At 48.2% G+C, this 104,474-nt stretch overlaps 1 protein-coding gene and 2 pseudogenes across 2 annotated transcripts; 1 reads left to right on the top strand and 2 right to left on the bottom strand.

Annotated features, from left to right (window-relative positions):
* Window positions 1-3,042: 3,042 nt before the first annotated feature.
* Window positions 3,043-3,644, bottom strand: LOC108530318 (ATP synthase F(0) complex subunit C1, mitochondrial pseudogene; annotated as a pseudogene).
* Window positions 3,645-21,487: 17,843 nt separating this feature from the next.
* On the top strand, window positions 21,488-100,446 carry TSPAN15 (tetraspanin 15). 2 transcript variants are annotated; one of them, XM_017873185.1, is made up of 8 exons: window positions 21,490-21,733; window positions 53,835-54,020; window positions 55,285-55,359; window positions 64,433-64,528; window positions 67,082-67,198; window positions 73,127-73,174; window positions 74,827-74,943; window positions 75,544-76,389. In XM_017873185.1, exons 1-8 carry the CDS (start codon window positions 21,638-21,640, stop codon window positions 75,691-75,693), a joined length of 885 nt encoding a protein of 294 aa, XP_017728674.1. In that variant the 5' UTR covers window positions 21,490-21,637; the 3' UTR covers window positions 75,694-76,389. The 2 variants fall into 2 exon arrangements, with proteins under 2 accessions (XP_017728675.1, XP_017728674.1); XM_017873186.1 differs by lacking the exons at window positions 73,127-73,174; window positions 74,827-74,943; window positions 75,544-76,389 and adding exons at window positions 72,925-73,058; window positions 100,036-100,446 and having other exon boundaries at window positions 21,488-21,733.
* On the bottom strand, window positions 93,158-94,084 carry LOC108530362 (transmembrane protein 256 pseudogene; annotated as a pseudogene).
* Window positions 100,447-104,474: the final 4,028 nt, after the last annotated feature.

Raw genomic sequence — 104,474 nt, 5'->3', positions numbered from 1 at the left:
GTTCCAGAGCGCTTTCACTTCACTTTTTAATTTTGCTTAATTTAATCTTTATCAAAGTGATATATAGTTGAAGAAGTCAAATAATACCATAAGATTAATAGCAACAGAACGTGGTCTCCTCTAATACTTCCCTAATCTTGATTCCTGTCCCCAGAGGTAATTGATTTCAATTCTTTTAGTCATTTTTTCTGGAATTTATATCCATATGTCTTAACATAATAACATTATTATTTATTTTTTCTTTAATAGTTAAAACTTTTTTTTTTTTTTTTTGAAACAGCCTCCTTCCGTCACCCAGGCTGGAATACAGTGACATGATTATGGCTCACTGCAGCCTTGAACTCCTAGGCTCAAGCAATCCTTCTGCCTCAGCCACCTGAGTACCTGAGACTACAGGCATCCGCCACTGCACCCGGCTAATTTTAAAAAATGTTTAGAAGAGATGAGGTCTCAGTATGTTGCCCAGCTGGTCTCCAATTCATGGGCTCAAGTGGTCCTCCCACCTCAGCCTCCCAAAGTACTAGGATTATAGGTGTCAGCCACCATGCCTAGCCTTACCTTTTTCTAGTTTTAATGGCTTTCATCACCATATCTTTCATTTGAAGTCTCTACTTTTCAGAATTTATTAAAATTTCCACTCTAGACAAGTACGTGATTAATTTTGGTAAACTTTCCATGGGCATATGAAAAGGATGTATATTTTGTATTTGTGGCATTAAAAATTATTATTATTATTATTTTATGAGATGGAGTCTTGCTCTGTTGCCAAGGCTGGAGTGTGGTGGTACAATCTCGGCTCACTGCAACCTCTGCCTTCCAGGTTCAAGTGATTCTCCTGCCTCAGCCTCCTGAATAGCTGGGATACAGGCATGCGCCACCACACCTGGCTAATTTTTGTATTTTTTTAGTAGTGATGGGGTTTCACCATATTGTCCAGGCTAGTCTCAAACTCCTGACTTCTCAAACTCGTCACCTCAAGTGATCCACTCACCTTGGCCTCCCAAAGTGCTGGGATTACAGGTGTGAGCCACTGCACCCGGCCAAAAATTCTAAATGTACCTATTAAACTGAGTTTATTGATTTTATTGCCCAATCCTCTATATATGATTATTGTTTGCTTACTTGATTTATCAAGTTTTGAACATATATATTAAAATGCCCAACTATATTGTTTTATTAATTTTGTCTGTAGTTCTAGGGATGTTTACCTTATATATTTTGCTGCTGTTGTTTTGTACATAAAGATTTCTGGCTCTTCCAAAAGTTTTTCTTTTTTTCTTTTCCTTTTCTTTTCTTTTATCTTTTCTTTTCTTTCTCTTTTTTTTTTTCTTTTTTTCTAGACAGGGCCTGGCTCTGTCACCCAGGCTGGAGTGCAGTGGCACCATCTTGGCTCACTGCAACTTCTGCCTCCTGGACTACAGACGCACACTGCCACTCCCGGCTGATTTTTGTAATTTTTTTGTAGAGAGAGGGTTTTGCTATGTTGCCCAGGCTGGTCTCAAACTCCTGAGCTCAATCAATCCACCCATCTCGGCCTCCCAAAGTGCTGGGATTACAGGCTTCAGTCATGGCTGCTTTTCCAGAGGTTTTTAAGTTACATAATATACTTCATCCAGTTTCATGCTTTTGTTTTTCTCCCTCTTCTTCTTCTTCCTCCTCCTCCTCCTCCTTCTTCTTCTTCTTCTTCTTCTTCTCCTTCTCCTTCTCCTTCTCCTCCTCCTCCTCCTCCTCCTCCTTCTTCTTCTTTTTTGTCTTTTTTTTGAGACAGGGTCTTACTCTTCACCTAGGCTGGAGTGCAGTGGTGCAGTCACAACTGACTGCAACCTCCACCTCCTGGGCTCAAGCGATTCTCCTGCTTCAGCTTCCTGAGTAGCTAGGACTACAGGCTCCAACATGCCTGGCTACCTTTCGTATTTTTGGTAGAGACAGGGTTTCACCATGTTGCCCAGATGGTCTCAAACTCCTGGGCTCAAGCAATCCTTCTGCTTTGACCTCGAAATGTGCTAGGATTATGGACCTGAGCCACCATGCATGGCCGTTTCATGCATTTTATCTTGTCACATTGATATTAATGTTGTGATGCTGATTTTTTTTTCGTAGGCTGCCTTTGCTTGCTATCTCTTTGCCTATTCCTTTATTTTCAACTTTCCTTTTCACTTTGTTTTGGTACATCTTACATTAACCACATATAGCTAGATTCTTTTTCAATGCAACTGATAATCTCTTGAATAGGTGCATAAACCCATTCATATTTGTTGTAGTAACTGAAATACTTTTATTCCTTTCATCATGTTTTACATTTATGCTTTATTTTGGGCAACATGGTTCTTTTCTCTGTATCTCGTTCTTTCCTTTTTTCATCTTGGTCAAATTCTAGAATACCTGCTTTGGAGTTTCTAATCACCTTAATTAAAGTTTTAGTTCTCTAATAATACATAAAATTAAATAGCTACATTTTCCCCAATAAGATATCTTACCTACTTTTTAGTTTTCAAGGTAAGTAAAATTTTTAGAAAGTTTTCTGCCCCCCATTCTCTCCTCTTCTCCACTCAAGGTCCTGGGTTTCACCGATATCATTTAACTTCTTTGGTCCTTGGTGTATTTTTTCGTTTTGTTTGTTTTTCTTTTTGTTTTTTGAGATGGTGTCTCATTCTGTTGCCCAGGCTGGAGTGCAGTGGCATGATCTCGTCTCACTGCAGCGTCTGCCTCCTGGGTTCAAGTGATTCTCCTGCCTCAGCCTCCTTAGTAGCTGAGATTACAGGTATGCGCCACCATGCTTGGCTAATTTTGTTTTTTGTTTTTTTTTTAAGTAGAGTTAGGGTTTCACCTTGTTGGTCAGATTGATCTCAAACTCTTGCCTCGAATGATCCACCTGCCTCAGCCTCCCAAAGTGGTGGGATTACAGGTGTGAGCCACCTTGCCCAGCCTGTTAGTTTGTTTTTAGAGAAACATTGTGTTGAATGGTAAAGCTTAGCACACCCCAGCACCAGGAATGGCATGGAGTTGCAGCAGCAGGGACAGGCAGGTGATCCCCACAGAGCCTCACATGGCGAAGAGGATGAGGAAGGCGACCGTCAAACAGAAGAGCCCCATGGCCTCAGACAAGGGAAGCCCAGAATGGCATAGGAGAAGAGCTGCTGCTTGAGAGATGGGTTCTTGGCATAGCCAATGATCAAGCTGCCAAACACAGTTCCAATGCCAGCCCCTGAACCTGCCACACCAACTGTGGCTGCCCCAGCACCAATCAACTTGGCTGCTGTGTCAATGTCTCCAGAGACAACACTGGTCTGGAACTCCTGTTTGGCCCTTGGAGTTGGGGGCTGCTGTAGGAAGGCTGTTTAGATGAATTCTCTGAGCTGTTCAAGAAGGAGGCAGACACAGGCCCTATCAGACGCCTGGTACAACAGCAGATCAGAGCTGGAGAAATGAGTACTGCCCCGGTGGTCCATATTTTTTTAGTCTCCCAGCTTTAGCCCTTGGTCTCAGCTGTCTTGGAGTATTTTTAAATCTGGATTATTTATTCCAAGAGTTCTTACTTAAAAATGTATCTATATCTACACACATACACACACACATTTCATACACACACACCCACACACACAGACACACACACACACACCCACATACATTTCATACCCAGTCATGTTATCATAATCCATTTAGGTTTTTTCTTTTTTTGTAGAGATGAGGTCTGTGTTGCTCAGGCTGGTCTTGAACTCCTGGGCTCAAGAGATCCTCCCGTTTTGGTCTCCCAAAGTGCTGGGATTATAGGCATGAGCCACCATGCCCAGCCCTAGATTTTTTTAAAATAAATTTTATTGTGTTTATTTAAGATATACATCGTGATATTATGGGATACATATAGATAATAAAAAGGTTACTATTGTGGAGCAAGTTAATATCCATCATCTCACAGTTACCTTCTTTTTGTTTTTATGGCAAGAACAGCTACATCTACTCATTTAGCATGAATCTCATTGACAGTATAATTTTATTACCTAGAGCCCTAAGTAATAAAATTAGATCTACATCTTATTAGATCTACCTACATTAGATCTCTAGACTTCTTCATCCCTCATGTCTGGTACTTTGTATTCTCTACTTATGTCTTTCCATTTCTTTCTCCCTCACTCCCAGCTCCTGGTAACCACTGTCTGGTTCTCTATCTTTGTATATTTCAATTTTTAAAAAAGATTCCATATATAAGTGAAATCATGTAATATTTTTCTTTCCGTTTGGCTTATTTCACTTAGTGTAATGTTCTCCAGGTTCATCCATGTTGTGGCTAATGGCAAGATCTCGTTCCTTTTTAGGGCTGAATATATGTGTATATATATATGTTGTATACATGTACCAGTTTCTTTATTCGTTCATCTGTGGACAGACACTTGGATTGTTTCCATATCTTCACTATGGTGAATAATGACACAATGAACATGGGAGTGCAGATATCTTTATGAGGTGGTGATTTCACTTCCTTTGTGTATATGCCCAGAAGAGGGATTGCTGAGTCCTATGGTAGCTGTATTAGTCTATTTTCACATTGCTATAAAGAACTACCTGAGACTTGGTAATTTATAAAGAAAAGAGGTTTAGCTTACCCACAGTTCCACAGGCTGTACAGGAAGCATGGCTGGGGAGGCCTCAGGAAACTTACAATCATGGCAGAAGGCAGAGGAAAAGCAAGCACATCCTACATATCTGGAGAAGGAGGAAGAGAATTAAGGGGAGGTATTACACACTTTTAAACAACCAGATCTCATGAGAGCTCACTCACTATCACGTGAACAGCAAGGGGAAAACCTGCCCCCATCATCCAATCACCTCCCACCAGGCCCCTCTTCCAATGCTGGGGATTATAATTTGACATGAGATTTGGGAAGGGACAGAAATCCAAACCATATCAGTAGCATTCATTTGGATTTAACTATATCTGTTGCTCACTACTGTTTTCTCTTTGTCTTCCCCCATCAGTGGCTCATGTTACGGGATCCTTGAAGGTGCCCCTTTGCCAACCGGAAACTTCTGTGGCCGGTGGTGCCTTTGCCTGAGTTTTACTTGGGCCCACTGGGCTCCTTCTATCTACTTGACCTGGCAGGCTGCACTTGAGTCACGCTACTGGCCTGGATCCCATGCCTACCAAGGGCGAGCCAGGCACAGAGCGGTAAAGGGTGCATGAGTGAGTGAGCATGGGGTCTGGCCACTGCACACACCCAGGCATGCCAGCTACGGTGGGGTGGGCAGCTCCAGGCACCAGCATGGGTGCTGGCTCCCTGCAAGGCTGCAACTGGACCAGGCATACCACAAGTGGCCTCCAACGTGGGCACCTGGGAATGCAGTGGTGCCCAGAAGATTGGGGAATGCCAAGAACCACAGAGCCCCAAACAGGGTGTCACAGCCCTGTGTTGGGAAGCTCCTAGGTCTGGAATCCCCAAAGGGCTGCAGCTCTTCTCACCTCGTGGTCCACAATGTGGCAATCCAGTGGGTGGGTGTGTTTCAGCCCGGTTTGTGTTACAGCTCTTTCAGTCCTGCCATTTAGCTGGGTCCTGAGTTCTTGTCCTGTGTCCAGGAAGAATGAGGCACATGGACAATTGGAGGGTGAGCAAGGTGAAGAGGTGCTTTATTGAGCAATAGTGCAGCTCTCAGGAGACCTAAAGCAGGTAACTCCTTTCTGCAGGCAGGTTGTCCTGACAAGTGCAGCTCTCAGCAGAGAGGAGACCTGGAGTGGGTAGTTCCTATCCACAGGCAGGCTGTCCTGATGTCTCTGTGAGTCTGATTGAGTCCAGGGTTTTTACAGGCTTCAGAAGGGAGGAAGTGTGTGCTGATTGGTTCATGGGCGGCCATGGGTGGGCCTGGAAAAAACACCCTTAAGTTCTCACTCTGGGCTGTGGACTCTACACAGAACTGACAGCCTGGCTCTATGCTTTAGGACGTCTCTGGCTTGAATGTGTGGCTTCACCAAGGACCTGCCCTTTCCACCCAAGAGTCTATATGCCTCCTGCCACCATCTACATGCCATCCATGGCACCCAAGCAGTTCCTGCCGAGGCCTGGAAGGCTGGCAGGCCCATGCTGAGCCACCCTCAGCCCCACCTCAGCCTCCCTCCCACGCTTGTTTGTGCCCAGAGTCAGGAGGGGGCTGAGGCGGCAGGGGGCTGGCATATCAGCACCGTCCCAAGCATGCACACACCCGGTTGGGTCACAAGAGTACCTGGTCTTGGTCACAACTTTGCTACGTAATTGGAGCAGGCGCTGCGAGCAGGGAGAGGCCAGGCAGTGGGAGCAGGCACTTCGAAGCCTGCAGGGCAGGGAGCTTTCTGGGCCCCTGAGAGTACAGGGATGCTTGGGTCTGTAGCTGCGGGTGGGCAGCTGCAGCTGTGCCCATGATGGCAGGGCTCCCACCCCGCCAACTTGGAAGGAGGTGGGGCTCCCATCTGTTCCTGGCTCCCACCAGCTCCGTGGAGCACGTAGCCCTGGCTGAGCTACAGAGACAGTCTCTCTCTCTCTCTGTAGGCCAGGCTGGAGTGCAGTGGTATAATCTCGGTTCACTGCAACTTCCGCCTCTCAGGTTCAAGCGATTCTCCTGCCTCAGCCTCGTGAGTAGCTGGGATTACAGGCACCCACCACACCTGGCTAATTTTTGTATTTTGAGTAGACAGGGTTTCACCATGTTGGTCATGCTGGTCTTGAACTCCTGACCTCATGATCAACCTGCCTTGGCCTCCCAAAGTGCTGGGGGTTACAGGCATAAGCCATTGTGCCTGGCTGCATTTTATAGTTTTTAAAAACCCAGAAAATCTTATTGGAAGCTTATGTCCTATTGGCCAGAACTGTGTCATCCAGCAAGGGGAACTGATAATGAGTACATTTTACTCTTCCAGTCTCCATAGTGGAGTCAGAGAAGGGAACGGATGGAAATGGGGTTGACTAGCCAGCCAACAGCAGCTGCTACATTTCTTCATCTTGGATTTCGCCTCCACATCTCTTCTCTTTCCTTTCAGATTCCCACTTCTTTATGTTTTTGCTTTATACTGCAAGATGCCTCTCTCACAATGTCTTCCGGGCCACTGATTCAATTCTCAGCATTTACTGTCTTTTAATGAATTGCTATATTTGAAAGTCATGCATTTTAGTTTGCAAGAATCTTTTTGAGTGTGCTCTGATCACATCTTGAGAGTTCCCATACCCGTTCCCTCCTTTTTCTTTGGGGTTCTTTTCTGCCTTTCCTACTAGTTCACCTAGGGCTTCCTCCTTCGTGTTACTGAGTCCTCTTAAACAGGTGCAATTTTTCTTTACTTGCTCATGTTTTTTTCCTCTTGGTTCCCCACAGGGACAAGGCTGTTGATATTTCTAGAGTAGGGCAAAACCAGTTAAATGCTGGAAGATCACGTACTTTGTGTTCTCCTGGGCCCATGGTGAGGGAAGGGTCTGGCAAACTGTCACTTCTTCACTCTCTCCTTCCCAGGTGTCCTCAGAGTCTCGTGGCCATCTGGGATCCATCAGTCAGCTCATGCAGTTTCCCCTGCTCCACAGAGGTCAGGTGGGTAGGGCAGGCCCCCAAGGACCACACACAGCCTGCAGCAGAAGCAGCCCCTCCCTGAGAAGAGTTCTGCTGGTGGGGTCATCTCCAGACACCAAAAATTCCCTGCCATCTGATGCTGAAAGGAGGACATGCCTTCTCTCTGGCCACTGGCCTCTCAGCTCTTGCTCAGGAGACAGAAGCCCCAAACCCGTTCTTGTCCTTGGAGATGTAGGGGCTCTCTGGGCTTCAGGTGCACCTCAGGGCTTCCTGATTATGTTACCCAAAGAGTGAGTGAACTGACAGGGTAAGGGAGGTGAGGAACACTGGCATTTAACGCTTCATCATGGAACTTTCAGGATAACTGGAGCCGTATTTATATAGGTTTGACTGTTGCTTAATACCTCGATATTTGCTGTAGAAACACATGTTGTAAATCCAAGTGCATCTTTCCTGTTTGCCAAAATGGGCCTAGCAAGGCTTCTCTGGAAGCATTCTGTCAGCAGTTTGATTCAATTAGATGAGTGGTTTCAAACAGTGGGTTGTGAATAGAGTTCAAACAAAAGGATGGTATAGGAAATGAAAGAATGCATCACATGGTAAGGGTGAGTTTGTTTCAGGCTCAGTTGCGTGATTTGTATGCACATTGTGCTACAGTATATCATACATTTCCGGATAATGTTAAAAACATATGAGCAATGCTAAGCTAGAGGACGTTCTGGGGGCAGTTGACGTGGCTTCCTGAGAGAATGAAATTGGAGGGAGTTTAGATCCGTTACCAAAAGAAGTCTATGATCCCCTCTAGCTCCAGCTGACTTTAATTACAAGCTAGCCTCATAGCAGTTACACTGCACTATAACTAAGCACTAAATAGTAGGTGAAACTGTGCACCCACAGTGAATGTTTCAGCAGCCCCCAGCAATGGTCTTTCCCCAGACCCCCTACTTCTATCCCCCAGGAATTCCGGGCTGACTCGGTTTCTCAGCAGTTGTGAAATGCTCAGGGCTGTATGCTCTGGCAGAGTGAGAAACTTGGGGCAAAAAATCTGAGACTATCTCCTTCTGGGTAAACCTGGGAGAATCCTTCCTGTCTTTTTCTCCACACAGAGTGATTATGATGACCCATGAGAAAGAAAAACAACAGTTTAGTCGACACCTGTTGTAATGAAGATTATATTTTGTTAATGAAGCGCCTTCTGTTTTTTCTGAACAAGGCTGAGAGGGATTTGGGTGTGTAAGATAGAAAGTAGGTGCTGCCGCTGAGCTGAGCTCAGTAAACAGGAATGAGGAAGTTAAAATGCCCTGAGGGAAAATAGGAAGTAGGAGAAAGCCAGAAAGTCTGGGAGCAGATAACTGACGCCTCCCGGAGACCCAACAAGATTGTCATCAAATGGTGACTGAATTTCAGGGGAAGCCTGGGGAAGGACAGAATTCTGCTGAATTCAGCAGAAGTCTTCAGCTGCCAGAAGTCTAAGGTGGGGCTGCCGGAGAGTCAGTCCTCATGGCTGAGGGGACAGCTGGCTTCCATGTTTAATGAGCAGCTACCTGTGTCCGGCACCCCCCCAGGCACCCAGACACCGGGGTGGCATCTGGAAATAAGATGGTTCTTCCCACCCACAGTACTGACAATCCAGCAAGGAAGGGGGCACTCTCCAAGTAAATCTGCATGTGGAAAGTGCGCTAACATATGAGGTGGAGGTGCTTTGTCAACTGCAAACTGTAAAATCCACCTTTAAGGGCTGCTGGTGTTCCATAGCAACCAGCACATGGCCAGACACTGTGGTTCGTTGATTGCTGCTCATGAACCAGCAGATCCATGTGTGTTTTTGAATGTAAAAGCCTTCCAGCCTTTCTTCTGCCCACCTTCCTCTATAACCACAGATTCAAGTCCAGACCCCATTTCAGTGTCCCCCCACTATTCTATCCTTGGTACCCTCAGGCTGCCCTGGGAGCACAGCTGACTCCCCTGAGGTTCCCCTTCCCCAGCAGCACCCAACCTTTCCCAGAGCAGCTGCCCTGCCCTCCTGAGTGACAGGTGGAGCGCTCGGGGCATGATGCCCAGGCACTGGGACATCTAACCTCTTGAAGTATGAGTCAGGCAGGCCTGGTCCAACATCCCATCAGCCAATGCTCCCCAGCTGCTTCCCCGGAATGCCTGGCTGAACACCAACAAGGCCAGGCCCTGCGGGCAGATGGCTCTGAGACTCTTCCTCTGTCAAAGCTCTGCAAGATGTCTGGGCGCGGTGGCTCACGCCTGCAATCTCAGCACTTTGGGAGTCCAAGGCAGGTGGATCACCTGAGGTCAGGAGTTTGAGACCAGCCTGGCCAACATGGCAAAACCCCGTCTCTACTAAAAATACAAAAGTTAGCCTGGTGTAGTAGTGGGCACCTGTAATCCCAGCTACTCAGAAGGCTGAAGCAGGAGAATCACTTTAGCCCGGGAGGCGGAGGTTATGGTGAGCTGAGATCATGCCACTACTACACTCCAGACTGGGCGACAGACAGAGACTCTGTCTACATCCCCCCCCAACAACAACAACAACAAATCCAAAATAAAACAAAACAAAAAGCTCTGCAAGACCAGCCTGGAGTCTCCTCATCTAGAAGGGCCCCTCTCCTGTGGAGATAAGAGGTGTGAACGGCATTTTCTCAGCCTGTCAGCCACCTGGCATTGGCCACTTACAAGAATCTCTTAATTGGAAAATGTGCAAAGGATAAAAACAGGAAATTTTCAGAAATGTATGTCCTCAACCTCACTAATCATCATAGACATGAAAATTAAACAGGATATTTCTCATTTAGAAAACATTTTATTGTGCAATACAGCACATAAATAGAAGAGGACACAAACTTAAATATATAGCCGTGAGCAACACGCCACCCTTTTAGCTTGAGTTTCTCTATCCACTCATGTGGATGTTGGACACAATTATGTCTAAGATCCTCCCAGCTCTGGAACCTCTTGAATCACCACTACTGTCAGTCTTGGTTTACTGCTAATTCTCTCAATGACCTGGGGAAATAGTCTAACCTGTTTTCTCATTTGTAATTGGGCATACAAACAGCTACCCACCCTGCCTCACAGCACTGATTTAGGTGACTCCAAAAAGATTTAAAATTTTTTTGGGAGGTATAATAAGCTATCAAGCAATCCAAAAAATTTTGGCGGAGAAAGCCAGCCAGAAGACAGATACCTTACAAGGGTGGATGCCAAGTGCAGGGCCAGCTCTGGGCTGTGAGGAAGGGAAGTGGCCCTGGGGTTCTCTGAGGCTTTGCCTCTGAAGGTGAGGGAAGATTTTCCCTCTACTTTCTGAGGGTTTCATATATGTATATGTACACACACACACACACACACTGCCGAAAAATGAACAAGTCCCAAAAGATGCGCAGTTGCACCTGGGGGCCAGGCTGGGAAACTAGTCATACAGGAGAAGAATGGACATCTGCATATTTTTTTTTTTAGACGGAGTCTTTCACTGTTGCCCAGGCTGGAGTGCAGTGGTGCGATCTTGGCCCACTGCAACCTCTGCCTCCCAGGTACAAGCGATTCTTGTGCCTCAGCCTCCAGAGTGAGATTACAGGCACCCACCACCATGCCTGGCTAATTTTTATATTTTTAGCAGAAGCAGGGTTTCCTCAGGTTGGCTAGGCTGATCTGGAGCTCCTGACCTTAAATGATCCGCCTGTCTTGGCCTCCCAAAGTGCTGGGATTACAGGCGTGAGCCACCGTACCTGGCCTGACATCTGCATGTTTGTATTTGAGGAGAACTCCCTTCCACTTTTTTCTTTTATAAAGGTGTGACCTCATCCTTACGAATGGAGGTACAGTATGTTTTGGGAAATAGTTATTATTATATTGAACTTACTGTTGTGTGTCCTGCCCCACATACGCTCCCCACTACATCATGAAATGGTCCAGCACCCCTATGCTTAGTGACCCACCAGCCTTCCCCAACTCATGCACTGCCATCACCTAGGGGCAGTGCACAATCAGAGCCTGTTGCCTCAGAAAGGCTCACCAGACACAGTAGAACTCTAGTAGGCTCTGCCAGCTCCTGACTGCATTCCCAGCCCTGGGACTCCAACCTGGAGTGACCATCTCCCATAGCATATACCCACTTGCCAGATTCAGGACCCTCTAGTTTGGTTCTGTCATCTGGCCTAGGCCACTGTCTGCAGAACTCCCCAGATGTCCCCTTCTAAAGGCTGAATATAGTTCCTCTATGGGTTCCAAAGTCTTCATACACCTGCTGGTATCACCTCTCTGCTCCCCCTACCATTGCTGGGGATAAAGGCCCAGAAAGCCTGCTGAAGTCTCAGAACTTAAAGAACCTGACTTATGTTCCATTTCCACTCCCAAACACACAGACAGAACCTCAGGGTATGAAGAGCAGTTCCCAACACCCTCAATACCTTTCTACATCACCTCCAATGGCTGCACAGGGCTCACAGCATGGCTGTGTCAATCATCCACTAATAGACACAGTGGTTGGTCAGTTAGGTCATCGTGAGGCCATCCACTCTCCCCAGCTGGTGGTCAGGAGCAGTCTTTCATCAGGGGATAGCAGGGGACAGGAGGAAGGATGGGAGTCCTGGGGTGGGGGTTGCAAGGACGGCTGTTCAGTAGCCAAGGGTAGGAATGGCCTAGGGATGCATGGAGGAGGATCTGGGCAGTTGGCCTTCTGTGGGGGCAGTGGTGGGGGCTGTGGAGAGGAAGGCAGAAGGAGCAGGGCTTTTGGAGGCAGCTCTCCAGGGGAGTTCCAAAACAGGAAGTCGCTGGGGTGACCCAGGCCCTTCTGAGTAATGAGCATTTTGCACATTCTTGGAGGCTGTTGTCCTGAATCCCCTTGGGCCCAAAGTCACTAAAATGTGCCCATCACCCATGCAGGACCCTAACAGGTGTGATCGTAGCCTAGTCTGGTTGTTTGACAATCATTGCAGAATAAGTTGTGTAATTTGCAAAGCCAAGCATAAAACATAAATAATCACTGCTGTCTTTAACTTTTCTCTTAAGTATAGAGCATAAAACTTTGAGGAGGTTGCTTTCAACTTCAAAAGAATTAGGAACTAGTGCCATGGGACAGCATTTCCCGAAGTATATTTCAAGATATGCTAGTTCCTTGAGATGTTAACAGCCGGTGTCTAGGGAAAATGTTGTGTTCTCAAATACAGTTGAGAGAGGTTACATATCCTTCTTTCCTCTTAGAGATACACAATACTGTATCCATTCTCACTAAAGGCTATGAAGAAGTCCTGCAGTATTTCCTAGACTCATTTAATGGATCCTTAAAAAAAACACACACACACTTAAAATCTCTTGGAACTACTATTTTGCAGTAACCTGCTTCTCCATGTAAAGCTTCAACTCCAACCAGTATTGAACTGCCAATATTTGAGCTGAGTGTATTGTTCCAATTTGCTTTTTAGCCACTTAGTTAAATCATTTTATTCTAATGTAGCTGGGGCTACAACTGCACTGGAGTAAAAAGCACATTGCTTGCTGGATCAGGGGGCACTCTAACTTTTCTTTTTTTGAGACGGAGTCTCACTCTGTCATCCAGGCTGGAGTGCAGTGGTGCGATCTTAGCTCACTGCAACCTCTGCCTCCCGGGTTCAAGCGATTCTCCTGCCTCAGTCTCCCAAGTAGTTGGGACTACAGGCACCCGCCACCATGCCCAGCTAATTTTTTGTATTTTTAGTAGCGACAGGGTTTCACTGTGTTAGCCAAGATAGTCTTGATCTCCTGACCTCGTGATCTGCCCGCTTTGGCCTCCCAAAGTGCTGGGATTACAGATGTAAGCCACCGTGCGCGGCTCACTTTAATGGAGAAAGATCAGTTTACTTATTTGAACTTCAGTTTCCTTATTTGCCAAATTCCATGGGTTGTGAGATTTAAGAGGTAATTATGTGAGAGCCCCCAGCTCAGTGCCTGATGCTAAAGAAATAACTAGTAGAGAATGAATATAGAGCCTTGGGAGTTGAAAGACAGGAGTCATGGAAAACCTGGACAACGGTAGTCCTTTTTCTTTTCTCCTTTCCCTTTTCCTTTCCTTTTCTTTTTCCTTTCTCTCCTCTCTCCTTTCCTTTCTTTTCCTTTCCTCCTTTCTTTCTCTTTCTTTTTTGAGATGAGGTCTCACTATGATACCCAGGCTGGTGTCAAACTTCTGGCCTCAAGCAATCCTCCCGCCTCAGCCTCTCAAAGTGTTGGGTTTACAGGCTTGAGCCACTGTGCCCAGTGAAGTCCTTTTTCTTTCTTTCTTTCTTTTTTTTGTTGTGTGTGTTTTGTTTGTTTTTTGTTTTTTTACTCATCACTCTACTAATAAGGATGAAGTCCCATTTCAAGAATAAATATATAGATTCAAAACTGCAGTATTTCGGGGGAACAACTAGAGGAATAGGAAAGAAAGGGATGGGTATTTGAGTTCCTTTTTTTTTTTAAAAGTATCTATGAGGCTGGGCGTGACTCATGCCTATAATCCCAGCACTTTGGGAGGCCGAGGTGGGTGGATCACGAGGTCAGGAGCTCAAGACCAGCCTGGCCAAGGTGGTAAAGTGCCATCTGTACTAAAAAATACAAAAATTAGCCAGGCACAGTGGCAGGTGCCTATAATCCCAGCTACTCAGGAGACTGAGGCAGGAGAATCACTTGAACCCAGATAGCAGAGGTTGCAGTGAGCTGAGATCGTGCCACTGCACTCCAGCCTCAGCGACAGAGCAATACTCCATCTCAAAAAAGAAAAAAAAAAAAAAGGATCTATGAATGTAACAGTTAGCTTTTGCTGTAAAACAAATTACCCCAGAATTTAGTGCCTTAATATAACAATCATGCATTAGTTCATAATTCTGTGTGTTGACAAACTTGGGCTGGACTCAGCTGGGTGGTTCTGCTGGTCTTGCCTGGATCCACTCACATGGATATAGTTAGCGGTTGGGTTGATGGGCTGGATGGGCTAAGATGGTTTCACTCACATGTCAGGCAGTTGGTGGCTGTCAGCAAGGAGCCATGACTCTACTTCGTGTGGTCTCTCCAGCAGGCTAGCTCAGGATTGTTCTCATGACAAGTCAAGGCATTTGATTCCTAGGCTTAGAACTCAAACCTCACTTCCATCACATCCTATTGATGAAAACAAGTCAGAAGTGCAACATAGACTTACAAGGTGGAAAAACAGATTCTACCTCTTGATAGAAGCTGTAAGGAGTTCATGGTCATTTAAAATCTCCCAAATAGAGGTTACTCTTGTGTATTTGGTGGAATGGGAAGAAGTCCATGTGCAAACTCCCTTGTGAACGGTTTCACAACTGCTTGAAGGAATGTCTTCTTCCCTGTGTTTCCTGTACTTGCTTCCTCTACTTCTCGCCCTTCCTCTCTTTCATCCATTCTAAGAAGGCTTTCACCCCGATGCTCTGTGGAAAGAGCTCTCATCAGGTCATTATGACTCACATCTTGCAAAGCAAATGCATGATTTTCTGTGCTGCCCCTACTCGACCTCTCAGGACATAGTGGAAGCCTTGGCGCAGGTTGGAAGGGGAGTTTCCAGGACACTTAATCCTTTCCCACATCTTTTTCTCCTTCTCCAAGCATCCCTGTCCCCTCACTGGCCTTATTTTCCTTCTTCCTTACTGACTGTACCTTCTCTGTTTTCTTTGCTGCCTCTCTCATTCTCAAAGTAGGAGGGCCCAGGGTCGGCCTTTGTCTCTCTTTTTTCTTCTTGCTATACTTTCTCCCTAGATGACCTCATATAGGCCATAAATGGATCAAATGACTCTCAAATCTATATCATCCAACCCAAACCTCACCTCTGAGCCCCCCAGACAGCTGCACCTGGATTTTGAAAAGACATCTCAAAAAATAAAATAGCCAAATAAAGAAATTGCATTTTTTTAAAAAGCATATGTGCTGCTGAAACAAGCACAAAAGTAATTCCAGTTTTGGCCTAACCTCCCTTGCCACTCTTCTTTATCTCTCTTGCCTTTGTAAATGACAGCAGCATCTACCTAGTTGCCTGAGGCAAAAGAATTTGGGATCATCCTTGGTTTCTCTTTTTCTCACACTCCACACCCAATGCATCAGTAGGCCCTGCTGGCTCTACCCGTAATGTATATCCCCAATGAAACTGCTTGTCACTATTTCCAGTGCTGTCCTCTTAGTCCAAGTCAAAACCTTCTTGCACTGGGACTGCTGCAACGGCCTCCTAACCAGTCTTCCTCCTCCCTCCCCTTCTGTAGGTTCCCCCAACTCCTGTCCATCCTCCATACAGGAGCCTGCCAAAGCACAAATCAGATTCTGTATCACCTTCCTGCTTAAAACCTACCAATGGCCCTCGGTGAAACTAGAAATAAATCTAAACCATTTTCTAAAGCCACAGGCTCTTTTGTATGTCTCTGACCTTGCCTCCTTCCACTCTCCCAGGAGCCCATTGCATGAGCCACACAGATCTCTCCAAGGCCTTTCCTGTCTCCTGCCTTTGCACTTGCTGTTTCTTCCACTTAAAAGCTCTACTCTCAGATCTTTAGCAGGGATCCATATCTGAAATTATACTTTTCTGTTTTCCTTTATTGATTTATTTATTTATTTTTATTATTTTTTTTTTCAGGCAGGGCCTTGCTGTTGCCCAGGCTGGAATGTAGTGTTGCAATCATAGCTCAATGAAGCCTCAAATTCCTGGGCTCAAGCAATCTTCCTGCCAGTGACTCCTGAGCAGATGGAACTGCAGGCAGGCACCACTGTGCCTGGACGGTTTAAAACATTTGTTTTTGTAGAGACAGGGTCTCACTCTGTTGCCCAGGCTGGTCTCCAACTCCTGGCCTTAAGCCATCCTCCCACCTCAGCCTCTCAAAGTGTTGGGATTACCAGTGAGCCACTTTGCGGGCTGAAATGATACTTTTCATGTGTCTGTTTTCATGTGTTGCATGTTCCTTCAATCCGCCACTCTCCAAGAGAATAGAACAGAAGCTCTTGTGTATCTTGTTTGCAGTTGTATCCTCAGAGCCGGGGCAGGACTTGACTCATAGGAGAAGCTCGTTGTGCATTTGCTGACTCATCTATTGACTGTGAGAACTATAGCTAAGATTGTTAGAGCTGGAAGAGAAACGGGCCAACCTCATTGTTTCACAGGTGGGGAAACAGAGGCACAGACAGAGTCCTTTGCCCAGTGGCATGAATACAGACATACTCAAGTCAAGTTGGTCATGCATAATTGTTAGCTTCTTTTTCACAAACTGTAGTAGCCACTAAAGGCAAGGGTTAGTCATTTCCCCCTAAATCTCACTGCCAAGTTAACACGAAAACAGATCTCAGGACAGATTCTGCTGCCCATACAAATGTCTATAAAACAAACATTTATTAGCAAGTAGCCATAAAATTGGTTCATACAACCTCTTCTGCGAAACTCAAGAAGGCCCAGCTTTCTGTCCTTTTAGGAACTTTTTCACCTTGCAGGAAGGGTCTGCTGGAGGAAAATACAATGTTCTAAAGGCAAGATTCAGTTTGACCGATGGCTGCATTGGAATACTTCGGGACAGAAGCACTCTCAAGCCTTTAGCTCAGTGTATTATCCATAAGTGAGAATTAGCAGCTTCCCAACATTCTTTGACACTGTTTGAACAAGGAATGGGTGGTGCCAAAACCATTTTAACCACTCTAAGTATCTTGATACCACTATGCTAATTAGAAATTAGAAATGAATGCTAATTAGAAATTTCTCCAAAGGAGACTCATTTCTAATACCTGTTATGCTAATTAATAAGCCCGGAATTTTACCAATGCATTCATTATGCTAACTAGAAAGGCCTTGGGGTAGATTGAGATATGGATGATTGCATGGGATACTGAGCGATTGTACCAGACTCTGCATGCTTCTGAACTCCCAAGTTCATTGACTTGAAGTTGGTAACTTAAAATCAGACATGGTGGAAGTATTTACTTTATGGAAATTGGAATCCCCCACATCAGTCAGTTTTTAAATATTTACCAGTATATCAGTGGATAGCTGAGTAAGTGGCCTCTGGAATGTGGCTTTCTGGTAAGATGTTGGCTGACAACCTTACCCTCATGACTACCTCTGTACCAGTGATGCTTAATTCTGGCTGCACTTTAGAAATTACTTGGGGGAGGCCAGACACAATGGCTCATGTCTGTAATCCTAGCACTTCGGGAGGCTGAGGTGGGCTGATGATTTGAGGTCAGGAGTTCAAGATCAGCCTGACCAACATGGTGAAACCCCGTCTCTACTAAAATACAAAAATTAGCTGGGCGCGGTGGTGGGGGGCTGCAATGTCAGCTACTTGGGAGGCTGAGGCAGAAGAATCACTTGAACTTGGATAGCAGAGGTTGCAGTGAGTCAAGATCATGCCACTGCACTCCAGCCTGGGTGACAGAGAGACACTGCCTCTCAAAAAAATAAAAATAAAAATAAGAAATTACCTGGGGAGTTTAAAAATAATACTGATTACCAGGTTCCTGCTGGTGGGAATTTTGACTTGACTGCAGTGGGGCTTGAATATCAGGATACATTTAAAGCTCACCAGGTGCTTTTAATCTGCAGCTAGGGTTACATTCACACCTGTATGTCACACTATGCCACACATTCTAACAGTTCTACAAAAAAGTAATGGCAAAACCAGGATTTGCACCAGGCGGACTGGCCTCTAGGCCAGAGTTCCTGGCTAAAGAAGGAAAAGTGGGAAACAGATGGCCATTTCTTCTGAGGTCTCAGTGTTTGCAAATGTGGTTCAGGAGGAGCGCTAGTGCTTGGGGCCAGGGTCAGGGTTGCAGGTGGGGAGGCACAATGGAGGAGCCCAGCAGCCGGGGAAAGGTTGTGCCAGCCCCAAAGAGCTCCAAGGCTCTTTGTAGGGATGGCTCACCTCAAGGGCTTAGGAAGAGCTGAGAGGGCTTGCTAAGAAGCTTGTGTGTCACCAGGGAATATTTGAAAGATGAGAGAAAATGCAGCTGGTTGGAGAGGCCAGAAGGGAAGAATAGAAGTCCAGGGGCAACTAGGAAGGAAACCCGATGGAGGGGGTGTGTGGCAGTTGGAACTGTAGTTTAAATATGGAGAGTGAAAGGGAACTAGGAGGCTAAACTAGCCTTCCAGGGTATGAAAAGGATTCCAAGCTTCTATGGGTGGGGAAGAGACTAGCACTTCAAATAATGGGTGTGAACTTAGCTTTGCAGGGCTAGCTGGAGGCTCTAGCCCTCAAAGAGGAATAAAAAGTTAGTCTTCCTCCTCAAAGGACAGAAAGGACAACTTTTTTTGTTTTCTTTTTTTGGGACAGAGTCTCGCTCTCTCACCCAGGCTGGAGTGCAGTGGCGCAATCTTGACTCATTGCAACCTCTGCTATCCAGGTTCAAGTGATTCTCCTGCCTCAGCCTCCCGAGTAGTTGGGATTACAGGCACCCATCACCATGCCCGGCTAATTTTTGTATTTTTAGTAGAGCTGGGGTTTCACCACATTGGCCAGGCTGGTCTTGAGTTCCTGACCTCAAGTGACCCCCCTGCCTTGGCCTCTCAAAGTGTTGGGATGACAGGCATGAGCCACTGTGCCCGGCCAAAATGGACAACTTTTAACCCTATGGTAAGATGCCTTCTTGGCCCTCAGGTAATCATTTGAGGGCAGCTTGCATTCGTCTCTGGTTCTCTTTCCACCTTTTTTTTTCTGTTGTTGTTTTGAAACCAGGGTCTGTCTTTGTTGTCCGGGTTGGAGTGCTATAGCACAGTCACAGCTCACTGCAGCCCTGATCTTTCAGGCTCCAGAAGCGCCACCCCCACCTCACCCTCCCAAGTAGCTGGGACTACAGGTACGAGTCACCAGGCTTGGCTAATTTTTTTGATCTTCAGTGGAGACGAGGTTTGCTACGTTGCTCAGACTGGTCTGAAACTCCTGCACTCAAGCAAACCTCCCACCTTGGCCTACCAAAGTGCTGGGATTACAGGCATGAGCCACTGTGCCTGGCCCTGGTTCTATTTCTCTACTCCATACAAACATCCTCCCAAGGTTTGCTCGTTTTGTACCAGGAAACTGGTTTCCTTTTACCCTTCCAGGCATGGCACTGCCTCTCTCCCACCCTCCAACCTTGCTTTCTTCCTCCTAGGGCAGAGCCCTGGGGGCTAGAGCCAGCCTGGACTCAAGTCTCTGAGACTGTCCTTCTCTGTTGAGTTTGTGTATGCAGGAGCCCTGGGAACCCAGGACTGGGGACTTGTATAAGAGCGTCATTCCTGAAATCACCACCAGGGACCCCACCCAGCACTGCTTGAGTTTATGACCTCTGTGCCATGAATTTAATTACTGAAGGCCACAGCAGGGATTATCTGGCTACCAAGTCCCAGGCTGAGCTAGGCTTGGGGAGACAGGAAAGCAACAGTGAGAAAAATGGGACCATCTAGCATGAGAGACAGGCTCACAGCCACCTCTGGTCCTAGGCTGAGAAAAGGCCAAGTGGGAGCAGGCTGGGTTAGTGGTTGGCTATGTGCAAGAGAGGGAGCTGCCTCCCTCATCTGTAGTTACTGTTTGTTTGTTTTTTGTTCTTTTGAGACATAGTCTCCCTTTGTCGCCCAGGCCGGAGTGCAGTGGCGGGATGTCGGTTCACTGTAACCTCCGCCTCCTGGGTTCAAGCTATTCTCCTGCTTCAGCCTCCCGAGTAACTGGGACTACAGGCACGTGCCACTCTGCCCGGAGTGCAGTGGCGCCACCTCGGCTCACTGCAAGCTCCGCCCCCAGGGTTCACGCCATTCTCCCGCCTCAGCCTCCAGAGGAGCTGGGATTACAGGCGCCCGCCACTACGCCCGGCAAATTTTTTGTATTTTTGGTAGAGACGGGGTTTCAGCGTGTTAGCCAGGATGGTCTCGATCTCCTGACCTCATAATCCACCCGCCTCGGCCTTTCAAAGTGCTGGGATTACAGGCGTGAGCCACCGCGCCCGGCCTCTGCCCGGCTAATTTTTTTGTATTTCTTAGTAGTGACGGGGTTTCACCATTTAGCCAAGCTAGTCTCGAACTCCTGACCTCAAGTGATCCGCACGCCTTGGCCTCCCAAAGTGTTGGTATTACAGGCCTGAGCCACCGTACCCGGCCTTGTTTTGTTTTGTTTTGTTTTGGAGAGAGGGTCTCACTCTGTCTCCCAGGCTGGAGTGCAGTGGCACAATCACGGCTCACTGCAGCCTTGACTTCCCCGACTCAAGCCATCCTTCTGCCTCAGTCTCCCAAGTAGCTGGGACAACAGGCGCGCCACCGTGCCTGGCTTTTTAAAAATTTTTTTAGTTATAGAGTCGGAGTTTTGCCATGTTGCCCAGGCTGGTCTTGAACTCCTGGGGCTCAAGCCATTCGCCCGCCTCAGCCTCCCCAAATGCTGGGATTACAGGCGTGAGCCACTGCGCCAGGCCTTCAACCTAATTTGAAGATGGGGTTTCCCGGGAGGAATCCTTCCCAAGGCTGGGTTATCACCTGGCAAAAGAAGGGGACTTCCGAGGTCGTTTGGTGAAGGCCTTCACCAGATCTGTTTCACGAGCAAACCCCAGACTCCAACTCCATGGGGGCCTATTGGCCTCACCCTGGTCTACCACACATTCCAAGATGCCGTACTCCGCCTCCCTGAGGCCAAGCAACTCCACTTCCTTATTCCATTCACGTTTGGCACACTCATTTGCACTTTTAACACCTGGGCGATTAATTCCTGCCCTTTTCCCATAGTTTTCCCTCTTGACAACAAAGGAAAGTTTGCATTTCTACGTACCCCGATTGGGCACGCTCGCTCTCTCCCTAGAGTCTGGGTCACACTCTCCCACGCCCCCCTGCATTAGCACAGGCGTTGCCAGAGTTGCACTCGAGCTATTTGCAAGACCGTCTCCCCGTCCCATCCCTTCTTGGTCCCCTCTAGGGCCCAGGGCAGCAGCCCCGCCCTGGCCCGCCCCTTCCCAGAGGCTGGGCCGCCGCGGCCTCCCATTGGCCGCCAGGGCTGGCAGGCTTCCCGGCTGGGGCTGTGATTGCCGCGCGCCAGTGTCAGTCCGGGAGGGAACGCCGGTGGCGGGGCTCGTAGCCCGGCAGCCGCAGGTGGGGCCTCGAGCGCTGGCTGAGAGACCGAGCCGGAGAGCCCCGGAGCCCCCGTAACCCGCACGGGGAGCGCCCAGAATGCCGCGCGGGGACTCGGAGCAGGTGCGCTACTGCGCGCGCTTCTCTTACCTCTGGCTCAAGTTTTCACTTACCATCTACTCCACCGTGTTCTGGGTGAGTGACCCCAGTAGGGCCCCGGGATGGGGGGTGGGGACCGCACTCCGACCGCCGCCTCACTAGCCCTGGGTTGGGTCCAGGCTTAACCGCTCCAGGGAGTGCGCAGGGGAGCGCGCGCGGACTCCTTGTCTTTCTACTCAGGAACCGGAAAATTCTGGCGGCCAGAACTCAGCCTGAATTTTCAGCCGCCCTTTCGGGAGTGTTATAGCTGGTTGCCGACCGATCGAGTGCCACCTGGCTCACCTGTGTGCACCCGATGGGCGGTATGCCCGCTGTGCGTCCGCTGGCCGACTGGCTAGGCCGAGGTGACCACGCTGGCCGCACCCACCACGCCTACCCGGTAGGACTGACTTTGCCTCTGCATCGGCCTGTGGAGCTTAAGTAGTTAGGCTTTGCAGTCGGGGTTGGGAGACCTGGATTCCGGGGCTGGTCCCTGCTAGTTACTTGCAGATGCCCCTGAGCAAGACGCTTCCCCGCTGCGTCTTGGTTTCCTCTTTGGTGGATGCGCGTGCCTCCTGCGTGGCGAGGAGGATTCCATCAGACGACGTCTCCTGCACTCCTAGGTGCTCAGTTTCCGCTGTCGCTGGGCTTCACCTCCTCCTCTGCCTTGTTAGGGGACAGGATGGTAGGGGTTAGACATGAACCAAGCTTTGAATTCCGTCGCTCCCAGTGGTCTTTTTTTTTATATTTTAATTTTTATTTAAAACATTGCTAATCTCTGTATTGTTCCAATTTTAGTTTGTGCGTTTCTGAAATGAGCACTTGCTGAGTGATCTTAGGGAGGTTACTTAATCCTTCTCGGCCATGGTTTCCTCATCTGTAAATGGACACAGTAATTATTTTCAACTTGTAGGATGCTCGCGGAGATTAAATGAAATAGGCCGGGTACGGTGCCTAGCGAAGAGCTCAAGAAGTGTGAGACATGATTACTATCATGCGCAGGGAATCTGGACACCTGTGGTGTAAGCTGCCCCAAAATACTGGGTTTCTGTAAGGGCGTCTGAGATTAGGCTGGGCCCTGGTCTAGAGATGAGGATATCTTCCTATAGGACAGCTCTGCCCCTGTCACTCCAGGATCACTCCCTGCCTCCAGTATGCCCCGAGAGCAGACTTGCCCAGGGACCCCAGGGTAGTTACTGACACCCCATTCCCACCAAACACACACCCTCTCCCCTGTTGTCCTCCTTAGCCCCTTGCTGGGTCTCTTCTGCTAGCAGGAGCTGCTGAATTTGCCATCAGGACTGGCTTTGCCTGTGACCCCTTTGTGGGTGGGGCCTTGCCTAGTAATCAGAAATCCAGATTCAGCTCTGTTACTGACTTATGGATATCTTAGACAAGTCACTTCCCTGTTTTGGGGCTCAGAACTGTTCGTTGACTTTTCCATCTAGAAAACTAGTCTGAGGCCAGTTTCCAATCCAATTCTCTGACTCTAGGTAATGTGGAAGAGAGATGAGCAGTATGTTTGGGGCCGGAGGGTGGAGCAAGGACCTGTTGGTGGAAGGAAGCTCCAGGGAGACAGAAGGTCATATGTGGGATGGGAGTGCGGGTGATTTGAGCTAGAAATCAGTGGTTGCATCAAAATCTACAGACTCTTGTGCCCTGGCATAGGTATTTATTTAAATTTACTTAAGCTTAATTCTAGTAAATTACTTACCAGAATTAAGGTAATTCTAGTGTGCAGTCAGTATTGAAAACTGCTGCCCTAGATGGTCTCATAAGTCCTTTACATCCCTAGGATTTCTGTGCCTGCCCCTTGTCTGGCCTGTGAGCCCTTCTCTCTGTAGATCAGAATTGAAAGAGGAGAGCCCAAGGTTGATGGGTAGGGAGGTAGGAAGATGGGAGTTGTATTTCGGGCTTCACCCCTTCCCCAGATGTATAATTACTAACCAGTCTCTCTACCTCCTCACACTTCCATTTTCTCATCTGTAAAATGAATAAGTGAATCTCTGCCCTGCACCTCACTGAATTATTTTAGGATTAGCAATATGGGGAAAGAGTGACATATGAGCAAAACAAGTGCAGTACAAACATACATCATGCAGTTAAATAAAACCGAACTCTAATTGTTTTTTATTTTTTTGAGACGGAGTCTCGCTGTCTCGCCCAGGCTGGAGTGCAGTGGTGCAGTCTTGCCTCACTGCAAGCTCCGCCGCCTCCCGGGTTGACGCCCTTCTCCTGCCTCAGCTTCCCGGGTAACTGGGACCACAGGCGCTCGCCACCATGCCCAGCTGATTTTTTTTGTTTTTTTTTAGTTGAGATGGGCTTTCACTGTGTTAGCCAGGATGGTCTCGATCTCCTGACCTCGTGATCCGCCCGTCTCGGCCTCCCAAAGTGCTGGGATTACAGGCTTGAGCCACCGCGCCGGGCCAGAACTCTAATTTTTAAGGCTTTACTCTGTCGCTGTCCTTTGCAGCTCCCAGAGAAGCCCACTCAATGACCCTTGCCTTGCTTCTCTTGGGCAGGGCGGTTCTCAGAACTTGGACTCCCTCCTCTGTGGACTGAGGTTGCCTTACTAATCCTTAACTCCCATCCGGAGAAGTATTTCTGTTTAAAATCTCCACACCCATGCCAAGAACTCAGCCACCTGTCAGCTCTGCCAGGGCAGCTCCAGGTGCCAGAGTTTGACTGTAGGGCAGGGCCCAGTGTGAGTTAAGTAATTTGTCCTGGACCAGGTTTACTGTTATTTGGAAACCATTTACAGGAAAGCCCATTATCTCTGGGTCCATCTCTGGGGTTGAGGGAAGGGTTACTTGCTTTATAAGTACAAAGTGCTAACAATTTGCATCTGTTTTTAGGTCTAGAGGGTTCATAAGTTTTATGACAGGCTTGTACCTTCTGTAAGACTTTTTGCTTACTTTAAAAATTACTACTGGGGCTGGGCCCAGTGGCTCACACTTGTAATCTCAGCATTTTGGGAGACTGAGGCGGGAGGATCACCTGAGGTCTGGAGTTTGAGACCAGCCTGGCCAACATGGTGAAACCCCATCTGTACTAAAAATACAAAAATTAGCCAGACGTGGTGGCGTGTGCCTGTAATCCCAGTTACTCGGGAGGCTGAAGCATGAGAATTGCTTGAACCCAGGAGGTGGAGGTTGCAGTGAGCTGACATCATGCCACGGCACTGCAGTTGGGAGACAGCGCAAGACTCGGTCTAAAAAAAAAAAAAAAAATTACTATTGGCCAAGCGTTGTGGCTGATGCCTGTAATCCTAGCACTTTGGAAGGCCAAGATGGGCAGATTGCTTGAGCCTGGGAGTTCGAGACCAGCCTGGGTAACATGGTGAAACCCTGTCTCTACTAAAAATAAAAAAATTAGCTGGGCGTGGTGGCATGCACCTGTAGTCACAGCTACTTGGGAGGCTGAGGTGGGAGGATCACCTGAGCTCAGGAGATGGAGGTTGAAATGACTTGAGATTGTGCCACTGCACTTCAGCCTGCATGAGACTCTTGCAAAAAAATAAAAAATAAAAAATAAATTACTATTGATGGAAATGCATGCATGGGCTTGGTACAAAATTCAGGAGTAGAAAAGGGTAAGACTGGGCGAGGTGTAATCCCAGCACTTTGGGAGGCCGAGGCAGGTGAATCATGAGGTTGAGAGATCGAGACCATCCTGGCCAACATGGCGGAACCCCATCTTTACTAAAAATACAAAAATTAGCTGGTGTGATGACGTGTGCCTGTAGTTTCAGTTACAGCTTGAGGCTGAGGCGGAGAATCGCTTGAACCCGGGAGGTGGCAGTTACAGTGAGCCTAGATAGCGCCACTGCACTCCAGCCTGGCAACAGAGCGAGACTCCGTCTCAAAAAAAAAAAAAAAAAGAAAAGAAAAGGGTAGTGGTTAGTGAAAAGCCTCCCCTCCTACTCCTCTCTCCTGGCCTGCCCAGTCCAGAGGGGGCCTTTGTTACCAGCTTCCTGTCACTCTTTTCTGAGCTATCCTAGTCAAAGGATGTCCTAGGTCAAACATATGTATATTTAAAATAAGGTAGCACACTATACACAAAACTATGTACCACTAGAGTGGAATCTATGCCACATTTATTTAATAGTCCCCAGCTGGGGGACTCTTAGGTTGTTTCCAATGTTCGTTCATTCTTTCTCCTTCCTTCCTTCCTTCCTTTCCTCCCTCCCTCCCTCCCTCCTTCCTTCCTTCCTTCCTTCCTCCCTTCCTTTCTTCTTTCTTTCTTTCTCTCTCTCTCTCTCTTTTTTTTTTTTTACTGAGAACAGTGACACAGTGAGTATCTCTGAATGTGTCATTTTGCATGGGTGTATATGTCTGCGGAGTAATTTCTAGGCGTGGGGTTGTTGAGTTAAGGGATATGTGAATATATGTTATACATGCAGACACACGCCTGTCATCAGTGTATATAGCTTGATAAGTTTTCACAAAGTGAACACACCTGTACAGTGAGCCCCCAGGTCAACCAGCAGAATGGACAGCAGAAGCCAGATACCCCTCAAGCCCTCTTCTAGGCACTATCTCTTACCTTTAAGGGTGATCACCACTGGATTATCTAGCAGTATAGAATAGCTTTGCCTATTTTTGTATGTGCATTTAACATTTTGATGTTATTAAATTGTCCTATATAGAGGTGATACCAATTGTAATATTATTTACTTAATATGTTTATTTAAATTTACTTTTTTTTTTTTTTTGAGACAGAGCCTCACTCTTTCACCTAGACTGGAGTATAGTGGTGTGATCTTGGCTCACTGCAGCCTCTGCCTTCCAGGCTCAAGCGATTCTGCTGCTTCAGCCTCCCGAGTAGCTGGGACTACAGGCACCTACTAACACGCTGGGCTAATTTTTGTATTTTTGATAGAGATGAGGTCCCACCATGTTGACCAGACTGTCTCAAACTCCTGACCTCAAATGATCCACCGGCCTGGGCCTCCCAAAGTGCTGGGATTATAGGCGTGAGCCACTGCGTCCAGCCTAAACTTACTTTTTAAACTTAAATTTCTTTTTCTTTTTTTCCCTTTTTTTAATTATATATTTTTTATTTTCCAGGCACATAGATTCAAGTTGCCCTGAATATACACGCCTTTAAATTTATATTTAAAAAGAGGTTTTATATTAGTATTATGAATGAGAAACCAAGACACCCTCATCATAAACAGCAGGTAAAGTTTTAAAGTAAATATAGTACAGGGAAACCAAAACAATGATACTAAATCCTAGCTAGATGTCGTGGGTGCTGAAGGCTGTGACCCTGATGCCCACCCTCTCTGTTCAAAAGGTAGGTTGGCAAGTGCTTGAGGGGCTTAAAGACAGACTAGCACCCAAACTGAGACCCACTCCTTGATGCAATCGGAGGGGTTGAAAGGGCATCGAACGAGGAAAGCTCAGTCTGTAAGTCCCTATGAATATGCCCCTAAACCACTTATGGTTATCTGTCCCACACTCAGGGCCTTCTTGTTTTCAGCAGGGAACTGTGGGGCTGCAAAAAGGTGTGTTTGAGGCTCACTTGGCAGAGCTGGCATATACCCCAGGTCTCTGCATCCTCAGGCCAGTGCTCCTTCGCCCTTCCAGTAAGTCATGGAGATGTCTGCAGGAAAAATGAGCTCACACAGAGGCACTTAGAGCCTTCTCTTCCCACCATACAGGGTGAATCATTCTGACACATGCACCCTCAGCCTGTTGGGGACACACCTCTAATTTTAGCACTGCCCACGGGGTATCTTAGAGATCCGCTTACAGGACTGCTTTTCCTTGCTGGACTGTGGGCTCCCGGAGGTCAGGATTGTAGCTCATCCATATCCTCCTCTGAATGCTGGCCCTGGGGCCTGCACACACAGTAGGTGCTCAGGGGAGGCTTGTTGCATGATGGTGACTGAGTCCCACTTACACCTACAAGGCGAGGATCCAGCGTGGGGCAGAGGCCTGGCTGGGGGTGTAACCCGCAGTGGTCAGGTCTGCTGAGGCCTTGACTTTGCAAAGTGGGCAGGGCTAATCATGGTGCTATGGGCTCCCCATAGAGCACCACGCCTATTTCCTTGATAACAGGGTAGGACTTTCAAGTGGGTATAGGTGTCATGGCTGGGGAGTGTTGACTAATCAGGAAGAAAAGGACTTGGTGGGAGTTGGGGGCAAGTAGGGAGGAGCTGAGGGTGGATAGGTCATGGAGGCAGTGAACGCCAGAGGCAATAGAAACTCTTTCTGGGCCTTCTCCAAGGATGAACCTGCTTATCAGAGCTTGGCCTGTGATTTCTTACATTTCTTATAGTTTAATGGTTAAGAGTGTGGATTCTGTACCATGTTGCCTGGGTTCAAATCCCAGCTCTGAGACTTAAAGTTTAAGTGGCCTAAGCATAACTTCCATGCACCTCTCTAAATGGATATTATGTACCTACCTGAGAGTTGCTGAGAAGATTAAGTGGGTTAATACATCTGAAGAGCTTAGAGCGGTGCCTGGCACATGACGAACACTCCATCAACTACTCACGGATTAGCTGTTCTTTTCCTGCCTTCGTCTCTGGCTTTGCTGCTCAAGAGCCATAGGCTAAGAATGAGAAGGGCTGTTAAAGACACCTCTAGTGCAGCCTTTTAAATTTACCGAGGAGAAATCAGAGGCCTGAGGAGAAGTGAGTTGCTTGAAAGCCCATGGCAAGTTAGTGACAGGCCAAGACCAGACCCAGGTTGCCTGACTCCAGTTTCTTCCTTGGGCCCTCATGACCTTTCCAGGCGCCGTGTATGTTCCTCCCTGTTGTCAGGGTGAGGGTGGAAGATAACCTTTCTGAAAGAGGCCACGTCCCTGGCCTCCCAGTGAAGCGCTAGGTGAAGCCAGGCCGAAAAGAAAGCACTTCTCTGGAGACAGTTTCCAGGAGGAGATTTTTTTTTTTTTTTTAAGATGGAGTCTCGCTCTGTCGCCCAGGCTGGAGTGCAGCAGGACAAGATTTTTACTTTCGAGAAGAGCTTTATTGTTTTTGTGGAAATAATACATGTTCATAGCTTAAAAAATTAAGCCATTCAGGAAAGTACAATGAAAACAACAAAAGTCCCCTCTGATTCTACCACTGGGATTCAACCACTGTTACGTGTCGGTAAACCTCCATCTGGACATCTTGTACATATATGTAGACATTTTATTTCTTTAATAATTTTTCTTGTTGTGTTTGATTTGTCGAGCAAAGTTCATTTTCTGGCTCTAGATAAGCAATCCAAATAGTGAAACTCAAATAGTGAAGCTGAAAGTAGAGCAGCCTTCATATTGGAGAAGTGGCCAGCCGTGCCTAATGGGCCATCAGAGATGATCTCACAGCATCAGACTGGGCTCAGGCCTCGGGCACAGAGAGGTCCTCCCCTCCCCCAGTCTGGCCACAGAGCCTTTAATATCCAGAGAATCAGGCCTGCAACCCTGCCAGGGGTTTGGAGAACCTTCCAACACCTTCATTTTATAGATGAGCAAACTAAGGCCCTGAGAAATGTCCTTCGCTCTTAGCCTCGACTTTGTACATGGTCTCCTTCCCCACTTTAATAGGGGAATTGCTTTGTGTCATAGGACTGAACCTTGCTGCCTTTGGGTTGGTTCCTGGAGAAGCAGGAATAACCACCTGCCCTCCTGCCCGGAGCCCTTTCTTCCCAGGTGATTCACAATGCCACCCTGGGGTGGGGCTCACGGTCAACCTGATAAGGGGCTGATAATGAAACTTCTGTACCAACTGGCTCCCCACAGGGGAAAGATGTTTTCTGGGTAAGTCTGGTCAGAAAACTTTGTGGGGGTAAAAAACAAAACAGACAAACAAACAAACAAAACAAACAAAAAAACAAGCTTTCCCAGAGAGAACTTTTAGATGCGAATGGGTTTGACTCGACTTCTTGTTGGAAGGCAGGAGCATTCAGTCTTAACTAGCCGTGCTCTCTGGTTGGTTTGTTTGTTCATTAAGTCAACAAATAGTTATTTGATGCCTACTGCGTGCCAGGCGCTGTGATACTGTGATAGGTGTGGGAAACAACTATGAACAAGGCAGGCTTAGTCCAGGCCTTGGAAGACAGACAGAGCAGTAAATAAATATCACTTGGGATAGGTGCTAAGGAGAAAATTAGGAAGCAAGTGGGGAGGGATGGGCGTTTCTACTTTCGATGATGTGGTCAGGGAAAGCCTTTATGAGGAGCTGACATTTCAGCTGAAGCTCAAATAGAGAATAAAGACTTGTCCAGAGAATAAAGACTCTGGACAGCCATAAAGACTTGTCCAGAGCATCCCAGGCAGAGGGAGCCATGAGTGCAGAGTCCCTGAGGCAGGTCGCAAGCATAGCTGCAGCAGATGAGGAAGCCCAGGAAGGGCCGCGCTGTGGGTGGAGAGGGTGGCAGGGGCCTGGTTGTGTGAAGAGTTTGGGGTTCAAGTGACTGAGAAGCAGGGTTTCATTGTCAGGCCCTGTGGTCTTGCCATCCAGAGACCTAGATCAGGTGTTGGCTATTCTGTGTGACACTGGGTAAAGGACCAGCTCTCTGAGCCTCTGAGATGCCCCCTTTGTGAGTACCCCAGAGGGCGATGGGGAGGATCCTGTGAGATGAGAGGTCCAAAAGCACAGGGTCTATTCTAGGGCCTGGCGCCCACGGAGGGAGGGAGACTCTAGGGCGCCCCGCCCATGGAGGGAGGGAGACTCTAGGGCCCCCCGCCCACGGAGGGAAGGAAACTCTAAGGCCCCCTGCCCACGGAGGGAGGGAGAGTCACCTGGGAACCTTGCATTGCCCAGGGGTAGCTGGGGAGATGGGATGAGATGAGATGAGATGAGATGAGATGAGAACCTCTGGAATCCGTCTTGTCAGAGGAGGCTCCTTTGCCCCTAGGGGTACTCAGCCTGCCTAGAACAGATAGCTATGGAAGCAGCTCCTCCAGTCAGATGGTGTGACCCCTTGGGTGTGCATGTGGTCTTTTCTAGAGGCTGGGCCCCTCCCACCCTTTAGTTTCTTGGCTACCATGGCACACTGTCAGAGGCACTGGGCCACCACGGCACGCAGGGCCAGGCAGGCTGTCTGAGGAGTGTCCTGCGAGGCTCTGAGAGGTCCTAGCTCTCAGTCAGCATGAGCTGTTTAGCTCCAAGTTAGGCCCCTGAGCCGCTGGAGGTGAGGAAGAGACACCATAGACTTACGGTATCACCTTCCCCAGCTAGAGGGTCGGCCTGTGAAGGAGATGGCAGTCATCTCTGCCTCTGGTGGTGTGCCATGGTAACCCAGGAACTAAGGGGTGGGAAGGGCCCAGTCCCTGGAAAAGACCACATACATGCCCAAAGGGTCAGACCAACTAGCTGGAGAAGCTGGTTCCGTCAAGGGCCAGTCTGAGCTGTGCTGCCTGACTGTGGTGGCCTGACTGCCACATTTTGCTTCATCTCTTTGGATTCTCAGAGTGACCCTTGAGCTGGGCAGGACAGGGGCTCTTGTCCTGTTTTACAGAGGAGTCCTTGGGAGGACTCTGAGGGCTTCACTGGGCAGGGAGGCCTCGCAGAGAGGAGTGGAGATGAGTCTTGGGAGAGGGAGGGCAGGCTACAGAATGTTTCTTGGGCCTGAGTGTTGAGGTCAGAAATGCCCTCTGGGAAGACCAGGCCTGGAGGCCAAGCAGAGCTGAGGAGGATGAGCACTTCTTGGTTGGCGGGTGAGGAGAATGTCCATGTGACAAGTCATGGAACACTCTCTGCGCCTTGGTTTTCTTGTCTGCTGGGAGGGGATAGCTGTTGTGCTGCCCACAGGGGTGAGGCTTGGATGAGGCAGTGCCCACAGAGCTCTGAGTGGGCATCTGGCTGGGTAACCGTTCATGCAGATGCTGGGAGGAGACGCCATCTGCAGTGTGTCTCGCCACACTCTGCGTCATCTCTCTGCATTCTCAGAATGACCCCGTGTGCCCTGTCCCATTTTACAGAGGAGGAGACTGAGGCCTGAGCGTGGAAGTAACTTGTGTGAGAACCATCATTTGCATCTGTTCCTGAGACAAGAACTGTTTCACTGTGGGAAAGGTGCCTGTTGGGTTTTAATTTTTTCCAAAAGGGACTTTCTCGACAAGACATTTTGCATCTGGGCCTGCAGGGAAGCAAATGTTTCCCTGGAGGGTGGAAGGAAAACAGCCTTGGCCCAGACGGGCTTGTTTTTCCCTCCTCAGAGCCCTCCCCCTTCCTGCCTGGGAGAGCAAGAACCCCCGACTCCTGGGGCTGCTGGAAGTCCCTCTTAGGATGTTGCCTGTGACCTTATGTGAGTGACCCAGCACCCCCCACCCCCCCAGGCTGTTTCCCATCTCCTACCAGAGGGTTGGCCATGCCAGCCTCTCCAGCTGTGCTGGGTGCAGTGTGGGGAGACTGTGGGGGTGCTTGGGGTCAGGGTGTTCATTTCTGGGTACTCACCATGTGCCAGATGCTGGTGGTGGGCTGAGGCCAGCCTCTGGCCCACCCTGTGGCAGATTGGGACCATCTCCTGGGTGCAGTAGGGTGGGGTGTCGGCTGCCGAGACTGTACAGGATTCTGAGACTAGGTCACTTCCCAGAGTCAAAAGACAGTACCTTCTTGGCCAGTGGACCGCGACTTCATGGCTCAAGGCCTCCTACCCTGGGAGGATTTCACAAGGACACATGTCCACCCCCACCCCGCCCCCCATCACCAGAGCTTCTGATTCAGTGGGTCTGGGCTAGGCCCAGGCACCTGTAATTAAAAAAAAAAAAAATTATAATTGTAATGACAGGGTCTTGGGTCTTGCTCTGTCACCCAGAGCAAGTGGTGCAATCATGACTCACAGCAGCCTTGACCTCCTGGGCTCAAGTGATCCTCTCACCTCAGCCTCCTGAGTAGCTACAACCACAGGCATGTGCCACCATACCTGGCTAATTTTAAAGTTTTGTGTTTTTTTTTGTAGAAACAGGGTCTCACCATGTTGCTCAGACTAGTCTTGAACTCCTGGTCTCAAGTGATCCACCTGCTTCCGCCTCCCATAGTGCTGGAATTATGGGCATGAGCCAACACACCCAGCTTTATCTGTAATATTTTTATTTATTTTTATTTTTTAATTTAATTTTATTTTTGAGATGGAGTCTCGCTGTGTCGCCCAGGCTGGAGTTCAGCGGCGCGATCTTATCTCACTGCAAACTCTGCCTCCCAGGTTTACGCCATTCTCCTGCCTCAGCCTCCCGAGTAGCTTGGGACTACAGTCACCCGCCACCACAACCAGCTAATTTTTTGTATTTTTAGTATGGACGGGGTTTCACCATGTTAGCCAGGATGATCTTGATCTTCTGACCTCGTGATCCACCTGCCTCGGCCTCCCAAAGTGCTGGAATTACAGGAATGAGCCACCGCGCCTGGCCCTACCTATAATTTTTAAACTTCCCTGGGTGATTCTAACCTGCAGCTGGAGGCGAAACCACAGCTCAGGGTGGTATCTGTAAGGGAATTCCGATGGTACTGGCGATTTCCAGGACGCCTTTCTCTGTAGGTGAATCCTGAGTGATTTGAGACCTTCTTCTGACCTCTCTTGCAATCTGGACAGGTTCTCTGAGCTGGGGAAAGTTAGCAAACACAGTTGGGAGAGGCCCAGAAAGAAAGAGAACACTCTAGCCAGGGGTTTGGGAGAAGAGTAGGGGGAGTCAGTAGGGCCCCATGTGGGTGAGGAAGGGTTGGTGGAGGTATGTGGAGACCACCAGCCTGGGAATGTGGGAGACTATGAGAGCTGGCTTCTCCTGCAGGGAACCAGGATGTATGTTGTGGGAGGGAGAGGAGTCTCTGAGTTGTAGAATTTTGCTTTCCTTTTGGTTACCTTCAAAACATTCTTTTATGTGCTCTAAAGGCAAGGTTTCTGTGCGGTTACCTTTGTAACTCGAATAAGTTTCCATAGAATCAGGCTTGAGTTTTATGAGTCAGGGATTCAGAAACTTGTGGGGTGGCCAGTGATAATTTTTCCTCCTTAAATGATATCGAGTTTGAGAAGTCCTGATGCAGGATTATCGTGTTGGAAAGCTGGCTGTGATCTCCAGGTCAGTGACCCCATAGGAGAGGTGTGGCAGGCGGTGATCTATCCCCACTTCACAGATGGTGAAAGAGGGCCAGACAGGGGAGAGGACATTGCTTGGGGTCATGGTGGTAAGCTAGGGGTCAGTTAGCAGAAGGATGAGGCCTTGATTTCTCACTCTGACGGGTGAGCTCTGTTGTGGGTTGAGTCGTGGCCTCATCAAAAAGGTATGTTCTTGGCTGGGTGCAGTGGCTCACACCTGTAATCCCAGCACTTTGGGAGGCTGAGGCGGGTGGATCACTAGAGGTCAGGAGTTAGAGCCCAGCCTGGCCAACATGGTGAAGCCCCGTCTCTACTAAAAATGCAAAAATTGGCCAGGCATAGTGGCACATGCCTGTAATCCCTGTTACTTGGGAGGATGAGACAGTATAATTGCTTGAACCTGGGAGGTGGAGATTGCAGTGAGCCGAGATGGCGCTACTGCACTCCAGCTGGGCATCAGAGCAAGACTCCATCTCAAAAAAAAAAAAAAAAAAAAAAAAAAAAAAAACATATGAAGGTATGTATGTTTAGGTCCTAGAACCTGTGAATGTAACCTTATTTGGAAAAAAGGTTTTTGCAGATATAATTCAGTTCAAAATCTTGAAATGAAATCATCTTAGATGACCTGGGTGTGCCCTAAATCCAGTGTCAAGTGCCTTTATAAGAGAAGGGCAGAGGGAGATTTGAGATGGACAGAAGAGGAGGCCATGAGCACACAGAGGGAACTGAGTACATGGCCTTCTGTGTGCAGACGGAGGCAGACAAGCCGAGCAACTCTGGGAGCCACTAAAAGCTGGCGGAGGCAAGAGGGCTCCTCCCCTAGAGCCTCTGGAGGGAGTATGGCTCAGTAGACACCTTGGCCTCTGGCCTCCAGAACGGTGAGAGATTAAACTTCTGTTTTAAGCCACCCCATTTGTGGTCATTTGTTCGGGCAGCCATAGGAAAATGCAAGCCCTTCTGCCTCAGCAGGTGGCCTTACTAGGGAGGGGCCCAATTGAGCAGGGCCCTGAGAACCACCTTCCTTCTGTGGGTTGTGCTAAAAACCAAGGGGGAAGGAGTGGGGCGAGAACAGAGGGGCTGGGGGAGGAGTGAGACTGTGGGGAGTGAGGCTTCTGGCCCCTCCTCAGGCCAGGGGGCCACGCCCTACAGCTGGTTTCTTAGGGCTTCCCCTCTGCGAGGAACACCTGATGGAAAGAGGTTAAAACTGAGGAAGGTAGATGCGAGCTAGCTCTCGGGAAGGACTTGCCAGCTGTGAAAACAGTTAAATCAAAACTGCTTGCCAAGCTGAGCTGTAAAACATGGGATTCCCTGACAGCTTCAGAACAGGAGCGTCACCCATTGTGTGGGGCAGTTAGAATGTGGCCTGGACTTCCAGTGGGTTGAACTTTGAGGGGCCATAGAGGGCATCTAGTGCTACCCCTTCCTTTCAGAGAGAAGGAAACCAAGCCCCATGCTACCCAGCATGTGCCCCTGGTTCTAAAACTCTGCCAATGGGACAATCTCTAGTGTGCAGGGGGGACAATGGACACTACTCAGTGGTTTCAAACCAGGAGCTTCCTCTCCAGCCAGGGTGTGGGGACAGAGTGCTGACTTGTGACTTCTCACAGAGAAGAGAATAATGTTCCCTGCAGGGTCGGAACCCAGGCTGAGGGAACCCTGTTCATGTCTCTGGCTTGGTTCTGACTCAGCCTCTGACCCGGGAGGGACCAGCTCACAGGGACAGATGAGCCAGCCCTGTCCCTGTCCCCTTGAGAAGCTGGCGCTCACTGAGCCCTAGCAGCATGCTCTGACAGCTGCAGACATTCTGTGATCTGGGTGGAGCAAGCAGGCCTGGCCAGAGGCTCCCAGGAGGCTGTGGCAGAGACACTTAGCTTCAGGATGTTGGGCTGTGGGCTTCCCCTGGGGGTGCAGTGGCCGCTTGGCTTTCCAACCACTAGGCAGGTAGACTCATGTTGAGAGCAGAGACAAGAGGAGGGCAGGAGTTGTTCAGGTACCCACAGACCCTGAGATGGGGTGGGGCCTACTTCCAGCCTGTTTGTTTCTACAGTATCTTCCTTCTCCACTGTGGTCTCCTGGTGCTGGCCTCACATGGAATGAAACTTGACTTTTTTTCAGCCAGGAATTCCCCCACACTCTGTCTAGCTGGGTTGTGCCTTCTGCATCCTCCTAGGTTGTCCTATATTGTCTTTAAAACTAACAGTTAAAACGAGCTTTTCCTGTGTGCCAGGCTCTGGGCTGAGCTGTTTTCTAGCCATTCTCTCATTTCATTCTCCAGCAGCCTAAGAGACAGTGCTGCTCTTGCCTCATTTGCACTTGGGAAGGAGATGCTCAGAGAGTTAGGTAACTCACTCGTGAGAACTGGAGGTGGGGTGTGAAGCCTCTCTCTCTCGGCGGACTTACCCGCTTCCTTCCTGGCCTAGATGTTTGTTCTTCTTTCTTGGGAGAACTTTTCTTAGAGAGATGGACTTTTTGGGGATGTGTTGTTTGTCCATTGGTTTGGTCATTTAGTCACTCATCAAACATGTTCTAAGCATGAGGGTGTCTCTGATCCTCCCCGAGGCTCTGCGCTTCCAGAAGGCCATCCCGGTTAGATTTGTAACTTTATGTAGAAGTTACAAGACATTGCTAACACAGGGACTGGTATCTCTGCTGGAGTAGCACCAGCTCCCCAGGGCAGGGGCCACAGGCTCTCCCAGGGAGGTGGGCCGGTTGCCACCTTGGGATGGAGGGAGCAAGCTGACCTGAAGTGGCACCAGATGCCAGGGCCCAGGTCCCATTGGCTCTCTGGAGCCGCAGGAAGGCAGAAGTGAGGCCAGCATCACTGTCCTTCAGAAATGCATCCTTAAATTTTTCTTTTTTTGGAGAGGATATGCCAGGGCGTGAGAAGTCTTGTTCCTGATGAGGGAGGGCAGCCTGTGGCGGACAGAGCACTGGCCTGGGAGATGGGAGACCCGGGTCGCAGCTGCTGAGTGAGGGCTAATTTGCGGTGTGACCTGGTGGGAGTGCCAGCCTCTCTCAGCCTCAGATTCCCATCTGCAAAATCATGGGGTTGGGCCAGATCAGCGTCCCCGCGCTGATTCCTGGTGGTGCACGAGATGATTGTAGATGGGCCATGGGGGAACATTTAAACATTTTAATATGCATGTGGGAAGTGTGATGTGTATTAAAAAAATAATTAGTACTTCAAACTTGTGATTGTGTAGATCTTGATTAGTTTAGGTCAGGACCATATTTACTTGAGTAAGAAAAGCCAGTGAGGTTTTATTAAAACATGGAGTTAATAATAATGCAAGTAGCTGGCCAACCTGACCATGTGGAGACGTGATAAGAGAATGGCTGGAGTTTGGGAGATACTGGGAGTTCTCAGTGGTTCCTTCCAGCTCTTTTCTGAGAACGTAGGCAGTGTGGCACCTCCTGGTTAGGTGCAGACACTTAACACAGTCTGTGTCCTGCTGACTGTTAAGGAAGTGACTTCTCATTATGGTCCGGCATCTTACGTTTACAAAGGAGTTTCGCCACCTCAGAGTCTCTTTCGCGTGACCATTATATTCCCATGTCACAGTGGAGAGGCAGTTGGCGCTCTGAGGGAGATGGTCTGTTCAGCATCACGCAGCTCGTAAGTGGTCCAGCACCTCCAGCTGGCCTGGGTTCTTTGCTGGGTCGCATCAGCACCAGCCCTCTGGGAGCCTGTTCCTGACGTTTACCTCCTTTCCCGGCTGCCGCTTTCTGCACAGGGTTTCACAGTCATGTTGGCTTGTTGCATGCATCTTCTCTTGTCCTGATTTTCTTAAAGCAGAGGAGAAAAGGATTTAAGGTGACAAGCGACCCTCCCTCTCCCTTCCTCCAGGCCTCTTCCCCATGCAGTGAGGAGCATGTTCTAAAGCCCTCAGCACCCTGTTTCCTAATAGGTGCACTTGGATGTGTAATAGGTGGGTTGCCATTACAGCCTGTATTTAGCTCCAGGGTAGCAGTTAGTGAAACATCTGGTTTAGGCATTAATTCCAGGCCAGAACAGGCCACCAGATCCAGGCCTCTGGTGAGCTGACCCTTGCCTGTGGCCACTGAGAGTTTCCTGATGACATTGAATCTGGTCTGGAGTTTTAGGCAAAGGAAGACTGAAACCTGTAGTAAATAAACCTCTTCCTTTAGCCTGGTGTGGTGGCATGCGCCTGCAGTCCCAGCTACTTGGGAGGCTGAGGCAGGAGGATCGCTTGAGCCCAAGAGGTTGAGGCTGCAGTGAGCTATGATCATACCACTGTACCCCAGCCTGGGCAACAGGGTGAGACCTTGTCTCCTCTAAACAAAACAAAATAAAACCACACACACACACACACACACACACACACACACAAAACAAAACAAAACAAAACAAAACAAAAACCTCTTCTTGGAAAACATAGAACTTGCTTGCTATAGACAAAGTAAAAGAATATTCTTGGATATAGTTATAGCCACAACCATTATCATGCCTAAGAAAATACTAAGTTTATGCCAAAGCATACCTAATTGTCCCTAAAACATCTCTCATAGCGCATTAAAAAAAATCAGGACGCAGCATCACAGTTTATACATTGCTTTTGGTTTCTTTTTGATAAAAAGTGGCCCAGTGCATCTGAAACTTGAGGGGTGACCTCTGAGACCCTGAATGTTATAGGTTCTGGGGTCCTGGTGGGGACTGTCGTGTGTTAATTGCCTACATTGTCCCTGATCCAAGACCTACGGGGGCCAGCTGGTTCCTTTCGTTGCTTAGGGGAAATTCAGAAAGCCGATTAGGAAAGGCTTGCCTGGAAAACTGTCCCCACCCACGAGACTCCAGGCCCCGCCCCTCCCCACAGTCTCATTGGTAGAGCTGATCGGTGTCTGGAAGCCAGACCCAAGGCTCCCTGAATCTCCACCCTTAATCACCAGGTGCACACACTGGGCCCCGTGCCAGGCACTGGGGAAAGATGCTCTGAAGGACTGAAAGACCCCCAGCTGGCTGTCCACAGCCTGCCTGGGGAGACCCAGTGTGCCCTGGTGTGGCCGGGTCATGGCTCTTGGAAAGTTAGTGCTCTGATGTGTGGGACAGCGGCTCTTTGTTCCTTGGTTCTGATGCTTGGGGTAGGCTGGGGTAGGGTGGAGAGAGCCCCCTTCTCTCATACCAGACGGGGAGCATTATCAGGTGGCTGGAGTATCCCCTAATCAATACGTCCTGTATCAAGCTGCGATAGGGGAAATGGACTTTTTTTTTTTTAAGTTAAACCCACAGAAAAATGGAAGGAAGAATTCAAAGAACATCTGCCCACCTCTGAGTTATCGGTTGTGAACATCTTGTCTTAACAGCTCTCTCTAAATACACCATTTCTTTTTTTTGCCAGCCTAGCTACAAGGAGACTGCAATGGTTTGTGACCCCACTCCTCTAAATACCCCAGCATTCGGCTTCCCAGAAAGGGCATTCTTCCTCACACCACTGCTGTCCATCTGATTAAAAAAAAAAAATCACCGTGAAATCAAACTTTTCAGTCCTACATACATTTCTTATGACATTCCTGTGTTGTAAGAAATATGTTTGTTCTTCGTCCCCAGTTCCTGGCACACAGCTTTTAAAACCCTTGGAATTTCCTGATAAGAATGCCTTTTGTTATTAATAGTGAGCCCATTTCCTCACACCTGAGTTTACGCTGATGAAATGACTTAGGGGAAGGTCCTAGATGGCCTTAGGATGGGGCAAATCACCAGAAACACCAAATAATTAGAGGGTTGGACAGTTCAGCCTCTCCTGCAGGCTGGACAGAAAGGGTGGGGGTGGTGGGGGATAGGGGCTGGAGATTGAGCTCTATGTAAAACTTTTTTTTTTCCAACTCTCAACCAGTAGAAGAGAAAAAACTCTTGAACAATGAGATTAGATGAGCTTCTGGATTTGGGAACTCTCTGAGGTGTTGAGGGGTGGGCGTGGGCCCAGAGTGGGCCTGGGAGCTCCCTGCCCACCTTGCCCAGTGCATCTCCTCCTGGCTGTTCCTGAGTTGTATTCTTTGTAATAAACTGTTTAATACAAGTAACCCTGAGTTCTGTGAGCCATTCGCGCAAATTATCAGACTTGGAGAAGGGGTTGTGGGAACCCCTGACTTACAGCCAGACTTTGAGTCCTGGACTTGTGATTGGCATCTGAAGGTCAGGCAATCTTGTAGGCTTTTTTTTTTGCGTCAGAGTCTCACTCTGTCGCCCAGGCTGGCCGGAGTGCAGTGGCTTGCTCTTGTCTCACTGCAACCTCTACCTCCTAGGTTCAAGCAATCCTCCCACCTTAGCCTCCCAAGTATTAGGTTGGTGCAAAAGTAATTGCAGTTTTTGCCATTACTTTTAATAATACTTTATTTTTTTAAATAGCTGGGACTACAGGTGCACGCCACCACGTCCAGCTAATTTTTGTATTTTTTTGTAGAGATGAGGTTTCGCCATGTTGCCTAGGCTGGTCTCAAACTCCTGAGCTCAAGCAATCTGTCCACCTTGGCCTCCCAGAGTGCTAGGATTGCAGGCATGAGCCATCATGCCCAGCCTAATCTCGTGGGCTTGAGCATATTAACCTGTGGGATCTGATGCTAACTCCAGGTAAATGGTGTCAGGGTTGAATTACATTGTACGACACCCAGCTGGTCTCTCAAGAGAATCAGAGAACTGGCTGATGGTGTTGGAAAGCACCTCATTCCCCAAATGTCGTTTGTGGCTGATATTTTACCCGATCCAGGATCCACCCAAGGTTCGTACATTACTTCTGGCTCTATGTCTCTTTAATTTCCCCCAGCCTACACTATCCTTACTTATTTTGAAGTGTCCTTACTTCTTTGAAGCCTCCAGGCCACTTGATCTGTGGAATGTCTGGATTTGCTTCAGAGCTTCACAGCTTCCTCATGATTAGGTTCATGCCACACATTTCCTGCAGGAGCATTTCACAGGGGGTGCAGTGGGAGGTACAGAATATCCCATTAGGGGGTGTGTGCTATCTGGCCACACCATGGTTGGCCATCCTGAACTTGACCAGCCCTTTCCATTGCAATGGCACCTTTCCCCATCATGATGAACACATAGGCTGATGTGAAACACTCTGGTGAAAGAACTTTTAAAAGTTAATCTGAATATGAGACTCTCCTGCTTAAATTATTTCAATTATTTCCCTATTCCAGCCTCAAAACACACTGCCTGCTTCTGGACACCCTTCACATGCCCACTGTGGTCCAGGCCACTATCACCTTACATTGGTCACCATAGTAGCTCCCTGACCGGCCCATCCCACCTCCATCTCCCTGTCTCTTGGCATAGCAGTCCAAGCAACTCATTTAAAGATCACAGCTAGGCGTGGTGGCAAGCACTACTTGGGAGGCTAAGGCAGGAGGATTGCTTGAACCCAGGAGTTCGAGACCAGCCTGGGCAACACAGCAAGACCCTGTCTCAATTATTTAAAATAAAATAAGATCACAGTTGCAACAGAGCACTTCTCTGCAAACTTTCAGTGCCTACCACCCACTCAGAGCAAAAGTCAGTCTTCTCAGTGGCCTCAGAGTTCCTTCCTGATCAGCCCACTGCCTCATCTCCTAGATGCTCCCTCTCCAGCAGCTCCATTCCCCTTGCTGTTTCTTGAAAACACAGGCACATCCCAAGGCCATGGTGCCTGCTTGGATGCTCATTCACGTATCCATATGGCTTGGTGCCTCCTCTGCTCCAAGTCTTTTCTCAAATGTCACCTTCCCTGGCCACACTGATGGCCGCTTTCCCCAGCTTCCCTAGCCTTCTTCCCCATTTTATTTTTCTTGGTAGCACTTATAACCATAGCACGGTATATATTATTCTTACATATTTGCCTCTCCCCAAGTAGAATGTGAGCTCCACTAAATCTGGGATTTTTGTGGTTTTCTTTCATTGCTCTTGTTGCACATCCAGTTCTTAAAATAGTAGCTCCCAAAGTGGGTCTAGGGACCTCTGGGTTCCCCTTTCAGGTGTTCTTGCATCTAGAACCACTTTCATAGTAATACTAAGACTCTTATTGTCACTCTCTCGGGAGCATGTGATGGAGTATTCCAGAGGCACCTGAACACTCGATGTGGCAATGGAGCCAATGAGGAGCAGATCTGAGAATCCAGCTGCCTTCTCAGCAGCCAGACGTTAACATTTACAAACATGCAGAGCCCACGCCACTCTGCTCACTCAGTTTTTGTGTGTTTTTTGGGGGGAATTTTTTAAATAAAAAAATACGCTATTTAACATATAAATCAATATTTCTTTCTTTTTTTTTTTCTCTCTCTCTCTCTCTCTCCCTTCTCTCCCTCCCCTCCCCTCCCCTCTTTCGACTCTAGTACCCAGGCTGGAGTGCAGTGTTGCAATCACCGCTCACTGCAGTCTTGACCTGAGCTCAGGCCATCCTCCCACCTCAGCCTCCCAAGTAGCTGGGATCACAGAGCCATGCCACCACACCTGGCTAATTCTTCTTACTTTTTGTAGGGATGAGGTCTCCCTGTGTTGCCCAGGTTGGTCTTGAACTTCTGGACTCAAGTGAACCTTCCACCTCTGCCTCCCAAAATACTGGGATTACAGGCATGAGCCACTGCTCCGAGCTGACTCTTGTTATTTCTAAATGAGCTAATAAATATTTAAAATAAGTCTTAGTTTTAATTTATGGTAAATAATTGATGGATATCATCATAAACAAAAGCTTCAGATCTTCAAACATTTTTAAGAATGAAAAGGAGTTCTCAGGCCAAAAACTTTGAGACCCATTGGCTTTAAATAATGCCTGGTGTGCAACAACCACTCAGTCCGTAGATGTCATATGAATAAATGGACTTCTTGGCTTAACCCATGAGACCTGGCCTTGGTGCTGTGGCTTCTGTGAACCTCCCTGTCTGCCTCCCCTTCCCTTGTCCTCTGCCTGTCCTTGATTCCAGCTCTGCTGACCTGACCTGCTGTTCCTGTGGTACCTTCATGGGCATCTGGAACTCCTTATCCCTCTTGTCCACCTTAGGAATTCCTGCTTGTCCATTAAATGGACTCAGTTCAAACATGACCTCCTCCAGGAAGCCTTCCCTGATCTTGCCTTTCTCATTTAGTGTCTCCTTCTCTCCAGCACCTTTGCACACTTGATCCCATCTACCCCAGGGTTTTGATGACTCCCACATGTGTTGATGTGCTGGTAGGTCTCTCACCAGACAGAGCTTCTTGAGGACAGGAACTCATCTGCTTATTCCCAATGTCTGCTACATAAGAGGTGCTTAATGTATGTGGAATCAGTGAGTGCTGCCTTGGAATTCAGAATAGGGACTCCCCCTGGAATTAACCCTGAAGCAAAGTGGGTCTGAAGGGGAAATGGTTTCTGGCTTCTGACTTGGGTTTTGAAATGTCAGCATTACAACAGCACTACATGGTTATTGGGGAAGAAGTAACATTTACTAAGTGCCTGCTGGGTGCCAGGAGCTTTTGCGTGGCATCTGGCTTCAGGATATTGTGGTTTATTTGGCCATTGTGAACGGGCTTGGGCCCTAACCACTTTCTGTCTGGCTTCCATGAGGAGAGTGTGGTCTGGTAACTAAGCCACCAAACTTCTTTGAACTTCTGGGACATCCTAATGCATTTGCATAGTATGTGCAGACTGTGAAGTTGCTGAGGGCAAAGTTGTATGTGTGTTACTGGATCTTGCCACCATGTCCTGCATGCTGTCCATAAGAAATACCTGGAATTCTCTGTCCAAAGAGCATAGTTAATGCTGTCAATATCACTACCAGCAAGGGCTTCCCATTGTTGGTTTTATAGATATTCAGAAGTGGAGAGATATCCCTGTAGCTGGGGTGATCCAAGAAGGCTTCCCATGGGAGGAGGGCATTTTCTTGTTTTTAGACAGAATCTTGCTGTGTCACCCAGGCTGGAGTGCAGTGGCACGATCATGGTTTGCTACAGCCGTGATCTCCTGGGCTCAAGCGATGGGAGGAGGGCTTTGAGCTGAGCTTGGAGGATGGGTATGAGCCCCTTTTGGCTTTATTATTTCCAGGAAACCATGTCCTTTCCGAGGCTGCTATGGGAGGCAGTGCTGGAGGTGTGTGCCTTCATCAAGGCTGGGGAGGGAAGGCATTACTGTCTGCTTTAGGGTTTTACCCTTACAGACATGTGACATCCTTGGGCCGAGTGGGAGAGCAGAGGGCAGCCCGTGGGGGCGGAGTCAGAGCAGTGTGTGGGGAGAGAGGAGGAGACGCGCCGCCCGCAGTCTGCTTATGTGCCAGGATTCGAGGGGAGTTTCCATGGACTCCCAGAGCAGTGGAGCAACCCTTGGGGTTGTCATGCCAACTGGGAAACTGAAGCTCAGAAAAGGTAAGGGACTTCCCCAAGGTCACAAAGAGTTGGTAGCAGAGCTGGGATTGGAGCCTAGAGTGCCCATGTGACCGGCTGCCCAGTGCTCCTTTCCTTTCCCCTTTGTCCTCCTTGGAGACATGAGCCCTTGAACTGGGGCCCTATATCTTCATTAAGGCCCTGCGCATTCCAGACACTTGAGATCTGATTGCCTCCTCTGCCTTCTATCCATAGTTCAGGGGCAAAGGGTACAGTTCAGATGTGGGATTCCATGCAAAGGGGGAAAGAATAAACCAAGGGCCACATATGTAAAAAGCAATTTGATGCATATCTTTTTTATATAGAGAACTACATCTGACATTAAAAACAAGATCCATGAAATAATCATAAGTCTTAGCACTGCCCAAGTTGTGTAGAGATAGTTTATATATGCCCGACTCAGCCAGGTGTCTCCCGGGAGCCGGCAGTTCTGACTGAGCCTCACATCCTCGGCTCCTGCTGTTGGAGTTCCCTTCATCTCCGCCCACCTCCTCCCCGCGCCTGCTCTCCCCACCGCCTGCTCCTTTTCAGATGGCTCTCCCTCATGGTGGCTTCTGGTCTCGGCAGCCCAGAGGGGTCAGGAGAGTGAGACCACAGGGCACTCCCAGACCCCTTCCCTGGAACTCCTGTTGCCCTCACTTCGGGCCCCATGAGGATAACTCTCAGGCAGTCTCTAGGGAAGACCCTAGGCCAGTGGAGGAACAGGGGATGCATGGAGCAGTTCCCAGACAGGGTGGGCTCCGAAAGGCTGCCAGGACCTTGGACTGGAGGCTGTTGTATAGGACAAAGGCCTCCTGTCATCTCTGTGAGCCCGTGTCTCCTTTCAAAGGGTCTGAGAGAAGGAAGACCTGGGCCATCTTACTCCTGCTGGTGGCGGCCTACAGTTATGAGTGGTGGAGGCTTAGCTGATTGGGTGCTGTGGGCTGCAGAGGGACACAGTCCTGGCCAGAGGAAGGAGGAGGAGGGGTGACCAGCAGTGCTTTGACACAGGAATATACCCGTGAGAGGTTACCCTGGGAGGAAGCAAGCCCCACCCCACCCAGCTCTTCATTCCTGGGCTCCCTAAGCCCATTCCCAGACTTTCAGCCTCCATTCCCCATTCCTACCCCTCAGCTGGAGCTCCAACCCCAGACAGAGGATGCTGCCGGCAGTGGCCTGAGCTGGGGCTTCCTGTCTCACCACCAGGGCCAGACGTCCAGGGTGCATCCGGGAGCACTGTCTTCTGCTCTGATTGACCTCTGGCTACTCAGTCAGCTGGGTCTGTGGGAGCCTGGCCGGAGGTCCACCCGGGGCTGAGATCTGTGAACAAAATCACCAGACACCATTACCCATGTACGCTGGGGACACAGCCCTGGGAGGCAGGCTCTGACTCTCTTGGTTCAGACACATGGAAGGTGGGGAGAGAGAGACAGAGAGGTCTGGAGAGTGAGGGGAAAGAAAAGCAAGGCGAGGAGGATATTGGGTGGAGATGAAGTCGCTCTTGACTCTCCTTCCCATGGCTGTTTCTGTGGTTCTCCGATTAACCATGAGTCATTCTTATCCTTAAGCCTTGGAAGGCGCTGTTCCAAACTGGGATCATTGCAGAGTTCCTTCTTTGGGCTTACAGGCGTCTGAAGCCATAAACCATGTCTCAGATTTATTCTTCCAGCAGATATATTGGGCCAGTCCCTGTGCTCAGGGAGGGTCCAGTTGCATGAAGTCAAACTCCGTGCATCCTTCAGAATTCTTCTCTGGTTTCCCCAGGAGGAAGTAATTGCTCTGCATCTTGTCTCAGAATGCCTTGGTCACTTACTTGTTCTACCACTTCTACCTGCCTGTCCCCAAACTCTTCCCCAAAACAGCCCAAGGCATGCCACCCCCACTCCCACCCTGTACTTCATTCATTTGTGGTTGTCCTGGATGAGAAATTCCACTCTCTGCCCTGGCTGGATTGAATAACTGGGGTTTGCAAAACTCCCAGCCTAGCTCCTTCACAGCCTGGAATGTGCTGTGTGCCTGTGGGAGTCTTAAATCAAGTTTCTGCAACTATTGCCAACAGAGGAGGGGTAGCAAAACAGACTGGTGTGCCCACTTTGCTTCCTAGAGAGGTTTGTTTTCCAAAGACCATGTTTGTCACCTTTGAACTGATGAACCCAAGACTTTAGATGTCTTTCTCCAGCTCTGCTCAGACACCATGGAAAGCTTGAGGGAGGCAATGAGAACTGTTGTTAAAGAAGCCATAATTCTTTAAAGAAGACATAAATTAAGGAGGGATTATTTATTTAATAATATTAATAAAGGGATAATTTACAAATAATAAATATTTATTTACTATTTATTCCATTTAGGAGCAGGAAGACCTGCTAGAGTAGAAATGCCATTTCTCCCCAAACGGATCTATAGATTCGTTGTGGTTCCAATCAAAGTTCAGTTCAGTTGATTTTTTTCCTGAGACTTGAGAAGATGATTCTAAAATGTGTATGGAAGATTCGAGATCTAAGAATATCTAGGACACTTCTGAAGAAGACGGGAAGAAGAGACTTGGCCTACCAGATGGCATGATGTGTTGTAAAACTGAAGTCATTACAATAAGGAGGTTTGTTTAGGCACAGACAGTGCCTAAAGGATCTCAAAAAAAAAAAAAAAAAAAAAAAAAAAAAAAAAAAAAAAAGAGTAACAAAAGAGGCCGTCTCAGAGAATGTCAGGGACCAAGGATTACAATTAACTAGGTTCTCTGTACTTGATGTCCAGTTTTTATAAAGTGAGAAGTCCTGTCCAGAGTCAAGGCAGGATTGACAGCAAAGTACTAGTGACAAAGATAAGTGAATGCGTCTTTGCTGGCAGCCGGAGGCAGCCTCTGCTGCTTTCTCAAGAGCTGGCTTTGATTTGGGGTTGTGGGGGAGCCCCGTTCCTCAAGCATAAGTAGGGCCAGGTCAGTGGGATGGAGGTTCAGTGTCCCCAGAGCTTAGAGTACAGCCTGGTGGTCCTGGAGGTGGGGCTGGTGCTCCCTAGGGGAGACAGAATGGGCCCTATAGCAGTTTGGATTGGGGGCACGGCCAGGGCCTCCTATCCTTGGTCTGTTTTGCTTTCCTTACAGGAAAGGGGAGTGGGAAGGCAGGAACCCAGCTGCCCTGGCGATGTAGGAGAGAAGACTGTTTTCTCCTGAGTAAGTTGGTGAACACTTGCTGAGCCTTCCCTAGCTTGTGGCAGGAGGGTTGAAGCATGTGCCTTTTTCTTTTTCTTTGAGACAGAGTCTCACTCTGTAGCTAGGCTGGAGTGCAGTGGCACGATCTTGGCTCACTGCAACCAACGCCTCCCGGGTTCAAGTGATTCTCCTGCCACAGCCTCCCAAGTAGCTGGGACTACAGGTGTGCGCCACCACGCCCAGCTAATTTTTGTATTTTTAGTAGAGATGGGGTTTCACCATCTTGGGCAGGCTAGTCTCGAACTCCTGACCTTGTGATCCACCCACCTCGGCCTCCCAAAGTGCTGGGATAACAGACGTGAGCCACCGCACCCAGCCACCTTTTTATAAGGATGGAATCTACCTTCAGAAAGGAACCTTGAAGGAGTGGTGAGGGGCAGCACCAGTGAGAGACACTCTAGACTTGTCCAAAATGTGGCCACCAGCTACCTATGGCCGAATTTAACTTAAAGCAAAATAACATGGAAAGTTCAGTTCCTCAGGTACCAGGGCCCCGTTTCAAGAGCTTGCTAGCCACATGTGGCTCGTGGATACCACACTAGGTGTTGGCATCATCTAGGAAGTTCTTTTAGCACTGCTGCTCTGCTATTGTCGGCTTTGTATTTTGCAAAGGTGTTTCACACCTCTTTCCCCCCAGTTCTTCACAAAAGGCCCGTCTGGTAGCCTTAGTGGCTGGCCAGGCAGACGAGTTTTGGTTGTGAATCCTGACTCTCTCATGGGTTCTGTGCTGCTTAGTCTCTTTGAGCCTAGTCTGTGAAACGAGATGAGTCGTTTCTTGGGTGTTTGAGGGGGTATGTTGATGAAAGGAAATGAGATGATGCAGGTATGACCCCTGACAGGATAGTGGCACAGAATAATCACTATAAGAGCCTACAGGCTTTACTGTTTTACAGGTGAAAAATGAGGCCCACAAGCGGGAGGTGACACGGCCAAGGGTACTGAGCTCACCCGTGGAGGCCCAGAACTCCTGCCTCCTCTGTTGCCTCTGCTGCTCCCGCCAGCACCCTGCTCTGGGACAGGAGAAGCTGGGGCAGCAGTGTGCAGAGCAGGTGACTGTCTGCAGGGTGGGCTTGGCCCGCGGCCAGGTAGGATGGGCCTCGGGGCAGAGGGCCTCAGGAAGGGAGGTGCAGGGTTTCTTTGGGCAGGAGGAGGGGCCCCTGCTAGTCTCACTTTATTCAAAACCTCTCTCAAGCCTTGGAGTTTAGCTCTTCCCCACCCCCTTTCAAGCTAGAAAGTATGAAAAGCGCTTTGTTTTGGCCCAACATGGAGCCCTGGACCTCGATTGCTCCATGAGACGGTTGCAGAATGAAGTGGTTCTCAGGGCCTTCCAGGAACTGTGGGCTCTGACAGGGGGCTCATCCTGAAGTCCTGCACTCTCCCTCTTCCCTGTCACTTTCATTCAAATTCCTAGAGCCCTCTTCACCTCTCCATGGCAGGAATGATATTTGCTTCCTATAAACCAGGGGTTCTTACTTTTTGTGTGCCAGGGACCCTTTGGTTCTCTGGGGAAGCCTGTGGATCGATCCTTTTTCAGAACAGGATACTTAAATGCATAAAATGAAATACACACGGTTACAAAAGAAACCAACTATAGTAGGATACAATTATTAACATTTTATACAACCAAATTTTTGATGTAATAATGTGCAACTTTATCAGTTCATTCAATCACAAGATTTAGCAGTGACTCGCAGTGAGTCGAATACTATCGTAAGTTTGAAGTAATGAGGAATGTAAATGACATTTTAAGATATGAGATTTCTACTGCTGACAAAATTGCAGGTGCTGTTAATATTACTTCAGTTTGTTGCCACATCCCACATGGAAGGGATAGTTCAGTTAGAGGTAAACAAAAGTAAAGATGTGAATTTTTCTCCATCTCCAGTTTGAAAGCTCCCTAAATTCCATCCATGGGACCATCAGTTCCAGCATCTCTTACCCTCCCTTCTCAATAGTCTTCTGGCCCCTTGTGAGCCTACAGAGAGTAATACAGGGCCTGGAACACAACAGAGCCTAGCATTTGCCTTTTGGGGCTGAAAATGGGCCTTGCAGGTCCTCATTAAGCACAGATTTGCCCCAGCTGTGGTGAGCCAGCCAGGACGGGTGACCAGATGCTTCCTTCAGGAGGCACAGGTGCTGGAATGCCTCACAGAGTCTCCTGCTTCCCAGCAGCTGCCTGGAGCTGGGCCTCTCCCTGCACAGGAGGAAGCAGGGTTCCAGGATGCAGGGCTCAGAGGGGACTTTCAGGCCTGGTTCATGCGGGGCCACAGGGCTCCTCTGCAGCCTGTTGAAGATGCCATGTGCTTCACAAAGCCTGGGCTTTTGGGCTTGGCTGTGGGCTGCCAGCAGCTTGCACTTTACTTCTTTGGCCCTAAATGGGCATGGCCGTGTGCCCCCCACCCCCAGCCCTGTTTAGCTGAGGCCATCCTGCTTGACAGATGGGCCATTTGCTTCCTGTGCTAGAGCTGAGTGGCCAGCTGCCTAGTGGAAGGCTATAATTAGCAGAGTGGAGCGGATGGGATTGCATGCTGGCATTGACAGAAAATTTTATCCTCAGATGGATAAACTGATGTCATCAGAGATGTAAATATCATTTGGAAATTTCAAAGTTCCTGGGAAGGTTTATGCCGGCCTCTCCCCATGCCTGCTGCTCTTGGGGGCACTTGAATGTGGAGGCCAGAGAGGCCTGTGCTGTATGAGGAGCTGCCTGGGAGTTGCCTGCCAGGCTGCTGGGAGGGTTGGGGTGGCAGCTTCTTCTGCTAGACCAGGAGAAATAGGGCCTAGGATGGCTTGAGGGAGTCCTTGGTTTACATTTGCTTTGGGAGCTTTTCCCATGGGGTTTATGGTCTGGAAATGTCTCAAGGCTAACTAGCAAGGAAATGGCAATGCTTTATAACAGCAGAGAGTGAGATCAGAGCAAGGGAAGTTTTGTTTTCTGCTGGCAAGGGTGTTCTGGAGTGGGTCCCAGGGCTCTGGGGAGCTTGTAAAAATAGAAGAAGCCACTGACTGCCTTTATGGAGCAGGTTGGGGTCAGTTCTGCTCAGCATTGGGGCCAGTGGCAGCTCCGGTATTTGGGGGATGGTTTCCAAAGCAGAGTACCTTCACTCAGAAGCACAGCCTCAGGCAGGAAGGAGGGATGGGAACAGGCTGGGGGCAGGGGAACGGGGAAGGATGTCAGCTGTCCCAATCCTGCCAGGGAAGAAAAGGATTTTTTTTTACAACAGGGAACACAGAACTTCCAAAAGTATATTGGGCCAGTTCTGAAAATGTTAAGATTTAATAGTTGTGTTTGTTCCACGACAGGGTGAGGATTATGCTTTTCATCAAAATGGAAGATAAAACCCTATCTCTGCCACCTTCAAGTACCCGAGTCCCTGAATATTTTATTCACTCCATGCCTGGGCTCTGAAAACTTCCATGCTCTATGGGGTTCTTATTTAACCATGATTCTCTGCTTTGAGGTGGATGAGCCTCAGGGCTCTTTTATTTGTCCAGGTTGAGTTTAGTGAGTGACTCCTCATGGGTGGAGTCACTGAGGAGGGGGATTGGCCTTTTTTTTTTTCTTTTCTTCTTCTTTCTCGAGACGGAGTCTTGCTCTGTCACCCAGGCTAGAGTGCAGTGGCGCAATCTTGGCTCACTGCAACCTCCACCTCGCTGGTTCAGGCGATTCTCCTGCCTTAGCCTCCCGAGTAGTTGGGATTACAGGAACGTGCCACCATGCTTGGCTAATTTTTGTATTTTTTTAGTAGAGATGAGGTTTTGCCATGGTGGCCAGGCTGCTCTCGAACTCTTGACCTCAGGTGATCTGCCCACCTCAGCCTCCCAAAGTGCTGGGATTACAGGCTTGAGCCACCGTGCCCAACCTGGACTTGGCTTTTTAAAGGCTGCTCACCATTGCTTTCCGAGGACCTGGGGCACTTAGGCTGCCCTCGAGCAGTGATTTCTCCATGTTCTGAGTTTTGGAGTATGACTGACCGGATAGTCTCTGGTTTACCTTTCTTTACCGAAAGTAGATATTTTCATGGTCTCCATTTTCCTGTAGAGGGTGAGTATGTGTGTATGTGTGTATGTGTGTGTGTGTGTGTGTGTGTGTGTGTGTGTGTGTGTGTCCTGCCTTCTAAGGCCAACTTGTTAGTAAGTGACTGGTGGCCGAGCTTGTCAGTGTCTTGAGTCCCTCCTGGCCCGTGTGTTGGAAAGGCATCCTTCTAGACTGGGGGAAGGGTCTCACTAATCCTGGATTAATTTTCAAGCCAAGGAGAATGGCACTTAGCCTTGAAACATAGCAACGTACTGGATCCAAGTGAGATGGTTTCCTGGTAATCCTCTGTTATCCTGTGTTTCTGCATAAGCTCTGTCTGCTTGTTTGACTTCTAGCTTCCCTGTCAGGCGTCAAAGCTTATGAGGAAGCAGTCACTTCCTTTTACTCAGGATTTAGCTCTCTTTAGAAGGAGGTCATGGACATCTACTTGAGGACATTGATGATCAGTAAGGAGACCCATGAAGTCAGTTTAAGGCTCAGGCAGCCCTGTGAGTGGCTGGAGGGGCAGCCTCCTCGGTGTTCTGCATGGTGACACTGGGATGGCTATGCTCATGTCACTTCCCACCAACATCTGTCTGTATCATCCCTTCCTTTCCTTGGACTCTAGCTGACAGCACCGTGTCTTCCACTTACTCTCCCATGCTGCCTTCAGCTTAGTGGAGAAGTCCAGTTATCTGATGACTTGTCCCTGCCCTTTGGAATATGTGGCCCAGAAAGTCAGAATCCTTGGACAGTCAGGGAACTGGGTAGACAGTGCCTGACTTGAACTCACAGGGTCTGTTGGAAAGCCCAGATCTTGTTCATTTAGCAGATGTTGATCATAAATGCTGATTCTACTTCCTCAGTGTCAGAATGTCTAGGTGCTGGGGATGCCCGAAGCAATTGAAAAACCCCTCCTGGAGCTTATGTTCTAGTGAGGAAGACAAATTTGAAAAAAAAAAAAAAAAAAAAAAAACCAACCAGAAATAGTGTAGTATGTTAAATATGGGTAAGTTCTAAGGAGAAAATAAAAAAGAGAAACGAGATCAGGAGTTTTACGGGGAGGAACTTCCCATCTGTAAATAAAGTGGCCCTGAAGGGCCCCCTTTTGCAGGTGGAAACTGAGCAAAGAAGAGAAGGACGTGGGGGAGTGAGCCATGCGGGTGTCAGGGGAAGAGCATTCCAGGCAGTCAGAACTGCCTGTGCAAAGGCCCTGGGGTGAGCACACATGGCAGTTGACAAGCAACAAGAAGCCTGGGTTTTCCTGGTGGAAAGTTACAGGGTGTTCTGTAACAGCATGTCCACTGTTAGAAAAGTTGAGAGTGAGGGATTCTACTTGCGAATTCCCTCAAAATTCTTCCTGCTTCAACCTTTGGCCTTCTCTGTGGTCATCCTGAAAGTAAATTCTGTGTTATGGTACTATGTGAAATATCTGTCACCCTGAGCACTTCTGGAATGTTTTTTGGGTGACCTGCCTGTTTAATACATGTCACGGCAGCCTCACACTTCCAGGTCTGTAGTGTTTCCACGTTCATTCTCTCACGAAAGCCGTGGTGTAAGTGGTGCAGAAATGAATGTCTTCATGCCTGTCTTTCAGATGAGAACACAGAATCACATGGAAATGCCTGTCCAAGGCCAGGGTTAGCAAGTAGCAGAGCTGGGGCTCGAACCCATGTTCTCTGACCCTCCAGCCAGTGGCATTTCCCCTAACCCATCTGTGCTCTCCTCTAAAGTGGCATCTCCAGATTGGGTCTGTATTAGTCTGCTAAGGCTGCCATAACATCAAGTACCGGACTGAATGACTTCAAGAGCAGACATTTATTTTCTCACAGTTCTGGAGGTTAGAAGTCAAAGATCAAGGTGGCAAGGTTTTTTTGTTTTGTTTTGTTTTGTTTTGTTTTGAGATGGACTCTGACTCTGTCACCCAGGCTGGAGTGCAGTGGCATAATCTTGGCTCACTGCAAGCTCCACCTCCGGGGTTTACGCCATTCTCCTGCCTCAGCCTCCCGAATAGCTGGGACTACAGGAACCTGCCACTACGCCCGGCTAATATTTGTATTTTTAGTAGAGATGGGGTTTCACTGTGTTAGCCAGGATGGTCTCGATCTACTGACCTCGTGATCTGCCCGCCTTGGCCTTCCAAAGTGCTGGGATTACAGGTGTGATCCACCGTGCCCAGCCTGCAGGGTTGATTTCTTCCGAGGCTTGTCTCTGACTTGTAGACGCTGCCTTCTCCCTGCGTGTTCATACGGTCTTCCCTCTGTGCGTGTCTGTATCATAATCTCTTACCCTTATAAGGACACCAGTCATATTGGATTAGGGCCACCTTAGTGATCTCATTTTAACTTTAATTAGTTCTTTAAGGACCCTGTCTCCACATATAGTCACATTTCGAGGTACCGGGGGTTAGGATTTCAATAGAGGAATTTTGGGGAAACAGTTCAGCCACTAACAGGACCCTTTATGTGCTGTAACCTGGGGGAAGCCTCCCACACAGCAGGTACCACAGCCCCAGATGACTGTTTGCTTTGGAAAATCAAGTGACCTTAGTCTCTCTCTCACCCTCTGTTTCCTTGCTGCAGCTGATCGGGGCCCTGGTCCTGTCTGTGGGCATCTATGCAGAGGTCGAGCGGCAGAAATATAAAACCCTTGAAAGTGCCTTCCTGGCTCCAGCCATCATCCTCATCCTCCTGGGCGTCGTCATGTTCATGGTCTCCTTCATTGGTGTGCTGGCGTCCCTCCGTGACAACCTGTACCTTCTCCAGACAGTGAGTGGACCACACCACCCCTCAGCTGGGACTCCCCAGGAGAGCTGGGGCGCCTGCCCCTGTGCCCTTGGGCAGCTCAGTTTCTTTGGTCCCTGCCTCAAACCACCTCCTTTAGAGAGCTCCTTAGATCAGCCCATCTGATCACACTGGCCCAAGAGTGCCCAGGCCACCTCCCCTTCTGCATGTTAAAGCTGATTGGAATACTGCCCTTACTTAAACTCTGTGTTCATCTGGATGCTCAGTTGTGAGTAGGAAAAACCACACTCAAATGAGAGCAAGGAAAGACAAAAAAAGGAGGTGGTGGTGAGTCATTAGCTCATGCAACCAGCAAACCCACACTGGGTCCAGGGGTTTAGATGGCGCCACTGGGAAGGGTTGCGCAATCTCCCCAGCCCCTCCCAGCCGGGGCTGCCCCCTTTGCGGTGGTCACTGCTGGCCTCAGGCCAGCAGAGTCCTTATGGTTCTAGATTTCAGGGAATCTTCCCTACCAGCTCTGGCCAAAGTCCCAGGACTCTGGTGGGCCTGGCTTGGGCCATGTGCCCATTCTGGGATGGGGCATGGGGAGTCAATCCTATCTGCATCCCATTATTGTGGGGTGAGGGATGACTCCCCAAAGTTGGGGGTAGTGAGTAGGCAGATCCATTCACTCTGCACTTGTGTGTCTCTTGACCTCATTGTCTCCCCCCATATGGGAAGCCCCTGCAATCCTCTATAAACCGGGTTTGGGTGCTACTTGAGGCTGGGAGTTGCCGAAATCAGTTTGGATAATGCCTGCTCTCTAGTAAAGGGCAGAGGTGGGGGTGCATATCCTCTAAGCTTCAGCCATCCCCCTCACCCACTCTGGGGGATCTGGGAAATCACATCTGAGGGCTCTCTGTGGGGAGCTGGAAATACTGCCCCAGCCTGCCCATTACGCCAGGCCCAGCCCCTCTGGCTCAGTGGCAGTGAGGTCCAGCTCTCCTTATGGTGGTGGGGGAAGGGTGTGCTCTTCCACATAGACCCCCAAGACAAATGGAGGTGACGATCTGGCTGGGACAGCTGAGTCACTCTTCCCGCCCTCCGGCTCCAGAGACAGATTTTCCTGGGGCCTGCCTGTCCACGTCCACATTCTCACGGGAGGAAGGCGCAGAGGCCTGGGAGCTGATAGGAGCTCCCCCAGGGACGCTTCTCCTTGTGCTTGCTGTTGGAGCAGATGGTACATCCCCTGTACCCCACACATGCCCTCCGCCCCTCTCCAGGTGAGTCTCTGAATTCTGTTTTCCAGTTCATGTACATCCTTGGGATCTGCCTCATCATGGAGCTCATTGGTGGTGTGGTGGCCTTGACCTTCCGGAACCAGGTAGGCCTGTGGATTTGTGTATCGGCCATGTGTGTACCGAGCACCCACTGTGGGTGCCTTAGGCTGTTAACTGGGGGTGCAGCAGTGAGCAGGGCAGATAACCCCCATGGAGCTTTCATTCTGCTAAAAGAGAATGACAGACACTGAACAAGTAAAGCAGTGACTAAGAAAATGAACCAGGCTGACATGAGAGTGCCTGGGGAGGAGATGGGAGGACTGTGCTGAAATGGTGAAAGGAGCCAGCCGAGTGAGGTCCCAGCAGAGGGAAGCTGAGCAGAAATGAGCTTAGCATGTGAGCAAAACAGCATGGAGGCCATGTGGCTGAGGATGGGTGGGGTGGAGAGGGGCGGAAGGTGACGTCGAAAGGGCTGGTCAGGCAGGTCACAGAGGTCCTTGTAGGCCATGAGTTAGGAGCTTGGAGTTTTTTCTAGAGGTGGCAGGAAACTTTGGAGAGTCTTATGTGGGAAGCGATGTGACCCAGTTTATATTTTACCATGGCTGCTGAGTTGGGGAATGGACAGTGAAGAGTTGAGGGTGTATACAGGGGCCCAGCTGGGAGGTTGTGGGGGTCATCCTGGGAATGGGATAAGATAACTTGGACTGAGGTGGAGGCAGTGGGCCTGGGCCGAAAAGGTGATTTGGTGTATGTTTTGGAGGCAGTACCATCAGAGGCTGTTGTGCTGTCTAGAGGAGTGAGGAGAGGGGCAGGTTGACAGGGTGATGCCTGGCATCCTGACCCTGGCAGGGTTTGCAGAATCAGGTCCCCTTAGAGCCAGAAAGGTTCTCATGGCTCCCGGCTCCAGCTCCTTCAGGCAGGATGTATGCACTTCATACTAGCTGTGCCACCTTGGGTGAGTTACTTGGCCTCTTGGATTATTAGGGGACACCTAGCTCACAGATCTGATGAGAGAATGCATGTGAAGGACTGGGCATGGTTCTGGCACATAGTGGTCAAGTCTCCATAAGAAGCTGGTGGTGGAGCAGGGCTAACTCCAACCCAGGACTCCGTCTTTCCTCCCATAATCTTCTTCCTTTGTCCTCATCCTGCATTGCTGCCATAGGTGGGGCTTGAGGAGCAGGGCATGTTTGCAGAAACCCCATTCTCTGGGTCCACTGCCTGGCCTGCACCCCTCCCTGCCCCAGATAGCTTGGTCCTGGTGCATCTGGACAGTCGCTGCTGGGACATGCATTAGGGCTGTGAGCCAAGTTATCTTTTTTTAAAAAAAAATTGTTTATTTATTTTTTTGAGGCAGGGTGTCACTCTGTCACCCAGGCTGGAGCAGTGGTACGATCATAGCTCACTGCAGCCTCGAACCCCTGGGCTCAAGTGATCCTCCGGCCTTAGCCTCCCAAGTAGCTGTGACTACAGTCATGCACCCCTGTGCCCAGCTAGATTATCTTTGTTGTCAGCAGTTGCTTTTAAGGCAGCAGGTGCTATCCCACAGCCCACGTTGTGCAGACCTCTCAGATGGCCCAGGGTCTGGCCCTGTGAAAATGTTCATGGGAGTGTGATTCCAGCTCGGGTGAGAGCAGGGACCGCACTAGTTCTGCTGGGACCTTCTGCAGTGGGACCTAACCACAGACAAGTCTACACACCTGGAATCCAGGGGCCTTACTGTCTTATGAACCCCAGGAAAGGGGCTTTATTCCATTTGCCCATGAGACTGCTTCTCCCTTTTCCTCTTTTCTACCTGCCCCTCCCTTTGCCTCTTTTCTGCTTATCAGAGCCTCTCTTCTGAGCTGGCAGATCCAGCATACTGGTTCACTTTCCAGCAGACTTGAGGGGAGAGATCTTTATTCCATTTGCCCATGGGGCTGCCTCTCTGTGCAGACAACAGAGCTCCTGGCCAGCCTGCGGCTTTCCAGGGGCTACGGGTTAGTGCTTTCCTGGCTGGAGCCCAGGTCCAGTTTGTGGCCAACTAAACAGACTCCTGGATATAAGGAGGAATCTCCACCAGACCCTGACCCCAGACAAGGTTTCTGCTGCTAGGCATGGCTTGACAGTCAGACTGGAGTGGCTTCTCCACTCATACAGGTGCAAGTGGCCATCCTATCAATGGAGTCATGGAGGCACACAGAAGTTAAGAATTCCCCCAAGAGCACACAGCAAAGCAGAGGCGCCTCAGGAATGCTTCCCAGGCCTGTCTTGCTACGTGCCCCTCCCCGTCCCTCTTTTCTACTTGTCAGAGTCTTTCCTCTGAGCTGGCAGATCCAGGATGCTGGTTCACTTTTCAGCAGCTGTGAGGGGAGAGATCTTTATTCCATTTGACCATGGGGCTGCCTCTCTGTACAGCCAGCAGAGCTCCCGGCCGGCCTGCGGCTTTCCAGGGACTATGGGTTAGCGCTTTCCTGGCTGGAGCCCACGTCCAGTTTGTGGTCAGCAGCATGCATGGCCTTCATAAACCATCCTTCCATGATGGGCAGCAGTTCTAGTTTCTAGCGCACTGCTGCAAAGGCCATTTGATTTGTCATTTTCCGGTGCCCTGTAGGTCAACAGAACATCACCTCCTTCTTTCAAGTGATGGAGCTGGGCTGAGATGAAGGCCTTGGCTGGCGGAACGTCCAGGGGCCCTTCAGTGCTCACAGCGTAGGTTTCCGTGGGCCTGAGGTCAGGCCTGACGGCTTCCTGTCATCCCCAGACCTTGCAGGTGCCGTAGCCTGTGAAGGGTGCTCCTTCCCCTTGGGTGGTGTTGCCTCGTGGGGAGGACCTTGGTATGCAGCCCAGGAAGGGTCCTCACTGACGCCTCTCCGCTGTTTGGAGGCTCAGGCCATGATTCATCATCTTGAAAACTTAAAAAATGAGATACAAAATTATAAATGCAGTAAGATCTCTACAATGAAAAAAATAGGTCTAGAAAAAGACTTAAAGGAATGGAAATATCAGCATGTGAACTCATATTTCCTCTGAGGGATGAGACTAGGGTGATTTTCTCCTCCCCTTTATATTTTCCCTAGCTCTCAATTTTTTTTTTTTTTAATAATCAAGGGGAAAATATCACAAAAGAAAATAATATCCCTTCCAACTCTCATGTGATATGATTTTGTAAAACAGAAGTCGGGCCAGTGGTGGAGATGGGGAAGGAGTGGCCTGGCTGTTGATGATGGTAGGAAGCGCAGTGTAAGATGGAGAAAAAGGTGAGGGGCAATCAAGGTCAACCTCCAGGAGGAGGTGATTTCCTAATTCCATTTTTCCTTGATCAAGAGGATTTCTCTGAGCCACAATGTAACAAGTTCAGTCTCCAGTGCCACGGGCCCTGTTAACTCTGAGTTATGACAAATCAGAACAAGTCATTAGGCTAAGGATTACATGTTGGGTTCTCAGCGAGGTGCACAGACCACGGCCTCAGCCAGGCATTGAAAGCTAAACAGACTCCTGGATATAAGGAGAAAACTCCCCCAGCCTTTGACCCCAGGCAAGATTTCTGCTGCTAGGCATGGCCTGACAGTCGGAGTGGAGCCGCTTCTCCACTCATACAGGGGCAAGTGGCCATGCGCTGGGGAGCTGGGCACAGAGCAGGCCTTAGGAGCAGAAGTATGACACCCTGACCCCAGCCAGGGGCCAGAGGAGGACCTGAGTGACTTCCCCAGCTGTCTGGGTCTCAGCCCTCTTGATACTTGCTCTTGTCCCAGCTTGTTCTGGGACTTCTCGTGAGGGTGTCAGGTGTCAGAGGTGGGCAGCTCCTCATGTTCCCAGCCAGGTGTGGCTGAGCATGGACACCTGGAGGGTCCGGGCAGTAGCGGGTATGTCTGTATCCCCATCCCAGGCCTCCTCTCTCTACCACCAGGGTAGGATCAGTGGACACTGTGGTCCTACCTGACACTGTGGTCAGGGAACAGTGGGGAGCACCAGCCTGCCTATTTTATCATGGCACTGGCACAAGCTGGCTCTGGGCACAACCTTGAGGTCAGAGGCTGTCTTGGCCAACACCTGAATATATACAGTTGTCCCTTGGTGTCCGAGGGGGATTGGTTCCAGGATATGCCCCCCTACCAAAGGATACCCAAATCCATGGATGCTCAAGTCCTTTACATAAAATGGTATGGTACTTGAATATAACCTACACGCATCCTCCCGTAAATCACTCCTAGATTACTTGCAAATACCTAATACAGGGCCGGGCACGGTGGCTCATGCCTGTAATCGCAGCACCTTGGGAGACCAAGGCAGGCGGACCATTTGAGGTTAGGAGTTTGAGACCAGCCTGGCCAATATAGTGAAACCCTGTCTCTAGAAAAAATACCAAAAGTAGCCGGGTGTGGTGGTGGGCACCTGTAATGCCAGCTACTAGGGAGGCTGAGGCAGGAGGATCGCTTCAACCCAGGAGGCGGAGGCTGTGGTGAGCCGTGATCACGCTACTGCACTCCATCCAGCCTGGGTGACAGAGCGAGATTCCGTCTCAAACAAAAAACAAAACAAAACAAAACAACCAAATACCTAATACAGTGTAAATGCTGTGTAGATAGTTGCTTATGCTGTATTGTTCTTTAATTTGTATTATTTTTTACTGCTGTGTTGTTATTTTTTATTTTTCCTTTTCCCAAATATTTTCCATCCACTGTTACTTGAATCTGCGGGTACAGAACCCGTGGATGTGGAGGGCCGGCTGTGTATCCTTCCCACCTACAGCAGAGCTGTCGGCTGTCCAGAAGTAGAGAGTGCTCCTCGCTGGTCTGGCCAGACTCCCCGACAGGTGTGCCCCACTGTGGACAGCCGTCGGGGAGTGAGGCTGGAGCCCCCAGTCCCAAGGACACTGAAACGTAACCCTCCCCCACCATGGAGATGAGCCTGTGACCCCGGCCAGGCTCTGAGGAAGGGTCTGGCAGATGCTCACTCCACACACCCCTTCCTGCATTCTCTTTTCTTCTGGCTCCCTGGGTTCTCTTCCATTCCTGGTTGTCACATTAGGCTTCTATCGGGACTGGAGCAGAGGCTAGGGTCCAGGGGCCATGAGGATGCGTCCCCATTCTAGAGGGACTGGGGAAAGGCTGAGATGATGGCTTGGCTCCAGGCGCAAATGAAGGAAGAAAATCCTGGGCCAAGCACCTCTCCTCCAAGTTTTTGTTTTGTTTTTGAGACAGAGTCTTGCTGTGTCACCCAGACTGGAGTACAGTGGTGCAATCACAGCTCATTGCAGCCTCAGCTCCTAGGCTCAAGCGATCCTCCCACCTTAGCCTCCTGAGTAGCTGGGACTACAGGTATATGCCACCATGCCTGGATAATTAATTGTGTGTGTGTGTGTGTGTGTGTGTGTAGATGAGGTCTCGCCTTGTTGCCCAGGTTGGTCTTGAACTCCTGGACTCAAGTGATCCTCCTGCCTTGGCATCCCAAAGTACTTGGATTATAGGCAGGGACCACCATGACCACCTCTTCCTCCAAGTTTGAGAGCTAGGCCCGCACTAGACCAGCAGCAGGGCCTTCCCAGCCTCAGGTCTCAGGTTGACATGGAAGCGGTGTTAGCCAGAGGCAGCCTAGGGGAGCCCTAGGCTGCTCCTTCCCCAGAGGGGGTCTTGGTCCTATGCGGGCCGCTGACCTGGGAGGAGACTCCAGCAGCCGCCCCTTCCACTCCTTTTCCTACCCCTCTGTCCTCTGTGCTGGAGGAGCTGCCACCACATGCCTCACCCGCTTCAGTTCCTCATTCATTTAAAAACCCTGAGAGAGGGGTGATGTGGAGGCTTCAGATAAAAACTAGGTTTAAAAGACAAAGCTAGAAAGGACAGTTCTTCATAGCTTTCTTTGGTGCTTTAAACAACATGCTTTCAAACTTTGTGGCCTTTGATGTTTGCTTACTCTTTGCTTAATTTAGCCTGGTTTTCTAGTCCTCACTGAACTGCTCCTGCTGGCATGGCCTGGTTTGGAGGGGGATGGGGTGGGGGCGGTGGCACTGGGTATGTTGGGCGTCTGAGAATGGCAGAGGAAGCTAGAATTCTCTCTTCCCTGTCCTCTGAGTGGCTCCCCTCATCTCTCAGAACATTACCAGCACTGTCAACGTCGGCATAAGCACTTTACAGTTAACAAACTGTACAGCCAGCTTGCCTCATGGGATCTTTTCACACACACCTCCCACCCCGCCATCGCCACTCACAGCACAGGAACCATCTCAGTGTCCTCCTCGTCTCCCTGGTACACATACACACGTGCACACATATACAAGTAGTGCACACTTGCAAGAGCCAGCACGCCCCAAATTGCTCCCTGATGGGTGTTGGGGGCAGCTGCTGTCCATGAAGCCCAGGGACATCTGTTGCTCCTGCACTGCCCCCCTTCCCCCCAAAACTGGACTCAGCTTACCAGATGGAAGGCCTGATTTTTCGAGGCCCTTCTCGAAGTCTGAACCTTGGAAAGTGCCCAGGAGCTGGGATGGTTTGGGGATGGTTTGGGGAGGTAGGCTGTGGCTGCTCACCAGAGACGCAGAGCCTTTCCCCACAGCCACAGAGCAGCCTCTACTCTGCCACTTCCCTTCCTTCTTGCCCTGGGCTTCCCACCTTCATCACAACCTTGTTGGCAGCCCTGGGAGAGTCCAAACAGCACAGTGGCCAGTGGGGGTGCTGTAAGTGGGCCAGTGGGCCCAGGTAGGTGCAGAAGACATGGTGGGCCAGGACTGTGTCTGTGGTGCCTCAAGAGTAAGGGCAAGCTGCCTGGGAGGAACCTCCCCACGTGTGGCCTTAGGCAAGGCCCTGACCCTGGTGGCACCCCATGAGTACGTAGCTCAGCCAAGCGTGTTGTTCAATGCTGTAAGCTCATTCCCCTGCCCCACCCTGGGTGGCAGATTGGCCCCACCCTGGTGTCCTGTTTTTTAGGCACCCACAACCACACCCTAGCCAGCTGGCCTGTCCCTTCATCACCCAGAGGAGCAGGCACCCAAGGATGAAAAAGCTTCGTGACCTGGGGGCCTTCGGGAGGGTGGGCCCGGGGCCGGGAGAATCCTTGTTCTGCCCAGGCTGCTGGGCTGGAAGGCAATGCTCCCACCCAACTTCTGCCCTGGGGGTCAGTGCCAGCCCCGTGAAGGGCCATGGGTTGGTGAGTTGATAGCCGTTCACAGGAGCCTGCATCTCCTCTTTTCTCTTGGGGCTGACTCCAGTCTTCTGCAGTCCCAGGCCTGCTCCAGAGCTGCTATTTATCATCAGCAGAGGACTTTCCTTCTGGCTACGAAGGCCAGTTTCCCCGAGCCCATCTCCTTTTTTTTTGAGATGGAGTCTCACTGTGTTACCCAGGCTGGAGTGCAGTGGTGCCATCGTGGCTCACTGCAACCTCCGCCTCCCAGGTTCAAGCCATTCTCCTGCCTTAGCCTCCCAAGTAGCTGGGACTACAGGTGCATGCCACCATGCCCCGCTAATTTTTGTATTTTTAGTGGAGACGGGTTTTCTTCATATTGGTCAGGCTGGTCTCAAACTCCTGACCTCAGGTGATCTGCCCACCTCAGCCTTCCAAAGTGCTGGGATTACAGGTGTGAGCCACCCCGCCAGGCCTCGATCTCCTTCTTTACCTTGACTTTGAGCAGAGTGAGGCTCAGGGAGGAGGTGGGTGCTGCAGTCTTTGTTCCTTTTTTCCTGATCCTGGAGATAATTTTGGAGATGGCCCCAAACCTGAAACTTGGTTTCTTAGCACCTTAAAGTGTGTCAGACTGGGAGTTTGACACCCTGGTCCCAGCGTCTCTCTGCCAGTGGCGAGCTGGACGACCTTGGACTAGCCACATCGCTCTATGGGCTGCAGGGTGTTTGTGAGAGTGAGACTGGCCAGGACTCGTGCCTCAGAGGCTGCCTCCATTGCAGTCAGTTTTTTGAACAAGAGTTGGGGCCTCGGTTTCCCATGGGATTTGTTTTCCTCCAATGACATGTGGGTGTGAAGTAGTACCATACAGTATTTGTCTCCTTGAAAAACAGACAAAAATCTTGAATAATAACACCAGGACCTACGATGTGCCTGGTGTCTTGCTAAACACCTTCACAGCTTTTGTTTATTTAAATCTCACAACATTCCTGTGAGGCAGAGAGTGTTTTCCTCCTGATATTTCAGGTGAGCAAACAGAGGCTCAGAAGTTACAAGAAGTAGCGGAGGCCTGGGTGGCTGTGGGGACCCCGTGTCCTTGATTATGAGGCTTGACAGCCCCTCTGGGACTTGGTTTTTGATCCTCAGAGCTGGAAGTTACCTTAAAGCTAGGCCTGTGGGTTTGGCTCACAGTTGAGAAGCTGAGGCCCAGAGAGGAGAAGTAAGCCGTGATGGGGCCTGGAACCAGGATCCTGTTGTCCCAGCGTATGCTGTGGTGCCACCCCCGGGAATTGTCTGGCTCTTCAGTCCGGCAGCGGAGCCGAGAATGCCCCCTTTGTCCCCAGTCTCTGCTGATACTCGACCTCCGTGCTCTGAAAGCTACAATTGTTACAGTGAGCTGGACTGCCCACGCTCCTGCCCCCGCTGCTTCCCACTGTGGGGCCCTTTGTGCTCCTGGGTCTCAGCACAACAGCCAGGCTGTTGATCCAGAAAGTGCAGCGTGACTGGGAGAGGGCGGCCTGCCATGTTCCTCCTGGCAGGGATTGTCCCTGTCCCAGCCCCAGCCAAGGGGGACTGAACGCTGCAGTGATGAAGAGAGTGGTCCATGAGGGAGGTCAGGAGACCTGAATTTCAGTCCTGGCAATACCCCACCCAGCCTGCTCTGTGACCTCCCTCCCTCTCCAAGTCTCGGTCTCCTCATCTGTAAAACAAGAGGCTGGATAGTGGAGGAGTGTGGAGAGGGGCTCTGGAGGGCAAAGGGAAGATTCCAGTGTGGGCCCATCCCCGGGCGGTAGAAAGAACACTGGGCCTGGGTCCAGGACAGCCAGGTCTCAGCTCAGGCATGGTGGCATCAGAGCTGTGTGTCCCCAAGCACAGCCCCAGCCTCTCAGGGCCTGGGCTGTCTGGTCTGTAAAGGGAGTGGAGTGAATTACTCCTGGTGGGACATAGCACAGGGACTCAGGCATCAGGTGAACACTGGAGGCACCAGCCCATGGCATTCTCTACCCATCCAGGCTTCCGGGAAACCTTGAGTTGGACTCCAGGAGTGTGTGGTTCTTTTTCTTTGTAATTTCTCCTTTTGAATAGACCATTGCCTTCCTTAACGACAACATCCGAAGAGGAATTGAGAACTACTATGACGACCTGGACTTCAAAAACATCATGGACTTTGTTCAGAAAAAGGTGAGCCAGGTGCTTTGGGGTAGAGATGCACCTCCCATGCCCTTAGTTCCCCATTCAGGCCCCTGCTCAAGAAGATGGGGTGAGGGGCCAGGTGACTTATCCATTCCCAAAGCAGGTGACTGGCCAGGTTGGGAGGCAAGGGTGAGCATGGATGGTCCACCAAGGATGGGGAAGCCAGGACCCAACCTTCTCAGCCAGTCCTCTGCCCACATTCCTGGCCCAAAACCTTGTCACCCTTCTGTCCCTCTCCAGTTACACTGGCTTCCTACCCCCCACCCCCAAATACAAAGTTAGGCATCGCTACAAGCAACCTTGCGGGGTCCTAGGGTACCACCCTCCAATGGGCAAGGATCCTCCTTCCTAGAGGGTGAGCAACCTCGAGGGGAGAAACCTCCCCCAGTCCAAAGCCCCCTCTGCCAAGTCTCTTCAGTGACAACTCACTCCTTGTCAAGTGAAAGACAGCCCTGATCGGGAGAAAGCTCTTCACTGATTTCAGTTTCCCCCAAATATGGGACACTGACCCAGACTCCTCTCTTACTTCCATGACACTTCTTGAATGTGATGATGATCCTTTTCCTTTTGGGACACCATCTCTCCCCTCTAGGTCCACCCAAATCTGTTGGTGCAATACTACTACTAATAATAGCAGTGGGAGGGCCAGCCGCTGTCCTGGGTGGCTTTTGTACATCAACTTCACTTGGTCCTGAGCCTCAGCTTCCTCACCTGCATAAGGGGAATAATGACAGGAAGCTCTTGGGGCGTCATCATGAGGATTACCTTGACTTAATTTAGGACATGTGCTTAGAACAGTGCCAGGCACAGGGTGAGACCACAGCGCCAGCCGCGGGGATCATTGGTGTGTTCTCCTGGGTGAGGACAAGCAGAGTGAGGGCCGCAGGACCACTCAGCCGGGGCAGCACTTCCTGGGACATAATCTTGGGGGCCTCAGCTGGCCTGGGCCCCCGTACCAGCCCTCAGTGGGAACCAGCCTCTCCCCACACGCAGGGCCACTTGCTGTGGCCACACCCTTGGCCCAGACCTTCTCTTCAGTCACAACAGGTGCAGCCTCTGGAAGGCCTTTTTCTGCCAGGGATGTGCCTGCCAGCCTGGGCCGGGAGAGCTGACTTCTGCTCCGGGTGGAGTGAAATGTTTTTATTGGAACCAGCCTTTAGCTGGCTTGGGGATTTCATTTCTCCTGGGGTGGAGGTAGGAGGTGATTAATGCTGAATGAGCACTTGCTTGGTGCCAGGCCCAGTGCTGAGTGCTTCATGCATGGCACTATATGTAATCACAGCTCAGCTGTGCAGAGCTGCCATCCTTATTCTTGCTTTACAGACAACTATATGAGGCTCAGAGAGGCTGACCAACTTGCCTGAGGTTGCACAGTAGGGAGTGATGGTCTGAGGATTTGACCTTGGGTCTGTTCCATTGCAAAGCAAATGCCCTTTGAACTGCATTGCAGAAAGACACTTCCAGGTCCCGAAACCTGATGGCTTAAGGGGCACTGTGGGGACTCTGAAGGGTGTCTGGCTACCAGGACATGTACCACAGCCCTGGTTGAGCCCTCCAGTCCCAGCTCCCTGCTTCAGCTGGCTGGCAAAGCTTTGCATGGTCCAGCCTGTGCTGCCCTCTCAGCCTCATGCTCTGCACTCTCTCTGTTCCAGGCTTGCTGGCCTCCACACCTGCTGCTGAAATACAAGCTTGTTTCTGTGTGGGGCCTTTGCATGAGTCGGCTGGCTTCTTCCTGTTTCCGTGTTTCAGAGGAAATGTCCTCTCTATAGAGAGCCCTTTTGTGACCTTCCAACCTAGAGCCGCCCCTCCCCAATCTTCCCCTGTTTCTCCATTTCCGGGGTTCACAGCACCTTTCCATCCAGTGCTCACTCTGTCTCTCCCCTGGAATGTGTTCCACCTAAGCAGGGGCTGCGTTGCTTTTGCTCACCCTGTCTCTCCAGTGCCCAGGACAATGCCAGGCACATACCAGCCATCAGGAGGATTACCAACTACTTCCTACAGGAGCAGGGAGGGGAGGCAGGGAGGGTTTGGCTAAGGGGAGAGCCCCAGGCAGGTTGTGAGGTTCAGGTGTTCTCCTTGCTAAGGGCAGGGCCAGCTGAGCTGGACAGGGTGGCTCCTAGGGCGGGTGCGAAGGTCAGTTGAGGTGCAGGGACTTTCACAGAGTCATGCTTGGTCTCTGGGACTTTAAGGGCCATCTTTTCCAGCCCAGCACCTGTACTTGGGGACACGGAGATGAAGAAGGTAGAGGCCAGTTGTCAAGGAAGCACCTTTCCTCCCAGTGTCTAGTCACTATCCTGATATTCCATCAAGAGGCAGCCCAGCCTTGGCTTCCATACCTCTCCAATGACAGGGGGTTCACTACCCTGTAGGCAGCCATGCCATACTTTGACAGCTCCGACTTGAAAATGTACAGCCTCTCCCTGCACCAGGGTGACCCACATAATGAACTGCGTCTGTTTTCTGGCAGGGCCCTTTCCTGTCGTGGGAGCGGGGCCTGAGTGATGACAGCAGCTCCTCTTTCCTGCTTGCTTCCCTCCTTAGTTCAAGTGCTGTGGCGGGGAGGACTACCGAGATTGGAGCAAGAACCAGTACCACGACTGCAGTGCCCCTGGACCCCTGGCCTGTGGGGTGCCCTACACCTGCTGCATCAGGAACACGGTAGACACTGTTCCTGTGGGGGGTGGGAGGCTGTCGGGGACCCCAGATGGTACAACTCTTCTCTTGTTTCTCTCCCCAAGTTGAAGATGGTGTGGGTGGATGGCGGGGAAGTAGGAGTTGGTGGCAGAGAGGAGGCTTTCCTGATTCTCAAGGGCTCCTGAAAGTGGAGCTTCTGGGGGTTGGGGGTGGGGAGGCCATATCTTTCTTAGTGGTGTTGGTTAACATCTATTGAGCACCTACCTTGTGCAGGCCTGCTTTAGGCACTTTGGTGGTATTTACTCATTTAGTATTCACAGCCCTGTGAGGTACGTACTGTTATTTTACCCACTTTACAGATGAGGAAATTGAGGCACCCAAAGGGTGGGTGTCTTGCCCAAGGTTGGCAGGGCTGGGATGAAGTGCAGGCAGCTGTTGCCTGAGCTACACTCTGGAGAACTGTGCAGGCCAGGTGAGGGCAGCAGGGAGAGGTGCCCAAGCCAGGGGAGCTTAGCTGGGGAGAGCTGGCTCTGTAGCATTAGTGGAGCCTGGTAGGACCTGCACCTTGGACATCTCTATTGGTCTTTGGCCTTGAGGTCCTGGTGATCATGAGCAGCAGAGTGCTTGGAAGGGGGTCTGATGACGTAAATGCCAGCCTCTTCCTCTCCCCAGCACGATCCTCTCGGCTCTGTCACCTTGGTCATTTGGGATGATGTCCTGTGTAGTCAGCGCTTAAGTGAAAGCCTTCATCAGTCCTTGTGTTTGACAAATGTGTCCAGAAACTGTTTCAGGATTGGAACGAGGTGGAGAGCTTTGCAATTACTCATGGGCCAGATAATCATGGAAAGTTTCTCTTCTGACATCGCCACCATTCTGTGCCCACTGCCAGATTCTGTAAACTGAGCAGCTGCGGGTGGGGGCCTCGCCCATGAGTCAGAGAGCCAGTGCCAAGTGCACTAGCTCTAAAAAAGGCTGGGCCAGGAGGGAAGCTTTGTTTGGAAATGTTAGCTGCCATTTTAGGGTAGTTCTCTGGGAAGGGGGTTGCTGAGGAGGAGCAGAGTTTCCAGAGAGGCCTGCATGGGGCGATCCTGAGCCTCATCACCCAGGGCAGCAGCGTCTGAATACCTAAGCTGAGATGTGGAAGCCGAACTTGTATTCATTCATTCATTCAACAAATTTTGTATTCATTCATTCATTCAACAAATTTTGGCTGAGGACCTACTCTATGCCAGACACATTTCCAGGTTCTGGGGGTGTAGCAAACGAAGTCTCTGCCTGCGTGGAGGTGACATCCTACTGGAGAAAACTGACAAACAAAATAAGTAAAGGATAGTTAGAGGGTCATAAATGCTAAGGAGAAAAAGAAAGTAGGGCATGGAGGATTGCAGTTTTGGATACTGAGAAAGGTGAGATCTGGGTGAAGCTCTGAAGAAAGCGAGGAAGGTGTCGGGGGGAGGGCCATTCCTGGCAGCAAGAAGAGCTGTGCAAAGGCCCCAGGTGGGAATCACCCCAGGGCGTTTGAGAAATGTATGGAGTGGCTGGAGCACAGGGAGTTACAGGGGAGGATGGTAGGAGGTGGAGTCAGGGAGGAGTGACAGGGACCATACAGGGCGGCATGGAAGAGTGGCACTCTGACTTGGTTTCACAAGAATCAGCCTGGCTGTTGTGAGGTACATGCTAGATGAAGGAATAGAGTTAGGGGCTGATATGCAGTGATCCAGGGGTCACAGGTCATCTTGTCCGGGAAGGTGCTCTTGGATCAGCACCTGTGGCAGTGGGAGCCAGAAGCGGGACTGGGCAATGAAGGGAGCTGAGCAGTGATGCAGCCTCAGCTCAGTTCGGCTGGAGGCCTCAGCCACATCTACAAGGACAGCCCTTCAGAGTTGTCCCCTACTGGGATGAGGGGGCCAGGCCTTCACACTCCCACCCACATTGACCAGGCATTGCATGAGTCCAGTGGTCCACCCAAGAAAGGACTTGCTGGCTCTGTTCAGCCAAGAACAGACTAATACACCAAGAGCAAAGAGAGGGATTGATTGATAATAAGGAATTGGCTTGTGTAATTATGGAGGCGGGCAAGTACCAAGATCTGCAGGGTGAGTCAGCAGGCCAGAGACCCAGGAGAGCTGAGGGTGGAGCTCCCATTCAAAGGCCGATCAGGCTCCAAACCTAGGAAGAGCCAGCGTTTCAGTTCACGCCCGAAGGTAGCCAAGCAGGGAGAAATCTCCTATGGTCAGAGGAGAGGGCAGTCTTTTGTTCTGTTCAGGCCTTCACTGATCAGATGAGACCTCTCCCCCTTGGGCAGGGCCATCTGCTTTACTTAGTCTGCTGATTTAAACATTATCCTCATGCAGAAACATCCCTGCAGAGACACCCAGGATAATGTCTGGCCAAATATCTGAGTATCCCATGGCCTGGTCACATTGACATGTAAAATTAACGATCACATGAAGTAGTTACTGCAGGGGGCTGACAGCTAAGAGCTCCCCACAGCATCCTTGCACCAGGCAGAAGAAGACAGATGCTTGGAGCTGGGTGGTGGTGGTGGTGGTGTTGGAAGCGGTGACATTCTGGCTGTATTTTGCAAGTAAGCCTACAGGATTTGCTGGCATAGCAAATGTGGGCGATGAGTGAAAGAGAGAAATCAAGGAGGATACCCAGGTTTTGGTCTGAGCCACAGGAAAGATGGGGCTGCCGCTGCCTGAGAGGGGAGGACTGCAAGGAGGCAGGTTGGGCGACCAGGAGCTCAGTGTGGACATGGGAGGCTTGAGAGCCTGTTCAGCATCCCAGCAGGGATGTCAACGATGCGGTTGGATATAGAGTCTGGAGTTCTGGGGACGACTAGGTTGGGGATATAAACACGGACACCGTCTGCAGAGAGGGTAGAATCTGAAGACAGCATCTGAATGAGAGCACTGAGGTAGGGAGGAGCCTTCCCCTGGCCGGGGTTATCTGACCATTGATTCTCCCTGTGCCACCACACCTGGATGATTTTCTCTAAATGTGAAATAGGGCATTCCCTTCCTCCATAGAACTAGTTGATTTGTGTCCAAATCTATTTATTTTACACTATACCATTCAACCTACGATTTGAGCAAGTACACAGGACATATGTAGTGTAAAAAACTAAAATAACATTAAAAATCAGGACTGTGGAAATTGTATTCTCGGATAGGAGGCCTAGATGGTAGAGAAAAATATAAAATCCTGCTATCTCAGCCTCAGGGCCTCATGGACTCACTGAAAAGGAGCTGAGCCTCATTTCTGGTGGCTTGGAGCAGGGCTCCCCCACCTCCAGGCCATGAACCAGTACCAGTCAGTGACTTGTTAGGAACCAGGTCTCACAACAGGAGGTGAGCAGAGGGTGGGGGAGCATTACTGCCTGAGCTCTACCTCCTGTCACATCGGCAGTGGCACTAGCGTCTCACAGGAGCACAAACCCTATTGTAAACTGTGCATGCAAGGGATCTAGGTTGCGTGCTCCTTATGAGAATCAAACTAATGTCTGATGATCATCCTGAAACCATCTTCCCCCACCCCTCCGCACCCCATCCTGTGGAAAAATTGTTTTCCTTGAAACCAGTCTCTGGTGCCAGAAAGGTTGGAGGCCACTAGCTTAGAGTTTCCTGGCAGCCAAAAGGAAAAGGGAGACATGGTCTGTTACATTGTTACTGTTTAGCAGAACATACCAGTTCTTCAGGAAAAGTAACTTTTTCTCTAACACTCAGCTTTAAAAGAAATGTCTGAAATGAGCTTCCAATAGAGGATTTGAGCCATAGAAGTTCACATAGGGCTGTAAAATCTGGTTATACCAGGATATATCCCTGGGAGCTGTTGGTGCAGAGGGCAGCATGCTTCTACATTAAATGGCTCCAGACTGCTGTGCCTGCTGAGCTCTTGGGACCAATTTTCACGAACCTCCCCTCCCTTGTTGTTGGCTACCCCTTAGGGGCCTGTCGTGAAGGCCCCCCTCCCTGTCCCATTAGCTGCTCAGTCTGCTCAGGGTGAGAGGATGCACCCATGAACGTTGCTGTGATCTTCTGGCTGCCCAGGAGTCCCCTTTCTGACTTCCTGTCCTGTGGCCCTGTGCAGGATGGAGGAGGCTACTGGACCCTGGTCTTGGGGCCTGTGAACTTCAGCAGAGCCTCTTGCAGAATATCGATTCTGTGGTCAGGCAGGTAAACCCAGATAGGCTTTACTTTTGGAAAGACTGTGGATGCATCCCCTGGCAGGGCGAGGTGAGTCCCCCCTGGGCCTGGAGAAGGGTTCTGGGCTCTGGCACCAGAGAGGCCTCTGCCAGTTGCCTGTCTGCTAAGAGACTTATCACCCCTGGGTCACCAGAGCTGGTCCAGTGAAGTCACTCCTATCACCTCCTTATGTACCATGCAGCTTACCTATTTGTTATGTTCATTATCTCCCTTTCTGTAGCGTAAGTTCCATGAAGGCAGGGACTTTGTCTTGTTGTTCAAGACTTTTGTATTTCAAGTGACTAGAACTGGGATTGGCATGCAATAGGTGCTCAGTTAATATTTGTTCAATGAACAAATGAATGATGAACCCATGAGATGGAAAGCACTCACTCCCATCATGTGCCCGTGCACCTGCTCTCCAGGCCTGACCCTCTCCATAGGGGTCGTGTTTATGGCCAGAAACACTGGCTGGAACTGAGGCTACCTGGAGAACCAGCTAGACAGAGGGAAGTTATCTTGCCTGCACATCAAGCCTGACATTTAGATTGACCTAGATGACATCTGGAGCCCAACCCTCTTTCTTGGAAGGAGAGAAGACACCCTCCCTTACCTTTCCAGGGGCTGGAATTATGAGCAAATCACACCTGCCAGCGTTCCTGTGCTTCTCCATGTGTCCAGCCCCGTGATAAGCACTTTACACATGTGCATCTCACTTTATGTCCAGAACAGCCCTAGGAGGTGGGGTTCTGTGATCATCACAGCCTATTCATTCATTCATTCATTCATTTACTCAGTTAACAAATACGTATTGAGTACCTCTGCGTGCCGGTTCCTTGGCAGCCCATCTAAGGTTGGTCACAGCTCCTAAGTGGCAGAGCAGGATCTGGACCCAGGAAATGTAACACCAGAGGGCACACTGGGGGCTCTGCTGTTGACCCCCTGAGTCATCACTGGCGCCTGCGGCATCCATCCCCCACGGCAGTGTTCACTTAGATGTAGAGCAGCAGGGCTGGCGGGGATCACGGGCTGGACCAGGGAGTCTCACTCTCTTCCCTGGTGGTTGGAGAAGGAGACCCTGCAGGGCACACGTATTGATGGGAAGTGTCCGCGGCAGCCTGTGAGTTAGGGCCTGCCTGGGGAGGGGTTTGATGAGGTCTACGGTGTGACCGCAGCTTTCCCTATGCCTAAATTAATCAGTAGTCGGGAATTCTGGAGAGCACCTCTCTTCCCAAGAAGGAAGTTTTGGCAGCCCTCTCTGCTGGTGGAGCAGTGGTGTGTGGAACAGAGAAGCGTGGCCAGGAGCCCTGGCCTGGACTTCAGGTAAACCACAGCTGACCCTGTGCCAGCTGTGGTCTGAAGTTTTCCTCCCCAAGAGCCAGCGGTGCAGGAACAGCCCCACCCCGACCTCTGAGACGGTGCATTACCATGTGAGCAAAGCAGTGCTCTGGGGCGGTCATAGCCCGGGAGCCTGGGCAGCATGCCTTTCTCTGGGGTCCTGATCTGCTGCTTGTGGAGGGGTGGTTCTCCCTTGTAAAAGTCATGGAACCTGCGTTCCTACAGTTTTTTCACAGGGCATTTCTTGGAGGAGGAGGTGGTTATGATGGAGACTCAAACCAGACTGCCTGGGTCGGAATCTCAGCTCCATCCCTGCTGGACAGTGCAACTCTGTGCTTCAGTTTTCATCTGCAAAATGGGTAGGATAATAGTGCCTTTTTGAGTTAGAACCGTTATAAATATTAGCTATTATACATTTTCATTTCAGACAGAAGTTGTCAACACCATGTGTGGCTACAAAACTATCGACAAGGAGGTAATGTCTTTGAAATGCCTTTCCCTGGAAATGTTGCTCTTCCTGTTCCACCCTGGGGTGATTGGAGGGGTTTATTGAGGTCAGGGTCCTGGCCACTGAGATTTTCCAACATTCCTGGCTGTGATCCAGAGCCAGGGCTGCTGGGGTTTTCCACCCCCACTCAGACACAGAAGGGCTCAAGGAACCAAGAATTCCCCCAGGCTGGGAGATGCCACCTGTCAGGGTTTACCAAGCACCTACTGTGGGCTGGTCCACATGAAGCCACCATGGCCCTTCCTGGTACCCGCAGTGTGCTGTGCGCTCAGCCATGCTCAGTACCAGCTTGCCTTTGCCCCTGGGGCAACCTGGGACCCAGGAGTCCTAGAGGATGGTAACCCCCTCTGGGGGCTGCCCCTGGGTCAGCTTCCTGGGCAACACTCCTCGTCTAGGAGAGAAGCAGGGGTGGTGCTGAGAAGGGACCTAAAAGGAATGGTGACCTGACATGCAGAGCAGTGGCTTTTAAAGTGGGGTCCCCAGTCCAGCAACAACAGCATCCCCTGGGAATGTGAGAAATGCACATTCTTGGGATGGGGCTAGTGGCTGATTCTGACACATGTTTGAGAGCCATAGAACAGCAGTTGGTTCTCAACCCCTCAGAACCAGTGGCCATTTTTATAACAAACAGTGGTAATGTCCTATTTATTATCCCCAAGTGAAATTCACAGATAACCTGCCTACATGCCCAATTCCAAAACAATTAACATAAAGATCTGAGATAAAGTAGAAATGAAATACAGCAATTTACAGCTGTTTAACATAGTTCATCATGTAAGTGCTGAGGCAGTAGGGGGTGCAGGAGAAGACACAATGTAGTCAGGTGTCTGCACTGATGTGAGGCATTCCTGAGGCTGCAGCAGCTACAGGGCAGCTGATAATAGGCGTTGTGTTGGTGACTCACATACCATGGGCATCATTTTTGCCATTGGCATGGTTTTTAAAAACGGTAAACAATTCTTGATAAAGTTCTGAATTAAATAATGTATAATCATTCCTTAATTTACCAAGTAGTAGTTCGGGAAAATTCATGGTATATTAAAACCAATGCAGAAATGCAGAAATGCTTTTTTTCCCCCCCTTAAGAGACAGACAGGGTCTCACTGTTGCCTAGGCTGGCCTCAAACTCCTAGGCTCAGGCAGTCCTCCCAACTGAGCCTCCATGGTAGCTGGGACTGCAGGCACATGCCACCATGCCCAGCTCTGCTTTGTTTTTTGTATGTACCTGGAGTGGGGCTATTGGCTTGGATAATTATAGACAGGCTTTCCATGTATGGAAAACATCCGTGAGGCTTTTCATGCAGGGATATCTGAGAAACATGCAGGCAGGGCAGTTGTTTGTGGAGTAGGATTACCCTGAGCTCTGCAGTCCCTTAGCCCCCAACCTCAATTGCTGGGGCAACCAAAAGTGCCACCACGGTGTCCCCAGTCCTCTCTAGAGAACAGTACTGTCCATTAAGAACCAGAATCTAGGGCCACCTTCTCATGCTGCATATGGGAAACTGAGGATTACAGCGGTTGAGGGACTAGCCTGGACCTTGTGTAAATGGCAGAGTCGGGGCTGTGGCTCTTGCCAGCCCAGGTGCTCTTCTGGGCTGACCCAGCTCCTTCCCATGCAGCGCTTCAGCGTGCAGGATGTCATCTACGTGCGGGGCTGCACCAACGCCGTGATCATCTGGTTCATGGACAACTACACCATCATGGCGGGCATCCTCCTGGGCATCCTGCTTCCCCAGGTGGGCCGGCCATGGGTTCAGAGAAAGTGTGGCTTGGTGATTGCAGAAGGGCAGAGAAGGTGCAGAGCGGGAGAGCGAAGGGGCTTTTTTCGTGGAAGTCCAGGACTTGCCCAGGGAGGGCTGCATGGCTGGAAGGAGGGGGCGAATGGCAATAGCAGTGGTGGCAAAGCTCTTCCAAGTGCTGCGCAGGCACTGCTGCTTCACTTCTTTTTGTGAGGGAGGCACTATCACGATGCCCATTTCACAGAGGAGGAAACTGAGGAGCCGCAAGCTTCAGTGACTTGCCAAGATCCCCTAGATAGTGTGTAACAGAGCTGGGGTGGAGGCAGGAATCCCAGAAGGGAGGGGCCCTTGCTGATCGGGCACAGCGAGGAACTCTGGGATTTCCTGGAAGAGGGAGAGGGGCCCAGGTGGGGAGAGGGGGCCCAGCTTCTTGGGCAGTGTGGGTGCTGGGAGAAGTCTCTGCTGTGGGTGTTGCCCAGGTCACACAGGGCCATGAGGGCTTGGGACTGGCTGCTTGGGTTTCTGGGAGCCGGGAGCTGCAGGGAGGGCTGCCCTGATGTCCAGCAGGTCCTCACCAGCCCTGCCCCTTCTTCTCAGTTCCTGGGGGTGCTGCTGACGCTGCTGTACATCACCCGGGTGGAGGACATCATCATGGAGCACTCTGTCACTGATGGGCTCCTGGGGCCCGGTGCCAAGAGCAGTGTGGAGGCGGCGGGCACGGGATGCTGTTTGTGCTACCCCAATTAGGGCCCAGCCTGTGGTGGCAGCTCCAGCAAGGACCATCTGGGATAGCACCTCTCAGTCAACATCATGGGGCTGGACAGGGCTGCGGCCCCTCTGCCCACACTCAGTACTGACCAAAGCCAGGGCTGTGTGTACCTGTGTGTGGGTCCCACGGCCGCTGCCTCCCCAGGGGGCAGAGCCTGGGCCCCCCCTAAGAGGCTTCCCCCAGGCAGCTCCAGAATCTGTGCCCGCCTGGGACCTGAGGAACAAGGCCCTCCTTTCTCCAGGCCTGGGCCACCGGGGAGGGAGAGCCTGGGGCTCCACTCAGGGCCCATTTCATCTCTGGCAGTGCCTTGGCCGGTGGTATTCAAGGCAGTTTTGTAGCACTTGTAATCGGGGAGAGGGAGTATGCCCCTCTGGCAGGAGGGAAGGGCATCTGAGGAAGGGCAGGAGGGAAGGAGGGAAGGGCTGTCCCCACAGCCACGCCCATGACCAGGTTGGCTTCTTCTCAGCCTCCTAGGTGCCTTGAGCCCTCTTTTGCAAGGGCGGCTGCTTCCTTGAGCCTAGTTTTTTACGTGATTTTTGTAACATTCATTTTTTTGTACAGATAACAGGAGTTTCTGACTAATCAAAGCTGGTATTTCCCCGTATGTCTTATTCTTGCCCTCCCCCCAACCAGTTTGTTAATCAAACAATAAAAACATGATTTATTTTTATTTATTTATTTATTTTTGCTTTTCCTGTGTGCTGTTTTGTTGGGGCGGGGGTAAGGAAGGCTGCAACCTGGATTTGGAAACCTTGTGGATGCGAGGATGAAGAGGGAGCACGGGATGAAGATTTGGCATAGCTTGGGACACAGGTGGGGTGGTGATGGGGCAAGCCACAGGGCCAGAGGTGACCATGCCTGTTTTACCGAGAACCGAGGGAAACAGCCTGGGCCAGGTATAGCATGAGACTCCACCTCCAGGAAATGGGGTGAACGGGGTACCAGGGAAGCGGAGTTGCCCACAGGTCCACCTACAGCTCTCCCTGCAGCCCTCGGTGTGCCCAGTGGCTGCCGCGCAACGCATGCAGAGCGTGGTGTCCGTCGACCCCTGCTGGAGATGCCAGGACTTGCGTGAATCAGTCCACCCAAACTTTCCGGCCCCAAGACATGGGATCTAGATTTTTTGTGAGGCTCTTAGTAGCCAGGGCAATAGAAATAAAGTAGCAAGAGGCCGGGCGCGGTGGCTCACGTCTGTAACCCCAGCACTTTGGGAGGCCGAGGTGGGCCGATCACGAGGTTAGGTGTTTGAGACCAGCCTGACCAACATAGTGAAACCCATCTCTACTAAAAATACAAAAATTAGCTGGGCATGGTGGTGCGTGCCTGTAGTCCCAGGTACTCAGGAGGCTGAGGCAGGAGAATCGCTTGAACCCGGGAGGTGGAGGTTGTGGTGAGCCGAGATCCCGCCACCGCACTCCAGCCTGGGCAACAGAGCGAGACTCCGTCTCAAAAAAACAAAGAAAAGAAAAGAAAAGAAAAGAAAAGAAATAAAGCAGCAAGAGCCCCAAACGTCCAAACGTGAAGAGCTCTAACGGTGGGAACTGTCTATACACCCAGAAGTTAAGTGGTCAGGTGCTTGGTCTGCCATGTGTACCAACCCCATGTGTAAGAAGGGGCAGGAGGAGGGTTTTTAAAAGTATGCAATAACACAGCAATAACAAACACACCATAGAGCATACTTTGCCAGGAACGATATTAACTCTAATCCTCACAACTAGGGTAATTCTTATCTCCATTTTATTAGTGGGAAAATTGAGGCACAGGGCAGTTAAGTAACTTGCCCAGGCAGACAGCTGGTAAGTGACAAAGCCATGACTTGAGCCCAGGTAGGATCTCTTGAGCCAGTCAGCCCCTCTGCTGTACTGCTTCTGTTGCCTCCTCTGCACACACGGTACTAGGCGTGCAAAACCAGTGAAGGCTGCAGCTGCTTCTGAAGCTCTGTCCCAGGGATATTCACTGTAGCCACTGCTGCAGCCTCTGTCTTGTCCCAGTTTGACCTAATGAACACAAGGCCCAGTCAAGCTCTGTGTCTGGCTGGAGGCCTTGTAGTCCTGGGGCTCTGGCTGTTCTGATAACCCCTTTTTTGCCCAGAGGGGAGATGGCAGCTGCCTTTAGGGGCAGCAGGATGGCAGGGGCACCATGGGAGATGGGCTGCTCTGAATCGCTTATCCAAGGTCACCTTACCTGGAACCCGGAACCTGGAACCCCTGTCTTCCCTCTTTCCAGCACCACTCACAGACTGCTTCTGTGGCCAGCTGCTTCTGTGGACCAGCACTGGTGCCACAGATGGCTAAGCTCCAGCAGGCACTCATCTCCTCTTTTCCAAAACTTGGTCACTCACCTCTCAAGAAATGGAAGCATAAATATCTTCTTTTTTTGTGAAGTGTGTGTTCATATCCTTTGCCCACTTTTTGATGGGGTTGTTTGATTTTTTGGTTTTTTTTTTTGGTAAATTTAAGTTCCTTTAAATTCTGGATATTAGCTTTTGTAAGATGGATAGATTGCAAAATTTTCTCCCATTCTGTAGGTTGTCTGTTCACTCTGATGATAGTTTCTTTTGCTGTGCAGAAGCTCTTTAGTTTAATTAGGTCCCATTTGTCCGTTTTGGCGTTTGTTGCCATTGCTTTTGGTGTTTTAGTCATGAAGTCTTTGCCCATGCCTATGTCCTGAATGGTATTGCCTAGGTTTTCTTCTAGGGTTTTATGGTTTTAGGTCTTACGTTTAAATCTTTAATCCATCTTGAGTTAATTTTTGTATTAGGTGTAAGGAAGGGGTCCAGTTTTGGTTTTCTGCATATGGCTAGCCAGTTTTCACTACACCATTTATTAAATATTAAAGAGGGAATCCTTTCCCCATTGCAGGTTTGCCAAAGATCAGATATTGTAGATGTGTGGTGTTATTTCTGAAGCCTCTGTTCTATTTCTTTGGTCTATATATCTGTTTTGGTACCAGTACCATGCTGTTTTGGTTACTGTAGCCTTGTAGTATAGTTTGAAGTCAGGTAGCGTGATGTCTCCAGCTTTGTTTTTTTTTTTTGCTGAGGGTTGTCTTGGCTGTATGGGCTCTTTTTTGGTTCCACATGAAATTTAAAGTAGTTTTTTCTAATTCTGTGAAGAAAGTCAATGGTAGCTTGATGGGGATAGCATTGAATCTATAAATTACTTTGGGCAGTATGGCCATTTTCATGATATTGATTCTTCCTATCCATGAGCATGGAATGTTTTTCCATTTCTTTGTGTCTTCTCTTATTTCCTTGAGCAGTGGTTTGTAGTTCTCCTTGAAGAGGTCTTTGACATCCCTTGTAAGTTGTATTCCTAGGTACCTAGGTATTTTATTCTCTTTGTAGCAATTGTGAATGGGAGTTCACTCATGATTTGGCTCTCTGTCTGTGTATAAGAATGCTTGTGATTTTTGCACATTGATTTTGTATCCTGAGACTTTGCTGAAGTTGCTTATCAGCTTAAGGAGATTTTAGGCTGAGATGATGGAGTTTTCTAAATATACAATCATGTCATCTGCAAACAGAGACAATTTGACTTCCTCTCTTCCTATTTGAATACCCTTTATTTCTTTCTCTTGCCTGATTGCCCTGACCAGAACTTCCAATACTATGTTGAATAGGAATGGTGAAAGAGGGCATCCTTGTCTTGTGCCGGTTTTCAAAAGGAATACTTCCAGCTTTTGCCCATTCAGTATGATATTGGCTGTGGGTTTGTCATAAACAGGTCTTATTATTTTGAGATACGTTCCATTAATACCTAGTTTATTGAGAGTTTTTAGCATGAAGGGCTGTTGAATTTTATTGAAGGCCTTTTCTGCATCTATTGAGATAATCATGTGGTTTTTGTCTTTGGTTCTGTTTATGTGATGGATTATGTTTATTGATTTGCATACATTGAACCAGCCTTGCATCCCAAGGATGAAGCCAACTTGATTGTGGTGGATAAGCTTTTTGATGTGCTGCTGGATTCAGTTTGCCAATATTTTATTGAGAATTTTCGCATTGATGTTCATCAGGGATATTGGCCTGAAATTTTCTTTTTTTGTTGTCTCTCTGCCAGGTTTTGGCATCAGGATGATGCTGGCCTCATAAAATGAGTTAGGGAAGAGTCCCTCTTTTTCTGTTGTTTGGAATAGTTTCAGAAGGAATGGTACCAGCTCCTCTTTGTACCTCTGGTAGACTTGGCTGTGAATCTGTTTGGTCCTGGGCTTTTTTTGTTGGTAGGCTATTAATTACTGCCTCAATTTCAGAACTTGTTATTGGTCTATTCAGGGATTCGACTTCTTCCTGGTTTAGTCTTGGGAGGGTATGTGTCCAGGAATTTATCCATTTCTTCTATATTTTCTAGTTTATTTGCCCAGAGGTGTTTATAGTATTCTCTGAAGGTAGTTTGTCTTTCTGTGGGATCAGTGGTGATATCCCCTTCATCATTTTTTATTGTGTCTATTTGATTCTTTTCTCTTTTTTTCTTTTTTAGTTTTGCTAGCAGTCTATCTATTTTGTTAATCTTTTCAAAACACCAGCTCCTGTATTCACTGATTTTTTGAAGGGTTTTTTGTATCTCTTATCTCCTTCAGAACTGCTCTGATCTTAGTTATTTCTTGTCTTCTGCTAGCTTTTGAATTTGTTTGCTCTTGCTTCTCTAGTTCTTTTAATTGTGATGTTAAAGTGTCGATTTTAGATCTTTCCCACTTTGTCTTGTGGGCATTTAGTGCTATAAATTTCCCTTTAAACACTGCTTTTGCTGTGTGCCAGAGACTCTGGTACATTGTGTCTTTGTTCTCATTGGTTTCAAAGAACCTATTTATTTCTACCTTAATTTCATTATTTACCCAGTAGTCATTCAGGAGCAAAGTTTTTCAGTTTCCATGTAGTTGTGCAGTTTTGAGTGAGTTTCTTAATCCTGAGTTCTAATTTGATTGCACTGTGGTCTGAGAGACTGTTTGTTATGATATGAACAGACACTTCTCAAAAGAAGACATTTATGCAGCCAACAAACATATGAGAAAAAGCTCATCATTCGTCATTAGAGAAATGCAAATCAAAACCATAATGAGATACCATCTCACGCTAGTTAGAATGGCAATCATAAAAACGTCAGGAAACAACAGATGCTGGAGAGGATGTGGAGAAATAGGAATGGTTTTACACTGTTGGTGGGAGTGTAAATTAGTTCAACCATAGTGGAAGATGGTGTGGCGATTCCTCAAGGATCTAGAACCAGAAATACCATTTGACCCAGCAATCCCATTACTGGGTATATACCCAAAGGATTATAAATCATTCTACTATAAAGACACATGCAGACGCATGTTTATTGCAGCACTGTTCACAATAGCAAAGACTTGGAACCAACCCAAATGCCCATCAATGATAGACTGGATAAAATAAATGTGGCACATATATACCATGGAACACTATGCAGCCATAAAAAGGGATGAGTTCATGTTCTTTGCAGGGACATGGATGAAGCTGGAAACCATCATTCTTGGCAAACTGACACAGGAACAGACAACCAAACACCGCTTGTTCTCACTCATAAGTGGGAGTTGAACAGTGAGAACACATGGACACAGGGTGGGAAAGATCACACACTGGGGCCTTTCAGAGGGTGGGGGGCAAGGGGAAGCATAGCATTAGAGGAAATACCTAATGTAGACGATGGGTTGATGGGTGCAGCAAACCACCGTGGCACATGTATATCTATGTAACAAACCTGCACGTTCTGCATGTGTATGCCAGAACTTAAAGTATAATAAGAAAGAAAGAAAGAAAAAAAGAAACGGATGGAAGCAGAGTACCAGGAGAAGGCTTTGTCCGTCCTGTGGTTGGGGACTCCCTGGCCATGACACACTTTTGTGCTTCAAAGCCAATGACATTATCTTGGCTTCTTGTCTCACAAGGACGGAAGAATGATCCATAAACGTGTGCTTTCCCACACCATGACACCCATAGAAAATAATAATATTTGTGCAGCCTACATCATTTGTGAAGTTGGGGAGATTTTGGGCTTTGCTTTTCGATTTATTATATAATTATTTTTTATAAGATGCATTAAAGAAGACTGATTTTGTATAAAAATGTCCAATACAATATTCTTGAAATATATTTTTAACAATTTATGGAGGTATACTGGATATAAAATAAACTGCGTGTATTTAAACTGACAAATGTGTCAGTGAAACCATTACCACAGTCGAGATAATAAACACATCCATCACTCTAAAAAATGTCCTCTTGTCCCTTTGTAATCTGTTGATTATAACCCTTCCCACCACCCACACCCTATGCTCAAGCAACCAGAGCTCTGCCTTCCGTCTCTATAAATTACTTGGTATTTTCTAAAATGTTATATAAGTGGACTCATACAGCATGCACTCTTTCTGTCTGGCTTCTTTCACTCAGTAATCATTTTAAGATTCATTCATTTTGTACCACATATCAGAAGTTCATTTCTTTTTTTTTTTTTTTGAGACGGAGTCTGGCTCTGTCGCCCAGGCTGGGGCGCAGTGGCGTGGTCTCCACTCACTGCAAGCTCCGCCTCCCGGGTTCACGCCATTCTCCTGCCTCAGCCTCCTGTGTAGCTGGGACTAGAGGCGCCCACCACCGCGCCCGGCTAATTTTTGTATTTTTAGTAGAGACGGGGTTTCACCGTGTTAGCCAGGATGGTCTCAATCACCTGACCTCGTGATCCACCCGTCTCGGCCTCCCAAAGTGAGCAGTGTACTGTTGTATGGCTATACCATGGTTTATTTATCCATTCGCCTACTGATGGACATTTGTGTTTCTAGTTTTTGGTGGTTGTTACAAATAAAGCTGCTATGAACACTTGTGCATGTGTCTTTATAAAAACACGTACTTTCATTTCTCTTGGGTAAATATCTAGAAGTAGAATGGCTGGATTATATGTAACTATGTGTTTAGCTTTTTAAGAAACTGCCAAACTATTTTCCAGAGTGGTTGCACAATTTTGTATCCCCACCAGCAGTATATGAGAGTTCTGGTTTCCCTACATCCTTGCCAGCAGTTGGTATGGCCAGTTTTTCTTAGTCATGCTAATGGATGTGTGGTGATATTTTATTGTGGTTTTGATTTGCATTTCCTTAATAATTAATCATGTTGAGTGCTTTTCGTAGACATATTTGTCATCCACATAATTTCTTTGCTGAAATGTCTTTCGAAATATTTTCTTAAAATATTAGATTGCTTTTGTATTATTGAATTTTGACAACTCTTTGTATATTCTGGATACAGGTCCTTGATTAGTTGTATGATTGAAAAATTTCAGTCTGTGGCTTGTCTTGTTCTCTCTCTCTCTCTCTCCTTCATGTAGAGATTGGGTCTCACTCTGTTGCCCCAGCTGCCCTTGAACTCCTGGGCTCAGGATCTTCCCACCTCAGCCTTCTGAAGTGCTGGGATTACAAGCCTGAGGCACCGTGCTCTGTGGTGTGTCTTTTCAGTCTCCTAATGGTGTTTTCCAAAAAGCAGGAGTTTTTAACTTGATGAACTCCAATTTATCAATGTTTTCTTTCATGCATGATGCTTTTGGTGTCATAGCTAAGAAATGTTTGCCTAAACCAAGGTCACAAAGGTTTTCTCCCACATTTTCTTTTAGAAGTTTTATAGTTATGTTACAATTATGTAAAGCTCTTACATTTAAGTCAAGAATTCATTTTGAGTTAATTTTCTAATATGCTACAAAGTATGCATCAAAGTTAATCTGTTTTGTACACGCATATCCAATTGTTCCAGCACCACCTGTTGAAAGCAGAGATGAATTTCCACTGAATTGCCTTGGCACCTTTGTTGAAAAACAATTGTCCATATATGTGTAGGTTTACTTCTGGATTTTTCACTGCGTTTTGGTCGGTGTTGCATAGCAAATGTTGGAGCAGACATCCTTGACTTCATCCTGATCTTAGGGGGAAAGTGTTCAGTCTTTCATCATTAAGTATAATGTTAGATGTAGGTTTTTCATGGATATTCTTTATCCAGGTTTACTAAGTTCTCTTGTATTTCTAGTTTACTGAACATTTTTGTTGGGACTAGATGTTGGGTTTTGTCAAATGCCTTTTCTGCATATTTTAAAATTTGCGAATATGGTGAATTTCATTGATTTTCACATGCTAAATTCCTGGAATAAGCCCCATTCAGTAATGATGAAGTACCCTTTTAATACATTGTTGAATTTGGTTTATTAAAATTTTGTTTAGGATTTTTGCACTTTTGTTTAGGAGGATTGTTTTCTTGTAAAATCTTTGTTTCGTTTTGGTATCAAAGTCATGCTGGCTTCATAGCATTAGCTGGGAAATATTCCTTCCTTTTCAATTTTCTGGAAGAGTTTGTAGAATTGGTGGTATTTCTTCTTTAAAAGTTTGATAAAATTCACTGGTGAAGCTACCTGGAAAATCTTCTTTGTAGAAGGATTTTAAACTATAAATCTAATTTCTTTAATTGATATAAGATTACTCATGTCTTGAGAACTTGGGTAGTTTTGTCCTTCAAAGAATTTGATAATTTCATCTAAGCTGTCAAACTTATTGACATAAAGTTGTTCATAACACTCCCTTATTATTCTAGAACCTATAGTGATTTCATCTCTCTTATTCCTGGATATTGGCAATTTGTCTTTTTTTCTCTTTTCCCTGATTAGTCTGACTGGGGTTTATGGATTTTAAAGATTTTCTCAAAGAGCCAGCTGGACCATTCTCATGAGCATATAAATAGGCTCTTAGTATTCCCATCTTAAACAAGCACACAGACAAGCAAAGTCTCCTGATGATTTCTCCTCTCCAGCCCCTGCCCTGTCTCTTTCCCTTCACAGCAACTGCTTTGAAAGCGGGTCTGTCCTCTCTGTTTCAGGTTCCTCTTCTGCCATCATTCTTGGATGTCCCTCATTAGACTCTTGTCCCACTCACCCCAAATTGCTCTCATCAACATCACCAGTGACCCCTGCATTGCCAGGTCCTATGTCCCCGTGGCATTACTCAGCTCCTTGGCTTGTCTGCCACATATGGCCAGTTGATCATTCTCTCCTCCTTGAAATGCCTTCTTGTTTTTCCTCCAAGACACCAACCTAACCTAGTTATTCTCTTACTTCTGAGGCCCCCTCTTATGAGTCCCAGTTGTTGATTTCGCTTTCCCAACCTCAGCATTTGAGGGCCTCCTCTGTGTTTTCTATCCACAATCCCTGATTGACCTCATCTAGCCTGGAATTTGAGATCCTATCCACCACTCTAGCCTCAGATCTAGAGCAGCTGACTCCCTGCTCTAGTCAGCAGATCACCAGGGCTGACTCAGTTCATTCGTAGTTCACACGATTCCATCTGTCCTCTCACAGGAAGATCTAGTTCCCAACACTTTCACATCCTCCCCCACCTTCCCATCTCCTCTGAGGCTCATTTCAATTTTGTGTATGGAGGGGCTTCTTTTATGATGACCCATTTTTCAAGAGAGAAAGATAAAGGCCAGACTAGTTTAGTAAGTTGCAGGCCAAGAGGCCCTGCCAGCAATCCCAGAGCCTGGCTCCTTCCAAGCTCTCGCCTTGCCTACCACCTTCCTGGGGCCTGAGAAGCACCTGGAAATATTATGGGGCCACTGGCTCTGGCACAAGGTCCTGGCTTTCCACAGCTCGTGACACCTTGGAGGGGGCCTGATTTGCAGTCCCGAGAGCCCAGGCAGAAGGCACAAGTGTTCCCAACAAGCAAATGAGCAGAGTTGACTTGGGGGCATGTGGTCGCTAGGTGGCGCAGCTGACCCACTGCTTGGCACCCAGCACTCAGCAACTCCACCCTCTCCACTCCCTAGAGCCTGGGCACCTGCTTGGGTGGCAGCAGGAGTCTGCCTTCCACCTCATACCCCAAAAAGAGCAGACCACAAGGTGAAGGGGCCTAAAATACTATAGGTCCTGATTATAGTAGGTGCTCAATAAATAATTGTTGACTAAAAGAGTGATCATTTTGTGAAGTTCGGATAGATGAGACTTTCCTATTCCTATTTCATAGGCTGGGAAACAGGCCAGATACTAACAATAGGGGTAGCAACCAAGGTTACTGTTACCGGCTCTCATTCGGTCACTATGTACCAGGCATTTGCTTAGCACATTTCATTCTTCATCCCATTTAGTGATCACAGCAAAAAGGCAAGGCCTTTATGATTTGCATTTGGCAGGTAAGGACATAGAGGCTTAGAGATCAGCTGACTTATTCAGGTCATACAGTTAGTGGAATAAATGGAAGAACCAGGATTTGAACTACTGTGCCTGCATCTGAGTAGCTGAGTAGGATCAGGGCCACCTGTTGGCCCAGTGCTGCCTCCTTCCCCCACCAATAGGATCTGAGGTGAAGTCTCCCAGCAGTGCCTCCACCTGGGCATCATGTGGCCACCAGAGGGAGGCCTCCGTCTTTAGACAGCTGCAGAGGGCCCTGGACTGAGGCTGGGGAGGGTGGCCACGGCTTAGATGCCAGAATGAGAAGCGGGAGTACTAGGGCTCTGGAGGGCAGGTTCTTCATCTGCAAAAGCAAGAGGATGATCCCCAGTTGGTCGGGTCTCTGTGAGGAGGACATGGGATCATGCATGGAAATTTCTTAGCCCCTGCGAGGGCTCAGCACCCACCCCTCCCCCAGCACTTGCCCTTGCACTGAACAGGCTATAGTAACAGGTCATGATAATAAACCGCAATCACAGGTATCCGTTTCACTGATTTGTGTGTGGTCAGTCTCCCACTCTGGGGCGTGGGATCGTGATCTGCTTTCTGCTCTGCTGTCTCCCGAGAGATGAGGCTGTGGTGCCTGAGACATAAGGGGTGCTCACTAAGCAGGTGCCAACCCAGGGAATGGAAGTGGCCTGGCACTGTGGCTCCTGCGCTGTCTGGGCCCCCAGGACTCAGTGGGCTCACTGGATCCCATGTGTGAGCCCCAGAGGGCCAGGCTCAGTGTGTTGGACTCCTTATAGGCTGTGGCCAAACCTTTGTCCCTCTCTGGCCTCTACCTTTTCCTCTCCAGAAGGGGCATCTAAGGCTTTCCAGGTGTAATGGCTCAGGGAGTGGCTGTGCCAGATGTACGGGTGCCCTTTAATGCCACCTGTCACCTTGCTGGTGGCTGCACTGTCCCTTCCTCTTGCTGCTCCTGTGTCTTCTCCTCCATCTGCCAAAGTCAGCATGCCAGGGCTGCCCCCAGTCCCAATATCCAGTGGAAACACCCAGAGAAATCGCACAAATAGAAAATATCCACATCAAGCTTGAGAAGCTAAGCCTGTGCTTGAGGCAGTTCTTGGAGCAGCTTCTAGCAGAAGCCCACACCGATACCATCCGCAAGGAGCTGCCGGGGGCTCGGCCTCCTGAAGGGGGATTTTATGACTGGCCTTAGCTGCCCTCCTGAGTCTGACAAGGGCTCCACTGGGGACCCTCTAGGCAAGTCGGTGGAGGGCCCCTCAGCATCATCTGGGCCTTACTGGCAGCAAAAGTGGGTCTCAGAAACCAAGTCCCATGAGAGGAGCCACCTAGACAGAGAGTGGGCAGTGAGAGCAGGACACAGGTTCCACCACAGAGCAGCAGAGACACCCAGAGGCTCCTGGCCCATGGTGCCTGGGGGATCAGAAGGACTCATACCCGGAAGGGGAATGGGCCTGTGGAGAATGTTACCTTGGCCAGGACCCGGCTGGCACCACACACCCCAATATCCCTGCCTTGGCTCTGTGAGGAGGGCTCTGCCAGGGTTTGAGGGGCCTGCGTGGGAGCCAGGGCAACCCATGCATCCAAGGGCCTGTGGAAATAACTCTCCATTAGAGGAGCCACCAGGAGGAAAACTGGGCGCATGGGAGAGGGGCAGTTACAGGGAAAGGAGAGCAAGAGGGTGAGGATTGCGTCTTACGATCACTGTAGCTCCTGCACCTCCCAAGACACGTAGTAGGTGCTCAATAAATGACTGGACACACAACTTGGAGTGTAACCTTCCTCACCTGAACATTGTATTGGCAAAGACAGAATATGTGTACTTCAGGCTCTATGTAAGGTACAAGAGAGTACTTCTATTAGATAAGGACAATCCGTGATAGGAGACAGTGATAAAAAATACAGTAACTGACTTCAATTTGCATTGAACGCAACAAATAGCAGACCTGAACATGTAAAAATCAAATGCAAGATATCAAAGGGCCAGATGGAGAAATGTGCAAAGGATGCAAAGGAAAAGGTTATGGACAGAGCATCACTGAGAACACACAAGGACAAGGGTCACGGAAGTCTCACCCGAGTGCCTGCCTTACCCTCCCTCTACCAACACCCCCGCCACCCCAGAATAAAGGAAACAGAGGAATAAATAGAAGTTGTTAAAGAAGTAAACTCTTGATTTTTTTTTTTTCCTTTTTTTGAGACAGAATCTCGCTCTGTCACTCAGGCTGGAGTGCAGTGATGTGATCTCGGCTCACTGCAATCTCCACCTTGTGGGTTCAAGCGATTCTCCTGCCTCAGCCTCCCGAGTAGCTAGGACTACAGGCACACGCCACCACGCCCAGCTAATTTTTGTATTTTTAGTAGAGATGAGGTTTCACCATATTGGCCAGGCTGGTCTCGAACTCCTGAACTTGTGATTCGCCTGTCTTGGCCTCCCAAAGCGCTGGGATTACAGGCGTGAGCCACCATGCCCAGCCATAAACTCTTGATTTTAAAAAGTTAAAGAACTCGTAAAATTAACAATGTGCAGCTCCTGTGGGGCAGTCCTTCCCAATGTCTTCAATGCTTATAGAGAAACATAATATCTATGAGTTCCCTGGGTAAAGGGAGGAGGCACCCAGGCCCTGGGCTTGGAGGATTAGAAACTCAACTACCTGTGGCCCACTCACTGCCCGCAGATGAGCCCTAGAGACACTCACATAGGTGCTCTAGGAGACTGTCACGAGGGTGCCTGTTGCAGCGCTGTTTGTAATAGTGAAAAATGAGAGGACTGTGGTATGTTCCCATGTGGAATATTATACAGCACTTTAAATGAAGGAACTAAAATTCCATGTATCCATGCTCAAGAACACAATGCTGAGGAGATAAGCTAGTTGCATAATGATACATAGGGCTGGGCGCTATGGCCCATGCCTGTAATCCCAGCACTTTGGGAGGCTGAGGCAGGTGGATTGCTTGAGCCCAGGAGCTTAAGCCCAGTCTGGGCAATGGGAGACCCTGTCTCTACAAATAATAATAATAAAAAAACTAGCTGGCCATGGTGGGGTGCGACTTTAGTCCCATGTACTTGGGAGGTTGAGGTGGGAGGATCTCCTGAGCCCAGGAAGTCAAGGCTGCAGTGAGCTGTGATTGCACTATCGTACTCCAGCCTAGGTGACAGGGAGACCCTGTCTNCTGGGGTTTCCAGAGACATCAATAGCTCTTTCTGCCAGAGGCCCTTGGGGTTGCATTCTGAGCACATCATTCCCAGAAGGCTGCTATCCATTTTGTTATAAGTGAACTGAAACTAGGGAGATTTTCTGAAAATAGGCTCTTCTAGGACAGTTGGTTTTAAGGGTGTTGAAACAAGATCAAGAGGACCCTGAAGGTGCATCTTGGAAGTTTAAAGTGTGTAATGTGGCAGCGCAATGTCTCTGGAGAAGAGATTTATCTTTAGAGAATCTCTTTCTCTCTTCCCGTGACACACACCCTCCACACACACACACACAAATATATATATATATATATATATAGCTTATGGATGTCTGTAAGGAGAAAAGTAAAAAAAACTGAAAAGAGATATATCAAATTCATGAGATTCTGTAAGGGGAAAAGGAAATGCGCCTGTGGATCAAATGATATTCGACTTTGTAGGTACAGCTTTATTTATTTTCTTTAAAAATCAGAAGCAAAAATGTTCAAACGTGAATATTTGCTCATTAGGGATATCCATAGATGGAAATGTATGTTATTCTCAGTAGCTTTCTCTACTTTTTGGTGATTTTTTAAAAATTGTGCTAAATATATTAATACATAACATAAAATTTACCATTGTAACCATTTTTTTTTTTCTTTTTGAGAGTTTTGCTCTGGTTGCCCGGGCTAGAGTGCAATGGCGCAATCTTGGCTCACCGCAACCTCTGCCTCCTGGGTTCAAGTGGTTCTCCTGCCTCAGCCTCCCAAGTAGCTGGGATTACAGGCGTGCGCCACCACACCCAGCTAATTTTGTATTTTTAGTAGAGATGGGGTTTCTCCTTGTTGGTCAGGCTGGTCTTGAAGTCCTGACCTCAGGTGATCTGCCCGCTTTGGCCTCCCAAAGTGCTGGGATGATACGCATAAGCCACTGCACCCAGCTCCATTTTAACCATTTTTAAGTGTATAATCCAGTGCCATTTAATGTATTCACCGTGTAGTGCAACCATTGCCCCTATACATTTCCGTAACGTTGTCTTCATCATAAACAGAAGCTCTGCACCCGTTAAGCCATACATCCCCACTTCCCTCTCCCTCAGTCCTTGTAATCTCTATTCTATTTTCTGTCTCTATGAATTTGCCTCTTCTAGGCTCCACACAAGAATGGAATCATATGATATTTGACCTTTTATGCCTGGCTTATTTCACTTAGCATAATGTTTTCAAGATTCACCCATGTTATAGCATGTGTCAGAATTTCATTACTTTTTATGGCTGAAGAATATTTCTGGCTGGGTTGGTGGCTCACACCTGTAATCTCAGCACTTTCAGAGGCAGAAGCAGGTCGCTTGAGCCCAGGAATTTGAGACTGGCCTGGGCAACATAGGGAGACCCCATCTCTACAAAAAATACAAAAATTAGCCAGGCATGGTGGCACACGCCTGTAGTCCTAGCTACTCGGGAGGCTGAGGTGGGAGGATCACTTGAACCAGGGAAGTGGAGGTTGTAGTGAGCTGAGATTGCACCATTGCACTCCTGCCTGGGCAACAGAGCAAGACCTTGTCTCAAAAAAAGAAAAGAAAAAAAAATCCATTGTATGCATATACCACATTATGTTTATCCATTTATCTATTGATGAACATTTGGGTTATTTCTACATTTTGGCCATTATGAACAATGCTGCCATGTATGTTGATTTACAAATACCTGTTTGAGTTTCTGCTTTGGATTCTTTTTGGGAGTATATATCTAGAAGTGGAGTTGCTGGTCATATGGTAATTCTATCTTTAGCTTTTTGAAGAACTGCTGAGCTGTTTTCCACAGTGGTTGCACTGTGTTTTACATTTGTACCCACAATGCCTAAGAATTCCAGTTTCTCCACACCCTTGCCAACACCTGTTATTTTCCTTTTTTTTTTTTTTTGGAGAATAGCTGTGATAGGTAATTTCATGTGTCAACCTGACTGGACTGAAGGCTGCCCAGATAGCTGATAAAACATTATTTCTGAGCGTGTCTGTGAGTTTGTTTGCAGAAGAGATTAGCATTTGAATCAGTAGACTGAGTAAAGATCTCCTTCCTCAGTGTGGGCAGGCATCATCCAATTCTTTGAGTGCCTGAATAAAACAAAAAGGCAGAGGAGGCCAGGTGTGGTGGCTCACGCCTGTAATCCCAGCACATTGGGAGGCTGAGGTGGGCGGATCATGTGAGGTCAGGAGCTGAAGACCAGCCTGGCTAACATGGCAAAACCCTGTCTCTACTAAAAATACAAAAGTTAGCCAGGCATGGTGGTACACACCTGTAGTCCCAGCACTTTGGGAAGCTGAGGCGGGTGGATCACTTGAGGTCAGGAGTTTGAGACCAGCCTGGCCAACATGGCCAGAAACCCTGTCTCTACTAAAAATACAATAGTGGTTGCAGTGAGCCAAGATCACACCACTGCACTCCGGCCTGGGCAACAGAGCAAGACTTTGTGTCAAAATAAATAAATAAATAAAAAATAAATAAATAAATAAAGCAGAGGAAGGGAAATTCGTTTTCCCTGCTTGAGCTGAGACATCATCTTTTTCTGCACCTGGACATTGGTTCTCCTAGTTCTTGGCCTTTAAGACTTAGAGCAGGACTTACAACATTAGCTCCCTGCTTCTCCAGCCTTCAGACTCAGACTGAATTACATCACCAGCTTTCTGGTTCTTCAGCTTGCAGATGGCAGAATGGGGACTTCTTGGCCTCCATAATGACATGAACCAATTCCTGGAATAGATCTCCTTTAATGTATATCTCTCTATATGTTATTGGTTCTGTTTCTCTAGAGAACCTTGATACAACAGCCAGCCTAATGGGTGTGAAGTGGTATCTCCTAGTTTTGATGTGCATTTCTCTAGTGACTTCATGATGTTGAGCATCTTTTCATGTGCTTATTGGCCATTTGTATATCTTCTTTGAAGAAAAGCTAATTTGGGGCCAGGCATGGTGGTTCACACCTATAATCCCAGCACTTTGAGAGGCTGAGGTGAGCAAATAGTTTGAACCTAGGAGTTTGAAATCAGCTGGACAAATGGCAAAACCCTGTCTCTACTAAAAATACAAAAAAAATTAGCTGGGTGTGGTGGCAATGCCTGCCATCCTGGCTACTGGGAGGCTGAGGTAGGAGGATCACTTGAGCCTGGAGAGGTCGAGGCTGCAGTGAGCAGTGAGTGCAGTGGCATGATCCCGTAACTGCACTCCAGCCGGGGCAACAGAACAAGACCCTGTCTTAAAAAAAAAAAGAAGTCAATTTAAGTCTTTTGTCCATTTTTGAACCAGATTGCTTTTTTTTTTTTTTTTTAATTGTAGGAGTGCTTTATATATTCTAGATATCAGTCACTTATCAGATATATCAGGAGTCTCCAACCCCCAGACTACAGACAGGTACTGGTATGTGGCCTATTACTAACCAGGCCGCACAGCAGGAGGTGAGCAGCGGGTGAGCGAGCATTTCCCACCTGAGCTCTGCCTCCTGTCAGATCAGTGGTGGCATTTGATTCTCATAGGAATGCAAACCCTATTGTGAGCTGTGCATTCAAGAGATCTAGGTTGCATGTTCCTTATGAGACTCTAATGCCTGTTTCATCCCGAAACCATCACCCTCCACCCCGCCCCCATTCATGGAAAAATTATCTTCCATGAAACTGGTCCCTGGTGCCATAAAGGGTGGGGACCGCTGAGATATATGATTGGCAAATATTTTCTCCCATTCTGCAGGTTGTCTTTTCATTTGCTTGATAGTGTCCTTTGATACACAAAAGTTTTAAATTTTGATGAAGTCCAATTTATCTTTTTTTTTTGTCACCTTGCTTTTGATGTCATATCCCAGAAACCATCACCAAATCCAATGTCAGGAAGCTTTTCTCCTGTGTTTTCTTCTAAGAGTTTTATAGTTTTAGCTCTTATATTTAGGTCTTTGATCCATTTTGAGTTTTGTGTATATCCAATTTTTGTATATGGGGTAAGGCAATGGTTCTTTGCATGTGGATATCCAGTTTTCCCACCATTTATTTAAAAGACTGTCCTTTTTCTGTTGAACGGTCTTGGCACCATTTTGTTTTGTTTGTTATTTGCCTTTCCCTTTTAATCCTTTTCTGCTCCAACTCTCAAAAAATTGCCCCAAAAAACCCAGTAATTAAACAAAAGGGAACTCAAAGAGCCAAAGCAAGCCAGCCCAAGAGTAGCAGGCTCCCTCCCACAGGGAACAAAGTCTGGATGCTGGGGTCTCCACCCCAAGCCTGGTAGTAAAAGAGGTAAAGAATAAGGTCATTCTGGAGGCTAGCAGTAACCCAGCCCAGAGGGGCTTTCTGCAACAGGGACCCCTAACAGGGTCAGACTGTGTAAGAAGTGGTACTTGTTGGCCTTGTCAAAGAGCTCCTTCCCACAGGCATCTGGGAATTGGGTGTCATGTATCTGATAGGAAGCCAAGCCAAAGGCCCCAACACTGGATGAGGAACTCACGCAGTGGAAAGCTGCCTCTGGCCCAGCCATGGCTATGGATCATCAGACGCTGGATGAACAAACATCCTTGACACCCTTTTGGAAACTCATTGTCCATAAATAAGTATTATTTCTGGGCTCTGTACTTTAGTCAGTTGGTCTGTATATCTGTCCTTAGGCCAGTACCAAATGGTTTTGATTACTGTAGCTTTGTAGTAAGTTTTGAAATTAGGAAGTGTGAGCCCTCCAACTTTATTCCTCTTTGCCCGGATTGGATTTGGCTAGTTGGGGTCCTTTTTCTATACTTTTAGACTTGTCAAAAGAAAGGGGATGGGGTGAATGTGTAGACTCAGGATTCACTCTGTATTCAGCAAAAATTTAAAGAAGGAAATCTACAACTAGATATATATTGATAAATATTTTAACATAAACATCTCTGCTTTATGACGTTTCAGAGATAAAGAATTATCTCAGAATATAAGCAGAAAATAAAGGTTACACACAAATTAACGAAATCAGTGTGGCCTTCAGTCCTGATGGTTCAGTATTAGGAGATTTACTTTTAGTGTATCCATAGATCAAATCCGGCTGGGCACGGTGGCTCACACCTGTAATCGCAACACTTTGTGAGGTCGAGGCAGGGGGATCACCGGAGGCCAGTAGTTCAAGACCAGGCTGGCTAACATGGTGAAATCCTGTCTCTACTAACAATACAAAAATTACCTGGGCATGGTGACGTGCCTGAAATCCCAGCTACTCAGGAGGCTAAGGAATGAGAATCGCTTGAACCCAGGAGGTGGAGGTTGCAGTGAGCTGAGATTGCACCATTGCACTGCAACCTGGGTGACAGAGTAAGACTCTGTCTAAAAAAAAAAAAAGAAAAGAGAAAAAAATCAAATGCAATACCCATTTCTAGGAAAACTCCTTCTTCGTGAAGAACACAAAACACCCATAAGTCTATATGTGTCAAACTGTGCCACAGTTAAGTAAGCACAATAACATATTTTAAAGCTACAAACAGAACTTACAAAGTAGAAAAAAAAAAAAAGGAAAACTACAATCATAGTGGGTAATGTAAACATAAATTTCAGAATTCGACAATTCAGTAGACCAAAAAAAAAAAAAAAAAAAAAAAATACACAAGGAAATTGGGGTTGAATAATTACAATAACAAGATTATATATATACCTTTTTTGTGTGTGTGCAATGGTGCAATCTTGACTCACAGCAACCTCCGCCTCCTGGGTTCAAGTTATTCTCCTGCTTCAGCTTCCCAAGTAGCTGGGATTACAGGTGCCTGCCACCACGCCCCACTAATTTTTGTGTTTTTAGCAGAGACAGGGTTTCACCATGTTGTCCAGGCTGGTCTCAAACTCCTAACCTCAGGTGACCCACCTGCCTCAGCCTCCCAAAGTGCTGGGATTACAGGCGTAAGCCACTGCGCCCGGCCTATATGCATCTTTTTTAAAAAGGGGCAAGTCTAGCTCTGTTGCCCAGGCTGGTCATGAAGTCCTGGCCTCAAGTGATCATCCTACCTCAGCCTCCCAAAGTGCTGGGATTATAGGCGTGAATAAACACTATTAAATAACCTCTGAATTTTTAGAGTTCATAAAATGTGAAATTTAAAATTATCAAAAGGAGAGCAAATTATATAAAACTTACAGGATGCATTTAAAACTCTTCACAAGAGAAAATATATAGATATAAAGATTTTTATTATTTAGAATAAAAGACTTAAACCAGACTCATGCCTGTAATCCCAGTACTTTGGTGCAACTGAGGTGAGAGATTGCTTGAGCTCAGGAGGTCAAGATCAGCCTTGGCAACATAGCAAGACCCTCATCTCTTAAAAAAAAGTAAAAAAGAAGAAGACTTTAAACCAAGTTAATTAAGTATTCAACCTGGCCAGGCACAGTGGCTCACGCCTGTAATCCCAGTACTTTGGGAGGCCGAGGCCAGTGAATCACCTGAGGCCAGGAGTTCGAGACCAGCCTGGCCAACATGGTGAAACCCCGTCTCTACTAAAAATACAAAAATTAGCCAGGCATGGTGGCAGGCCCCTGTAATCCCAGCTACGCATAAGGCTGAGACAGGAGAATAACTTGAACCTGGGAGGCAGAGGCTGCAGTGAGCTGAGATGGCACCACTGCACTCCATCCTGGGCAACAGAGCAAGACTCTGTCTCAAAAAAAAAAAAAAAGTATTCAACCTAAGATAAAGATATACAGATGATTAACACTGATGAACAATATTAAGCTCCTATCTGATGTATCTGAAGAAAAGAATAATAACAAAAGGAATAAAATAGACAAGACAATTAAGGAATATCTAAAAGATAAACACTGAAATAAATAAGTAAAAAGAAAAATTGTTGAAAAAATTTAATAAAGCCAAACTGTATCTTCTATAAAAGATAAAGCATTCGCCCCAGACAAGCCTGGATAAGATTGAAAGGGTAGAAAAGAAGCTAAAATATACAATATTAGGAAGAAGAGATATGATATAACCACAGATATTGAAGAGATGAAAAGAATTATAGGTGAGTATAATGTGCAATTCTATGACAGTAGATTTGAAAAAACTAGAGAAGTGAATCATTTTCTAGAAGACTGTGTTACCAAAACTAATTTTTAAAAATCTCAAATAGGTCTATAACCATATGCAAGATTAAAAATCTATGACTTTGTACAATTCAATAACAAAAGAAAATAACTCAATTAAAATTGGGCAAAGAACCTGAAAAGATATTTCCTCAAGGAAGATAAACAAATTGCCAGATTGTCAACATCATCAGAGAAATGCAAATTAAAACCGTGATGAAATGCCACTTCACATCCACTAGGATGGCTAGAATGAAAAAGCCAGATAGCTGGGCACCATGGCTCATGCCTGTAATCCCAGCACTTTCGGAGGTCGAGGTGGGCAAATTGCCTGTGCCCAGGAGTTCAAGACCAGCAAGGCAATATAGTGAGACTCTGTCTCTACAAAAATAAAAATTAGCCTGGCGTAGTCGTGTGTGCCTGTAGTCCCCGCTACTCAGAAGGCTGAGATGGGAGGATTGTTGGAGCCTGGGAGGTTGAGGCTGCTGTGAGCCATGATTATATCACTGCACCATCTGGGTGACAGAGTGAGACCCTGTCTCAAAAAAGAAAAAAAACAAAAGCCAGATTATAACAAGCATTGGTGAGAATATGGAGAAACTGGAACCTTTGTATATTGCAGTTGGGAATGTAAAATAGCGCAGCCACTCTGAAAAACAGTCTGGCAGTTACTCATATGATTAAATATAGAGTTTCCATATGACACAGCAATTTTATTCCTAGGTATATGCCTAAGAGAAACGAAAACATATGTTCACAGAAAAATTTGTATACAAATGTTTATGGCAACATTATTCATGGTCGTCAAAAACCATAAACAACCCAAATGTTCATCAATGAACAAATGGTTAAATAAGTTGTGTTATGTCCATACAATGGAATGTTATTTGGCCATAAATGGTGCTGAAATTCTAATACATGCTACAGCACTGGATGAACCTTTAAAACAGGGGTGTCCAAACCTTTGGCTTCCCTAGGCCACACTGGAAAAAGAAGAATTGTCTTGGGCCACACATAAAATACACTAACATTAGTGATAGCTGATGAGCTAAAAAATTTAAGAAAGTTGGCCAGGCACGGTGGCTCACGCTTGTAATTCCAGCACTTTGGGAGGCCGAGAGAGGTGGATCGCCTGAGGTCGGGAGTTTGAGACTAGCCTAACCAACATGGAGAAACCCCATCTCTATTAAATATACAAAATTAGCCGGGTGTGGTGGTGCATGCCTCTAATCCCAGCTACTTGGGAGGCTGAGGTAGGAGAATCGCTTGAACCCAGGAGGCGGAGGTTGCAGTGAGCCGAGATCACACCGTTGGACTCTAGCCTGGGTAACAACAGTGAAACTGTCTCAAAAAAAAAAAAAAAAAAAAAAAAAAAAAAATTAAAAAAAGTTTAGGAATTTGTGTTGGGCCACATTTAAAGCCATCCTGGGCCACATGCAACCTTTTAGCCATGGCTCAGCCAAGCTTGCTTTAGGACATTACGCTAAATGGAATAACCCAATTGTAAAAGACCACAGAACTATGTGTTTAGATTCATATGAAATGTGTTGCGTAAGAGTTTATGGAGACAGAAAGTAGATTCATGATTGCTTGGGACTGCATGTGGGAGTAGGAAAATTAGGGGGTGACGCTAAAGGATATGGAGCTGCTTTTTGAGGTGATGAAAATGTTGTAATTTACTTTGATGATGGTTGTATATATCTGAATATACTAAAAACCATTGTGTTGTGGGATCTTTGGGGTGTCACTTTTCTGGCTGGAAACCTGTCCGGTCAGTGGTGCCTTTGCCCAAGTTTTGCTTGGGCTTACTTGGCCTGGCACACTGCACTCACGCTATCTGCCTGGATCCTATGCCTGTCAAGGGCAAATCAGGTGTGGAGCAGCGAGGAGTATGTGAGCAAGCATGGGGTCCAGCCACTGTGCACAGGTGGACACACTGGCTGCTGCCACAGGGCAGGCAGCTCCAGGTGCTGTCTTTCTGTAACGCTGCAGCTGGACCAGGTGCACTGCAAGCAGCTTCCCTGGCTGGCATTGGGGAATGCAGTGTCACCTGGAAGCTTGGAGACACCAGGCACTGCAGGACCCCAAAGAGAGATACCCAGCTCTGACTGGGGAACTGCCAGGTCTGGGATGCCCCAAGGGCAGCAGCTCTTCTCTCCTCTTTGCCCACAACATAGTCATGGGCAAGGGGCCCAGCCTGTTGGTGTTACAGTTTCAGCCCTGTTGGTGTTATAGCTCTTTTAGGGAGGCAGCTCTTCTCTCCTCTTCACCCACAACATGGCAGGCAAGGGGCCTGCCCTGTTGGTGTTACAGTTTCAGCCCTGTTGGCGTTACAGCTCTTTTAGCCCCACCATTCAGTGGGTCTCAAGTTCTTGTCCTATGACCAGGAAGAATGAAATATGCAGACAAGTGGAGGATGAGCAAGGTAAAGAGGAGCTTTATTGAGCAATGGAACAGCTTACAGAAGGCCCACAGAGGATAGCTACTTTCTGCAGCCGGGGTGTCCTGATGATGGTGCCCTGATGAGAGTGTTGAGCCACTAGCAGAGAGGAGACCCTGGAGTGGATCACCCCTCTCTGCAGCTGGTCGCCCGGACCATCTCATGCTCAGCTCTGGCTGAGCCTGGGGCTTTTATGGGCCTCAGAGGGGAGGAAGTACATGCTGATTGGTCCATGGGCAGTGATGGGCGGGCCTGGAAAAGGCACCAGAAGTTCCCATTCCAGTCCGTGGGACTGGCAACCCAGCCCCCAGCTTTCAGATCTTCCCTAGCCTGAAGGTGGGGCCTCACGGGGAATCCACCCCTTTCCGCCCAGGAATCTGTCTCTGTTCATAGTGCCCTGGGTCTGCCCGCCTTTTCTCCAAGATTGGAGTGGGTGCCAACAGTAGGGAGAAGCCAGGCAGTGGGAGCAGGAACTTCTGAGCCTGCAAAGGAAGGGGGGCCTTCCCGGGTTCCCAAGAGTACAGTGATGCCTGAGTCTGCATCCATGGTTTGGGTGGTTGCAGTGTCACCTGGAGAGCTCCCACCCCAACTCAGAAGGGGCAGGGCTCCCGCTTGTTTTTGGCTCCCACTGGCTCCATGAAGGTGCAACCCCATGGCACATCCCTGCTGCAGCCAGTGTGATGGCAGCTGGCCCGGCCATCTGAAGCGGCCACTGCCATAAATTGCACAGTACATTTTAAATAGATGAATTGTATGGCATATGAATTATATCTCAATTAAACTGTTAGAAAATCCACGACTTAGAAATGTATCAAGTCTGGATGATTTTACAGTTGACTATGGTATTAATAAGGTAATGCTAACTTCTGTAACTTCCCTCCTTATATCTCAGGGGCTTAGCACAGTAGAAGTTTACCGTCTACTCACATAAAGACCAAAACAATGTTTCACATTGTTAGGTGACAATCTCCCAATCGTATTTCAAGATTCCATGTTACTTCCATCCTATGTGTCTACTTTCTTTATTTTTTTAATAAGTTTACTTTATTCCAATCATTTTTGGGGAACAGGTGGTTTTTGGTTACATGGATTAATTCTTTAGTGATTTCTCAGATTTTGGTGTACCCATCATACAAGCAGTGTACACTGTACCCAATATGTTGTTTTTTATTCCTCACCACTCCCACCCTTACCCAGCAAGTCCCCAAAGTCCATTATCATTCTTATGCCTTTGCATCCTCATAGCTTAGCTCCCACTTTTAAGTGAGAACACACAACATTTCATTTTCCTTTTCTGAGTTATTTCACTTAGAATAATGGTCTCCAACTCCATCCAGGTTGCTGCAAATGCCATTATTTCATTCTTTTTTATGGAGGAGTAATATTCCATGGTGTGTGTGTGTGTGTTTATATATGTATATCACGTTTTCTTTATCCGCTCATTGGTTGATGGATATCTACTATCTTTAACAGGTGGTTCCAAGGTCATTGCAAAAGAAGGTGCAAGGAGGATGGAAAATTGAAGGTTCCTGTGCCCCAGGTCTGGAAAGGATCTGCTTCTGCCCTGTTCCATTAGCCAGAACTCAGTCACATGGTACCCTAACAACAAGCAAAGCTGAGAACTGTAGTCTAGTGTGGGCCCAGGAGATAGAAGAAATGCTGAGTCCTTATCAAATTTTAACAAATGGAAACTTTGTTATTCTTATTATTCCAGATGGTTGAAAAACATTGCTAGACACTTTATAAAGCAAACATGACCTTAACAAAATCTGATGAATAAGTTCCCAAAACATTATAGACCTAAAGTCCATAAAATGGCCTAAAAAATTATAGACCAATTTCACTTAAGAGTATAGATTGTGAGGCCGGGCGTTAGTGGGCTCAAGCCCTGTAATCCCAGCACTTTGGGAGCGCGAGATGGGCGGATCACAAGGTGCAAGGAGATCGAGACCATCCTGGCTAAGCAAGGTGAAACCCCGTCTCTACTCAAAAAATACAAAAAGCTAGCCAGGCGAGAAGTGGCGGGCGCCTTGTAAGTCCCAGCTACTCGGAGGCGAGGGCAGAGATGGCGTGAACGCCTGGGAGGGCGGAGCTTGCAGTCGATGCTGAGATCCGGCCACTGGCACAGTCCGGGCCTGGGCCGACCAGAGCGGAGACTTCTCACAAAAAAAAAAAAAGAGTAATAGAACGTGTGCTGGGTGTGGTGCTGCACCGCCTGTAATCCCCAGCACTTTGGGAGTTGAAGCAGGTGGATCTTTGAGGTCAGGAGTTTGAGACCAGCCTGGCAACACAGTGAGCACCCCATCTCTACTAAAAATATGAAAATTAGCCAGGGGTGGTGGTGCGTGCATGTAATCCCAGCTATTTGGGAGGCTGAGGCTGAAAGTGAAAATCTCTTGATCCTGGGAGGCAGAGGTTGCAGTGCCCAGTCTAGGCGACAGAGTGAGAGAGTGAGACTCTCTCTGTCTCTCTCTCTATATATATATATGCAAACATTCTCAGTGCACACAGTTTAAAAGTAGGAAATCTGTCAACATAAATGAAGGATACTTTAAAGACAAAGATCACATAATTCTGTCAATAAATGCTAAAAATACTACTTATAAAATTCCAAAGTTATCTCTTCTAACAACTCTAACAGAGGAATACAAAAATTATAACTAGACATGATTAAGGCTGGGGTTGGAATAAAAACTGCTCGAAACAGGAAAATAAAGATGAAGTAAAGAGCTTATCTAGTTAAAAATGGGGAAAGGGAAACAGAACTAGGAAATCTGAGCAAGCAAGCCACTATATTTTTAACACTATATAAACACAACAGAAGAGACTTATGTAGTCATAGAAAATATCTTGATTATTCCTTTTTCTAAAAGTTCAGGAAAACTAATTTCACATAAAAATGAACAAGAAATACTGAGGTCAAATCTTATTCAAAAGTATTATAGGCTGGGTGTGGTGGCTCATGCCTGTAATCCCAGCACTCTGAGAGGCCGAGGCGATTGGATCTCTTGAGCACAGCAGTTTGAGACTAGCCTGGGCAACATGGCAAAACTCCATCTCTACTAAAAATACAAAAACTACCTGTGCATGATGGTGGGTGCCTGTAGTCCCAGCTACTCAAGAGGCTGAGGTGGGAGGATCACCTGAGTCTGGGAGGTCAAGTCTGTGGTGAGACATGATTGTGCCACTGCACTCCAGCCTGGGTGACATGGTGAGACTGTCTCAACAAACAAACAAACAAACAACCCCAAAGTATTGTAAGAAAAAAGAGAATAAGGAGGAGAATAATATTACTACAGAAAGATATACCTGCACAAAAAGTCAATAAATGTGATATACCACATAAGCAGAATTAAAAACAAAAATCACACGATTATCTCAATAGATGCAGAAAAAGCATTCAACAAAATCCAGTGTCACTTTACAATTAAAACTCTCAGCAAAATTGGCATACAAGGGACTTACCTCAATGTAACAAAAGCCATCTGTGACAAATCAAGAACTCAATCTCTTTTACAATAGCTGCAAACAAACAAACAAACAAAACAACTTAGGAATATTAACCAAGGAAGTGAAAGACCTCTACAAGGAAAACTAAAAAACACTGCTGAAAGAAATCATAGATGACACAAACAAATGGAAACACATCCCATGCTCATGGATGGGCAGAATCAATATTGTGAAAATGACCGTACTGCCAAAAGCAATCTACAAATTCAATGCAGTTCCCCTCAAAATACCACCGTCATTCTTCACAGTTAGAAAAAGCAATTCTAAAATTGTTTTAGAATTGTTTTTAGAATGTGGAGCCAAAAAAGGTCCCACATAGCCAAAGCAAGACTAAGCAAAAAGCACATATCTGGAGGCATCACACTACCTGATTTCAAACTATACTGTAAGGCTGTAGTCACCAAAACAGCATGGTGCTTGTATAAAAATAGGCACATACACCAATGGAACAGAATAGAGAACCCAGAAATAAACCCAGATACTTACAGCCAACTGATCTTTGACAAAGCAAACAAAAACATAAAGTAGGGAAAGGACACCCTTTTCAATGAATGGTGCTGGGATAATTGGCAAGCCACATCTAGGAGAATGAAACTGGATCCTCATCTCTCACCTTATACAAAAATCAACTCAACATAGATTAAGGATTTAAATCTAAGACTTGAAACTATAAAAATTCTAGAGATAACCTTGGACAAACCCTTATAGATACTGCCTTAGGCAAGGATTTCATGACCAAGAACCTAAAAGCAAATGCAAAACCAAAGATAAATAGCTGGGACTTAATTAAACTAAAGAGCTTTTGCACAGCAAAGGAACAGGCAGCAGAGTAAACAGACAACCCACAGAGTGGGAGAAAATCTTCATAATCTATACATCTAACAAAGGACTAATATCCAGTGTCTACAATGAACTCAAACAAAGCATCAAGAATAAAACAAACAATCCCATCAAAAAGTGGCCTAACGACATGAATAAATTCTCAAAAGAAGGTATACAAATGCCCAGCAAACATATGAAAAAGTGCTCAACATCACCAACAATCAGGGAAATGCAAATCAAATTGCAATGTGATACCACCTTAGTCCTGCAAGAATGGCCATAATCAAAAAATCAAAAAAACAGTAGATGCTGGTGTGGATGTGGTGATCAGGGAACACTTCTCCACTGCTGGTGGGAATGTAAACTAGTACAACCACTATGGAAAACAGTGTGCAGAGTCCTTAAAGAACTAAAAGTAGAACTACCATTTGATCCAGCAATCCCACTACTGGGTATCTATGCAGAGGAAAAGTAGTCATTGTACGAAAAAGATACTTGCTGATGCATGTTTATAGCAACACAATTTGCAATTGCAATTGCGAATCATGGAACCAACTCAAATGCCCATCAATCAATGAGTGGATAAAGAAACTGTGACATATAAATATATCCTATATATATACAATGCCTAAGCCATCATATATATGTGATATATATATAGGATATATATATGTGATATATAGGATATATAGGATATATATATGTGATATATATATGATGGAATACTACTCAGCCATAAAAAGGAATGAGTTAATGGCATTCACAGCAACCTGGATGAGATCGGAGAATATTATTCTAAGTGAAGTAACTCAGGAATGGAAACCCAAATGTCGTTTGTTCTCACTGACATGTGGGAGCCAAGCTATGAGGACGCAAAGGCATAAGAATGATACAATGGACTTTGGTGGCTTGCGGGGAAGGGAGGGAGTGGGCAAGGGATAAAAGATTACAAGTAGGGTGCAGTGTATACTGCTGGGGTGATGGGTGCACCAAAATCTCACAAATCACCACTAAAGAACTTACTCATGTAACCAAACACCATCCATACCCCAATAACCTATGGAAAAATAAAAAATATAGAAAAAAGAAAATCAAACCGAAGAAGGGGGTCATGGGAACCCCAATTTATAGCCAACTGGTCAGAAGCACAGGTAAAACAACCTAAGGCTTGTGATTGGCATCAAAAGTGGGGAGCAGTCTTTGCATACTGAGTGCTCAACCAGTGTTATCTGATGCTGTATCAAGGTAGACAGTGTCAGAATTGAATTAGTGGACACCCAGATGGCGTCTGCTGCAGAATTGATTGCTTTTTTGGTGTTCTGGGAAAACCCACAGACATTTGGTCATAGATGTATGCTGTATTAAATGTGGCATGACAGCAGAGGAAAAACAGTTTGTGTTTTCCACACAATACTCTAGGAAAATTACTAGGCTTTGAAGAAAAAGAAAAATTCTCTGGTCATCTAGGCAAAAAACCCCTTAAGTTAGAAGGGAAAGAAAATTGGATTATTATCATACTTTTAGGCAGTAATACTTCATGCCAGAAGAAAATGGAGTAACATATTTAAGATCTTCAGTGG

Source organism: Rhinopithecus bieti, unplaced genomic scaffold, assembly GCF_001698545.2.
Source record: "Rhinopithecus bieti isolate Rb0 unplaced genomic scaffold, ASM169854v2 scaffold_6907, whole genome shotgun sequence".
In the NCBI taxonomy this organism is placed as follows: domain Eukaryota; kingdom Metazoa; phylum Chordata; class Mammalia; order Primates; family Cercopithecidae; genus Rhinopithecus; species Rhinopithecus bieti.
This window is presented reverse-complemented; position numbering and strand designations above follow the sequence as displayed.

Coding starts and splice junctions, on each gene's coding strand:
- TSPAN15 (XM_017873185.1), top strand. CDS start 21,638: ATGCCGCGCGGGGACTCGGAGCAGGTGCGCTACTGCGCGCGCTTCTCT. Junction 55,360..64,432: donor CCTTGACCTTCCGGAACCAG/GTAGGCCTGTGG, acceptor CCTTTTGAATAG/ACCATTGCCTTCCTTAACGA. Junction 74,944..75,543: donor TGGGCATCCTGCTTCCCCAG/GTGGGCCGGCCA, acceptor CCTTCTTCTCAG/TTCCTGGGGGTGCTGCTGAC.